Raw genomic sequence first — 126805 nt, 5'->3', positions numbered from 1 at the left:
ATAACTAATTTCATAAATACATTTGAATTCCCAACCTCTCTCCAAAAATGTAGCCCAGACCATAAACCCAACCTCTTTGGATGTGTGAACCTGATTTGATCTGTATCTATATTTTCCCTACTCCATCTCCTTGTAGAAGCTTTTGTCCCTAGTATAGTCTCTTGCCAAGAAAGAGTCATCAGTGAAGGAGAAAGCAGGGACAATAACGATGAAACTTTATTGAATTTATGTAATGGCCACTATTTGAGAAATACACCAAGCCCATTAAAGATGAAGAATAACAGTAGGCCTTATCATTTACATTTACATTTTAGTCATTTAGCAGACGCTCTTATCCAGAGCGACTTACAGGAGCAATTAGGGTTAAGTGCCTTGCTCAAGGGCACATTAACGTCATTTAGCAGACGCTCTTAGCCAGAGCGACTCACAAATTGGTGCGTTCACCCTATAGCCAGTGGGATAACCACTTTACAATTTGGGATGCCTGGTACTGTGTAGATGAATGAAATTGTACTAAACTAGCAGTTAAATTAAGTGTCCTAATTTAGGCAAATTCATTTCTGTCCATAAAAATCTGAAACACTGGTCATGTGCATTATAATGTTCTCTAGATATGGCCTTACTGTGAGGCTACAGAATAAAATCAATGGTTACACACAAAATCAATGAACATGGAAACTTTATTTTTATAGCAGGCATAGCAAATTACAACGAGTTAAACCACACTGTGTACCACACCTGGTGTGTGTGTGTGTGTGTGTGTGTGTGTGTGTGTGTGCGTGTGTGCATTGCTGTGCATGCGCGTGTGGGAGAGCATGGAAGCAGTGGGAGAGCATGACAAAGTGTGTGTCTTGGGGGCTCAGTTTCCAGGGCTCGAATGAACCTCTCAAAAGACGTCATAGGTTTATCATTGAAACGCCTTTTGGAGGACCTAGGCTGTGAGAGACCTGGGAGCATATTTGGAGGCTGTAGGGGGCCTGCTACAGGAGGGGGCACATTCAGGTGCTGTAGGGGACCAGCTCCTGGTGGGGGCACATTCAGGGGCTCAGCCTCATCCTCTTCATCCTCAATCTCCGTCTCTGCTCTCTCCTCCACCTCCTTATCACTCTCTGTCTGTCTGCCTGGCTGCTTGTCTGCTGGCCTGCTAGCTGGACCTGCTGGCTGCCTGGCTGCTTGTCTGCTGGCCTGCTAGCTGGACCTGCTGGCTAGGTGGATGCTACTGCTGCTGGTTATCTAGGTGGTAGCAAATTGCTTGTAATTGGCCTGTTCTCAAGAAAGGGTGTGAGGAACCCCATGATACAGTGAGGGAAAAAAGTATTTGATCCCCTGCTGATTTTGTACGTTTGCCCACTGACAAAGACATGATCAGTCTATCATTTTAATGGTAGGTTTATTTGAACAGTGAGAGACAGAATAACAACAAAACATTCCAGAAAAACGAATGTCAAAAATGTTATAAATTGATTTGCATTTTAATGAGGGAAATAAGTATTTGACCCCTCTGCAAAACATTACTTACTACTTGGTGGCAAAACCCTTGTTGGCAATCACAGAGGTCAGACGTTTCTTGTAGTTGGCCACCAGGTTTGCACATATCTTAGGAGGGATTTTGTTCCACTCCTCTTTGCAGATCTTCTCCAAGTCATTAAGGTTTCGAGGCTGACGTTTGGCAACTCGAACCTTCTGCTCCCTCCACAGATTTTCTATGGGATTAAGGTCTGGAGACTGGCTAGGCCACTCCAGGACCTTAATGTGCTTCTTCTTGAGCCACTCCTTTGTTGCCTTGGCCGTGTGTTTTGGGTCATTGTCATGCTGGAATACCCATCCACGACCCATTTTCAATGCCCTGGCTGAGGGAAGGAGGTTCTCACCCAAGATTTGACGGTACATGGCCCTGTCCATCGTCCCTTTGATGCGGTGAAGTTGTCCTGTCCCCTTAGCAGAAAAACACCCCCAAAGCATAATGTTTCCACCTCCATGTTTGACGGTGGAGATGGTGTTCTTGGGGTCATAGGCAGCATTCCTCCTCCTCCAAACATGGCGAGTTGAGTTGATGCCAAAGAGCTCCATTTTGGTCTCATCTGACCACAACACTTTCACCCAGTTCTCCTCTGAATCATTCAGATGTTCATTGGCAAACTTCAGACGGGCCTGTATATGTGCTTTCTTGAGCAGGGGGACCTTGCGGGCGCTGCAGGATTTCAGTCCTTCACGGCGTAGTGTGTTACCAATTGTTTTCTTGGTGACTATGGTCCCAGCTGCCTTGAGATCATTGACAAGATCCACCCGTGTAGTTCTGGGCTGATTCCTCACCGTTCTCATGATCATTGCAACTCCACGAGGTGAGATCTTCCATGGAGCCCCAGGCCGAGGGAGATTGACAGTTCTTTAGGGTTTCTTCCATTTGCGAATAATCGCACCAACTGTTGTCACCTTCTCACCAAGCTGCTTGACGATGGTCTTGTAGCCCATTCCAGCCTTGTGTAGGTCTACAATCTTGTCCCTGACATCCTTGGAGAGCTCTTTGGTCTTGGCCATAGTGGAGAGTTTGGAATCTGATTGATTGATTGCTTCTGTGGACAGGTGTCTGCTCCTAATCTCAGCTCGTTACCTGTATAAAAGACACCTGGGAGCCAGAAATATTTCTGATTGAGAGGGGGTCAAATACTTATTTCCCTCATTAAAATGCAAATCAATTTATAACTTTTTTGACATGCGTTTTTCAGGATTTTGTTGTTGTTATTCTGTCTCTCACTGTTCAAATAAACCTACCATTAAAATGATAGACCCACCGCCTCTTGAGGATTGACCATAAATTCTCAATGGGATTAAGGTCTGGGGAGTTTCCTGGCCATGGACCCAAAATGTTGATGTTTTGTTCCCCGAGACACTTAGTTATCACTTTTGCCACTACTGTACTTAAAAGCAAGTCTAATAAGCGGTAGATATGTTCTATAGGCTATATTTCTATACTTCCCGTTCTTACGTTTTGTTTTTTATTCTTTTACTTTCTGTTTTGTACACCAGCTTCAAACAGCTGAAACAACAATATTTTTGGTTATGGAAAATATATTTCACAGCGGTTTAGATGGTACAATGATTCTATCTTATTTTGTGACATAAACTGAAATTAGGCAAACTATTAGTGTTTTAGCAACCAGGAAATGGCAGAGCGATTTCTGCTTTGTGCAACTTGAATAAATGCATTTCTATTCGCCTTATGTAGCCCCGCCCACTTGACCCAGTTCCATTCGAACGCGATTGTGTTTGTGTTTCCGCTTCACAACTTCTGTCAACGCTAGCGAATTACCTCAGAGCGGTGGCTAGCTAATAATTAAAAAACGCGCATCATAAACAAAAACAAAACATGGCTCACATTTGGGAACACACACAAATGGCTCTCTGGAGGTCGGATGGTATCACCGTACCCCTTCCGTCCCTGATTAATAATTGGGTGGATGACATGATAAAATGGCCTGAAATTACGTATGGGGACATTTTCTATTACTTCGTGCTCTCCTTGGGAGTGGATGGTTCCACTATGAAAGATTACAAGAGTACAGAGGCCTATCAGTACCTCCACAGTGGTAAGGTGGGCCGAGTTCTTCTTCACTAGGAGGAGGGAAAAGGATTGGTATTTTTGAAGGCCGATGTTCAGCCCAGTCAGTCAAGCAGCTCTTATCACTCTGCTTGGGTACTTGTATCCAACAACGGATCAGTAGAGACGACTGGATGCGCTTGCATCGCTGGCCTTGGAAAGTCATGCAGCCTCAATTTTGTGGAAGGTAGGCTAATAAGCAAAGTCACTTGCATTTCTATGTCTAACATTACTTAACATAAGTGATAACAGCATACAAGCAGCCTACATGTGTTGTGGTGACAGTTAAGCAGCCTACATGTGTTGTGGTGACAGTTACTATAATCCATAGGGTAGAGTTCTGAGATTATATCTATGATCAATCTCCGCATTACTTGGTCTTGTAATTGATGTTTATAGCCTAGATGAAAGTGTGCAATACTGCCTTATCTAGACACAGAATGATAAAATAGTCAGGCTTAACATAGCAGTTAGACCAAACGTTTTGTTGGATGAAAGCTGAATTGAGAATGTCATGATTTATTGGTTATGTTAACATGTATTTGTGAATCAACAGAACTGCTGTATTAATGTGGGGAATCTGTAAGCATCCTGTCAAATCTCATGTTGGTGAAGCAAGAGTCCAGGTGAGTAGGGTATAAAATGTATTTAAACATGTCAGCATCACATGAATTTCTTTAGTGTTATTGTTTTTCTGGGTGAATAAGGTTTGTAAAATATCCTTGTGGTTGGGGGTAATGCCTGAAGTATGGTAAGTGTAAGTGGTCTCATCTCATTGGGAACAATAGCAAGGTTGATCACATTGTCCTCAGTCACACAATTGTTAATAATGGGCTTTTCTCTGAATGGCTTTTTTTGTAACAAACATTCTATCAAAGGTGCAGAATGCAGTGTCCAGTGGGCTAACTGGCATAGCCTGCACAGATGAGCAGCGCCAATGGAATACAGGGACTCGGGGGAACCTTGAGCCAAAGCGATTAAACACTGCATCGACTTCACACACCATAAGGCCGGTGACCAATATGCAGAAAAGCGTCCAGAATGTCCACCCCTGCCACCCACTCCTGCATTCCACTCACAGGAGAAATTGAATAGGAGCCTGAGACACCTGAATCTGCCTGTGGGGAGTCTGCTCTATAAATCTGTTCATGCTGAACTGACAATAATATCACAGCCAGTAGCATCCCAGGTAAAATTGGACTGAAAGTTCAATGCTTTCTAACTCCATATAATAACTTTATATAGATTCTCTACTCTTTCCCAGCCACATGGAGAGCATGTCAATTACAACTGCCACAAACGAGCTTCAATGCCATACAACACTCCTTCAGTAGCCTCCAACTGCTCTTAAACACTAGTAAAACTAAATGCATGCTCTTCAATCGAACGCTGCTGGCACCCGCCCACCCGACTAGAATTACTACTCTCGACGGGTCTGACCTAGAGTATATGGACAACTACAAATACCTAGGTGTCTGGTTAGACTGTAAACTCTCCTTCCAGACTCACATTAAGCATCTCCAATCCAAAGTTAAATCTAGAATCGGCTTTCTATTTCGCAACAAAGCCTCCTTCACTCATGCTGCCAAACATGCCCTCGTAAAACTGACTATCCTACCGATCCTTGACTTCGGCGATGTCATTTACAAAATAGCCTCCAACACTCTACTCAGCAAATTGGATGTAGTCTATCACAGTGCCATCCGTTTTGTCACCAAAGCCCCATATACTACCCACCACTGTGACCTGTATGCTCTTGTTGGCTGGTCCTCACTACATATTCGTCGCCAAACCCACTGGCTCCAGGCCATCTATAAATCACTGCTCGGCAAATCCCCGCCTTATCTTAGCTCATTAGTCACCATAGCAACACCCACCCGTAGTATGCGCTCCAGCAGGTATATCTCACTGGTCATCCCCAAAGCCAACACCTCCTTTGGCCGCCATTCCTTCCAGTTCTCTGCTGCCAATGACTGGAACGAATTGCAAAAATCTCTGAAGCTGGAGACTCTCATCTCCCTCACTAACTTTAAGCATCAGTTGTCAGAGCACCTTACCGACCACTGCACCTGTACACAGCCCATCTGAAATTAGCCCACCCAACTACCTCATCCCCATATTGTTATTTATTTTGCTCATTTGCACCCCAGTATCTCTATTTGCACATCATCTCTTGCACATCTATCTTTCCAGTGTTAATACTAATTGTAATTATTTTGCACTATGGCCTATTTATTGCCTTACCTCCATAACTTGCTACATTTGAACACACTGTATATATATTTTCTGTTGTATTTTTGACTTTATGTTTTGTTTTACCCCATATGTAACTCTGTGTTGTTGTTTTTATCGCACTGCTTTGCTTTATCTTGGCCAGGTCGCAGTTGTAAATGAGAACTTGTTATCAACTGGCTTACCTAGTTAAATAAAGGTTAAATAAAAAAAATAAAAAACATTTAAAGTGCCTGTCCTTCTACAATGAATTTGTGAAACTTGACCCAACCCTGGCTACTGCTTTGGAACAGGAGAAGAGTGCTTCACACTTGTGGCATGACTCGAGGAAGCTTCAAGTTACTGCAAGCTCAGCCAAGAAGGTCCCTGTCAGGGAATCCACCAACCCTGGTAAGTTTCTCCAGGAGCATCTGTATCCCAGGTTCCGAGGGAATGCAGCCAAACGCTACGGGAAAGATAATGAGCTGATGGCCTCCCAGTGGCTGGAAGACTGTGGATACTCTGTGGACCACAGAGGCACTGTTGTCAGGGTTGAAGAGCCATGGCTATCAGCAAGCCCTGACGGAGTGCTGAACTCCAGGGAGCTGTTGGAGATCAAGTGTCCTGTCATGGGGAAGGGCTGTGATTCTCTGGATGATGTCTTCAATGGGAAAGCCTGTGATGTGAAGTTGGTGGAGGGCACACCCCAACTGCAACCACATGGGCCACGTGGCTAGTACATGCAGGTGCTAATTGGTATGTTTTGCACAGGACTGAGAGAAAGTAAGGTGCTCATCTGGACTCTGTCCCAGCAAGTCGTCATCCCTGTTCCCTGTTATGCACAGTTCTGTACAGAGGCTGTCCTGAGGTTGAAGGCATTCTACTTTACACACATGCTGCCATTTATTGTTGAGGAGCATCAGCCAGGCAGATTGTCACTGAGTGACAAATACATGCAGCTCTGTAGAAGTATGTAGTCAGATGTCTCTCCTGTTTGCAGTTACTATTAACAAATAGTTGTCACGATTCAGACAGACGACCAGAGGACCACAATTGCGTCACACCAGAAAGTTTATTAAACTTAAGGGAAAAGGGAAGTAGGGAGTGAATGAAGGCTCCAGGGGTAACAGGGATCCCGTCCAATGCGCTGGGTCTGTGCCCCCCCCAGTGGCAGCGATGCGTCCTATGAAGCCGGTGGTGGGTGGTCCAGAAGTCCTGGGGGGGGGAGACACAGACACAACAGGGCGGAATGAAACCAGGCAGCAGTACAGTTCAAGGGAAATCCAAAATACGTAGTAGCAAGGCAGAAGGCTGGTCAGAGTTACCGGGATTGAAGAGTAGTCAGGAGTCGTAATGGCAGAAGCAGGTCTGGATCTCCTGAGGCAGAAGAGTATCCAATAAACAGGCAGGTCCGGGGTCACAAAACCAGGGTGAGCCAGAAGCGCGAGCAAACAGGTTCCGGGTGTGAGCTTTGCAGACGATCTGACACAGGAGAGCTGAAAGACAGGGCTATAAATACTGGGAGAGGTTAGTGGGTAATGCAGCGCAGCTGGCAGAGTAATTAGAGCCGAGCAGAGCAGGGACAGGTGGAGCTAGTTAGGCTGAGTAGAGAGAGTGGTGAGCAGAGTGGAAGAAACTAAAGGTGGTAACCCGGTGGAGTGAGAGGCTCATGACAATAGTTTTTCAATTAAAAAGCCTGACTTAATGCATCAACAGTCACAGTATTGTGGGAATTGTTTTTATGGCTTAGTTTTTTATTAATATTAATGAGTATATAAAATAGACAATTAAGTCGTAGTTATAGAATGAATTGAAATGTATTTAACGTAACTTTTGACAACTTTAATTCATATTGGGAAATCGACCCTGTGAATGGCATTTGACTGGTCAGTTGATTCACCATCTTCATGAATGATATCCCCACGCAGGTTACACAGGGCAGCACAGATTCAAAGTATTTTGTCCATTTTAGATGAGAGGTTGATTGGCACTGTCTGTGAGATGATTCTAAACCGTTTGAGCCTTTGAATTACGCGTTCCACATGAACCCTCACGTTAGCTATCCGTCTTCTACATGTGGTGTCCTCCTCTGACAGCTGTGCGCCGCTTTTTGTGAAGTCTGGAATTTACCTTCCTCTCGTGTAGCAGATCACGGATTGTGAAGCCCCGGGCAGCCATGACTTCATCACCTGGACAGAGGTACTCCAGGAACCCAGAATCCGATGTTATATATTTGTCGCTACATCTACCCCATATGCTGAGGAGATGAACATCACTAGACCACAAGGTGCAATGGCCACCAGGTACTTGATAGTGTTCTGGGCGTAGTAATGGCTGAATGACTTCCCCCTTGAATCCAGATTCTTGCACTTCTGTGAAGCAGTTTCTGAGCAGTCAATAATGCAGGTTGTTCCTGGGTAGTGGTCCTTAAAACATTGTGGTATTGTAGCACGGATGGTTTCCCTTGGCAGCCATGGAATGTACTCACTCAGATTATCTTCCATCATGTCAATCCAATAACTAATACTCTGGGAAACACTTGGAGTTGGTCTGTCAGGTCTAACTGAAAGTAGAAGATGTTCCGCCAGGGTAGAAAAGGCAGCAAGAGACAAGCCTGTATGCAGTGTACAGAGTGCTTCGTTCCTCAGCAGGGTTTTGTAGAGAGGTGCTGCTGGGCACTGTGTCCCTGCCTTACAGGTAGTGGGCTTTACATTATCACCTGAGCTGTAGTTGTGATCACTTAGAGATGGGTCTTCCCATTGGGTTTGGGCATCCTTCTCTGAAGGCATATCCATTCCTCCTATCTGTGTTGGCCAATCCCCATGTTCAATTTGGTGAACACTTGAGCCTGTTGTATCATCTGTTAAGAAATCAGTATGGCTTATTAAACAAGTCAATGGAAAATTAATAACAAAACCATACAATAAAACACCATACTCCATGAATGCTCCTAATCATATTTAATAGTCATAACAATTAAGTATATATAAAATTGTTATTTTTTATTGAGTTGTAGAGGAAATAAATTCTGCTAATATGAGACTGTGCTTAGATACAAGAGCAAGAGGGAGAACCAACATGAGAGCAGGCAAACTGCTCAAGCGTTTGGCTTACCTGTCACTGATGACTGCCTGACCAACACCCAACACTTCTTCACGAGGGGAGCATCGCAACCAAGCCATTTTTCTGGGTAAGGATGCTCCACTGTAGGCTTCTTGTCAACGAAGTGGTAGGAGCACACAAAGGGACATTTTGGTGGTTTCCTTAGGTTCAACACTTTGAGCCAGAGCCGCAAAGACTCTTTAGGAGGTGGATGCAGGTCATATGGGGCTCCACAGGTACATTCAGATCGACGTAGAGGTTGGTGTTCAAAACATTGCTGTTGTAAAAACTGCCTCCTCTTCATCCAATTATTGTGACAGCCTCGTACTGAACATATAATGCTTGTAATGTTGATTGATTTTAGGATTTTGTGCGGTTCTGTCAGTGTAAAACTATCAAGCTCTCAACTAAAAGTACCACTTTTGCATGCGCGAATGTTGCTGGAAATAGAAACTAAATTGCAACTAACTCCCCGCGATCACTGTGACATTCCAGAATAAGGCAAATAGCTTCCAAAATATTTTTTATAACGGTGGGGGAGTGCCAAAATGGAGGCACAGTGGCTTCAACACAGCGCCCCCTATTAGTCATCTAGTGTATAAATCATTGTTTTTTATCCCTATACTTGTGCAAAGTTTTAACTGGATAAACTGAAACTACTGAGGTATAATAAGGAGACTGCGTCCAAGATGTCCGACCGTTGTTTTCAAGGTAATCTACTCACTTTCGCATATGCTGATTCATGGACAGGTTTATGCACAAGTGATTTAGATGCCTTATAGGGCGCCTGGGAGGAGCTGCTTCGTCACAGGTTGATGTTAAAGCAACTCCGCCCATTCTTCCCCATCAGCCAATAAAATTCAAACAGAAAACGTGCCATTGCGTGCTTGAGCAAGAACAACTATTTTCCTTAGTATAAACCTTTACAGCTAGCTAACGTTAGCACATCAAAAAGGTAAGAACATTGTAAAAAAAAAAAAAAAAATGACTATATCATATTACACTGGCTAACCCTCTAAAACACTGAAATGGCAAGACTATTTCCAAATTATACCGTCTGACATTAGATTAGCCAAACTGCTTTGCTGGTTAGTAATCTTTTCAAAGGAGCTAATTTAGCTTGCTAGCTAGCTGCATATATTGGCTGGCTATTTAGCTAGCTAATGTTTTTCATCTAGCTAACTAACTGCATAATGCAGCAAGTACAGCTACTACTTGTACTAACTGCTTAACTAGCTATTTTCTCTGGAGCAATGAGCTAATATAGCAAGCTATATCTTAGCTGGCTGATAGATACAGTGAGCTCCAAAAGTATTGGAGCAGTGACACATTTGTTGTTGTTTTGTCTCTGTACACCAGCACTTTGGATGATACAATGACTTGAAATGATACAATGAATATGAGGTTTTCCATATCGGGTGAACCGTTTAGAAATTACAGCACTTTTTGTACATAGTCCCCCCATTTTAGGGGACCAAAAGTATTGGGACAAATTCACATGTGTATTAAAGTAGTCAAAAGTGTATTATTTGGTCCCATATTCCTAGCATGCAATGATTACATCAAGCCTGTGACTCTACAAACTTGTTGGATGCATTTGCTATTTGTTTTGGTTGTGTTTCAGATTATTTTGTGCCCAATAGAAATGAATGGTAAGTAATGTATTGTATCATTTTGGAGTCACTTTTATTGTAAATAAGAATAGAATATGTCTCTAAACACTTCGTTTATGTGGATGCTACCATGATTACGGATAGTCCTGAAGGAATTAGGAATAAGGATGAACGAGAAAGTTACAGAGGCACAAATATCATACCCACAAGACATGCTAACCACTCACCACCATAATAACAGGGGAGGTTAGCATTTATTGGGGGGGTATAATATTTAGGCGTACCCGCCACATGAAAAAAAAACACTACCATCCCCGACCCCACCTTGCCCTCCCAAGCAACCCCAACCACCACTACAACCTTTGCATTACATCACGCTTGTACCTGCCCCACAGGTTACACTAACCCCAACCCCTCAGAACCCAGCTAGCCTCCACCCCACCTCCTCCCCCAAACAACCCCAAACACAACTCCGGCCCTTCCATATCAGTCCACTCTTTTCCGCCCCTCAGGATACCCTTCCCACCCCAACCCCTCAGAAGCCTGCCAGTCCCCACTCCAGCCCCCACCCTCCACAAATTCCTGCTCTAGTTCCTGCACAGGAAATACCTTTTCACAATGTAGCTTTTGGGCATAGAAAGAAGAGGTAGGCTATATAATGTTTTAAGCAAATTAATCTATGCTTGTGGGGCATATAAAGGAGAATATACAGTGCATTCGAAAAGTATTCAGACCCCTTCCATTTTGTGGAGAGAAAAATGTGGAAAAAGTCAAGGGGTCTGAATACTTTCTGAATGCACTGTAAACTGATTGGATGTGGATGTAGGCTACAGCCTGGATTCAATCCGGAGCACGGAAGATCCGAGTTATAGTGTGATTGACATTTAAAGGCAATGTTTCTGCATTCGCGGAGACATCATTCACGTTAAACGCTGCATATATCGGGTCAATCGGAAATTACCTTTACATTTCAAGCGCACAATAAAGCAGATTTTCCGGAGTACGGATTTAATCTAGCCCACATTTTTTAACATGTTTTCATACCTACATAGCTATTGGCACTATATACTGCTGTAGCAATAGATCTACATATATGCAAAATCAAATTTTACCCTGAAATATTCATGTAAAACAGCAACATTCAAATAAATATTTACAGTCAAATGGCTGCTGTTGTAACAGTGTTGAATTTACAGATGTGGGCATTACTGAAATGTAGTGTAGCGTGACATTTTTTCTTCTTCCTGCAACATGGGTGGATCCAATTGCTATTTCTATATTAATGGTTTGAGAAGTTTAATGTGCCTTGAAGCTATTTTCTGTCATTATTTCCAATAAGATACAGTGCATTCGGAAAGTATTCAGACCGCTTGACTTTTTCCACATTTTGATACGCTACAGCCTTATTCTAAAATGGATGAAATTGTTATTTTTCCTCATCAATCTACACACAATACCCCATAATGACAAAACCAAAACAGTTTTTTTGAATTTTTTTGCACATTTATTAAAAATAAAAACAAATCACATTTACAGACCCTTTACTCAGTACTTTGTTGAAACACATTTGGTAGCGATTACAGCCTCAACTCTTCTTGGGTATGACGCCACATGCTTGGCACACCTGTATTTGGGGAGTTTCTCCCATTCTTCTCTGCAGATGCTCTCAAGCTTCAGGTTGGATGGGCAGCGTCGCTGCACAGCTATTTTCAGGTCTCTCCAGAGATGTTTGATCGGGTTAAAGTCAAGGACATTCAGAGACTTGTGCCGAAGCCACTCCTGCATTGTCCTGTTGGAAGGTGAACCTTCGCCCCAGTCTGAGGTCCTGAGCGCTCTGGAGCAGGTTTTCATCAAGGATCTCTCTGTACATTGCTCCGTTCATCTTTCCCTCGATCCTGACTAGTCTCCCAGTCTTCGCCGATGAAAAACATCCCCACAGCATGATGCTGCCACCATGCTTAAATGTAGGGATGGTGCCGGGTTTCCTCCAGACGTGACGTTTGGCATTCAGGCCAAAGAGTTCAATCTTGGTTTCATCAGACCAGAGAATCTTGTTTCTCATGGTCCTTTAGTTGCCTTTTGGCAAACTCCAAGCGGGCTGTCATGTGCCTTTTACTGAGGAGTGGCTTCCATCTGGCCACTCTACCATAAAGGCCTGATTGGTGGAGTGCTGCAGAGATGGTTGTCCTTCTGGAAGGATCTCCCATCTCCACAGGCCTTTATGGTAGCTCTGTGAGAGTGACCATCGGGTTCTTGGTCACCTCCCTGACCTAGGCCCTTCTCCCCCAATTGCTCAGTTTGGCCTGGCGGCCAGCTCTAGGAAGACTTGGTGCTTCCAAACTTCTTCTATTTAAGAATTATGGAGGTCAATGTGTTCTTGGGGACGTTCAATGCTGCAGAAATGTTTTGGTACCCTTCCCCAGATCTGTGCCTCGACACAATCCTGTCTCGGAGCTCTACGGATAATTCCTTCGACCTCATGGCTTGGTTTTCGCTCTGTGAGACCTAATATAGACGGGTGTGTGCCTTTCCAAATCATGTCCAAATAATTGAATTTACCACAAGTGGACTCCAATCAAGTTGTAGAAACATATCAAGGATGATCAATGGAAAAAGGATGCACCTGAGCTCAATTTCGAGTCTCATAGCAAAGGGTCTGAATACTTATGTAAATATGGTATTTCTGCTTTTTATTTTTAATACATTTGCAAACATTTAGAAAAACCTGTTTTCACTTTGTCATTATGGGGTAGTGTGTACATTGAGGATTTTTATTTATTTAATCCATTTTAGAATAAGACTAATGTATATGGAAAGGGGTCTGAATACTTTCTGAATGCACTGTATGCTGTCACTGTAGAGGATGTGAAGAGAGGGTAGGGCCTCCGGAAAACATGTCCCTCTCCCATCTTGAGGGTCGACAAAAACAAACAAAGAACAGTTGAGGGAGGGGTTGGAGTGACCCCAGGCCCCCTGACCACTGAGACATCCATTATGTATAGTTCATTTTATGTCAAGAGCAGAGTTCTATAATCCCACGGCAAACACAACCACAGAGGCAGGCCAAAGTACAATCGAAGGATCTTTATTACACGTTCAGCTTTTACATCAATGGCTTAAAATCATTGGTTGTTTCCTATGTTACCATACTGAATCTAAAAAACACACTACCAGTCAAAAGTTTTAGAACATCTACTCATTCAAGGGTTTTTCTTTATTTTTACTATTTTCTACATTGTAGAATAATAGTGAAGACATCAGAACTATGAAATAACACATATGGAATCATATAGTAAAAGTGTTAAATATATTTTATATTTGAGATTCTTCAAATAGCCACCCTTTGCCTTGATGACAGCTTTGCACACTCTTGGCATTCTCTCAACCAGCTTCACCTGGAATGCTTTTCCAACAGTCTTGAAGGAGTTCCCACATTTGCTGAGCACTTTTTGGCTGCTTTTCCTTCACTCTGCGGTCTGACTCATCCCAAACCATCTCAATTTGGTTGAGGTCGGGTGATTGTGGAGGCCAGGTCATCTGATGCAGCACTCCATCACTCTCCTTCTTGGTCAAATAGCCCTTACACAGCCTGGAGGTGTGTTGGGTCATTGTCCTGTTGAAAAACAAATGATAGTCCCCCTAAGCCCAAACCAGATGGGATGACGTATTGCTGCAGAATGCTGTGGTAGCCATGCTGGTTAAGTGTGCCTTGAATTCTAATTCAATCACAGACAGTGTCACCAGCAAAGTACCCCCACACCATAACACCTCCTCCTCCATGCTTTACGGTGGGAAATACACATGCAGAGATCATATGTTCACCCACACTGCGTCTCACAAAGACATGGCGGTTGGAACCAAAAATCTCCAATTTGGATGTCCATTGCTCGTGTTTCTTGGCCCAAGCAAGTCTCTTATTCTTATTGGTCTCCTTTTAGTAGTGGTTTCTTTGCAGCAATTTGACCATGAAAGCCTGATTCACACAGTCTCCTCTGAACAGTTAATGTTGATGTGTCTCTTACTTGAATTGTGAAGCATTTATTTGGGCTGCAATTTCTCAGGCTGGTAACTCTAATGAACGTATCCTCTGCAGCAGAGGTAACTCTAGGTCTTCCATTCCTGTGGCGGTCCTCATGAGAGCCAGTTTCATCATAGCGCATGGTGGTTTTTGCGACTGCACTTGAAAAAACTTTCAAAGTTCTTAATTGTCCGTATTGACTAACTTTCATGTCTTAAAGTAATGATGGACTGTCGTTTCTCTTTGCTTATTTGAGCTGTTCTTGCCATAATATGGACTGGTCTATTACCAAATAGGGCTATCTTCTGTATACCCCACTACCTTGTCACAACACAACTGATTGGCTCAAACACATTAAGAAGGAAATAATTCGTGGAATTTAACTTTTAAGAAGGCACACCTGTTAATTGAAATGCATTCCAGGTGACTACCTCATGAAGGTGGTTGAGAGAATGCCAAGAGTGCGCATAGCTGTCATCAAGGCTAAGGGTGGCTATTTGAAGAATCTAAAATATAAAATATATTTTGATTTGTTTAACACTTTTGTTGGTTACTACATGATTCCATATGTGTTATTTCATAGTTTTGATGTCTTCACTATTATTATACAATGTAGAAAATAGAAAAAATAAAGAAAAACCCTTGAATGAGTAGGTGTTCTAAAACATTTGACCGGTAGTGTACATTGAGGCGAGCTGACGATAATTTATTCACACAAGGCTGACTTTACAATAGGCAGTAAACTAGGGCAATATTGCACAAAATTGAGGGGAAGTAATTTTAACTTCAAATCAAATTTTATTGGCCAAATGTGCCGAATACAACAGGTGCAGACATTAGTGAAATGCTTACTTACAGCCCTTAACCAACAGTGCATTTATTTTTAATAAAAAAGTAAAGTAAAACAACAAAAAAGTGTTGTGAAAAAAAGAGCAGAAGTAAAATAAAATAACAGGAAGGCTATATATACAGGGGGGGTACCGGTGCAGAGTCAATGTGCAGGGGCACCGGCTAGTTGAGGTAGTTGAAGTAATATGTACATGTGGGTAGAGTTAAAGTGACTATGCATAAATAATAATTAAATGCTATTTAGCAGACACTTTTATCCAAAGCGACTTACAGTCATGTGTGCATCAATTTTTACGTATGGGTGGTCCCAGGGATCGAACCCACTACCCTGGCGTTACAAGCGCCATGCTCTACCAATTGAGCTACAGAGGACCACCCATATTGAGCTACAGAGAGTAGCAGCAGCGTAAAAAGATGGGGTGGGGTGGCAGTGCAAATAGTCTGGGTAGCCATGATTAGCTGTTCAGGAGTCTTATGTCTTGGGGGTAGAAGCTGTTGAGAAGTCTTTTGGACCTAGACTTGGCACTCCGGTACCGCTTGCCGTGCGGTAGCAGAGAGAACAGTTTATGACTAGGGTGGCTGGAGTCTTTCACAATTTTGAGGGCCTTCCTCTGACACCGCCTGGTATAGAGGTCCTGGATGGCAGGAAGCTTGGCCCCAGTGATGTACTGGGCCATACGCACTACCCTCTGTAGTGCCTTGCAGTCGGAGGCCAAGCAGTTGCCATACCAGGCGGTGATGCAACCAGTCAGGATGCTCTCGATGGTGCAGCTGTAGAATTTGAGGATCTGAGGACCCATGCCAAATCTTTTCAGTCTCCTGAGGGGGAATAGGCTTTGTCGTGCCTTCTTCACGACTGTCTTGGTGTGTTTGGACCATGATAGTTCATTGGTGATGTGGACACCAAGGAACTTGAAGCTCTCAACCTGTTCCACTACAGCCCCGTCGATGAGAATGGGGAGGTGCTCAGTCCTCTTTTTTTTCCTGTAGTTCACGGGCCCCCGTGTTGAGGATCAGTGTGGCAGATGTGTTGTTACCTACCCTTACCACCTGGGGGCAGCCCGTCAGGAAGTCCAGGATCCAGTTGCAGAGGGAGGTGTTTAGTCCCAGGATCCTTAGCTTAGTGATGAGCTTTGAGGGCACAATGGTGTTGAATGCTGAGCTGTAGTCAATGAATAGCATTCTCACGTAGGTGTTCCTCTTGTCCAGGTGGGAAAGGGCAGTGTGGAGTGCAATAAACATTGCATCATCTTTGGATCTGTTGGGGCGGTATGCAAATTGGAGTGGGTCTAGGGTTTCTGGGATAATGGTGTTGATGTGAGCCATGACCAAAGCACTTCATGGCTATAGACGTCAGTGCTACGGGTCGGTAGTCATTTAGGCAGGTTCTTAGTGTCCTTGGGCACGGGGACTATGGTGGTCTGCTTGAAACATGTTGGAATTACAGACTCAGTCAGGAACATGTTGAAAATGTCAGTGAAGACACTTGCCAGTTGGTCAGTACATGCTCGGAGTACACGTCCTGGTAATCCGTCTGGCCCTGCGGCCTTGTGAATGTTGACCTGCTTAAAAGTCTTACTCACATCGGCTACGGAGAGCGTGATCACAGTCATCCGGAACAGCTGGTGCTCTCATGCATGCTTCAGTGTTGCTTGCCTCGAAGCGAGCATAGAAGTGGTTTAGCTCGTCTGGAAGTCTTGTGTCACTGGGCAGCTCGCGGCTGTGCTTCCCTTTGTAGTCTATAATAGTTTTCAAGCCCTGCCACATCCGACGAGCGTCAGAGCCGGTGTAGTACGATTCAATCTTAGTCCAGTATTGACTCTTTGCCTGTTTGATTGTTCGTCAGAGGGCATAGCGGGATTTCTTATAAGCGTCCGGGTTAGCGTCCCGCTCCTTGAAAGCGGCAGCTGTACCCTTTAGCTCAGTGCGGATGTTTCCTGTAATCTATGGCTTCTGGTTGGGGCATGTACGTACAGTCACTGTGGGGACGACGTCATCGATGCAATTATTGATGAACCCAGTGACTGATGTGGTGTACTCCTCAATGCTATCTGAAGAATCCCGGAACATGTTCCAGTCTGTGCTAGCAAAACAGTCCTGTAGCTTAGCATCTGCTTCATCTGACCACTTTTTTTATTAACCGAGTCACTGGTGCTTCCTGCTTTAGTTTTTGCTTATAAGCAGGAATCAGGAGGATACAGTTATGGTCAGATTTTCCAAATGGAGGGCGAGGGAGAGCTTTGTATGCGTCTCTGTGTGTGGAGTAAAGGTGGTCTAGAGTTTTTACCGGAGTCAGCCGTTGTAGCATATAGCCCGCTAGCTGTATGTTGTCCATGTCGTCGTTCAGCCATGACTCGGTGAAACATAAGATATTACAGTTTTTAATGTCCCGTTGGTAGGATAACCGTAATCTTAGGTCATCCAATTTATTCTCCAATGATTGAAGATTGGCTAATAGGATTGATGGGAGCGGCAGTTTACTCGCTCGCCGTCGGATCCTTACAAGGCACCCGACCTACGTCCACGATATCTCCGTCTCTTCCTCATGCGAATTACGGGGATTTTGGCCTTGTCGGGTGTCTGTAGGATATCCTTCGCAGCTGCCTCGTTGAAGAAAAAATATTCGTCCAATACGAGGTAAGTAATCGCTGTCCTGATATCCAGAAGCTCTTTTTGGTTATAAGAGACGATGGCAGAAACATTATGTTCAAAATAAATTACAAATAACGCGGAAAAACACACATAATAGTACAATTGGTTAGAGGGCTGTAAAACGGCAGCCATCTTCTCCGGCGCCATTATCTGAAGACAACTTATTTAAAATATGAGGGAAAAACAATGACTAAACAATTAATTACAACAACAGCAACAAAGGATTTGCCATCTTGATAGAGTAGATATATAAATATATTTTCATCTTACTAATACTCACAGGCTGTTAAGGATGACTATCTAGGTGCCTCGCAGGCTAATGTATAATAAAAGGTTTCTCACAGGTTGGTGTATAATTAAAGGCTCCTGTGGTGGATATTTTAATCAATAATGAGGAGAGACAAGGTCAACCACCAATCAAGATATTCACTTTATTAAAATAACTTATCAATAAGGGTGCTGGTCACAATACCCACACCAAAGTGAATACAGTGAGAGCCAGACGAACAGGAAATGCTGACGTCTTATATAGTGGATCATGGCTGGTTCCACCCCTCCCCGGCAGATCAGGAGCTACCTTGTTTTCTTCTTGTGGCTATGTGTATCGGGTCATAGTGCACAAACAAGTGATAACGTTAGTTCCGTTACTGCTCATATCTCCACACAGCTGTGCCCTTGGAAGATAGTAAAAGACAGGATGAACTGAAAAACTGTGGTCGGTTGCAACGCCAGGGTTGTCAAAGAGGCTCTTTGTCTTATGCCGTGTGACCAGGTTACTCAGAAGCAAAGAGAAATTGAAACAATACAGGTCTATCTGTTCCTCAAGTTTCTCTATCCCATGTCCTTGACTACACGACCAGACCAGCTGCGGGGAGTGAACGTGGAAGAGATTAACCATCTTTTCTCAGAAGCACAGCATTTACATTATTTTTTAAAATGTTTAGTCATTTAGCAGATGCTCTTATCCAGAGCGACTTACAGTAGTGAGTGCATACATTGTCATACTAGTCCCCCGTGGGAATCGAACCCACAACCCTGGCGTTGCAACCGCCATGCTCTACCAACTAAAGAAATGTCTCTACTATTGCTAAGCATGTTAATATTAAACAAATCAGGTAAATACGTGATTTGTCTCCCACACTCCGTGCATGCTGGTTTATAAATAAATGCTCATCACAGACTGGTAAGGATAACTAAGTGCCTCGTCATCAGCCAGAAGTGGGTGGCTACAGATCAGTCCAAGACCGAAGTGGTGAAGGAGTGGCCAGTTCCCCAGATTGTGAAGCAAGTACGGTCCTTTCCTGGCTTTGCCAGTTATTACCAGCGCTTCATTCAAGCTTTCTCCAAATTTGCTGCACCACTCAACGCTTTGTTAAAAGGCACGGCAGCTGCCGCAGCTTGAATCCAACAGAGAGGAACGACCAGAACTATAGCTCCTTCAAACTGGAGCTTTTAGCCTTCAAATGGGCCATGTCAGAAAAGTTCAAGGACTACCTTTGGGGAGCAGAAGTCACGGTCTTCACAGACACAACACCTTGGTCCACCTGGACATCGCCAACTTGGGTGCCATGGAGTAACGCTGGGTGGCCCAACTCACTAACTTCAGGCCAGGGGTTAAAAAACGCAATGCTGATGCTCTGTCTAGGTTGCCTGGGGAGTGGCATAGAGTGACGAAGGCCCAAGCCAGTGTCTGCGACGTGCCGGCCAAAGTAAGCAGCACATCCTGGAAAGAGCGCCAAAAAATGGCCCCTGACCTACTGACCCTACGCAAATGAAAGGAACAAGAGACCTCGCCTTCAACCCAGGTATGCCTCTCCCTGTCTCCACAGTTATGGCAACTGCTACAGGATTGGGACCAGATCAAGAGACAGGATGGGGTGCTGGGGATGGTCAGGGATGCCACTGGCACCGAGCTTCAGGCTTTCCAACGCATCGTCCCACGAGCTGAGACACGAGAGGTCTGGAAGGAATACCACAAAGCCATGGGGCACCCGAGCATTGAACGGACGCTGTTGACCTTACATAGACTGCTCTACTGGACTGGAATGAGCCGTGACTTCAAGGAGTGGACATCCAGTTACCCCCAATGCATGTGTAGTAAACCGGGAACTGAAGTGAGAGCCCCCCTCATGCCCATTACATTGAATGCTCTTGAATTCGTAGGAATAGACTCTCTCTCGCTTGGCAGACCAGACGATCAGTGCCTCAACATATTAGTCATAACCTACCTGTTCTCCAAGTATGCCTTAGCCGTTCCCACTAAAGACCAGTCAGCAGCCACGATGGCCAGAGCTCTGTATAATGCCCTGAAACAGACCATTGGTTGCCCGGAACAAATGTTGTCAGACCGTGGCGCTTCTTTTGAATCATCCCTTCTAGGACAGTTGTCTATGCTCTACAGGTGCCAGAAGGGCCGCACGACCCCGTACCACCCAGAGGGGAACGGTGCGTGCGAACGCTTTAACCAGATGTTACTAGCACTGCTAGCTTTGCCACCAGCATGCTTCACTGTAGGGATGGTGCCAGGTTTCCTCCAGACGTGACGCTTGGCATTCAGACCAAATAGTTCAATCTTGGTTTCATCAGACCAGAGAATCTTGTTTCTCATGGTCTGAGAGTCCTTTAGATGCCTTTTGGCAAACTCCAAGCACGCTGTCGTGTGCCTTTTACTGAGGAGTGGCTTCCGTCTGGCCACTCTACCATAAAGGCCTGATTGGTGGAGTGCTGCAGAGATGGTTGTCCTTCTGGAAGGTTCTCCCATCTCCACAGAGGAATTCTGGAGCTCTGTCAGAGTGACCATTGGGTTCTTGGTCACCTCCCCGACAAAGGCCCTTGTCCCCCGATTGCTCAGTTTGGCTGGGCGGCCAGCTCTAGGAAGAGTCTTGGTGGTTCCAAACTTTTTCCATTTAAGAATGTTGGAGAAATGTTTTGGTACCCTTCCCCAGATCTCGGAGCTCTAAGGACAATTCCTTCGACCTCATGGCTTGGTTTTTGCTCTGACATGCACTGTCAAGTGTGGGACCTAATATAGACAGGTGTGCCCAATCAATTGAATTGACCACAGGTGGACTGCAATCAAGTTGTAGAAACATCTCAAGGATGATCAATGGAAACAGGATATAACTGAGCTCAATTTCGAGTCTCATAGCAAAGGGTCTGAATACTTATGTAAATAAGGTATTTCAGTTTTTTATAAATTTGCAAACATTTCTAAAAACCTGATTTCGCTTTGTCATTATGGGGTATTGTGAGTAGATTGAAGAGGGAAAAAATTAATTTGATCCATTTTAGAACAAGGCTGTAACGTAACAAAATGTGGAGTCTGAATACTTTCCGAATGCACTATATTCTTTTATATTTTATTTATTTGTTAGACCCCTTTATATGCCCCACAAGCATAGATTTAATTTGCTTAAAACATTATAGAGCCTACCTTTTTTGGGGGGGGGTAAATCAGCTTTAATATTGCAGATAGATTGTGACTTCATCGATGTAATTGTCTGCATCACTTCCAATCCCCCATACATTTTTTTGCATATATATATACAATGTGTACATACACACATACAAATACATATACAATTTTAGTTTACATACACCTTAGCCAAATACATTTAAACTCATTTTTTTTCACAATTCCTGACAATTAATCCTAGTAAAAATTCCCTGTTTTAGGTCAGTTAGGATCACCACTTTATTTTAAGAAAGTGAAATGTCAGAATAATAGTAGAGAGAATTATTTATTTCAGCTTTTATTTCTTTCATCACATTCCCAGTGGGTCAGAAGTTTACATGCTACCAAATACTAAATTGAGTGTATTGCCTTTAAATAGTTTAACTTGGGTCAAACGTTTTGGGTAGCCTTCCACAAGCTTCCCACAATAAGTTGGGTGAATTTTGGCCCATTCCTCCTGACAGAGCTGGTGTAACTGAGTCGGGTTTGTAGGCCTCCTTGCTCGCACACGCTTTTTCAGTTCTGCCCAAAAAATTTCTATAGGATTGAGGTCAGGGCTTTGTTATGGCCACTCCAATACCTTGACTTTGTTGTCCTTAAGCAATTTTGCCACAACTTTGGAAGTATGCTTGGGGTCATTGTCCATTTGGAAGACCCATTTGCGACCAAGCTTTAAATTCCTGACTGATGTCTTGAGATGTTGCTTCAATATATCCACATAATTTTCCTTCCTCATGATGCCATCTATTTTGTGAAGTGCACCAGTCCCTCCTGCAGCAAAGCACCCCCACAGCATGATGCTGCCACCCCCGTGCTTCACAGTTGGGATGGTGTTCTTCGGCTTGCAAGCCTTCCCCTTTTTCCTCCAAACATAAAGATGGTAATTATGGCCAAAACGTTTTATTTTAGTTTCATCAGACCAGAGGACATTTCTCCAAAAAGTATGATCTTTGTCCCCATGTGCAGTTGCAAACCGTAGTCTGGCTTTTTTATGGCAGTTTTGGAGCAGTGGCTTCTTCCTTGCTGAAAGGCCTTTCAGGTTGTGTCGATATAGGACTTGTTTTACTGTGTATATAGATACTTTTGTACCTGTTTCCTCCAGCATCTTCTCAAGGTCCTTTGCTGTTGTTCTGGGATTTATTTGCACTTTTCGCACCAAAGTACGTTCATCTCTCGGAGACAGAACGCGTCTCCTTCCTGAGCGTTATGACGGCTGCGTGGTTCCATGGTGTTTATACTTGTTTACTATTGTTTGTACAGATGAACGTGGTGCATGTGTATGTAAACTTCCGACTTCAACTGTATATATACACACATATCCCTTTTAAAAATATATTTTCCTTTATTACTTTCTAACCCTACCACCCCTCCCCTAATTGGAGTAAACTTGTGAACAACAATGCTTATCCTCTACTTCCAGCTTATACGTACTACAGTGGGGAAAATAAGTATTTAGTCAGCCACCAATTGTGCAAGTTCTCCCACTTAAAAAGATGAGGCCTGTAATTTTCATCATAGGTACACGTCAACTATGACAGACAAATCATTTGTTGTCTCATCATTTGTTTTACAGATTAATCTTATGTTTTGAGAAAGTAGATAAGTTGAATACTAAAATATGAGTTAATTTACATCAAATAAAACTTTAATTTCAGTAATGTGCATTGACATAAACAATGAAAACACTGGAGTTTGTGTTGCAGAGGTGCACTTGGAAAGTAAAGGAAGAAATACACAAGATGGGTTCAATAAATATATATATTATATTTTAGACTTATTTTTTTGTAGAAATAAATAATTTCATATGAACACAAGCAAAACAAACAATTAAATCTTGACCTCCATCCCTACAGTGGGGGAAAAAGTATTTAGTCAGCCACCAATTGTACAAGTTCTCCCACTTAAAAAGATGAGAGGCCTGTAATTTTCATAATAGGTACACGTCAACTATGACAGACAAATTGAGAGAAAATAAATCCAGAAAATCACATTGTAGGATTTTTAATGAATTTATTTGCAAATTATGGTGGAAAATAAGTATTTGGTCACCTACAAACAAGCAAGATTTCTGGCTCTCAGACCTGTAACTTCTTCTTTAAGAGGCTCCTCTGTCCTCCACTCGTTACCTGTATTAATGGCACCTGTTTGAACTTGTTATCAGTATAAAAGACACCTGTCCACAACCTCAAACAGTCACACTCCAAACTCCACTATGGCCAAGACCAAAGAGCTGTCAAAGGACACCAGAAACAAAATTGTAGACCTGCACCAGGCTGGGAAGACTGAATCTGCAATAGGTAAGCAGCTTGGTTTGAAGAAATCAACTGTGGGAGCAATTATTAGGAAATGGAAGACATACAAGACCACTGATAATCTCCCTCGATCTGGGGCTCCACGCAAGATCTCACCCCGTGGGGTCAAAATGATCACAAAAATTGTGAGCAAGAATCCCAGAACCACACGGGGGGACCTAGTGAATGACCTGCAGAGAGCTGGGACCAAAGTAACAAAGCCTACCATCAGTAACACACTACGCCGCCAGGGACTCAAATCCTGCAGTGCCAGACGTGTCCCCCTGCTTAAGCCAGTACATGTCCAGGCCCGTCTGAAGATTGCTAGAGTGCATTTGGATGATCCAGAAGAGGATTGGGAGAATGTCATATGGTCAGATGAAACCAAAATATAACTTTTTGGTAAAAACTCAACTCGTCGTGTTTGGAGGACAAAGAATGCTGAGTTGCATCCAAAGAACACCATACCTACTGTGAAGCATGGGGGTGGAAACATCATGCTTTGGGGCTGTTTTTCTGCAAAGGGACCAGGACGACTGATCCGTGTAAAGGAAAGAATAAATGGGGCCATGTATCGTGAGATTTTGAGTGAAAACCTCCTTCCATCAGCAAGGGCATTGAAGATGAAACGTGGCTGGGTCTTTCAGCATGACAATGATCCCAAACACACCGCCCGGGCAACGAAGGAGTGGCTTCGTAAGAAGCATTTCAAGGTCCTGGAGTGGCCTAGCCAGTCTCCAGATCTCAACCCCATAGAAAATCTTTGGAGGGGAGTTGAAAGTCTGTGTTGCCCAGCGACAGCCCCAAAACATCACTGGTCTAGAGGAGATCTGCATGGAGGAATGGGCCAAAATACCAGCAACAGTGTGTGAAAACCTTGTGAAGACTTACAGAAAACGTTTGACCTGTGTCATTGCCAACAAAGGGTATATAACAAAGTATTGAGAAACTTTTGTTATTGACCAAATACTTATTTTCCACCATAATTTGCAAATAAATTCATAAAAAATCCTACAATGTGATTTTCTGGATTTTTTTTCCTCATTTTGTCTGTCATAGTTGACGTGTACCTATGATGAAAATTACAGGCCTCTCTCATATTTTTAAGTGGGAGAACTTGCACAATTGGTGGCTGACTAAATACTTTTTTCCCCCCACTGTATATTGTCACAAAAATCACAAGCTTCACCGCTACCTCTTGATCCCACTGCTCACACCTGCAGTGGAACCAGTGGCACCTCGGATCTACACTCCTGAGGGGAGCTTGCAGGCAGATCATGTTCCCCGCAGCGAGCACAGCAGGTGGTGTCTTCTTTTATACAAAATAAAATAATAATAAAAATTGATTAATATGGTTTTTCAAAATGTAGACGTTCTTCAACAACAATAGTAATTGATACAACTGAGAGAGTAGTGCCATGGGTGGCGTGACAGACGTGACCGGTGGAGCTTTCCTTTTCTGTGCTGCAGTTTGAGAAAAAGTAGTGTTAGACTGAGTATGTTTCATCAAAACCCTTTTCAACTTTTTTACATCAATACCTCTGGAGGAAGCTGCCAGAGGTATTGGAGGAGGTGGAGATGACTTGAGGGCTGGTGCTATGGACTGTAGATATGTAAAGAGATAAAAAAATATATAAAACATAAGTATTTTTTATTTTATTTTTAACATGTGTTTACCTGTGGAGGTGGCTGTATTCAAATTGCAGGGGGCAGGGACACCTGAGGAGGCCGGGGGGGTGGTGTGCATCGTGGTGGTGGTGGACAAAACCGCAGACGATGGCTTGGAGGAGCTGGTGTTTTTAATGGTGGGTTTGAGGGGCCGACGATGGTGTGGCCGGGAGAGTAGGCACGTAGCCTTCTTCTGCAGCTGGGGACTCCGGCGGCTCCTACAGGTGTTGCACACTGGGAGGCACTGGCAATGGTGATGCAGCTCTCAGGAGTGGTTCCAGCAGGGAGTCCAGCAGAGGCGATGGTGTCAATGGTCACATCCATGGCAGCCCTCTCCTGTGCCCTCTGTGTTCTAAGGGCTGCCCAACGCTCTTTCTCCTCTGCCTCGGCCCTCTCCTTCTCACCCCTCTCCTGCCACTAGCGCGTGTATTCCTCCCCGGTGAGGCATGTGGCGACCACAGGGAGTATTCTGTATCGATCTAGCCGATACCTAAGGACAGTAAGGATGTGCCCCAGGTCCTTCGCTATCAGCCCCCCCTCTATTAGGGGGTGCTCTTCTGGAGCAGGGTCTTGGACTGGAGCAGGGGCTGAGGGTCCTCCTGTGGTTACTGGGGAGGAGGTGCTGATGGACGGCACAGTGCTGCTGGTTCCAGGAGAGGCGGTGGTGGGACCCGGAAGGGACCGAGACGGTATTAAACGGGACCCTTCAATGGCTGAAGGGTCAAAAGGGAAGAGGCCACACTAAACCCTTCCACCACATAGCGCATGTCCTTGCAGCGCTGGTACGGGTAGCGGAATACTCTGGCAAATTCTTTAAAGGGCCAAAGTATGCCACGTCCAGCGGCTGCAGGACATGGGTGCAGTGTGGTGGAAGACAAAGTATAACCTCTTCCCTTAGTGCCGCTGCGAGCACCTCTGGGTCCATGTGGCTCTTGTGTCCATCGAAGAGGAGAAAGAGAGGGCACTCCTTCACTGCATGCTTAATGAAGTGCTGAAACCACTTCCTGAACAGGTCCCTGTCAATGTAGCCACTGTTTGACCGTCCATACAAGGATTGGGGGGGGGGGGGGCTCCCAGTGTGTAGTGGCCACCGGGGAAACACTTGGGGTAGATGATAAATGGGGGGACATCCTCCCCAGCTGCGTTGAAGCAGGCCAGCACTGTGATGCGCTCCTTGGTCCCCAGACTCCTCGCAGTTATAGATTTGTCTGGGTTTCTCCCTCAACCCACTCTCCTCCACGTGCTTCTCATAAGAAGTGAAGAAGGTGTCCATCATCGGACGTGTGGCACACTCAGCTCTCCCCCCGTCCAGGGTGTCCGGCCTCCTCATGCTCAGGTTCTTGTGCCTCCTCCTGAACATTTCCCACCACCTCTTCCCCAGTGGTGGGATTGTTTCCCCTGGGTGCCAAAACCTACAATAGAAGAGAATATGTAATTGTCCATCCAGGATGAAAATGTTTGTTTTGGCATCACCTTACACATCCACATTTACATCACACACATTGAGAACAGTCAGTCCAGCATTCTATGTACATAAACACATAGAACACCAAATACCTTCGTATTTTGTTGGCGTATTTCAGCCTCTGTCTGGTAAAGGGGAACCCATGGCCACTTTCTTTGTTTGATGTTATGTGTAATGAAAATTAGTGTCCCAATTAGTTTAATATTGATGCATACATTGTAACATTAGACTAAATACTGCCTATATGTAGCCGTTGTAAGATTAAACATAGCCAACAGTGATTGGTGTCAAAGTTAATGGTTCAAAGTTCTAAATTAATTTTTGCAGATTGTGTAAAACGCCCCCGTCAAAGGACTCCAATTCTGAAAAGGTCAAGCTTGACAACATTCAGCTGTTTTCGTGATATGTATTATCTAATGCTTACAATTTCTTTCCTTTTTGCTTACTTAGCAGTTCTATCAACATTTAGCAACTAAGCTAGCAACATTAGAAAGTCCGTTAGCTATATTTCAGAGGTTAAAAGTTGGATATTAAATGAGGTGTGGTCTGTCGCGCAGTTGAATTTTACAATATACAGCGTGTCCCACAAAATGTGTATGTATATAACTTTTTTGAAAACTCTCAAAACCTAACTTAACTTACAAAAATTGCTATGAAAATCGGTGGTCAGCTAGCTAGAAGTGTGTCTTTAGTCGCAAAACTTTATTTTCCAGTCCATTTAAATGTTGAACTCGAGGTGATTTAGTCCTCCAACCGTTAGAGAATGTCTGAAGTTAGGGGGTGTCCGATGTTGGAGGAAAATTAGCTAGCATGCCAATAGAACAAACTCAACAACAACTGAACAAAGTTGGCTTGCACTACCTGGCTAGCTAGCATTAGCTGGCTAACTTTACTGCTGGCTAGCTAGCAAGCTGGCTAACTGACTAGCTAGCAGGCTGGCTAGCTAGCCCTACCTGACTACTGGCTATAGTCATGCTAGCTAGTAGTAGCTAGTGGAAGTAAGTTAGTCCCACAATACTAGCTAGTAGTAGCTAGTGGAAGTAAGTTAGTCCTTCCACCTGCTACAAGATTAAGCTGCCTGGCCAGAGGTACCTGTTGCAGAAAGGTGAGATTTCGCCATTACTTTCTGTAGCTTACTTAGCTAGATCTTCTGCCTGGCTGATGCTGGTGCTTATTGACTGAGTAATAATGAACTGCAGTTACTGTAAATGGTCACCTATATGTTCCTTTGCATAGCCATTTCTTACACATTCAATACAACAATATCCAGTTAAGCTACAGTCAACGTAGATATTGTGTGTGTATGTGTTCGGAATGTGCCCGCAGGAGAAGGGCACAGTATGGCATCTGAGCAGATCCTCATGCACGTTATCCAGTTACATCAGCGAATACAGTAAGTTAAAATCAGCCTTTTTATTGGTGTGGGTATACTTCACCAACCTCCTTTCCTGCTTACTGAAAGGCATATGTGTGATGATACTACATGAATTGTTATGACAATTGGCCTACTTTTCTGAATGTATACCTTCCACCTTCCAGGGGGGCTGATGATCAATGATACGGAGCCAGTCTGATATTGCTTGATTACTGATTCCCCCCACACTCCCGCTCTCTCATTCACAGGACCATTCACACAAGTTCTCAAGGTCCTACACTACAACACCCTGATGAGAAGCAAAACGTCTGTACACATGACTAAGTTTTCATATTTCTCTAACCCTGCTGTACCCTACCGTGCTGAGACAATCTGACTCTAGAACAGTTTTACACTATTTTTAAATGGAATGCTCAACATTATCGTTCTCTCTCTCCCGGCCATCCTCACAGTTCACTCCCTCAGATGGTATGTAGGCTGGTTGAAGGCACCTGCAGGCCTGTTTGAGGGACAACTGGACAGAACATATCAGAATGCTTGGACCGCAGCTTAGACCCTCCTCTCCTCCCCGTCTTTCAAGGAAAGCACCTTCTTTACACTTCCTGTTGGGCATGGTGCTCTCAAGGTGTCTCTTTCTCATGTTGTGTGGTATTACCTATAGATGACTCCTAGACACGTTAACATATTTAGCTTCTGAATTGGTGTCCACATCAGGCATTTTACTTGTTACCTGTGTTAGAATACTGCATTCCTTTCGCATAATTTGAATTATACCTCCACTGCCACATGCTCTCTCTCTTTCTCTCCAAGATACATTAGGGGAAGTTGCTTTGCTGTTGGCACCAATCCCACGCACGCTGCCAGACAATCTCAACGACTTTATCCCCCTCATCCTAAACTTTGATAACGCTTGTTCAACTGCTCTTTTGGTTAAATCCGTTTTTTTTACTGAAGGTTGACAGATTACACTTGTATGGAGTTAGAAATTTCAAAGGGTAACTTGAAGCATAAAGGCCATTTTCCAGTAAATTTTGGCTCAGAGTAAAACAAAGTAAAAAACACCAATCCCTGTTCTAATTTCAACAATGTGTACCAATGTGGTATATCTGGTATTTATAGTAGTAACTGTAGCTCATTTGTGCCCCTACTCCGGAAACTCAGTCAAATGTTTGACCTAATTTCAACTTCAGTAAAATGTTCTGGCTGCTTCAATAGGAGATAGTAATTACAAAGGTGTACAACGCTGAAAGTAGGGCTTCGGTTTAAAATCTCTCGTATGGTGTTTTTCATTAGAATTTGTGGGCACTATGCTGGCCCAAAGGTTCCATGGCCAAAATAAAGCTAGATTATGAATCAGAATTTCATGGCATTTTTCAACCACAATTTATTTTATCAGGATAGCAGAGGACCTACTGCCTGATGCCTCTGGATCTGCAGATCGACACAGTAGATATTGGCTCAACACTCACCAGCCAATCGGTGTTGGCAACTCGGTAGCATTGGAAATTACACCCTTCAAGTACTGAGCAAATGTCCAAAGTAATGAAATGCCCTTAATATGCATTGTGAATGTTGCTTTGATGTATACTAAATATGACTGGTTGTGATCAACAGTACAAATGTAAGAGTGGTAATGTAATGAATTACAGCAGTAGTATTTTTATGATCCTGCAGATGGCAGTAATACACCTTCAATAACTGAGTAGCCCAAATGAGTGAGGGCAGAGAGCGCAGTTCAGTAGGTTTAAGCTTGAGATCCAAAGGCCTTGAATTCACACAAAATGTGCCTATAATCCAAATCAAGCAGCTTGACTGCCATTACTCAGTGTTGAAGTCATTAAACCCACACTTCTGAAACTGCTTTTTACCTGCTGTGCTCTGTTCACTATACTCCAGGGTTAGGCAACCCTGGTCCTGGAGTGCCGCAAGCACTTCATGTTTTTGATTTAACTGACCTGGAAGACCAGGTGTGTTGAATTTAGGCAATCACTGAACTGCTCAATTACCTCAGTTGGTCAGGTGTGGTGCCAAGTTGGAACAAAATCCTGAGGTACCTTCAGCACTCCAGGAACAGGTTTGCCTACCCCTGCTATACTCAACCTAAAGTGCAACACATCCTCCTGTTTCATCCCCCAAAAAATATGAACACAGAGCAGTTTACAAGCCACATGTAAAATATAACACCAGAATTGGATGACCTTCCCTTAGATATAAATCAACATCTCAAATGTGAGAGAAGTATATTTCTAAACCTTTTTTGGAAACACTTATGACATATGTATGTCATAACAGATAAAGGCAATGCACCATTCTACTCACATCTACGAGTGATATCAATGCTGTGACAATGCATCTTGATATGGCCTATAATGGTGACAGGCTGTACTGTCTAACAAAGCTGAGAAAGAGAGTGAGAGTACTGGAGATCTAGCCTCATCCAACTCACTGTAGTTAGCCAGTAAATGAGTCTAGGGTTACATTTTGCTGCCATTGTTTGAAAGCTTTTATGCTCAGTATTAGCCTGATTTGAAATTTAACTGTGGTACAATCATACACTGAGTCATCTGTGAAATAATGGTTTAGTAGTCCCGTGTAGCTCAGTTGGTAGAGCATGGCACTTGCAACGCCAGGGTTGTAGGTTCGATTCCCATGGGGGCCAGTATGAAAATGTATGCACTCACTAACTGTAAGTCGCTCTGGATAAGAGCGTCTGCTAAATGACTAAAATGTAAATGTTAGACACATACAGTGCCTTCGGAAAGTATTCAGACCCCTTGACTTTGTTACAGCCTTATTCTAAAATGGATTAAATAAAATGATTTCCTCAGCAATCTCCACACAATACCCCATAATGACAAAGCAAATACAGGTTTTTCAAAATGTTTGCAAATGTATTAAAAATAAAAACCAGAAATACCTTATTTACATAAGTATTCAGACCCTTTGCTATGAGACTCGAAATTGAGCTTGGTAAATTCAATTGATTGGACATGATTTGGAAAGGCACACACCGGTCTATAGAAAGGTCCCACAGTTGACAGTGCATGTCAGACCAAAAACCCAGCCATGAGGTCGAAGGAATTGTTCGTAGTGCTCCGAGACAGGATTGTGTCGAGGCACAGATCTGGGTAAGGGTACCAAAACATTTCTGCAGCATTGAAGAACAGTGGCCGCCGTCATTCTTAAATGGAAGAAGTTTGGAACCACCAAGACTCTTCCTAGAGCTGGTCGCCCGGCCAAACTGAGCAATCAGGGGAGAAGGGCCTTGGTCTGGGAGGTGACCAAGAACCCGATAGTCACTCTGACAGAGCTCTAGACTTCCTCTGTGGAGATGGGAGAACCTTCCAGAAGGACAACCTCTATAAGCATGGCACATCTAGCCACTGGCATTTTTTCAAGGCAAAACTGCTCCAGCTCCTTCAAGTTGGATGGGTTCCGCTGGTGTACAGCGATCTTTAAGTCATACCACAGATTCTCAATTGGATTGAGGTCTGGGCTTTTACTAGGCCATTCCAAGACATTTAAATGTGTCCCCTTAAACCACTCGAGTGTTGCTTTAGCAGTATGTTTAGGGTCATTGTCCTGCTGGAAGGTGAACCTCCGTCCCAGTCTCAAGTCTCTGGAAGACTGAAACAGGTTTCCCTCAAGAAATTCCCTGTATTTAGCGCCATACATCATTCCTTCAATTCTGACCAGTTTCCCCAGTCCCTGCTGATTAAAAACATCACCACAGCATGATGCTGCCACCACCATGCTTCACTGTGGGGAGGGTGTTCTCGGGGTGATGAGAGGTGTTGGGTTTGTGCCAGACATAGCATTTTCCTTGATGGCCAAAAACCTCAATTTTACACATACACACACATACATACACAGATACATACAGTTGAAGTCAGAAGTTTACATACACCTTAGCCAAATATATTTAAACTCAGTTTTTCATAAGTCCTGACATTTAATCCTAGTAAAAATTAGGATCTCCACTTTATTTTAAGAATGTGAAATGTCAGAATAATAGTAGAGAGTGATTTATTTCAGCTTGTATTTATATCATCACATTCCCAGTCGGTCAGAAGTTTACTTACACTCAATTAGTATCTGGTAGCATTGCCTTTAAATTGTTTAACTTGGGTCAAATGTTTCGGGTAGCCTTCCACAAGCTTCCCACAATAAGTTGGGTGGATTTTGGCCCATTCCTCCTGACAGAGATGGTGTAACTGAGTCAGGTTTGTAGGCCTCCTTGCTTGCACATGCTTTTTCAGTTCTGCCCACAAATGTTCTATAGGATTGAGGTCAGGGCTTTGTGATGGCAACTCCAATACCTTGACTTTGTGGTCCTTAAGCCATTATGCCACAACTTTGGAAGTATGCCTGGGGTCATTATCCATTTGGAAGACCCATTTCCAACCTAGCTTTAACTTCCTGACTGATGTCTTGATATGTTGCTTCAATATATCCACAATTTTCCTTCCTCATGATGCCATATATTTTGTGAAGCACCCCCACAGCATGATGCTGCCACCCCCGTGCTTCACGGTTGGGATGGTGTTCTTCGGCTTGCAAGCAACCCCCTTTTTCCTCCAAACATAACAATGGTCATTATGGCCAAACAGTTCTATTTTGGTTTCATCAGACTAAAGGACATTTCTCCAAAAAGTACGATCTTTGTCCCCATGTGCAGTTGCAAACCGTAGTCTGGCTTTTTTATGGCTTTTGAGCGGCCTTTCAGGTTATGTCGATATAGGACTTGTTTTACTGTGGATATAGATGCTTTTGTACCTGTTTCCTCCAGCATCTACACAAGGTCATTTGCTGTTGTTCTGGGATTGATTTGCACTTTTCGCACCAAAGTACATTAATCTCTAGGAGACAGAACGCGACTCCATCCTGAGTGGTATGACGGCTGTGTGGTCCCATTGAGTTTATACTAGCATACTATTGTTTGTACAGATGAACGTGGTACCTTCAGGCGTTTGGAAATTGCTCCCAATGATGAACCAGACTTGTGGAGGTCTACATTTTCTTTCTGAGGTCTTGGCTGATTTCTTTTGATTTTCCCAGAAGAAAAGAGGAACTGAGTTTGAAGGTAGGCTTTGAAATACATCCACAGGTACACCTCCAATTGACTCAAATGATGTCAATTAGCCTATCAGAAGCTTCTAAAGCCATGACATCATTTTCTGGAATTTTCCAAGCGGTTTAACTTAGTGTATGTAAACTGACCCACTGGAATTGTGATACAGTGAATTATAAGTAAAATAATCTGTCTGTAAACAATTCATGGAAAAATTACTTGTGTCAGGCACAAAGTAGATGTCCTAACCGACTTGCCAAAACTATAGTTCGTTAATAAGACATTTGTGGAGTCATTGGAAAAATGAGTTTTAAAGACTCCAAACTAATTGTATGTAAACTTCCGACTTCAACTGTGTGTGTGTATATATATATATATATATATATATATACACACACACACACACACACACACATATATATATATATATATACACACATATATATATACACACACACACACACACACACATACATACATACATACATACATACATACATACATACATACATACATACGTATATACAAATATTTCAGATCAAACAAATGTAAATATTAGTCAAAGATAACAAGTAAACAAAATGCAGTTTTGAAATGAAGGTTGTTATTATTAAGGGAAAACAAAATCCAAACCTACTCGTTATAACACAACTCAACTGTGGTTTATCACACCTGAGTTCAATTCCTCTAGCCACATCCAGGCCTGATTACTGCCACACCTGTTCTCAATCAAGGAATCACTTAAATAGGACCTGCCTGACAAAGTGAAGTAGACCAAAAGATCCTCAAAAGCTAGACATCATGCCGAGATCCAAAGAAATTCAGGAACAAATGAGAAAGAAAGTAATTGAGATCAGTCTGGAAAAGGTTATAAAGCCATTTGTAAAGCTTTGGGATGCCAGCGAACCACAGTGAGAGCCATTATCCACAAATGGCGAAAACATGGAACAGTGGTGAACCTTCCCAGGAATGGCCGGCCGACCAAAATTATCCCAAGAGCGCAGCGACGACTCATCCAAGAGGTCACAAATGACCCCACAACAACATCCAAAGAGCTGCAGGCCTCACTTGCCTCAGTTAAGGTCAGTGTTCATGACTCCACCATAAGAAAGAGACGGGGCAAAATTGGCCTGCATGGCAGAGTTCCAAGACGAAAACCACTGCTGAGCAAAAATAACATTAAGGCTTGTCTCATTTTTGCCAGAAAACATCTTGATCCCCAAGACCTTTGGGAAAATACTCTGTGGACTGACGAGACAAAAGTTGAACTTTTTGGAAGGTGTGTGTGTCCCCATTACATCTGGCGTAAAAGTAACACCGCATTTCAGAAAAAGAACATCATACCAACAGTAAAATATGGTGGTGGTAGTGTGATGGTCTGGGCCTGTTTTGCTGCTTCAGGACCTGGAAGACTTGCTGTGATAAATGGAACCATGAATTCTGCTGTCTACCAAAAAATCCTGAAGGAGAATGTCCGGCCATCTGTTCGTGACCTCAAGCTGAAGTGAACTTGGGTTCTGCAGCAGGACAATGATCCAAAACACACCAGCAAGTCCACCTCTGAATGGCTGAAGAAAAACAAAATGAAGACTTGAGTGGCCTAGTCAAAGTCCTGACCTGAATCCTATTGAGATGCTGTGGCATGACCATAAAAAGGCAGTTCATGCTCAAACCCTCCAATGTGGCTGAATTACAACAATTCTGCAAAGATGAGTGGGTCAAAAGTGTTGCTGGTAAGGGTGGGCCAACCAGTTATTAGGTTGTAGGGGGCAATCACTTTTTCACACAGGGCCATGTGGGTTTGGATTTTGTTTTCCCTTAATAATAACAACCTTCATTTCAAAACTGCGTTTTGTGTTTACTTGTGTTATCTTTGACTAATATTTAAATTTGTTTGATGTAAGTAAGCATTTCACTGCAATGTCTGCACCTGTTGTATTCGGCGCATGTGACCAATAAAATTTGATTTGATTTGATCTGAAACATTTAAGTGACAAACATGCAAACAAATAAATCAGGAAGGGGGCAAATACTTTCACACCACTGTATACATATATATTTTATTTTTTTACAAAGTGTAAAAAGTCCATTCCGTGGGTGTAATTCACCTTGTGATTGCCAACCGCCATTTAAAAACCAAAGAACAAAAATAACCTGTCGCACCCAGTCTTTGATCACATGACACACTGCATGTTTTCAAACAAAGATTTCCACAAAGATTTGTATAACTAACCCAAGATAGACCAGAGCCTGTCGTTTCCAATGGTAGCAAATTAATCATAGTGGGCGGAGCCAAGGACGAGCTAGTGAGATCCTATTGATGCGTTCTAGCATTTTTTTGTATATTTCCGTTAGGGAATGCCTACTCAGTGAAGTGCGCAATAACTCAAACAACGCAATTTAAGCTTTGGCAAAGTCTACAAAACAAAGTCCACTCTGTTTGCTACAGATTCTAGTTTTGGAAACATAAAACTATATGGAGATCAAATGTTTCATCGATGAGAACATTTGCAGAATATCAGCCAAAATCCATCTCCTCCCACTGATGGCCACTGGGCTTCCTCATCACCATATTTGGTAGTGAGTGGAATCACCAACTGGGTGGTTGACATTTATACATCCGGTGAAATATCTGGCTCATTGTTCTAGCAGCGATTTCTATCTGTTTTTTCATTGCATCACGTGCCAAGATGGCTGCCATTTCAGATGAACATTTTTCTTCCTTGCAAATTCTTTTAAAGGTAAGCTATCTACGGTTTGTCGCCTTTGGTGTATTTATTAGTGTGATACCACATAAAACGAAGGGTTGGCTTCATTTGCTTAGACTTCTGTTTGTTTTATCAGTCGATGTTGATGCGTTTCCCGGTCGCTTTTGTTCATTTCGTAACGTTAACTAGTTAACGTTAACTAGTTTGATTATTATGGCTGGCTTGCAGTATGAAATAGGCTCTGATAAGTCTACAGTAGCGGTGCGTGAGTAAAATCACCCGGGAACAGTATCGTGTATTCATGGATGCCAAGGGAAGGCAGGATTCCCCACAAAATTGACCAAGAAAAAAACAAAATAATTGATTTCGTCTCTCACCAGAGAAAGCATCTGACCTAGCGAAACAGCGTCTCTGTACCCCATCTAGTTCTATATGATGCTGTCTGGTCAAAAATAGTTGTTGCTGCCCATAGACCCCTTGTTGTGTTTGCAAACATTGCCGCACGAGGGTGATGCGCGCAAGTTGGTTGCAGAACATGGGATTTCTTTTAGAACAAAATCAAAAAGAGCCTCTTACATGTTGCTTATGAGTGCATTTCACACTACTTTTGGATTATAATTGGATTTTAAGGCTAGTATGTATGTCCTGCTTATTATAATGTTTGTGTCATTATCGTAAATCAACTGCATTTTTTTTCTCCAACACTTAAAACTTCAACCAGTAAAATGTATCTTTGGCTAGCTTTTGCTAAAGCCTATGTCAACGAGCATTAGCATTCTAGCTAACAACTGCTGCATCCAAAATAGTGATTTTGCAAAGATCACAACCATATATAATCTTAACGACTGTTCAAGCAAGACTCAAAACATAACTGTAAGCGTATTAGAACCCCAAAAAGTTATTTTGTTTAGAAGTAATACAAACTTAAATCTAGGCTATGTTGAATGGGCGCAGATGGTGATGGCTTTCTTACTGCAGCCAAGAGTTGCGTGACGTCAGTGGTCGTATACTGGAAAAGGGTCTATAGCGTTGAATGCAAGGGAAGCAAGTACGCATTGGCCTCCCTTGATAAAAATAAAAGTATAAAATATTAGCCAATCAGCATTGAGCTAAACTTAGCGATGAATGAATGGTCTTGGCACACCAAAAAAGTATAAAGGGAAACCAGTTTGGGATTTGGCTTCACACCAATCACATGAGAGCAAAATGTCAAATGACTGAATTGAATTGTTGCATCTCATTGTGTTGATGTCCTCCAGATGGAGATAGGGATTTGGATTTGTGGGTTTTACTTAATTCTCCGTACGGGCCAATGATTTTAACGGCGATTCTGATGCAACCATAAATTCATACATTGTGCCCCTGGCCTGAGAGGATGGAAGTTCAATATGTAACTAGATGTAGTAGCTAGGCTAATGTTAACTAGCTGGCCTGGCACATTGTTGCCCATGAAAGGAAGTCAGGCTAGCGAGCAAGCATTTTAGCCAGGTAGCCTATTACAAAAAATAAATAAAAGCGTACTGTATGACAGAGTCATAGACCATTTCGTCAACATGAAAGAGAGGATGGCATTGGCGTTTCTCTTCAAGTAGGGTAAGTCAACATGTTTTTTCTACTTGCACGAACACTCATATTTAGCTTACGTTGATTGGACTAAATTGTTTTTGGTATCTTTTAGTTGTCACTGTATTAGACTAAGCGTAGGTAATTTGATCATGTTGAAATGGTGCTGGAATAGTGGAGGCAGCGCCTTGCGTGTAACAAAGAGTTACATGAGCTACAGCAAGGTTAAGCAAGTTAATGTTTGACAATTTCACACTACTAAACTACAATTGATTTAGAACCACGGAGAGTTACCATAAGTCGCAAAGAAAATAGGAGCTGCCTCCACTATTCCAGCACCATCAAATCACCTATGCTTAGTCTAATAGTGTGACAATTAAAAGACACCAAAAACGATTCTCCAATCAACGTAAGCTAAATACAGTGCATTCGGAAAGTAGTCAGACACCTTCCTCCACATTTTGTTACCTTAGCCTCATTCCAAAATTGATCAAATAAATTGTTCCTCAATCTACACACAATACCCCATAATGACAAAGCGAAAACAGGGTTTTAGAGATGTTTGCACATTAAAAAAACAAGTACCTTATTTACATAAGTATTCAGACCCTTTGCTATGAGACTCGAAATTGAGCTCAGGTGCATCCTGTTTCCATGGATGTTTCTACAACTTGATTGGAGTCCACCTGTAGTAAATTCAATTGATTGGACATGATTTGGAAAGGCACACACCTTTCTATATAAGGACCCACAGTTGACAGTGCATGTCAGAGCAAAAACCAAGTAATGAGGTCAAAGGAATTGTCTGTAGAGCTCCGAGAGAGGATTGTGTCGAGAAACAGATCTGGGGAAGGGTACCAAAACATTTCTGCAGCATTGACTTTCCCTAAGAACACAGTGGCCTCCATCATTCTTAAATGGAAAAAGTTTGGAACCACCAAGACTCTTCCTAGAGCTGGCCGCCCGGCCAACTGAGCAATTGGGGGAGAAGGGCCTTGGTCAGGGAGGTGACCAAGAACCCGATGGGAGAACCTTCCAGAAGGACAACCATCTCTGCAGCACTCCACCAAATCAGGCCTTTATGGTAGAGTGGCCAGATGGAATCCACTCCTCAGTAAGAGGCACATGACAGCACGCTTGGAGTTTGCCAAAAGACACCTAAAGACTCTCCGAGGATGAGAAACAAGATTCTCTGGTCTGATGAAACCAAGATTGAACTCTTTGGCCTGAATGCCAAGCGTCACGTCTGGAGGAAACCTGTCACCATCCCTACGGTGAAGCATGGTGGTGGCAGCATCATGCTGTGGGGATGTTTTTCAGCGGCAGAGACTAGGAGACTAGTCAGGATCGAGGGAAAGATGAACGAAGCAAAATACAGAGAGATGAAAACCTGCTCCAGAGCGCTCCGGTCCTCTGACTGGGCCAAAGGGTCACCTTCCAACAGGAAACGGAATACTTTCCGAATGCACTGTAGCTAGCCACCGGAGAACAATACAACAATTCAATGACATCTGGATTTTGTTGTGATGATTGGTGTGAAGCCAAATCCAAGCTGGCTTACCTTGACACTTTTTTTTTTTTTTTTTGTAGGCCAGTACCATTCACAGTTGAGCTCATTCAGTTTAGCGCAACGCTGATTGGCTTATTTGATTTTAAAAAATATAAAGGGAGGCCAAATGCTTGCTGGCTTCGGTCGGCAACAACATCACTCTTTTTGACCAGACAGGATCAGATAAATGGGCTAGAGAGACAGAGGGGCACTTATTCGCTCGCTCTGATGCTTTCTCAGGTGAAATACATTCAGCCTCTTGCGAATTGAAGGAAAATTATGAAACACAGAGACAAAATAAATAGTTTTTCCTTGGTCAATTTTTTGGGAAAGCCTGACTTCCCTTGGCACCCATGAATACGCGCCACTGTGAGTGTAGTCTGACCTATCCCATAATGTGCCTCTGTAGCCTATAGGCGTTCACTGTGAGATCATTCGGTGCTCGTCTGACTGTCTCTCATCCCTTTCATGTCGACTCACTACCATGAATGTGAGAAGGCTCCATCAAAGGATGCGGTGCGGCAGCTGTGTGCTGACAGTTTCCCTTCTGGAGCCCCCGAGTCACGGCGGCTCGCGGAAAGCACAGCAGGGACCCTGTCTGTATCTGCCATCGAGGCAAAGGAGGTGAGTGTGAGAAAGTAAAGTAATTGCAAGATCAGTCGTCAACCAAGGAGAAAAACAGGGTGCACTGCACACAGACTGCAGCTTTATAATTCTAACACTAATGCCATTCACTAATTCTCATCAGCGACAAAGAAGCGTGTACATAGTAAAGCGACCCGGGTTCAAGATCTGCAAAGGGCGTTGTACTGTCACCGTTTGCTACAATATTACTACAGAATGCTGATATGAATGTAGGCCTAATGTATAGAACAACCAACACGACTCACCTGCTCTACACCAGTGTCTCTAAAACCACCAGTGTTTGTCAAACCGGTCCTCTGGGAGAGGACACCAATTGATCCCGTTCTCTTCTCTTCCAGCTTGTCGCAGCCCTGCACACCCTTTCTCACCACATCCTATTCCATAACCTGACAGCGCCCGAGCAGATCCTTGTACTATTCCCCAAGTCATTCCACCCCAGCCTCAAGAACCTCATTACCAAGATTCTGCTTGAGCACAGGTCTGTAGCCATCCCTCCCATGCTTACCAATGACCACTTTCTCATAGTTCTACAATGTGCATGTCCAATTTTGTGAACTGAAATGGTGTCAAATGTTTGAAAGTATGGTTACTGATATGTTTTTATTTTTTTTAGTCCCACATGGAGAAATGAGGCTCTGTGTAATCAAAGTAAGCATATTCAGGCTCTATTCTTTGAAATATCATTTACTGAATGACAGAATATTTATTTATGCATTGACCTGTATGCCAATGTGGGTAAATTGAGTGTGTGTGTGTGTGTGTGTGTGTGAGAGAGAGGTACCAACCCTGACACTGCTTAACTTTTGGTTGACTGTTCTCCAGTTTCGCTGCCCCATCTAGTGGAGATGGACTGGAGAGTGGACATGAAGACAGCATCTGACTCGGTCAGTCGCATGGCTGTGCCCACCTGCCTGGTGCACATGAAGGTATGCCAATGTAACACACTTAACGTGTCCTCCTCATCATAATATTACCATTGACACCATTTTCTGCACTTTGTCACTTACATCCAGTGCTTGACTTGGGCAGGAGCAGAGTACCGGCACCTCAAATGTTCTACTGCTTGAGCTCCTGCACCTCATAGAATATTAGCACAGAAGTATTGTGGATATCCTGCACCCAAAATGAGTACTGGCACCCATTTCAGGGCTTGTTGAATTTGGTCTGGGTATAAGTGACTAACTGTGTTGCTATTGCAGGTGGAGGACTCCAGCTGTCTAGGGGGCAGTGGCGCTCTCTCATCTGTCACGGTGGAGTTGAGCAAGGAGACTCTGGACACCATGCTGGACGGCCTGGGCCGGATCCGTGACCAATTGTCAGTGGTGGCCGGAAAATGAGACCTTCACCAGAATGGCCACAACTGAGGCCTTGGGTGCATAATTCTCGATACTCTAAAGTGACTTCCACTGCTCTCATTTATCTGCACAAATATGAAAACAGAGAAATCAATGATGGGTGCCCATTTTCTACTAATCAACATAAGTCTCTGAAATGTAAACACTTGATAAAGTGGCTCACGCGACTTCAGTGATACACTGCCAGGGTATCAGCCACAAAAGTCTCACGTCAGTGCCATTTTAAGGAAAGGGGGAAAGAAGAGGAAGCAATTTTAGACATTGGCTAAAAGATGGAAGAGAAAAGACTCACTCCTCCAGTCCCGGGGGTGAACATCAAGTGCACACACACACACACCCATCATTAGCACTGATCTGGAGTGCCACTACATTACTCATTGGCCTATAATGTTCTGTCAGTAGAGTCAAAAGGGTATTTTGTATTCAATGTTTGTCAAGAAATTAATGCTGAAGTTTGCCCAAGGTATTGCACAGAGCAGGATTCCATGTATCAAATGTATTTTAGTCTGACCGCAAACAAACAAATGATGGTTTATCTTCACTCAAATACAAAATTGCTTCCAAGTGGTATGTTAATGCCTCATTTCCCTTACAATTTTGTTATACACTGCAAATACATCAAGGCAGACTACAAGCTCTTATTACAGATTTTCTTGTTTCCAGGAGGCCCCTATATTCAACGTGCAACTCGGGATAATCTTTCACTAAGACTTCTATAAATTAATATTCCATATCTCATACAATTACAATAAAACCTCACAAAAATCAATATACCATATTAAACATTTTGATCAAGTGTGTTGGTGATCTTGTTGCATGGAAAAGTAGCAGTAAGTAGTGTGACGAAACCCATAACTAGCCTACAGATATTGTGGCACTCTTTGTCTAGGGGTCCTGTAACATGAATGAATGTGTGCATTTGTGAGAAATCAACGCATGTGCCTAGGTGTTGCGCAGGGAGACAGCAAACTTATCTTGGTCCAGTGCCAGCTCTGTCTCTTGACCTCTTGGTTGGCCATCCAAGCAGATTATTATTTGTTCAGATGGTGACGAAACACATATGTACAAAGTGGAAACCGCCAACAGGCATGTCCAAACTAATGATTCAAAAGCAAATGAAAGGCCTCATGGCCACCAAACGAACCAGCAGCCTCACGGCTTGCATGCTGGGACACTGACTGACGATCACCCTAATTGGCAGCACCAATGTGTGCTTATCAACCAGGCTTAGCACCTGGACCCAGTTGCTGCCATCTAGGGGGATGGAGTGCGAAAGGGTATCCTGGACAGTGTCCATTACTGCGTTCACATAGGATTTAAGGTATTTTGCCTGCTAATTTTTTTCTCCCAATGTTTATATGACCCCCTTATAAACAGGCCCATTTTTACCACATTATTGCCTGCGGATGCCTTTTATGACTCCCATGCGCATGGCGGGGACAAGTGGTAGTAGTGGTGTGCAGATGTGGGTGGGCGTCCTTTTTAAATAAATCCATTGAGAATATACACCATAAAAAATAAATCCATTATTCATTTGTTTAGGCAGATCCTAAGAAACACAAGACTAATAAAATGTATGTTCAAAAGGATAGAATTACATATTGACTTTAATTGTGTTACTGGTCTGTGCAGCCTATATGGCTGCAGCATGCACATGAAATCAATAGTTATTTTGTTTATTAAACAGAAAAAGACAGCCTACTATACATTGTGTTGACTAAGAATACAACATGTGGAGCTGTTGTCATATCAAAAGTGATATATTTAAACAGCCCAAAGCAACCCCATGCTTTTTTAAATCTACGTTTCATCTCTTTCCTACCCTAACTCTGCTTTGTTAGGGAGCAGGCGTAGGATCTTACATTGAGAGTATATTCATCATGATACCGATAGAAAATAATAGCAATCTATATTTTCAAAAGCATTGGAGTCTCGTGTTCCTATTTCACAACCTCTGCAGGCTTTTGGAGTTGCCTATATGCTCGAGTGAAGAGCAAAATCATCCACATGTTAAGCTACATAACATACTGGTAAAAATGTTATGATCAGTGCTAATAAATGAGCCAACTAGACAAGATGATCATGAGCAGCACTCACCTCAAATAAAATGTAGGCCTATTATAAACAATTGGATGACTTTGGGAGTTTCAGTAAGCCACAATTTGTTGCTTTCAATATTTCCATCATTCAGTGATATTTATTCCCACAATAATTATTTATGATTCATCCAGTTGTGGTTAAGAACATAGTGCATGTGGTGGGCTATGCAAAGAGATGGGTGAAGTGACATGCCTCGCGAAGTTTAGAACTGGCAGGAGGATAGTAATAATAATAATATGCCATTTAGCAGACGCTTTTATCCAAAGCGACTTACAGTCATGCGTGCATACATTTTTGTGTATGGGTGGTCCCGGGGATCGAACCCACTACCTTGGCGTTACAAGCGCCGTGCTCTACCAGCTGAGCTACAGAGGACCACGTAGCTGTCTAGCAACCATTAAGAGCGAAGTAGGGCCAATGGTGCCACGGCATTAAGGCTACATTTCATTCTAAGCCGTAGGCAGAACTTTACCGTAATCATGACTAGGTCGGTTGGCGGAAATAAAAGTATTGGCTTTGTCGCCGGCAATACCTTTCATATATAGAGAAAAGTAGGCAAAAAGTTGGCGGGATGCTGAAGTTGGTGGAAAAACGTTTCGGTTTAAAAGGTGTATATGTCCCAGTGGAGGCTGCTGAGGGGAGAACGGCTCATAATAAATCGCCGGAAGGGAGCGAATGGAATTGCATCAAACACCTGGAAATCATGTGTTTGATGTATTTAATACCATTCCATTCATTCTGCTCCAGCAGTTACCATGAGCCCGTCCTCCCCAATTATGGTGCAACCAACCTCCTGTGATATGTCCTAACACTAACCTTCCCCCAATATATCATAACAGTAGTTACAGTGGGGGAAAAAAGTATTTAGTCAGCCACCAATTGTGCAAGTTCTCCCACTTAAAAAGATGAGAGAGGCCTGTAATTTTCATCATAGGTACACGTCAACTATGACAGACAAAATGAGAAAAAAAAAATCCAGAAAATCACATTGTAGGATTTTTTATGAATTTATTTGCAAATTATGGTGGAAAATAAGTATTTGGTCAATAACAAAAGTTTCTCAATACTTTGTTATATACCCTTTGTTGGCAATGACACAGGTCAAACGTTTTCTGTAAGTCTTCACAAGGTTTTCACACACTGTTGCTGTTATTTTGGCCCATTCCTCCATGCAGATCTCCTCTAGAGCAGTGATGTTTTGGGGCTGTCGCTGGGCAACACGGACTTTCAACTCCCTCCAAAGATTTTCTATGGGGTTGAGATCTGGAGACTGGCTAGGCCACTCCAGGACCTTGAAATGCTTCTTACGAAGCCACTACTTCGTTGCCCGGGCGGTGTGTTTGGGATCATTGTCATGCTGAAAGACCCAGCATCTTCAATGCCCTTGCTGATGGAAGGAGGTTTTCACTCAAAATATCACGATACATGGCCCCATTCATTCTTTCCTTTACACGGGTCAGTCGTCCTGGTCCCTTTGCAGAAAAACAGCCCCAAAGCATGATGTTTCCACCCCCATGCTTCACAGTAGGTATGGTGTTCTTTGGATGCAACTCAGCATTCTTTGTCCTCCAAACACGACGAGTTGAGTTTTTACCAAAAAGTTCTATTTTGGTTTCATCTGACCATATGACATTCTCCCAATCCTCTTCTGGATCATCCAAATGCACTCTAGCAAACTTCAGACGGGCCTGGACATGTACTGGCTTAAGCAGGGGGACACGTCTGGCACTGCAGGATTTGAGTCCCTGGCGGCGTAGTGTGTTACTGATGGTAGGCTTTGTTACTTTGGTCCCAGCTCTCTGCAGGTCATTCACTAGGCCCCCCCGTGTGGTTCTGGGATTTTTGCTCACCGTTCTTGTGATCATTTTGACCCCACGGGGTGAGATCTTGCGTGGAGCCCCAGATCGAGGGAGATTATCAGTGGTCTTGTATGTCTTCCATTTCCTAATAATTGCGCCCACAGTTGATTTCTTCAAACCAAGCTGCTTACCTATTGCAGATTCAGTCTTCCCAGCCTGGTGCAGGTCTACACTTTTGTTTCTGGTGTCCTTTGACAGCTCTTTGGTCTTGGCCATAGTGGAGTTTGGAGTGTGACTGTTTGAGGTTGTGGACAGGTGTCTTTTATACTGATAACAAGTTCAAACAGGTGCCATTAATACAGGTAACGAGTGGAGGACAGAGGAGCCTCTTAAAGAAGAAGTTACAGGTCTGTGAGAGCCAGAAATCTTGCTTGTTTGTAGGTGACCAAATACTTATTTTCCACCATAATTTGCAAATAAATTCAATAAAAATCCTACAATGTGATTTTCTGGAGAAAAAAATTCTCAATTTGTCTGTCATAGTTGACGTGTACCTATGATGAAAATTACAGGCCTCTCTCATCTTTGTAAGTGGGAGAACTTGCACAATTGGTGGCTGACTAAATACTTTTTTTCCCCACTGTATACATTTGTATAAAAATGGCTTAGGGTCCAGAAGTCTGTCTGTGTCAGGAAGACTTCAGCAGTGAGATGCCGTCCATGTCCAGCTCAACTAGATGGACACTGAAGTCTCGGAGGCCCTGTGACACAAAAACAGTCAATGTCAGCTGAAACGCTGAGCATAGCTGAACTCTGTTTTTAAATGGGTTCTTTTGGTTTCATTTTCAATTCAAGTTTTAAACACATAGGACTGATATAACTTTGCCCTGTTCATTCCCTCCCATCTTCATTTGAACTATTCCTGACCCTTTCAGTACATCTCCACCCGTCTATATACTTACTTGTATGTTGTTGAGGACCTGACGCACCACCTCCCCCTGCTGTGGCTGGCGGGTCAGCAGGTAGAGGAAGCCCCCTCCCCCCGCCCCCGCCAGCGTCTGTCCCAGGGCCAGCGGGCGCAGGGCATCCATCATGATCCGCACCGCTGCCGGCTCACACCCCGGAGCCATCACCTTCTTCTGGCCCCAGTAACGCTCCAGACAAGCCCCCAGCCTAGGGAGAGAGCCTAGGGGGAGATGGAGGGGAGAGGAGGGCAGGAGGGAAGGAGTTAGAAAGAGAGATCGGAAGATGAGAGGGGATTGTTAATACATTCTAAGGCTGCATGAGCGACTCAATTATTATTTGAAAAGAGTCGCATGAAAGGAAAACTCTGCTTTGTTTTTTTGCGCAGGCTGTACACACTTCATCAGTCTCTCATTCACAATTTGACAAGCACTTGATAATGCCTCGAATTTCCCGGCTGCATCCCCTTTTTGTGGCTATAAATCAATCAAATGTTATTTATAAAGCCCTTTTTACATCAGCAGATGTCACAAAGTGCTATACAGAAACCCAGCCTAAAACCCCAAACAGCAAGCAATGCCGATGTAGAAGCACGGTGGCTAGGACAAACTCCCTAGAAAGGCAGAAACCTAGGAAGAAACCTAGAGAGGAACCAGGCTCTGAGGGGTGGCCAGCCCCCTAAAAAAATCAATTCCTTTTGCGGCCAGTGACCAGCGTGCCGAAGCACCTCTCACTCACATGGCTCTCCGTCACGTGATCGGGTCTTTCTCACAGGCTACAAGTGAAGACAGACACATCAGGGACGCAACTCCAATTCCGAGGCGCATATTGAAGATATTGGAAGGACTGTCCACATTTACTTTTCGTCAGCCAACAAGATGAGTAGGCCTAACGAACAGCGAAAGCACTAGCCTATGTCAATCTACTATCCCCCATAGTACAAAAGTTGACCTACTCTATTCTGTGCGATAAATAAATATTCCAAACAAGTCTGGGACAGTTGTGGGATGCGATAGATCCCAAATTAATACAACCTCTAGCATCAAAAAACCTGTTTTAAGCAATGAGCCTGACGCAACAGATGAGAACATGTAGCTTAAAATTTTGATAAACTATTAGGCTATTTCTTCACATTATCAGCTCAGCAATGCGCACACGGCCGTAGGCTAAGCGTGAATGTTCCATTAGCAGGAAAACGCCATTCTCAAAAGTAACCACAAATGCGATTATGCATGTATTGCTTTTATTATAAAGGTGCATTTTTAGGGTGAGAATTATCTTCCCCAAACTTGAAACTCACGCACTGCATATGTATGCCATTTAGGCTCTACACCCGTTGTAAAGTGGATTAATGGGCTTCATTTTAAGAAGTTATTTGGCCACTTGTAGTGGAAACCTTATCAAAACATATAGGCCTGTGAGCTAGACTACATGAGGTGTGCGACTATGATTTGAAAAAGTCGCAAAAAAAATATGCGCTGTTTGCCTTAAGCAGGGCATCATTCACAAGTGATAATATCATTCACAAGTGATATGCTAATATTGACACACATCACACTATTCTTGATTTAATCTTGTCTTACATATACAGTGCTATGAAAAAGTACTTGCCCCCTTTCTAATTTTCTCTACTTTTGCATATTTGTGATACTGAATGTTATCAGATCTTCAACCAAAACCTAATATTTGATAAAGGGAACATAAGTGAACAAATAACACAACAATTACATATTTATTTAATTTATTTCATAAACAAAGTTATGCAACACCCAATTCCCCTGTGTGAAAAAGTAATTGCCCCCTTACACTCAATAACTGGTTGTGCCACCTTTAGCTGCAATGACTCCAACCAAATGCTTCCTGTAGTTGTTGATCAGTCTCTCACGTCGCTGTGGAGGAATTTTGGCCCACTCTTCCATGCAGAACTGCTTTAACTCAGTGACGTGTAGGTTTTCAAGCATGAACTGCTCGTTTCATGCAAGTCCTGCCACAACATCTCAATTGGGATTAGGTCTGGACTTTGACTAGGCCATTCCAAAACGTCCAATTTGTTGCTTTTTAGCAATTTTCATGTAGACTTGATTGTGTGTTTTGGATCGTTGTCTTGCTGCATGACCCAGCTGCGCTTCAGCTTCAGCTGACAGACGGATGGTCTGACATTCTCCTGTATAATTTTCTGATACAGAGCAGAATTCATGGTTCCTTCTATTAAGGCAAGTCATCCAGGTCCTGAGGCAGCAAAGCATCCCCAAACCATCACACCACCACCACCATGCTTGACCTTTGGTATGATGTTCTTACTGTGGAATGCAGTGTTTGGTTTTCGCAAGGCATAATGGGACCCATCTCGTCCAAAAAGTTGACTCAAGTTTGCCAAAAAGCACCTGGATGATCATCAAGACTCTTGGAAGAACATTCTATGGACAGATGATTCAAAAGTATAACTTTTGGACGACATGGTTCCAGTAATGCCTGGCCTTAATAAAAGGAACCATGAATTCTGCTCTGTATCAGAGAATTCTACAGGAGAATGTCAGACCATCCGTCTGTGAGCTGAAGCTGAAGCGCAGCTGGGTCATGCAGCAAGACAATGATCCAAAACACACAATCAAGTCTACATGAAAATTGCTAAAAAGCAACAAATTTGAAGTTTTGGAATGGCCTAGTCAAAGTCCAGACCTAATCCCAATTGAGATGTTGTGGCAGGACAATCAGTTATTGAGTGTAAGGGGGCAATTACTTTTTCACACAGGGGAATTGGGTGTTGCATAACTTTGTTTATGAAATAAATATGTAATTGTTGTGTTATTTGTTCACTTATGTTCCCTTTATCTGATATTAGGTTTTGGTTGAAGATCTGATAACATTCAGTATCACAAATATGCAAAAGTAGAGAAAATTAGAAAGGGGGCAAATACTTTTTCATAGCACTGTATACACACACACACTGTAGCTCAGTTGGTAGAGCATGGCGCTTGTAACGCCAGGGTTGTGGGTTCATTTCCCACGGGGGGCCAGTATGAAAATGTATGCACTCACTAACTGTAAGTTGCTCTGGATAAGAGCGTCTGCTAAATGACTAAAATGTAAATGTAAATATACTAAATAATATACAGCTGCGGAAAAAATTAAGAGCCACTGCAAAATTATCAGTTTCTCTGGTTTTACTATTTATAGGTATGTGTTTGGGTAAAAATAACATTTTTGTTTTATTCTATAAACTACTGACAACATTTCTCCCAAATTCCAAATAATAATATTGTAATTTAGAGCATTTATTTGCAGAAAATGTCAACTGGTCAAAATAACAAAAAAGATGCAAAGAAAATAAGTTCATGTTCATTTTTAAACAACACAATAGTAATGTTTTAACTTAGGAAGAGTTCAGAAATCAATATTTGGTGGAATAACCCTGATTTTCAATCACAGCTTTCATGCGTCTTGGCATGCTCTCCACCAGTCTTTCACATTGATGTTGGGTGACTTTATGCCACTCCTGGCGCAAAAATGTAAGCAGCTCGGCTTTGTTTGATGGCTTGTGAGCATCCATCTTCCTCTTGATCACATTCCAGAAGTTTTCAATGGGGTTCAGGTCTGGAGATTGGGCTGGCCATGACAGGGTCTTGATCTGGTGGTCCTCCATCCACGCTTTGATTGACATGGCTGTGTGGCATGGCGCATTGTCCTGCTGGAAAAACCAATCCTCAGAGTTGGGGAACAATGTCAGCGCAAAAGGAAGCAGGTTTTCTTCCAGGACAACCTTGTACGTGGCTTCATTCATGCGTCCTTCACAAAGACAAATCTGCCCGATTCCAGCCTTGCTGAAGCACCCCCAGATCATCACCGATCCTCCACCAAATTTCACACTGGGTGTGAGACACTGTGGCTTGTAGGCCTCTCCAGGTCTCCGTCTAACCATTAGACGACCAGGTGTTGGGCAAAGCTGAAAATTGGACTCATCAGAGAAGATGACCTTACTCCAGTCCTCTAAGGTCCAATCCTTATGGTCTTTTGCAAACCTCAGCCTGTCTCTTCTTTGCTTCTCATTGATGAAGGGCTTTTTTCTAGCTTTGCATGACTTCAGCCCTGCCCCTAGGAGCCTGTTTCGAACCGTCCTCGCCGTGCACTTCACCCCAGCTGCCGTTTGCCATTATTTTTGTAGGTGACTTGATGTCATCTTACGGTTGTTGAGTGACATTCGAATGAGTTGGTGGTCATCCCGGTCAGTAGAGAGTCGTTTTCGCCCTCTGATGGTCTGTAGCTTTGTTGTCCCCAATGTCTGCTGCTTGACCTTGTTCTTATGAACCGCCGTCTTTGAAATTTTAAGGATGGAAGCAACTTGACACTCACTGTATCCCTCTGCCAGTAAAGCCAGAATTGAACCCTTCTTTTCCTCACTCAAAACATTCATTTTCAACTCTTTTGGCATGGTCAATAGTTATTTTTTTATTAATATTACTTTTGAGGTACTATTAGCACTGTTTTTGCCATCCAGCTGGTCCTATTGCAGGAGGATAGTGATGACCACAGCAGTGGTTTTAATACTTTTCCTCGTTAAATAAGATTTGGTTCATGTGATCACCTAATCAGTACCTAATTCAGTAGAATGAGGTGTGCCTGTGTTGGAATTCAACAAACACTGGAATGGAATGGCTGTCATACATGTAGAGATGCTGATTTAAGAAAAATTTGCATTGGTCTCTTAATTTTTTCCACATCTGTATATGTGTGAAATTAGTTTGGATTTAGAATGGACCATTATCATGCACCTGTCTCGAAACAGGGGCAGCAGAAAAAAATACATGTCATCTATGCACTTAAATAGCGAATGGAGGACGCTTTTCACTTGGTTCAATTTCATGCCAGCCAGGTAGGCTATACTCCTGATGTAAAGAGAAGCAATGTGCTTAATATTAGGAAAGTTGATAAATAAATATAGTAGGCCTAGTCTATAGAAAGCTGATGGGATCCTCCTCTTTTTAATAGAGGCCATCACTCTGTTCTCACGCAATTGCATAGCCTGTAGAAATGTTGTGCAACATGAGCTCATGTGTTCTCATGAAGTGTTTGATTCGATTTTCGATTACATTTGCATTGATGTCAGAGTGATTAGAGGGACAATAGAGTGTGGAGTACCAGGCAGTTAGCAAATTTGGTAGGCTACTAATGACCATCAGCAGCATCAGAGCTTGGAGAAGCCTAATTACCGTGACTAAACGGTCACTTTGAATTTGACTGTCGTCATGACTCGTGACAGCCGGTGTGGCTGTAATATGGTCACCGTAACAGCCCTAGGAGAGACAAAATATAACAAAGTGTTTATTAAGGTGTGGGGTGGGCATGGGCGTAATTTAGGAGTGGCAAGCAATGGCAGTTGCCATAACCTACCAAGCTCAAGATCAGCCAATTAAAATAAGCAGTTTGAAGGACCAGGGAGTCACTTTTAGAGCTGCATCAACACCATTCCTCTCTCTCTCTCACCTTCTGTACATGCAAGGGCACACTCTTCTGCGTTGTCCACTAGCTGCCCGGCGTTCTCCACGATGGAGGGCACACGGCTGTACCAGCGCCGCACAGTGTCCTGCACAACAACATGGCAGCCATTTTAGAGATGACACCCAACATCCTTCAAACAAATCTCAATAGTCTAAAGTTGCTTCCTCTCCTTCCTCTAAGTAGCTGTAGCATTTGACGTACTGTTTTGATCATGTCATTTTGAAAGGTTTGTGCTAGTAAATGGTAAATGTAAATACATGCTACATGTGAAATGACAAAATGCCTGCAGCACTGAGAGGAAGTGTTCTACCACAACTGTACACTGTAAACAGGAAGTGGTCAGAAATATTATTGTAGAAACAGGAAGTAAGTGTGGATGCTTGGTGTAAATATATTAAAGGAACTTTACAGAACCTCATTAAATCCTAAAACTATCTTTTGAACCCTAAACTTGACTAATGCACTAACAAAGTTTTCTAGTACACAGAGTCAGAAAGCATAGTGTTGGATTTATTACAGTGGAAATTCAAACTCATTACAGAGTAAAGGCCTGATTTATAAGTTACAATATAAGTCAGACTTTTCAATGAATGGTATAGTTAACCCCTTTCTTAACATTTTGGCTTTGAATAAGTGCTGTAAGGCTGGATGGCTAACCTGCAGCAAGTTTCGTGCAAGCCGTGTCTTGCCGGTGTAGACCAGCAGGAGGTGCTGTTGAAGTGAGAGCAGAAAGTCCTCTGAGAGAGTGAGACGTTCCACTTCCACCCGGAGGGGAAGACAGGCTTTGGAGCGCGCCACCTTTACTCCCCCCACCAAGCCTCCGACCTGGTCCTGCCAACCACCACCTAAGGAGGGAGACAGGGAGAGAGAGGGAGACAGAATGAGCGCATCATAACAAATAACATATAATATGCCATTTATCAGATGCTTTTACCCAAAGCGATTTAAAACCCTTTGACACGGGTGGTCCCTGCTGCGTACGCTCAAACCGGTGTGATTAGAACACTTCATTAGAGCGTCTAGTTACGATTGACGCAACAGTCCGTGTTTGAGCTGGCCACACACACTCTGTGAACAAAACAAACATTTTGCATAAACACAGTCTTTACAATGTTATGTCCTCAATGTAAGCAGTTCATTTTTGGATGCAATGTTCAGACAGAAGTAGCAACAGCATAACACAATTCTCATTGTGTTATATAGGCTACATTGGTCCTAGCGCTAACTGAGTAAAGAGTGAGCCAACACAAGTGGTCATATTTATCAAACTCTCAGCTCATAAAAATCATAATATGAATGAGCGAATAACAATTAATATTTACACTTCATCACATCAAGGGTGAGCTTACCAGTGATCAAAATAATTGAGTGAAACACTTTCTAAAAGTCGAAAGATGGTGGGTAGTTTGTGCGCGCCGCCATGGTTGTTTTTCTCCATCAACCAAAGAGCTGACAAGATGAGTTGGGTCTGTTTGCAGTATGCATGTTAAAGACGAAGGGGGTGTGTTGTCTACCATCATTCACTTCCGGAAGTTCGAGTGAACCATCCCTTCACCTCGTTTTGCTATAACATCTTTGGTCTGACAGATGTTTACGTGACTCAGAATGCATTGAATGATGTCAACATGGCTCCACACATAGCCAGCAAACAGCTTAGCCAAAGATATTTATAACTAACCCAAGACAGTTCATCTGTGTCGTTTACAGTAGGAGCAAATGAAGCATAGTGGGCAGAACAAGGAAGGAGGTGAGCAAAGCCAAGCACGAGCTAGTGAGATCCTATTGGCGCATTGTAGCGTATATTTGCATATTTCCGGTAGGGAACGCCACCTCTGTGAAGTGCACGTGTGCTCAAACTCAATTCGAACTTGCATTCCTAAACAACACACTTTTTTTTACAACTTTGGCAAAGCGTCAAATCTATAAAACTAATTGCACTGTGTTTGTAACAGATTTTAGTTTGGGGAACAGAAAAATGTATTGAGATCAGATGTTTCATAGATGAGAAAATTACCAGAATGTCGGCCCAGTTTCACCTAGTTCCCACTACCCATGACTGGACTTCCTCTCACTACTATATTTGGTGGTGAGAAAACGTTCTAAAAACAGATGCTTCAGCTTTATAGCCCCTGTGACGTGTCTGGGTTGCCCCTTCTGCCACACAGGTGCAAATGGTATTCTGTGTATGTGTTGTTGTGAGTGAGATCTCACCAGTGGTCAGCATCTGCTCCAGGTGGAGAACAGCGTGAATGAGGGAGTCTGTGTCGTAGGTTCGCCCCGTGCATCTGTAGACGGCTGCCAGCACCGCTCCCGCCAAGATACTACTGGTACCTGCAGGAGCAACAATAGGCAGTGAGAGAGATAGCGGGGAGAAAGACAAAGAAAGAGTGGGAGAGGGGAGGTGAAGTGAGGGGAAGGGGAACGAAGGAGTGAGTGGTGAATGTGTGCAGGGACTAGCCCAATTCTTGGCGTTGATGACCAAGTAGTGTTTTTTGCTTTTTCTGTAGCACCACAACAAGAGACAATGTGGTGGTTTATGTGTTATGAGACACTGACACTGCCAAGCCCCATGGTCATGTGCATTAGGCAACAAATGGAAGAAAATGGACTGAAACAGGGAGGGACTACCTGGACTCTCCAATAAAAATAAAAAAACATTTTCATATTCCGTTACAAAACATTCTCCGATTGCTAAACGTCTTGCTAAATGTTTTCCGTTACATGCCCTAATGAGCACAACCCATTGCTCTTCTTACCCAGTCCTGAACCGTGGGGCAGGAGGGACCAGGTGTGGATCTCCACCCCTCCGCCCCAGCGCTGCAAGAGCTGCTCCTCCAGGGACTGCCGAGAGGGATAGGTGACCAGGCCGCTGCACACACACACCGCCTTCAACAGGGCACCTGGGGGACACACACACACACAGAGGGGAGCAGATGACCAGATATGACCAACAGGGATGTAGTGTAGCGTAAAGACACATCAATTCTCCTTTTTAAAATTGGTTTAGTGTTTAAATTGACAGCTGCAAGTTTTACCACTACATTCTTGATCACGAAGCATGACCTGGACTACGATCAAAGACAACTGGAAGTGACCAAACATGACAAGTTCTACTAGAAGTGTGCCTTTATGAATGGAAAGAAAAACTGGATCACGCAACAGCAGTGAACAAACAGCACAAGGATATAGAATCAATACATGGAAATGCCACACAAGACTCCACACACACACTTACTGATCAGCACGGCCCACATACGGTGGTTTGCGAAAGTATTCACCCCCCTTGGCATTTTTCCTATTTTGTTGCCTTACAACCTGGAATTAAAATTGATTTTTTGGGAGTTTGTATCATTTGATTTACACAACATGCCTACCACTTTGAAGATGCAAGATATTTTTTATTGTGAAACAAACAAGAAATAAGACAAAAAAACAGAACACTTCAGTGTGCATAACTATTCACCCCTACTTTGTAGAGCCACCTTTTGCAGCAATTGCAGCTGCAAGTCTCTTGGGGTATGTCTCTATAAGCTTGGCACATCTAGCCACTGGGATTATTGCCCATTCTTCAAGGCAAAACTGCTCCAGCTCCTTGAAGAATGGATGGGTTCCGCTGGTGTACAGCAATCTTTAAGTCATACCACAGATTCTCAATTGGATTGAGGTCTGGGCTTTGACTAGGCCATTCCAATACATTTAAATGTTTCCCCTTAAACCACTCGAGTGTTGCTTTAGCAGTATGCTTAGGGTCATTATCCTGCTGGAAGGTGAACCTCCGTCCCAGTCTCAAATCTCTGGAAGACTAAAACAGGTTTCCCTCAAGAATTTCCCTGTATTTAGCGCCATCCATCATTCCTTCAATTCTGACTAGTTTCCCAGTCCCTGCCGATGAAAAACATCCCCACAGCATGATGCTGCCACCACCATGCTTCACTGTGGGGATGGTGTTCTCGGGGTGATGAGAGGTGTTGGGTTTGCGCCAGACATAGCGTTTTCCTTGATGGCCAAAAAGCTCAATTTTAGTCTCATCTGACCAGAGTACCTTCTTCCATATGTTTGGGGAGTCTCCCACATGCCTTTTGGCGAACACCAAACGTGTTTGCTTATTTTTTTCTTTAAGCAATGGCTTTTTTCTGGCCACTCTTCCGTAAAGCCCAGCTCTGTGGAGTGTACGGCTCAAAGTGGTCCTATGGACAGATACTCCAATCTCCGCTGTGGAGCTTTGCAGCTCCTTCAAGGTTATCTTTGGTCTCTTTGTTGCCTCTGATTAATGCCCTCCTTTCCTGGTCCGTGGGTTTTGGTGGGCGGCCCTCTCTTGGCAGGTTTGTTGTGGTGCCATATTCTTTCAATTTTTTAATAATGGATTTAAATGGTGGTCCGTGGGATGTTCTAAGTTTCAGATATTTTTTTATAAACCAACCCTGATCTGTACTTCTCCACAACTTTGTCCCTGACCTGTTTGGAGAGCTCCTTGGTCTTCATGGTGCCGCTTGCTTGGTGGTGCCCCTTGCTTAGTGGTGTTGCAGACTCTGGGGCTTTTCAGAACAGGTGTATATATACTGAGATCATGTGACACTTAGATTGCACACAGGTGGACTTTATTTAACTAATTATGTGACTTCTGAAGGTAATTGGTTGCACCAGATCTTATTTAGGGGCTTCATAGCAAAGGGGGGTGAATACATATGCACGCACCACTTTTGCGTTATTTATTTTTTAGAATTTTTTTCATTACACTTCACCAATTTGGACTATTTTGTATATGTCCATTAAATTAAATCCAAATAAAATCCATTTAAATTACAGGTTGTAATGCAACAAAATAGGAAAAACGCAAAGGGGGGATGAATACTTTTGCAAGGCACTGCACATAAAAACCCATTTAATTCTTACCAGGTGCATGTGGCACACAGTGGTCTTTCAGATCCTCCAGCCTCTCGCAAACTATCTCCATGGCGACAGCATCGTCCTGCACTCCATTGGAACTAACCAATAGCAGACGGGGCTCTTTGATGCGACGAGCTCGGGCACCAATGGGCCGTCTCCCGTCGACCTTCACCGCCACGTTGACCACTGCGCCACCATGTTCAAAGGCAATGGGCGGAGTATCACTCCAGCCACCTGTGGGATAGAGCCTATTTTGAGAAGTACTCCTACGGGATTTGTGGCAAGAGAACACAAACTGATATAGGACCAGGCCCATTAAATTAGATGTTAAACTAAGGGGCCCCATGATCCCATAGCATGAAGTTAGGGGGTATGTTTTTAGGGGTATTGTCCCGGTTTAAAAGGGTACGGATAACTCATCCAAAGAGCTTTGCCATTAGAGTTTGGCTAGGGGAAAGGGCAGGGTTTCCCAAACTCAGTCCTCAGGACCCCAAGGGCTGCACGTTTTGTTTTTTGCCCTAGCACTGCACAGCTAATTCAAAAAAAAAAATTAAGTGCACCCCTTGGGGTCCCGAGGACAAAGTTTTGGAAACACTGGTCTAGGGGGTGAAATTGAACAGGGCCGTTGACTCACCTGAGAGGTCCAATCTGGCAGGACACTCCACATCTTGCCATTCCCCAAGGGGTGGAACCTCGCCTTGACCAATGGAGATAAATCTCTGTGATGACATCACAGCCTGTCGTAGCAGCACTTGCCCGGCCCCCTCATAGTGCCGTGCAGCACGCACCAGCAAGTGTGGCCTGCAGGGGGCAGTCATATACTGTCACTCCTGACATGTTTCATAATAATTCCTGGTTTCCTTTACTTCTTGACCGCAGACTTTTTAAGGAATTGATATTGCAGGGAGAAAGCATTATGGTGCAAACATGCATATGTTAGCAGCCCCTACTAATGGAGGGTTAGTAGTTAATAGTATCAGTATGGGTCTGACCTGCTGAGCCATTTGGCTCTCTCGGTGGCCAGGGCCTGGACGCCACCCAGCAGGTCTCCCTGCTCCAGGACGGAGAAGGCATGGCTCCAGGCGGGGTTAGCAGCCGGCCCGCTCCTCAGCCCCCCTCGGCCCTCCCCGGCCATGCAAGCCAGCACGTCAGCTATACAGGCCAGGCAGCGGGCCGCCACTCCCAGGTTCTCCCTGCTGCCCGCTGCAACTGGAGCACAAGAGATGACTATAGTCATTGAGAGAGAGTCACTTGGTCTCAACCAGCCTTTTTTTCCATTCTTATGGCCATCTGACAGGAAGAGTGCAAAATGAGCCTGTGAAATGCATTCAGGCACCTGCACCCCCAGGAATTCACACATAAACGCACATTTAGAGAGCATACACTTCAAGTGTTGAAAAGGTGAAAAAGTAAGACGGGGCCTCCGCACTGCAACTCCTTGTGTAAATGTCAATGTGTTCTCACTCCGCTTCCCATGGTCAAATAAAGGGACATCAAGTACTCACTGGAGTCTAGTGTGCAGAGGAGCTCCTCATGCTGGCCTCCAAGCACGGCAGCCCTGAAGCTGGGCAACAGCCCACGATCGCTCTGGCCCTTCAAGTTGTCCATCACTCTCCTCCTCCCCACCTGGAAGAACAGCGCCTCCCTCCAGCGCAGCTCCCCCTCCTGGTCAGTAAGGGAAAGGACCTCTCGGAGAGAGAGCCTCCAGGCGGCCCTCCACTGCTCCAGTGCCCCTGGCCCACCCAGCAGCCAGCACACCCCCACATCCAGCCCCACCGCGCCCCCCCGCGGCTGGAAGACTGGGAACAGGCGTGCCTCCATGAGGGACTGGGACCTCCCGGACACCCACAGATCCTCAGGCCTGGGGAGAGAGAGCAGAGGGACTCAGTAAATATAACATTTATCATTCCAAGGGTCCAAATCATGATCAGAGTAGGTTAGCAGTCAAGCTAACACGCTTACTGTATTCCAGTGCGGCTGTAGAAGTCACTCCATCTGTGGTTCAGGAAGGTGGCACCATCGTCATCACAGGAAACCTATGGGAAGGCAAAGTCTGTAAGAGACCAACAGACATTCTAAACAGCCTCTGTCCACAGTCCTATCATTCAGATGGTGAAATCTCTAAAGAAGGTGGAAGGGAGAAGGAGAGAAGACAGTGCCTTGCTACCTTGAGATCATCGTTAGCCCCCAGCACTGTATAAACAGTGACCTTCATCTCTCCCAGTTGTATGTGGTGCCCTTGGATGATGTGGTCATTGGTTAAGGCCAGCTGCTGGATGTGCGATGATGAGGTCACTTCCAGGCCTGATAGTAAACAACCTGAATGCACCTCCACTGGACCCTAGGAGAAGAGGTCAAAGGTTATACAACATCACAGCATAATGTTTTAAGTACACATTTTGTTCTACATTTTCTGAGTTCCTCCAGACCTGAAGGTGGCAGTGCTGGATTACTGCTCCTGATGCAACAATGACGTCCCCCTCCAGAACACTGTTGATCACCCTGCCTCCATCACTCACACACTGGGCATTCTGAGGACAACACAGACAGAAAGACATGGACAGATATTAAAAACACACATTGCATGGCTAGGGTTGTGACCATGGTTGGGATCAATTCAATTTCCTTTTCCTGCAACGTTAATGGCAGCTTTATGTAGACCGTATGAGTGAACGGTTACCCAGTACGCAGAGGAGGCTCCTCAGAGGAAGAAGGGGAGGACCATCCTCCTCAGTGAATTTCATAAAAATAGTGAAACAAAAAAGTGATCCTTTTTAGTTAAAACTATACTAAATATTTTCACAAGTAACCAAATAATTGATTAAACTCTTAAGGATCTGACTTTTTTTTTTCTACAATTTTCGCTTAACTGCCTGTAGCTCAGGACCTGAAGCAAGGATATGCATATTCTTGATATCGTTTTAAAGGACACACTTTGAAGTTTGTGGAAATGTGAAATTGATGTATGAGAATATAACACCTAATAAAAGATAATACAAACAAAAAAAACATGCGTGTTCTATTATTTTTTTGGTTCCATCATCTTTGAAATGCAAGAGAAAGGCCACAATATAATTTGCAGTTTAGGCACAATTTAGATATTGGCCACTAGATGGCAGCAGTGTGTGTGCAAAATCTCAGATTGATCCAGTGAAGCATTGTAATACTGGACTATTTTGTATGAAGTCTGCCCAAATGTGCCGAATTGGTCAATTGATACATTTTCAAGTACATAACTATAGAGAACATACAAAAATTATATGGTAATACAAAATGTAAGTTTACATACTCCCAGGAATGTCATACATGATGGATCATTAGCTTATACACTAACTTTCACACATCTAGATGGCCGGGCGGGGTGGGTGTGGAGCCAGAGACAGCAGGGTTTCAAACTGTAGAACCCAGTTCCTACATTTGAATATAAAAATTTATTTTATCAAACAAAACTATGCTACATTTTATCTCTGGGACCCTTAGGATGACAAATCAGAGCAAGATTACTGAATGTAAGTACATTATTTACCTTCAGAGGTGAATGTATCAAACCAGTTGCCGTGATACGTTTTTTGTTGTTGTGCACTCTCCTCAAACAATAGCATGGTATTTTTTCACTGTAATAGCTACTGTAAATTTGACAGTGCCGTTAGATTAACAAGAATTTAAGCTTTCTGCCCATATAAGACATGTCTATGTCCTGGAAAGTTTGCTTTTACTTACAATAGTCATGCTAATCACATTAGCGCACGTTAGCTCAACCGTCCCGTATACGGTACACCGATCACGTAGAGGTTAAAACACACTGTTTTGGAATGAAGGTCTACAGTAGCCTCAGCAGCAGTCTGTAGGGTAGCACCATGGTGTAGCCGGAGGACAGCTAGCTTCTGTCCTCCTCTGGGTACATTGACTTCAATACAAAACCAAGGAGGCTCAAGGAGGCTCTCTTCCATAGACTTACAAAGCAATTGTGACAACTTCTGGAGGACGACCTCCAACCTATCAGAGCTCTTGCAGCATGAACTGACATGTTGTCCACCCAATCAAAGGATCAGAGAATGACTCTAGTACTGAAAGCATAAGCTACAGCTAGCGAGCACTGCAGTGCATAAAATGTGGTGAGTAGTTGACTCAAAGAGAGAGAAAGACTAGTTAAACAGTTGAACAAATTAATTTCTTCCAAAATTAAGAAGAAGCAAGAGAGAGAAGGAAAGAGAAAGAGCTAGCTGAATGCAGCTAGCTAGTTTAGCCTACTCAAAACACCCGGCACAAACAGAAAGGGATGCTACAGTATGTTAGCTAGCTGGCTATGGCTATCCAACAGTGGAACTCTTCCAAGTCAAGGTAAGCTTTCGGTTTTATTAATTTATTGCCACCGGGGCCTGCAGGTGTAGCTGCTAAACTGCTTTTTGACTGTACACTGTACTGCATGATTGTAGCGGGTTTACCAACGCATTACTATAGTAGCTACACTATATGACCAAAAGTATGTGGACACCTGCTCGTTTAACATCTCATTCTAAAATCAAGGACATTAATATGGAGTTGGTCCCCCCTTTGCTGCTATAACAGCCTCCAGTCTTCTGGGAAGGCTTTCCCCTAGATGTTGGAACATTGTTGCGGGGACTTGCTTCCATTCAGCCACAAGCGCATTCGTGAGGTCGGGCACTAATGTCTGGTGATTAGGCCTGGCTCGCAGTCGCATTCCAATTCATCCCCAAGGTGTTCGATGGGGTTGAGGTCAGGGCTTTGTGCAAGCCAGTCAAGTTCATCCACACCGATCTCAACAAACCATTTCTGTATGGACCTCGCTTTGTGCACGGGGGCATTGTCATGCTGAAACAGGAAAGGGCCTTCCCCAAACTGTTGCCACAAAGTTGGAAGCACAGAATGGTCTAGAATGTCATTGTATGCTGTAGCGTTAAGATTTCCCTTCACTGGAACTGACGGGCCTAGCCCGAACCATGAAAAACAGCCCCAGACTATTTTTCCTCCTCCACCAAACTTTACAGTTAGCACTACGCATTGGGGTAGGTAGCGTTCTCCTGGCATCCGCCAAACCCAGATTTGTCCGTCAGACTGCCAGATGGTGAAGCGTGATCCATCACTGCAGAGAACGCATTTCCACTGCTCCAGAGTCCAATGGCGGCGAGCTTTACACCACTCCAGCCGACGCTTGGCATTGCGATCTTAGGCTTGTGTGCGGCTGCTCGGCCATGGAAACCCATTTCATGATGCTCCCGACAAACAGTTATTGTGCTGACATTGCATTTTTCCTACTTTGTTGCCTTACAACCTGGAATTAAAAAGGATTTTGGGGGGGGTTGTATCATTTGATTTAAACAACATGCCTACCACTTTGAAGATGCAAAATATTATTTATTGTGAAAAACAAGAAATAAGACCAAAAAAAAAACGTGCATAACTATTCAAAGTCAATACTTTGTAGAGCAACCTTTTGCAGCAATTACAGCAGCAAGTCTCTTGGGGTATGTCTCTATAAGCTTGGCACATCTAACCACTGGGATTTTTTCCCCATTCTTCAAGGCAAAACTGCTCCAGCTCCTTCAAGTTGGGTGGGTTCCGCTGGTGTACAGCAATCTTTAAGTAACACTACAGATTCTCAATTGGATTGAGGTCTGGGCTTTGACTAGGCCATTCCAAGACATTGAAATGTTTCCCCTTAAACCACTCGAGTGTTGCTTTAGCAGTATGCTTAGGGTCATTATCCTGCTGGAAGGTGAACTTCATCCCAGTCTCAAATCTCTGGAAGACTGAAACAGGTTTCTCGCAAGAATTTCCCTGTATTTAGCGCCATCCATCTTTCCTTCAATTCTGACCAGTTTTCCAGTCCCTGCCGATGAAAAACATCTTTCTATATGTTTGGGGAGTCTCCCACATGCCTTTTGGCGAATACCAAACGTGTTTGCAAATTAATTTATTTAAGCAATGGCTTTTTTCTGGCCACTCTTCCGTAAAGCCCAGCTCCACTGTGGAGCTTTGCAGCTCCTTCAGGGTTATCTTTGGTCTCTTTGTTGCCTCTCTGATTAATGCCCTCCTTGCCTGGTCCGTGAGTTTTGGTGGGCGGCCCTCTCTTGGCAGGTTTGTTGTGGTGCCATATTCTTTCCTTTTTTTCATAATGGATTTAATGGTGGTCCGTGGGATGTTCAAAGTTTCGGATATTTTTTTTATAACCCAACCCTGATCTGTTAAGTGTGTTAAAAGGTGGATACTTTGAAGAATCTCAAACATAAAATATATTTGCCAGTACGGTACCTGTATGTGTGACAGAGTGTCTCTCTCTGTCCCCATCTTTGTCAGGCGGCCAATGTGCTCTCTACCGGACAGAGTCAGGTAGTCGTAGCAACCGCCAGGAACGTAAACTGCAAGGAGAAAACCAAACACATGTATGAACCACTTGTAATAGGATGGCACATTTGGCATGTACAGAGAGTGATGTACCACGTAGAAAGTGACATACCCATATGGAGAGTGGTGCCTCTCAGTATCCTCCATAGCAAGGCCCGTGCGCTCCTCACTACTGCTCCCTGTTGACTGATGGGGGAACTGCAGCCCGACCTCTCCCCATTCACAAACTCGGACTCACTCAGGTCTGAGCAAAGACACATCAACAAATCCAGAAAGAGGGAGATCTGCAGAGAATAAATAACCATGGAAAGAAAGACAATGAAGGGATGAGACAGAGGATAAGGTTGTATCAGAATAAAACCAGAGGGAAAAAGAGCTTTGTGTAAACCTAGAAATAACAGAACTGTGTTTGAGGGGAGGGTGCAAAGATGTGGAAGAGTGAAATTGATACAGAAGATGAAATGTCACCCACAGATACAAGAAGAAAGGGAGGGTGACAGGCACAAAGACAGAGGTAAAGAAACTGAGAATTAGAAATAAGAATTAAAGATGAGACTGAATACCTGAAGGGGTGGTGCCCCTGAGTCCATGCCCATGTACGTGCAACCATCAAGGGGAGAGGTAACATGGGCCTTCAGCAATCGCTCTAGTACCCTCCTGCAGAAGAACACAGGCCCTGACACCTGAATGGAGTTACATCATTACATGTGCTGCATGCTCATAAAATAAAATGTTGTATTATCACATACAGTACAACAGATAGGTGCAGTGAAATCAGTTGTTTCACAGGGTCAGCCATAGTAGGACGGCGCCCCTGGAGTAAATTAAGGTTAATTGCCTTGCTCAAGGGCAGATAATGTTTCACCTTGTCGGCTCGGGTTTTCGAACCAGCAACCTTTCAGTTCCTGGCCCAACGCTGTAACCGCTTGTCTACCGGCCGTCTAGGTATTCCCATGACTCTTTTTATTGAAGAAAAAATATGTTTCTGGATATTTTCCTATATTCACTATCTTTGACTTACCAGTGGCACCATCCCATCAGGCTGTGCGGCTTGGCGAATCCTCTCCTCTGTCCCCTTGTAGATGATGTCACGTACTCTACCCTATGAGCAGAGAGAAACTACCATTTGGCACTATTTATGAACAACCATCTTCATGCAGCAATTGTTCATAAACATGCTGTCAAAAGAATGCGTACAGTGCCTTCAGAAAGTATTCATACCCCTTGACTTATTCCACATTTTGTTGTGTTACAGCCTGAATTCAAAATTGATTAAATATATTTACATCTACACACAATACTCAATAATTACAAAGTAAAAACATGTTTTTAGAAATGTTTCCAAATTGATTGAAAATGAAATACAGAAATATCTCATTCACATAAGTAGTCACACCCGAGTCAATAATTTGTAGAAGCACCTTTGGCGGCGATTACAGCTGTGAGTCTCTCTGGGTAAGTCTCTAAGAGCTTACACACCTGGACTGTGCAACATTTGCCCATTATTATTTTCAAAATTCTTCAAGCTCCTTGAAATTGGTTGTTGATCATTGTTAGACAACCATTTTAAGTCTTGCCGTAGATTTTCAAGTAGATTAATTCAAAACTGTAACTCGGCCACTCAATAACATTCACTGTCTTGGTAAAGAACTACAGTGTAGATTTGGCCTTGTGTTTTAGGATTTTCCCGGTGCTTAGCTCCATTAAGTTTCCATTTTATCCTGAAAACCTCCCCAGTCCTTAATGATTACAAGCATACCCATAACATGATGCAGCCAACACTATGCTTGAAAATATGGAGAGTGGTACTCTGTAATGTGTGTATTGGATTTGCCCCAAACATAATAATAATAATAATAATAATAATAATAATAATAATAATAATAAGCCATTTAGCAGACGCTTTTATCCAAACACTTCGTATTCAGTACAAAAAGTGAATTCTCTTTGCCACATTTTTTGCAGGATTACTTGTGATGTCACGAGAGGCTGTGTCCTGGAGGGACGTTACATCCCCCTGAGGTGGCTGCAAACCCAGACAGCTATGGCTCCATCTGCTGGTATGGTCGGGAACTCCACCCCTCTATGGCCAATCTTCCCACGCAGCTGAAACAAATGAGGAGCTGATGAGCTGAAGGTTTGGGAAGGGAAGAGACACACTGAGGGAGTGTGTGGGGGGTGAAGAGACACAGTCTCCAACCTGGGCTCTCTGGAGGACAAGAGTGCTGCACGTCCACTTCCATGAGGAATATAAGGATTTGGAGATACTTACCTTTGGGAAATACTCACCTTTGGATATATGCACCTGTGGAAATACAGGAGAGACATTTGGAAGGACTTTTTGCTGGGTTGGCCACTAGCTGCAACGTGGACTACAGTAAGGCTGGGGAAAAGTTATCTGAGCGAGTGAGAATTATGATTTTGGATGTAGAAGAGACATCCCTGAACTGTTAACCCTTAAAGAGCCACAAGAGAACAGAATTTTGTTATATTTTCGTTAATTTCCCAAGACCTATAATAAAATCCTTGTTTTGTTTGAACCTTGTCTCCTTGCACTACTTGAGCAATCCCGCTGAAAGCTGTGTAGCCTCTCGTGACGTCACAGATGGTGGAGAATACAGGCACGCTCAAGCGTTAATAGTGCATGTCAGAGGAGGATACCGAAGGTTTGATCACCCAGTTTTCCAAGTTGGCCGTAGGCTCCCCGCCCGACTGAAATGGAGGACATGTTGAAAGCCCTTGTTGCTGGCCAGCAAGCCCAGATGCAAGCAAACGTGGCTCTCTTGGAGGAGCAAAAGAAAGCCAACCTTCTGAAGGCAGAGGAATTGCAGTTGCAGAGACAGAGGGTTGTCCAAAATACCCGCCCAATAAAGGCAAGTGACTTTATATCTAAGATGGGAGCTACCGATGACATTGAGGCATACCTGCATGCATTTGAGGCCACGGCCACTAGGGAAGCCTGGCCCAAGCAACAGTGGGTTGGTCTGTTAGCCCCCCTTTCTAACCGGGAATCGCTGAATGCTGTCCGGGACCTGGGCCCTGACCAGGTTACTGACTATGATGCCCTGAAGTCTGAGATCCTCAGCAGATATGGACTCACAAAGTTTGGTATGGCCCAGCGCTTTCACAGCTGGACCTTCCAACCAGACCAACCTCCTCGGGCGCAGATGCATGAACTTGTCCGAATCGCAAGGAAATGGCTGGATCCGCAGAGGAATACAGCAGCGGCGGTGGTGGAGGCCGTTGTGGTGGATCGTTACCTACGCGCCCTGCCTTATGAGGCAAAACGGTTCATCAGTCAACAGGCCTTGACCACGGCTGATCTGACCGTGGAAGCTGTGGAAAAGTACCAGGCCACAGCGGAGATGCTGAATGCTTCCCGAAAAGACCCCAGGAGTGCGGCCCCACCACAAATGGGAAGAACCCGTCCAAAGGACCCCAAGGTCTCGAACCCAGCCACGTCAGGACTTATCCCGGCTCCAGGGGAGCCAGAAACCAGACGGGTCCAAGAAGAGTACACCAGGAGGGGGGAAACTCGACAGTGTTACCGGTGTGGGGAGATGGGACATATCTCCTGGCAGTGTGGGAAACCAGCCGATGAACCTATGCCCACTGCGGAGTCCTCCAGCTCAGCACCCACACACCGTTTTGCCTCGCTCTTGGGAGTCGTAGATGGCGGCCCAGATCGACCCCCACCTGCCCGGTAACTGTGAATCACCATGATGTGGAGGCCTTACTGGATTCTGGTAGCCGGGCCACCCTGGTGCGTAAGGATTTGGTGGGCCCAACGTGTCTGACCCCGGGGAAAGTCCTCCCAGTTTCCTGTGTCCATGGGGACACCAGGAATACCCCATTACTGAACTTACAATGACCAGCACACGGGGAACCATACACACGACGGCGGGGTGGTTGATTCCCTCCCCGTCCCTGTCCTAATTGGACGAGACTGCCCAGCCTTTTACCCACTCTGGAGAGAGTCTCAGGAGAGGATAACCCGAGTACCTCGGAAACGGAGAGGCAAGACTCATCCTGGGAAGGCTCCGGTGCAATCCTCCGAATTACTCACTCCCGCCCGGGCTCTGATAGGGATGGCAGGTGCCCAGACCGACACAGAGACGGAGCTACAGAATCTGGACAAAGAACTGTCTGGTCTGAAGGGGACCGCTGAGAGGTATCGTTTGTTAAAGCAACAGTTAGACATGAAGACAGAAGAGTTAGATATCCTCCAGGCTAAACTCCAACAGAGCTCCTTCCATAAGCAACAGGAGGAGCTGGAGAGGCTGCGCAGGACCATCGAGGAGTGTGAGGAGACCCTGCGCAGTAGTAAGGAGGTCCAGAAGAAGGCAGAGGAGAAGTACAAGGTGTTGGAGAACAAGATGAAGAATGCGGAGGCAGAGAGAGAGAAGGAACTGAAAGCTGCTCAACAGAAGCTAAACTCTGCTAAAACCAAGGCTGATGCGTTCAGTAAGAAACTCAAGGAGAGACAACAGGAGGCTGAGTCCCTGGTCCTAGAGTTGGAGGAGTTGAAGAGAGAGCAGTCTGGCAAGCACCACGGCAATGCGGACGCCCTCTCCCGGCGTGATGCCTTCTTCGCTGCCTTTACCCGACGAGGACGTCGGTCCCGAGGGAGGGGATGTGTGATGTCACGAGAGGCTGTGTCCTGGAGGGACGTTACATCCCCCTGAGGTGGCTGCAAACCCAGACAGCTATGGCTCCATCTGCTGGTATGGTCGGGAACTCCCACCCCTCTATGGCCAATCTTCCCACGCAGCTGAAACAAATGAGGAGCTGATGAGCTGAAGGTTTGGGAAGGGAAGAGACACACTGAGGGAGTGTGTGGGGGGTGAAGAGACACAGTCTCCAACCTGGGCTCTCTGGAGGACAAGAGTGCTGCACGTCCACTTCCATGAGGAATATAAGGATTTGGAGATACTTACCTTTGGGAAATACTCACCTTTGGATATATGCACCTGTGGAAATACAGGAGAGACATTTGGAAGGACTTTTTGCTGGGTTGGCCACTAGCTGCAACGTGGACTACAGTAAGGCTGGGGAAAAGTTATCTGAGCGAGTGAGAATTATGATTTTGGATGTAGAAGAGACATCCCTGAACTGTTAACCCTTAAAGAGCCACAAGAGAACAGAATTTTGTTATATTTTCGTTAATTTCCCAAGACCTATAATAAAATCCTTGTTTTGTTTGAACCTTGTCTCCTTGCACTACTTGAGCAATCCCGGCTGAAAGCTGTGTAGCCTCTCGTGACGTCACATACTGTAGTGCCTTGTTGAAAACAGGATGTGTGATTCTGAATATTTTGTTCTGTACAGGGTTCCTTCTTTTCACTCTGTCAGTTAGGTTAGTATTGTGGCGTAACTACAATGTTGTTGATCCATCCTCAGTTTTCTCCTATCACAGCCATGAAACTCTAACATTTTTAAAGTCACTATTGGCCTCATATCAATCTACCAATAGGTGCCCTTCTTTGCGCGGCACTGGAAATCCTCCCTGGTCTTTGTGGTTGAATGTGTGTTTGAAATTCCCTGCTCAACTAATCACACTGATAGTCAATCAATGTGATTTTGTTTCACTGAATATCTGTCTGTACAGTTGAGGTCAAAAGTTTTGAGAATGACAAGTATTGGTCTTCACAAAGTTTGCTGCTTCAGTGTTTTTAGATATTTTTGTCAGATGTTACTATGGTATACTGAAGATTAATTACAAGCATTCCATAAGTGTCAAATACTTTTATTTACAATTACATTAAGTTTATGCAAAGAGTCAATATTTGCAGTGTTGACCCTTCTTTTCAAGACCTCTGCAATCCGCCCTGGCAAGCTGTCAATTAACTTCTGGGCCACATCCTGACTGATGGCAGCCCATTCTTGCATAATCAATGCTTGGAGTTTGTCCGAATTTGTGGGTTTTTGTTTGTCCACCCGCCTCTTGAGGATTGACCACAAGTTCTCAATGGGATTAAGGTCTGGGGAGTTTCCTGGCCATGGACCCAAAATGTAGATGTTTTGTTCCCCGAGCCACTTAGTTATCACTTTTGCCTTATGGCAAGGTGCTCCATCATGCAGGAAAAGGCATTGTTCATCACCAAACTGTTCTTGGATGGTTGGGAGAAGTTGCTCTCGGAGGATGTGTTGGTACCATTCTTTATTCTTGGCTGTGTTCTTAGGCAAAATTGTGAATGAGCCCACTCCCTTGGCTGAGAAGCAACCCCACACATGAATGGTCTCAGGATGCTTTACTGTTGACATGACACAGGACTGATGGTAGCACTCACCTTGTCTTCTCCGAACAAGCTTTTTTCCGGATGCCCCAAACAATCGGAAAGGGGATTCATCAGAGAAAATGACTTCACCCCAGTCCTCAGCAGTCCAATCCCTGTACCTTTTGCAGAATATCAGTCTGTCCCTGATGTTTTTCCTGGAGAGAAGTGGCTTCCTCACTGCCCTTCTTGACACCAGGCCATCCTCCAAAAGTCTTCGCCTCACTGTGCGTGCAGATGCACTCACACCTGCCTGCTGCCATTCCTGAGCAAGCTCTGCACTGGTGGTGCCCCAATCCCGCAGCTGAATCAACTTTAGGAAACGGTCCTGGCGCTTGCTGGACTTTCTTGGGTTCCCTGAAGCCTTCTTCACAACAATTGAACCTCTCTCATTGAAGTTCTTGATGACCCGATAAATTGTTGATTTCGGTGCAATCTTACTAGCAGCAATATCCTTGCCTGTGAAGCCCTTTTTGTGCAAAGCAATGATGACGGCACGTGTTTCCTTGCAGGTAACCATGGAAGAGGAAGAACAATGATTTCAAGCACCACCCTCCTTTTAAAGCTTCCAGTCTGTTATTCTAACTCAATCAGCATGACAGAGTGATCTCCAGCCTTGTCCTCGTCAACACTCTCACCTGTGTTAACGAGAGAATCACTGACATGATGTCAGCTGGTCCTTTTGTGGCAGGGCTGAAATGCAGTGGAAATGTTTTTTTGGGATTAAGTTCATTTTCATGGCAAAGAGGGACTTTGCAATTAATTGCAATTCATCTGATCACTCTTCATAACATTCTGGAGTATATGCAAATTGCCATCATAAAAACTGAGGCAGCAGACTTTGTGAAAATTAATATTTGTGTCTTTCTCAAACCTTTTGACCACGACTGTATATTTGGTTAATTGATCTCTGGCTGAACAAGTGGAAGTGGTAGATCATTTATTTGTTTGCTCATCTATCACTGATCCAAAACATTTAGCATACAATAATGTAGCCTAAATCAAGTGTATTATTTATCTATTGACTCACGCAGTAGCCTTATATAGCCTTAGCTAGAGGCTATTTTCCTATCGTTCCAATTCCACTGAAAGCCACAATTCGGACTCCTGTCTCGCATGAAAATTCCTAACATTATTCTGTAATCCATAGGCTGCATTATCAAAGCACATCTCGCCTATGCATGTCAAAATACCACCATAACATTTCCCCCGCTTCTCTGTGCTGTTTCATATTGCAGAGTTGGTCCCCGTTAAGATACCTTGATGTGTAAACAATTTCCTCTCTTCATCTCCCCGTTACTCATGAGCTGATTTGCTATCTGTATTATCATCAACTCGATTTTAACAAATAGGAGATATTCTGTCATTCATGGGAGGTTCTCTAGCAAGCTTAGCAACTTTGGCCATTTGACTTTTGTTTAACTGGCGTTGCAAAGTTTGTATGATTCCACAACGCTATGGCCTACTCGGGGTGTTGTCTGTGCGTCCTGAGCAAGCTGTGTGTCGAGATAGCCTAGGACTACTGCTGAAATGCGCTGAATTAATTGAGGAACATGATAACGCTCTGAATTTATGAACGGCCTGTTCGCAATTAATAACAATGTCAGTGGCGATCAAAGCTACTATCATTACTAAATATCAGTTTCATTTGCTGTCAAATCTTTATATAGTGGTGCAGCCAAAACAGCAATGTGGCACAGCGACAATCTTATTTTAGGAGAACCCTGACCATATATTGGTTTTAAACGCTTTAAATTGGCACTTTTTTGCAGTATTTCCCGGTACTCTCTGGATAAATATGAATTATTCCAAGTTTTGAAACTTGGTAGGTTTTCGGGAAAATATTAATCCCTAGACCTTACAGATAATTGTATGTGTGGAGTACAGAGATGAGGTAGTCATTCAAAAATCATGTCTATTATTGCACACAGAGTGAGTCCATGGAACTTATTATGTGACTTGTTAAGCAAATGTTTACTCCTGAAGTTATTTAGGCTTGCCATAACAAAGGGGTTGAATACTTATTGACTCAAGACATTTGTACCAAAAAATATATATAATCCACTTTGACATTATGGGATATTGTGTGTAGGCCAGTGACACAAAATCTTAATTTAATCCATTTTAAATTCAGGCTGTAACAAAAGCAAACGGGTGTGAATACTTTCTGAAGGCACTGTATCTAGAGTTTGTAATTCCATTCAGTAAGAGATCTATCCTTAAGGTTATGTACCTGCTCATCAGCGAAGTAGACTCCATGATTGGCGGCGTAAGAGACATCACTAGGTAGTGCCAACACACGGACCCCAGAAAAACCGTCCCATGACATTTCTGAAAGACAGAAGAGAAAGAATATTAAGAGACAGTGGGGAAAGACATGTTTTTCAAAAAATATGTTAAAAAAATTAATCTGAATGGAATTGTAGAAAATATTTAACTGAAGGTAGTTGGCATGGTCAGGATCATGTCAGTGCTGCACACCCAAACACCCGGGGGAGAACCAGGACACACCTACAGATGGACAAAACAGGGCAGAGACAATCTTTATGTGAGGCAGACACAACACAACTTCACAAGTGAGTTCAGCCATTGACCAAAAAATAGAGGTAGGAAAGATGTTGTTCTTGACCTGGTGTCATGAATTTTATTCAAAAAGCACTGATCCCAATATAGAGCCTTGTGGCACACCATATTCAAAGCAATTGATTAAATCGGTTTATTGTGTATATTATTTTAAAATCAGAAGTACTAACCAAATTGGGGCTAATAGAGAATGGTATAGTCAATGTTGTAACCGATTTATCATACCCATATCGCAGTTAATACAAACAAAAGTCAATGGACATGACACACAAAACATCAACAAATGAAATATTTATCAATAAAAGACTCTTGCCCTACTAAAAACACAAACAATTCACTGTGGGCTAATGAATTGTTCTAAGAAAACAGAACAACCTGCTATCTACTGTAATTACATTGGCAGCAGATATTTATTTCATGGATGCACCGCCGCAACGCATTATATTTCGCAGCGAAGGCTGCAGCAGAAATTAACTCCTTTGTTGGCGACTCTTTCGTCCGCACCCGTGTGTGCATGATTGGCTGGGGAACAAAGTGTATTGGTTCCCTAATGCCCTAAAACAAATTTGTTCATATGGGCAGAATATTTACATTTACATTTTAGTCATTTAGCAGACGCTCTTATCCAGAGCGACTTACAGTTAGTGAGTGCATACATTATTATTATTTTTATTTTTTTCATACCCCCCGTGGGAATCGAACCCACAACCCTGGCGTTGCAAACGCCATGCTCTACCAACTGAGCTACATCCCTGCCGGCCATTCCCTCCCCTACCCTAAAAGACACTGGGCCAATTGTGTGCCGCCCCATGGGTCTCCCGGTCGCGGCCGGCTACGACAGAGCCTGGATTCGAACCAGGATCTTTAGTGGCACAGCTAGCACTGCGATGCAGTGCCTTAGACCAATATTGTATATTGTATATAAATTCATTCATATGGGCAGAATATTGTATAAATACATGAATAAAATGTGCTGAATTCGTTGTCTTCCTTTTCAGACAGAATAAATAAAACAGGGTTGGGCAAATAACTTGAAAAATGTAATCCATAAACCTACTAATTAATGAAAAACATGCACATAAAGAAAAGTGATTTCAACCTTATAATAATTCATTTTCTTGAAATTTGCTCAATAGAACCTAATTATCAATATAATAAAACTAGGCCTATGATATTTTCTTCTGACCCCGTATGGGCCATCAGCCGGACAAAAGTCTTGCTGAGTTTATGAGATAGTGTGCTATTAATGGCAGCACCGCTTTATCAAATGTTCATATTGATATTTTAGGCTATGCCGTGAAACCAGTTTTCATGGGCACACAAATCCAAAATGACGCATGCAATTGCTAAATCAAATGCTCCTAGACCAAAAGTCAACTAACTTGCGTGGTTCTTCTATAGGCTATGCGTAGGCTAATCGACCTACTTGTTGAATGCACATTTGGTATCCAGCTGTTGTTAGGCCTAGGGATATTGTCGACCATCAGCTGATCCAGGAAATATTTTTCTGAATGAAAGTTAAGTGACAATCAGCAGCTGTGATATAGCGTGCAATGCAAAAACAGCCAGTGCGGAAAACGGTGTTCGGAAGAAAGTCCAGAATATTTTGATGTCTCGTTCGTTGCGTCAGTGAAGTTGTGAATCACAACTTCACTTGCGCAACGAACGAGACATCAACATATTGGATCCAATGTTGGATCCAATCCAATACCCCTACATTTATGTTGATTATATATGTTGATTATCTGCTATTGGCTACTTGATTTACAGCATGGTCTAGAAGATTTAACAGAGAATGCATGAAGTAATGAGTTAATGTGGATGCTACCATGATTACGGATAGTTCTGAATGAATCGTGAATAATGATGAGTGAGAAAGTTAGACGCACAAATATCATACCCCAAAACGGTGTAACGGTGAGAGGTTAGCATGTCTTGGGGGTATGATATTTGTGCATCTGTAACTTTCTCAATCACGATTCATTCCAGACTATCCATAATCATTGTAGCATCCACATTAATTTAGAAGTGTTTAGAAACATTCTATTCTTATTTACAATAAAAGTGACTCCAAAATAACACAATACATTATTTACCATTCATTTCTATTGGGCATAAAACAATCTGCAACACAAAACAAAACAAACAGCAAATGCATCCAACAAGTTGGTAGAGTCACAAGCTTGATGTAATATTTGCGTGCTAGGAATATAAGACGAAATACGAAACTTTTGACTACTTTAATACATAAGTGAATTTGTCCCAATACTTTTGGTACCCTAAAATGGGGGGACTATGTACAAAAAGTGCTGTCATTTCTAAACGGTGTTCTAGGCTTGAATTTAAGTGTATTGCTGTATAATTATCATCACATTCAATGATGGAAAGAAGGTGGCTTGAAAACCTGAGAAAATTATACAGAGCAGCTTGTATTAATGGATGATACCAAGCCACTTGTACCAACCGCCCCATTAATGGAGAAGTAATCCCACTCCAGGACCAGAGTAGGTGACCCTTAGTCTAGTGGGTGTCTCCGACAAACAGGATTATGGCTAACCTGATTGGAAAGGCAGTCTAGCAGAATATCCAGGCAGCAGACAGGTCCCTGCACAGTCTGAGCTGGCTTTTCCACAGGCAGCCAGCAGAAGGCCCTGCCACAGCTATCCCAGGGAAAGTCACGTCCCTACAGAAATACAGGAGAGTTGGGGAGGACAGAGAGAAAAACACAGAAAAAGAGAGATTACTCCAATGTCCATGTGAATAATAATAGTAAATTAAATCTCACATTTGAAACCTCATTCCCGATCCAGTCGACCTCACCGCCCCACTCTCTCCTTCTACCTGTCCTCTGCTACCCTTCCAGTCTTACCGTGTGCAAGATCAGGATATGGGCATCATCAAGGACATCCGCGGTAACAACCTGAAAACAACATTGGATAAGTGCATAGTTCTGCAGTATGAAAAAAAAAAAGTATGCACTCTAACTGTAAGTCGCTCTGGATAAGAGCGTCTGCTAAATGACTAAAATGTAAAACGTAAAAATGCTCCACAATTAATATACCCCAACAAGAGGGTATCACCACAATACAGTAACAGTCAAGACAATAACATTTGTATATTTCAGTTACAGGAATCTATTCAGTTGGTAAACTAGACAAAAATGTCATCAATATACAAAGACTTTATGGTCTAATAAACTAAAATGCACAAACGGACTCACAATACTTGCAGTGAATTTTTCCTTTGTCTCTACACCTCTAAGTTATCTTTTTATGATATTCTATGGACATATTGTGGGTGTGGAACCACTTACAGTGTATCCAGCTCTGGCACTCAGGTGTTCGGCTGCCACCAGCAGTGCATTGAGAGTGGCTCCCCCACTGCCCAGTCCAGGCTCCTGGGGGTCTGACACAGTGAGCAGTAACGTCCCCTGTAAGAGACCTCCACGCTGCTGCCGGACCTCCAGCTCTGAGACGCACACACACACACACACACCTTTCTTTGGTCAGTGAAGCTAAAACTTTTAACTTGGCTCTATAGTCCAGCATTTTGGATTTGAGATAAAATGTTTCATGAGGCGACAGTACAGAATGTCACCTTTTATTTGAGGATATTTTCATACATACGGCGCCTTCGGAAAGTATTCATAACCCTTGACTTTTTCCACATTTTGTTATGTTACAGCCTTCTTTTTCTAGCAATCTACACACAACACCCCATAATGACAAAGGGAAAACTGGTTTTTTAGATTTTTTTGCAAATGTATTCAAAATTTTACAGAAATACCTTATTTACATAAGTATTCAGACCCTTTCCTATGAGACTCAAAATTAAGCTCATGGCATCCTGTTTCCATTGATAATCCTTGAGATGTTTTTACAACTTGATTGGAGTCCACCTGTGGTAAATTCAATTGATTGGACATGATTTGGAAAGGCACACACCTGTCTATATGAGGTCCCACAGCTGACAGTGCATGTCAGAGCAAAAACCAAGCCATGAGGTCGAAGGAATTGTCCGTAGAGCTCAGAGACAGGATTGTGTCGGGAATTGTCCATAGAGATTAGAGACAGGATTGTGTCGAGGCACAGATCTGGGGTAGGGTACCAAAACATTTCTGCAGCGTTGAAGGTCCACCAGGAACACAGTGGCCTCCCTCATTCTTAAATGGAAGAAGTTTGGAACCACCAAGACTCTTCCTAGAGCTGGCCGCCCGGCCAAACTGAGCAATCGAGGGAGAAGGGCCTTGGTCAGGGAGGTGACCAAGAGTTCTAGAGTTCCTCTGTGGAGATGGCAGAACCTTCCAGAAGGATAACCATCTCTGCAGCACTCCACCAATCAGGCCTTTATGGTAGAGAGGCCAGACGGAAGCCACTCCTCAGTAAAAGGCACATGACAGCCCGCTTGGAGTGACTCTCAGACCATGAGAAACAATATTTTCTGGTCTGATGAAACCAAGATGAAACTCTTTGGCCTGAATGCCAAACGTCACGTCTGGAGGAAACCTGGCACCATCCCTACGGTGAAGCATGGTGGTGGCAGCATCAGGCTGTAGGGATGTTTTTCAGCTGCAGGGACTGGGAGACTAGTCAGGATCGAGGCAAAGATGAACGGAGCAAAGTACAGAGAAATCTTGATGAAAACCAGCTCAGGACCTCAGATTGGGGCGAAGGTTCACCTTCCAACAGGACAACGACCCTACGACAACTCAGGAGTGGCTACAGGACAAGTCTCTGAATGTCCTTGAGTGGCCCAGCCAGAGCCCGGACTTGAAACTGATCGAACATCTCTGGAAATAGCTGTGCAGCGACACTCCCCATCCAAAGAGGATCTACAGAGAAAAATGGGAGAAACTCCCCAAATACAGGTGTGCCAAGCTTGTAGCTTCATACCCAAGAAGACTCGATGCTGTAATCGCTGCCAAAGGTGTGTCAACAAAGTACTGAGTAAAGGGTCTGAATACTAATGTAAATGTGATAGTTTTTTCTATTTTTAATAAAATGTACATTATGGGGCATTGTGTGTAGATTGATGAGGGGAAAAAACAACTTAATCAATTTTAGAATAAGGCTGTAACGTAACAAAATGTGGAAAAAGTCAAGGGGTCTGAATACTTTCCGTAGGCACTACATGAACAAAAGTATGTGGAAAACATCTCATTCCAAAATCATGGGCATTAATATGGAGTTGGTCCCCCCTTTGCTGCTATAACAGCCTCCACTCTTCTGGGAAGGCTTTCCACTAGATGTTGGAACATTGCTGCAGGGACTTGCTTCCATTCAGCCACAAGAGCATTAGTCAGGTCAGGCACTGATGTTGGCCGATTAGGCCTGGGTCGCAGTCGGCGTTCCAATTCATCCCAATGGTGTTCGATAGGGTTGAGGTTAGGGCTCTGTGCAGTCAAGTTCTTCGACACCGATCTCGACAAACCATTTCTGTATGGACCTCGCTTTGTGCACGGGGGCATTGTCATGCTGAAACAGGAAAGGGCCTTCCCCACACTGTTGCTACAAAGTTGGAACCACAGAATCGTCTAGAATGTCATTGTATGGTGTAGCGTTAAGATTTCCCTTCACTGAAACTAAGGGGCCCGAACCATGAAAAACAGCCCCATACCATTATTCCTCCTCCACCAAACTGTACAGTTGGCACTGGGGCAGGTAGTGTTCTAATGGCATCCGCCAAACCCAGATTCATCCGTCGGGACTGCCAGATGGTGAACCGTGATTCAAGGCTCTGTGCAGGATTTCGCCACACTCCTTCCCCATGAAAAAAGAGCCTGTAGAAACAGAGAGGATGCACGCTTTGGCAGGTTCATGTTCATACTACACAAAACCAGGGAAGTCAACAGGGTCCTCTAAGAAGAATTCCTGCAGGTGTTGCTTTTGCCTGCGATCCAGCTCTTCTGCCGTAGGGTAGCAGGGCTCTAGGTCAACAACATGCACCGTCCTGACATCTTCCCCCGTGTTCTCCAAAGAGACCAAGTAGTTCACCGGGCCCTGCTGCACCACATACAAAGGACCTTTCCATCTCGAAGCTAGCTTTGCAGTGAACTGCTTGGACGCATTTGACAGATTATGAGAACGGACCCAGACACGAGACTAGGGTGAGAAACACATGTCTCTTCTATGTTTGTCATAGTTTCTGAGCTGTCGTTGTTTGGCTTTGATTCTGCTAGCCTCCACTCTGGCTAGCAAGGTATGGTGGTGGTGGACTGCATCAAATGCTGGGCAGTCAAGTGAAACGAGGGGAATTTGGAAGGTTCTCTCCATCTGACCTTTTAGTGTCTTCCCAGGTGGAGTTTGGTGGGAGTGACCCCAGAAGTCTCCTGGACCGCAGAGTTCAGTACAAAGCGATACTCAGGAAGATGTTGATCCCCCACAAAGTAATCATCCCCTTCAGGGTGCGATTTACCCTCTCGCCAGGTTGGTCTGAGGATGGTAGGCAGTGGTCAGCTTGGCAACTACACCCCAGTAGGTACAGAGCTCTTTGTAGATTCCAGACATGAACTGTGGTCCTCGGTCAGAGAGAATCTGGTCTGGAATCACGAATCTGGTAAAGACCTCCATTCGCAAAATTAGATCAATGGCGGATGCAGTGGCTTTGCGGAGTGGAAACAACTCCACCCAGTGTGTGTAGTAGTCCACTACCACCAATAATAATTAATTCCAGGTCCCCCGACTGGGAGGAAAATTCCCAGCATTTCATTGGGATGGTTCACAACGGTCTGCTGCAGTTTCCCGGCAGGTCTGCCAATGTCTGGTTTGTATTTCTGGCAGACTTCACACTGCTGTACAAACATCTTGGTATCAACCCATATGCCTGGCCAGTACACCACCTCCTGTAATCTTCGGTAGGTTAGAGGGGATGAAGACACGGTAATGGGTGCAGTGTGTTCCATCTCCTCTTGGAGTTTTTCGATACACTTTATCCTGAATTATGCAGAATTTCTCACTGAAGCGGCTCTTCGAGTCTTCCTCAGACAGACTCGTGGATCTCCATGATGGCGGCATCATTTCTCTGTGCTCTCCACACACACTCATCATCCAGAGGGAAAGAATCATCCAGACACTTAGCAGTAGTGTAAGTGCTGCACAATGGAGGACAGACGTTGGCGGTCTCTGTAATCCGAGAGAGGGCATCTGGTACAACATTCAGTTTTCCTTTGCGATACTCAATGATGAAGTCAAACCTCTGGAGTCTGATAGACCAGCGAATGAGACAGCTGTTGGTCTTGCCTGATGCCAGAACCCACTGCAGAGCAGCGTGTTCTGTGACAACGTTGAAGACCTTGGCCTCCAAATAGTAGCTCCATTTCTTCAGAGCCCAGACCACAGCGAGGCACACCAGTTCAGTCGTTGACTATTTCCTCTAGGCGGAATTAAGGGTGAGATTTGCATAGGTAAGAATTTATTCTGTTCCAGGTCCTGTTGGTTGAGCAAAGACTGCTCCGAGTCATGTTTGACTTGCATCTATGTACATTATGAAATTATCATTCAGCTTAGGATGTCCAAGCACTGGAGGAGTGATGAGACTGTTTTTGAGTGCTTCAAATTCGCTCTGGCATGCAGGAGTCCATTGGAACTTCACCCCCTTCTTCTTAAGGTGGTTGAGTGGTTCGGCGACCTTTGAAAAGTCAGGCACAAACCTGTGGTACCATCCAGCCATACCCAGGAAGCGCTGAACAACCTTCAGAGATGTGGAAATTGGGAACTCCAGCATATGTGGCTGGATCTGCATGGATACCTTCTGCATTAAACACATGACCAAGGACCTTGAGTTCAGGCAAGCAGAAATGACACTTCTTCAAGATCAGGGTCAAAGCTGCAGCCTTTAGTCTGTCGAAGTCTCATATAGACAGGTGTCGGACTGTATGTCTTGCAGATGATCAGCAACAGAGGAATAGATTATGATGTCATCCAGATACACAAGACAATTTCCCCCCCTCAGATCTCCCAGGACAGTCGCCATCAGCCTTTGGAAGGCTGCTGGAGTGTTCGTCAAACCAAAAGGAATAACTTTGAATGAGTACAAACCAGCAGGGGTTTATTTCCTCCTTTCTGACTGCAGACGCGCTCTTAAAGGGGCAGCGCACAGTGAAGGCTCCGTCCAGGATTTTGCCACAAGTGTATTAAAGTAGTCAAAAGTTTAGTATTTGGTCCCATATTCCTAGCACGCAATGACTATATCAAGCTTGTGACTCTACAAACTTGTTGGATGCATTTGCAGTTTGTTTTGTTTGTTTCGCATTATGTTGTGCCCAATAGAAATGCATGGTAAATAATATATTGTGCCATGTTGGAGTCACATTTTCTGTAAATAAGAATATATGTTTCTGAACACTTCTACATTAATGTGAATGCTACCATGATTACGGATAATCATGAATGAATCTTGAATAATTATGAGTGAGAAAGTTAGAGGCACAAAGCCATGCTAGAATTTTATGGGGGGGGTGTGATTTTTGCAGTGCCTTCAGAAAGTATTCACACCCCTTCACTTTTTCCCAAATTTTCTTGTGTTACAGCCTGAATGGATTTTTTTTTACTGGCCTATATACACAATACCTCATAATATCAAATTGGAATTATGTTTTTCGAAATTTTAACAAATTAATTAAAAATGAAAAGCTGAAATGTCTTGAGTCAATAAGTTTTTTATTTTAGTTTTTTTTATTTCACCTTTATTTAACCAGGTAAGCCAGTTGAGAACAAGTTCTCATTTACAACTGTGACCTGGCCAAGATAAAGCAAAGCAGTCCGATAAAAACAACAACACAGAGTTACATATGGGGTAAAACAAAACATAAGGTAAAAAATATAACAGAAAATATATATACAGTGTGTGCAAATGTAGCAAGTTATGGAGGTAAGGCAATAAATAGGCCATAGTGCAAAATAATTACAATTAGTATTAACACTGGAATGATAGATGTGCAAGAGATGATGTGCAAATAGAGATACTGGGGTGCAAATGAGCAAAATAAATAACAATATGGGGATGAGGTAGTTGAGTGGGCTAATTTCAGAAGGGCTGTGTACAGGTGCAGTGATCGGTAAGGTGCTCTGACAACTGACGCTTAAAGTTAGTGAGGGAGATAAGAGCCTCCAGCTTCAGAGATTTTTGCAGTTCGTTCCAGTCATTGGCAGCAGAGAACTGGAAGGAATGGCGGCCAAAGGAGGTGTTGGCTTTGGGGATGACCAGTGAGATATACCTGCTGGAGCGCATCCTACGGGTGGGTGTTGCTATGGTGACCAATGAGCAAAGATAAGGCGGAGATTTGCCTAGCAGTGATTTATAGATGGCCTGGAGCCAGTGGGTTTGGCGACGAATATGTAGTGAGGACCAGCCAACAAGAGCGTACAGGTCACAGTGGTGGGTAGTATATGGGGCTTTGGTGACAAAACGGATGGCACTGTGATAGACTACATTCAATTTGCTGAGTAGAGTGTTGGAGGCTATTTTGTAAATGATATCGCCGAAGTCAAGGATCGGTAGGATAGTCAGTTTTACGAGGGCATGTTTGGCAGCATGAGTGAAGGAGGCTTTGTTGCGAAATAGGAAGCCGATTCTAGATTTAACTTTGGATTGGAGATGCTTAATGTGAGTCTGGAAGGAGAGTTTACAGTCTAACCAGACACCTAGGTATTTGTAGTTGTCCACATACTCTAGGTCAGACCCGTCGAGAGTAGTGATTGTAGTTGGGTGGGCGGGTGCCAGCAGCGTTTGATTGAAGAGCATGCATTTAGTTTTACTAGTGTTTAAGAGCAGTTGGAGGCTACTGAAGGAGTGTTGTATGGCATTGAAGCTCATTTGGAGGTTTGTTAACACAGTGTCCAATGAATGGCCAGATGTATACAAAATGGTGTTGTCTGCGTAGAGCTGGATCTGAGAGTCACCAGCAGCAAGAGCGACATCATTGATATACACAGAGAAAAGAGTCGGCCCAATAATTGAACCCTGTGGCACCCCCATAGAGACTGCCATAGGTCCAGACAACAGGCCCTCCGATTTGACACATTGAACTCTATCTGATAAGTAGTTGGTGAACCAGGCGAGGCAGTCATTTGAGAAACCAAGGCTATTTAGTCTGCCAATAAGAATGCAGTGGTTGACAGAGTCGAAAGCCTTGGCCAGGTCGATGAAGACGGCTGCACAGTACTGTCTATTATCGATCGCGGTTATAATATTGTTTAGGACCTTGAGCGTGGCTTAGGTGCACCCATGACCAGCTCGGAAACCGGATTGCATAGCGGAGAAGGTATGGTGGGATTCGAAATGGTCGGTGATCTGTTTGTTAACTTGACTTTCAAAAACTTTCGAAAGGCAGGGCAGGATGGATATAGGTCTGTAACAGTTTGGATCTTGAGTGTCACCCCCTTTGAAGAGGGGGATGACCGTGGCAGCTTTCCAATCTTTGGGGATCTCAGACGTTACGAAAGAGAGGTTGAACAGGCTAGTAATAGGGGTTGCGACAATTTCGGCGGCTATTTTTAGAAAGAAAGTGTCCAGATTGTCTAGCTCTTTCAGAACATCAGCTGTCTGAATTTGTGTGAAGGAGAAGTGGGGAGGGCATGGGCAAGTTGCAGTGCTGGTGGCCGGGGTAGTGGTAGCCAGGTGGAAAGCATGGCCAGCCGTAGCAAAATGCTTGTTGAAATTCTCGATTATTATAGATTTATCGGTGGTGATGGTGTTTCCTAGCCTCAGTGCAGTGGGCAGCTGGGAGGAGGTGCTCTTATTCTCCATGGACTTTACAGTGTCCCAAAACTTTTTGGAGTTAGTGCTACAGGATGCAAATTTCTGTTTGAAAAAGCTAGCCTTTGCTTTCCTAACTGCTTGTGTATATTGGTTCCTAACTTCTCTGAAAAGTTGCATATCGCGGGGGCTATTCGATGCTAATGCAGTATGCCACAGGATGTTTTTGTGCTGGTCAAGGGCAGTCAAGTCTGAGGAGAACCAGGGGCTATATCTGTTCTTAGTTCTGAATTTTTTGAATGGGGCATGCTTATTTAAGATTGAGAGGAAAGCACTTTTAAAGAACAACCAGGCATCCTCTACTGACTGAATGAGATCAATATCCATCCAGGATACCTGGGCCAGGTCAATTAGGAAGGCCTGCTAGCTAAAGTGTTTTAGGGAGCGTTTGACAGTGATGAGGGGTTGTCGTTTGACCGCGGACCCGTTACGGACGCAGGCAATAAGGCAGTGATCGCTGAGATCCTGGTTGAAGACAGCGGAGGTGTATTTAGAGGGTAAATTAGTCAGGATGATATCTATGAGGGTGCCCATGTTTACGGATTTAGGGTTGTACCTGGTAGGTTCCTTGATAATTTGTGTGAGATTGAGGGCATCTAGTTTGGATTGTAGGATGGCCGGGGTGTTAAGCATATCCCAGTTTAGGTCACCAAGCAGTACGAACTCTGAGGATTGATGGGGGCAATCAATTCACATATGGTGTCCAGTGCACAGCTGGGGGCTGAGGGGGGTCTGTAGCAAGCGGCAGTGAGAGACTTATTTCTGGAAAGGTGGATTTTTAGAAGTAGGAGCTCAAACTGTTTGTGCACAGACCTGGATAGTATGATAGAGCTCTGCAGGCTCTCTCTACAGTAGATTGCAACTCCACCCCCTTTGGCAGTTCTATCTAGACGGAAAATGTTGTAGTTGGGGATGGACATTTCTGAATTTTTGGTGGCCTTCCTAAGCCAGGATTCAGACACTGCTAGAACATCAGGGTTGGTGGAGTGTGCTAACGCAGTGAATAACTCAAACTTAGGAAGGAGGCTTCTGTTGTTAACGTGCAGAAAACCAAGGCTTTTACGGTTACAGAAGTCAACAAATGATAACTCCTGGGGAGTAGGAGTGATACTGGGGGCTGCAGGGCCTGGGTTAGCCTCTACATCACCAGAGGAACAGAGGAGGACTAGAATAAGGATATGGCTAAAGGCTTTAAGAACTGGTCTTCTAGAATGTTGGGTACAGAGAATAAAGGGGGCAGATTTCTGGGCATTGTAGAATAGATTCAGGGCATTATGTACAGACAAGGATATGGAAGGATATGAGTACAGTGGAGGTAAACCTAAGCGTTGGGTAACAATGAAAGAGATAGCATCACTGGAGGCACCGATTGAGCCGGTCTCTGCGTGTATGGGGGGGGTGGAACAAAGGAGCTATTTGAGGCAGTTTGAGAATGACTTGGGGTTCTATATTGAAATTGTATAATAAGAACTAACTGGAACAGCAATAGGCAATAGGCAAGGCATATTGACATGGGAGAGAGGAATAAAGCAATCACAGGTGTTATTAGAGAGAGCTAAGACAACAACTGGTAATGGCGCTGAAAGTTTGGGCTGAGGCTAAACAGATAAACAGGACAGGGTACCGTGTAAAGGAACAGTCCAGCAGGCATCAGCTGTGCAGCTGAGTGATCATAAGGTCCAGTGAACAGCAATATGTGAGTCCGAGAGCAGTTTGAATTGGTGCTAAAGCACAGCGAGCAGGAAGCACGGCTGTTGTTTGCGTGTGCTAGTGGGCTGGGGCTAGCAGATGGATCTTCGTGGTCGTTGCAACGGGAAGCCTGTTGAAACCACAGACGATTACGTCGGCAGACCAGTCGTGATGGATCGGCTGGGCTCTGTGTCGACTCTAGGAGGTCCCGTCCGGTTGACAGAGAGGTAGATAGCCGGAAGATGTGCCTGACTCGAGGCTAGCTCCAGGCTGATTAGCCAACAACAACATTCATTTGGTTGCAGCTAACTAGTTGCGATGATCAGGTGTTAAAGGTCCAGTGATTTAGTGATTCCGGCAGAAAATCCAATATGTTCTGGGTCGATAATGCGCTGTGCAGACAGTGCAGACTGGCCGATAATAGTCCAGGATAGAGTCCAGGCTGGTAGGTAGTGCAGGCCACGGACAATGGTGAAAAACCGCTAACGGTGGCTAATAGCAAGTAGGTAGTTAGCTGGCTACTCCCGTCCAGTAGACAAAGAGGTAGATAGCCGGGATATGGGCCTGGCTCAAGGCTAACTGGTGCTTGCTTCGGGGGCAGTGGTGATTAGCCTACAGCAACATCCATTCAGTTGCGGCTAGCTAGTTGCGATCCGGTGTTAGGGTCCAGTGATTCAGTTATTCCAGCAGAAAATCCTATGTTCTTGGTGAAAACCGCTAACGGTGGCTAATAGCAAGTAGCTAGTTAGCTAGTTTCAACTGGAGATTCTAGATAAAGGTGATTAAATAATAGAATCCATTCCACATTGAGTGAGGCGGGTTGCAGGAAAGTATATTTAGTAGAAGGATGAAAAGTGTGATAGGGAAATATGTCCGAAAAATACAAAAAAATACAAACAGGCTATTTACACGGACACACAACAAAGAACACGACCGCACTGCTACGCCATCTTGGATCTATGTGTATTCAATCCTTTTGTTATGGCAAGGCTAAATAAGTTCAGGAGTAAACATTTGCATAACAAGTCACATAATAAGTTTCATGGATTCACTCTGTTTGCAATAATAGTGTTAAACATGATTTTTGAATTACCTTATCGCTGTACCTCACAAATACAATTATCAGTAGGGTCCCTCAGTAGAGCAGTGAATTTCAAATACAGATTCAACCACAAAGACCAGTGAGATTTTCCAATGCGTCGCAAAGACTGGCACCTATTGGTAGATAAAATAAAATAAAAAAGACACTGAATATCCCTTTGAGCATGGTGAAGTTATCAATTATACTTTGGATGGTGTATCAATACACCCAGTCACTACAAAGATACAGGCGTCCTTCCTAACTCAGTTGCTGGAGAGGAAGGAAACCTCTCATGGATTTCACCATGAAGCCAATGGTGACTTCAAAAACAGTTAGAGTTTAATGGCTGTGATAGGAGAAAACTGAGGACGGATCAACAACATTGTAGTTACTCCACAATACTAACCTAATTGACAGAGTGAAAAGAAGGAAGCCTGTACAGAATAAAAATATTCCAAAACATGCATCCTGTTTACAACAAGCCACTAAAGTAACACTGCAAAATATGTGTCAAAACAATTAACTTTGTCCTGAATAAAAAGTGTTATGTTTGGGGCAAATCCAATTCAACACATTACTGAGTACCATTCTCCATATTTTCAAGCATAGTGGTGGCTGCATCATGTATGCTTTTATTCATTAAGTACTTGGGCGTTTTTCAAGATAAAAAAGAAACAGAATGGAGCTAAGCACAGGCAAAATCCAGTCTGCTTTCCACCAAACAATGGGAGATTCATTCACCTTTCAGCAGGACAATAACCTAAAATACAAGGCCAAATCTGCACCGGAGTTGCTTACCAAGAATGTGAAGGTTCCTGAGTGGCAGAGTTACTCTTTTGACTTCAATCTACATGGAAAATATATGGCAAGACCTGAAAATGGTTTTCTAGCAATGATCAACAAACAGTTTGACAGAGTTTGACAATTTTAGAAAAGAGTAATGGGCAAATGTTGCACAGTCCAAGTGTGGAAAGCTCTTAGAGTCTTACCCAGAAAGACTCACAGCTGTAATCAATGGCAAAGTTGCTTTTACATTTACATTTTAGTCATTTAGCAGACGCTCTTATCCAGAGCGACTTACAGTTAGTGAATACATATTTTTTATTTTATACTGGCCCCCCGTGGTATTGGCTCAGGGGTGTGAATACTTACTTAAATGAGGTAGCACATTTACTGAAAATGAAATACTTTGTCATTTTGTGGTATTGTGTATAGATGGATGAACAATTTTTATTTAATCCATTTTGAATTCAGGCTGTAACACAACAAGATTTGGAATATGTCAAGGGGTATGAATACTTTCTGAAGTCATTGTATGCCTCTGTAACTTTCTCAGTCATCATTATGCACGATTCATTCGGGATTATCCGTAATCATCGTAGCATCCATATTAATGTGGAAGTGTTCAGAAGAAACATTCTATTCTTATTTCCAATAAAAGTGACTCCAAAATTACACAACACATTATTTACCATTCATTTCTATTGGGAACAACAATCTGAAACATAACCAAAATGAACTGGAAATGCATCCAACAAGTTTGTAGAGTCACAAGCTTGCGTTCTAAGAATATATACAATTGGTAAGCAACTCCGGTGCAGATTTGGCCTTGTATTTTAGGTTATTACAGTCTTGTCCCATCGCTGCAACTCCCGAACAGACTCGGGATAGGCGAAGGTCGAGAGCCATGCGTCCTCCGAAACACGACCCTGCCAAGCCGCACTGCTTCTTGACACACTGCTCGCTTAACCCGGAAGCCAGCCGCACCAGTGTCGGAGGAAACACTGTACAACTGGCAACCGTGTCAGCATGCATGTGCCTGGCCCGCCACAGGAGTCGCTAGAGCGCGATGGGACAAGGACATCCCGGCCGGCCAAACCCTCCCCTAACCCGGACAACGCTGGGCCAATTGTGCGCCGCCTCATGGGTCTCCCGGTCGCGGCCGGCTGCAGTGCCTTAGACTGCTGCGCCACTCGGGAGGCACTCAAAAACTAAACTTTTGACTACACACAAGTGAATTGGTCCAAATACTTATGACACCTTCAAATGGGGGGACCATACACATAAAGTGCTTTCATTTCTAAACAGTGAAACAGATGAAAATACCCTCAAATAAAAGGTGACATTCTGTACTGTATTTTTGTATCTGACAGCTCATTCAATGAGTACATAGTAGACTGTGTAAACCTGTGTGAAGCTAGCCACAATAAGGATTAGCAACAATATTGGAATTTGCAGTTCAAAATAAAATCAAAATGTATTGGTCGCGTACACATATTTTGCATTTGCTACTGCGGGTGTAGCGAAATTCTATGTTCCTAGCTCCAACAGTGCAGTAATTCCGAACAAAAAAAAATATTACACACAAAAAATATAGAAATATTAGGACGAGCAATGTCAAAGTCTGGAATATAAATATATGATGGTTTGTATAGACATTATGGACAGTATATGAATAGAAAAGGTGTGTACAGCAGTAGTTATATAGGATGAGCCTTGACTAGAATACAGTATATATACAGTGCATTCGGAAAGTATTCAGACCCCTTGACTTTTTCCACATTTTGTTAGGTTACAGGCTAATTCTGTAATTCTATAAATATTTTTTTTCCCTCATCAATCGACACACAATACCCCATAATGACAAAGCAAAACTGGTTTTTAGACATTTTTGCTAATTAAAAAAAGTAATAAAAATAGAAATATCACATTTACATAAGTATTCAGACCCTTTATTCTGTACTTTTTTGAAGCACCTTTGGCAGCAATTACAGCCTTGAGTTTTCTTGGGTATGACGCTACAAGCTTGACACACCTTTATTTGGGGAGTTTCTCCAATTCTTCTCTGCAGATCCTCTCAAGCTCTGTCAGGTTGGATGGGGAGCGTTGCTGCACAGCTATTTTCAGGTCTCTTCAGAGATCTTCGATCGGGTTCAAGTCTGGGCTCTGGCTGGGCCACTCAAGGATATTCAGAGACTTGTCCCGAAGCCACGCCTGCGTTGTATTGAATGTGTGCTTAGGGTCGTTGTCCTGTTGGAAGGTGAATCTTCGCCCCAGTCTGAGGTCCTGAGCACTCTGGAGCAGGTTTTCACCAAGGATCTCCCTGTACTTTGCTCCGTTCATTTTTGCCTTGATCCTGACTTGTCTCCCTGCCGCTGAAAAACATCCCCACAGCATGATGCTGCCACCACCATCCTTCGCCATACGAATGGTGCCAGGTTTCCTCCAGAAGTGACGCTTGGCATTCAGGCCAAAGAGTTCAATCTTGGTTTTATCAGACCAAATAATCTTGTTTCTCATGGTCTGAGAGTCTTTAGGTGCTTTTGGCAAACTCCAAGCAGGCTGTCATGTGCCTTTTACTGAGGAGTGGCTTCCGTCTGGCCACTCTACCATAAAGGCCTGATTGGTGGAGTGCTGCAGAGATGGTTGTGTTTCTGGAAGGTTCTCCCATCTCCACAGAGGAATTCTAGAGCTCTGTCAGAGTGACCATCGGGTTCTTGGTCCCATCCCTGACCAAGGCCATTCTCCCCCGACTGCTCAGTTTGGCCGGGCGGCCAGTTCTAGGTAGTCTTGGTGGTTCCAAACTTCTTCCATTTAAGAATGAGGGAGGCCACTGTGTTTTTGGGGACCTTCAATGCTGCAGAAATTATTTGGTACCCTTCCCCAGATCTGTTCCTCGACACAATCCTGTCTTGGAGCTCTACGGACAATTCCTTCGACCTCATGGCTTGGTTTTTGCTCTGACATGCACTGTCAACTGTGGGACCTTATATAGACAGGTGGGTGCCTTTTCAAATCATGTCCAATCAATTGAATTTACCACAGGTGGACTCCAATCAAGTTGTAGAAACATCTCAAGGATGGTCAATGGAAACAGAATGCACCTGAGCTCAATTTCGAGCCTAATAGCAAAGGGTCTGAATACTTATGTAAATAAGGTATCTGTTTTTTATTTTTAAAACATTTGCAAAACTTTCTAAAAACATGTTTTTGCTTCATCATTATGGGGTATTGTGTGTAGATTGCTGAGGATTTTTATTTATTTAATCCACTTTAGAATGGATTACGCTTGAGAGTACCTGTAATTCCGCCAGCTAGCTGCCTACAATAATTACATACAATAATGCCTACCATTCAGCTGTTTTTCTAACCGCATTGTCTGAAGCATTAACGTTAGGTAGTAAGTAGCTACTGTGCTCGAAATGTAGCTAGCTTGTTGCTACCTGGATAGCTACTAAACAATAGCTGGAACGACCTAGCGAACAGACGCGAACTGGCTGAATCGATTCAGTGGCTAGCTTTGCACTTAGCTAGCTAACAGTAGCTGCTAGGGGTAAGTTATAACCTACATTTGTGTTTTGTTTTTACATACTGGTAGCCAGAGTCGTTCAAGGGAATTCGGGACATGGGTGACGAGTTAACGTTAGCTTGGCTCTCGCTATGTGTTCGTGCCGTGGGAGGACGGGTTTCTTCGTTGGCAGAAAGCAATGGCTAGCTAGTATGCTAACTATTCTAGCTAACTAACTGGCTGAATAAGTTGACGACGGACTCGCTCAAACTGTCGGGACTAACCCACAACGTTAGACACGGACACTAATGATCTGCTTGGCGTGTTGACACACTGGTGGTTTGATGTGGCCGAGTATTGGTGCTAAACCGTTTTGTTGGAGCCCGGCATGCTAGTTGGCTGTGGCGTCATATGACTAGGTGCCCTGGATAGTTTTCACGGAAGAATACTGTACCAAGTTAGCTAGCTGAATAAACTAAGTTAGTCTATTCCTAGAAAACATTGAACCGCTGTAGTTTACAAAAATTATAGTTTCTGAGGTGGAAGTTGGGAGAGTTATATTTGGGTGTTTCAGTGAAACGTAAGTGAGGGAGGCCCCGCTCTCTCGCTTTCCTAGATGTTTAGTTCATTTCATTCCGATCTCCTATGCATTATTGTAGCCATTTTCTGTAGCCTGTCAACTATGCCTCTGTCTATCCCTGTTCTCTCCTCTCCGCACAGGCTATACAAACGCCTCACACCGCGTGGCTTCTGCCTTTCTAACCTGGTGGTCCCTGCACGCACGACCCACGTGGAGTTCCAGGTCTCCGGCAGCCTCTGGAACTGCCGTTCTGCTGCCAACAAGGCAGAGTTCATCTCAGCCTATGCTACCCTCCAGTCCCTCGACTTCTTGGCACTGACGGAAACATGGATTACCACTGAAAACACTGCTACTCCTACTGCTCTCTCCTCGTCTGACCATGTGTTCTCGCATACCCTGAGAGCATCTGGTCAGCGGGGTGGTGGCACAGGAATCCTCATCTCTCCCAAGTGGACATTCTCTCTTTTTCCCCTGACCCATCTGTCTATCTCCTCATTTGAATTCCATGCTGTCACAGTCACTAGCCCATTCAAGCTTAACATCCTTGTCATCTATTGCCCTCCAGGTTCCCTTGGAGAGTTCATCAATGAGCTTGACGCCTTGATAAGTTCCTTTCCTGAGGATGGCTCACCCCTCACAGTTCTGGGTGACTTCAACCTCCCTACGTCTACCTTTGACTCTCTGCCTCCTTCTTTCCACTCCTCTCCTCTTTTGACCTCACCCTCTCACCGTCCCCCCCTACTCACAAGGCAGGCAATACGCTTGACCTCATCTTTACTAGATGCTGTTCTTCTACTAATCTCACTGCAACTCCCCTCCATGTCTCCGACCACTACTTTGTATCCTTTTCTCTCTCGCTCTCCTCCAACACTACTCACTCTGCCCCTACTCAGATGGTAATGCGCCGTCGCAACCTTCGCTCTCTCTCTCCCGCTACTCTCTCCTCTTCCATCCTATCATCTCTTCCCTCTGCTCAATCCTTCTCCCTCCAATCTCCTGATTCTGCCTCCTCAACCCTCCTCTCCTCCCTTTCTGCATCCTTTGACACTTTATGTCCCCTATCCTCCCAGCCGGCTCGGTCCTCCCCTCCTGCTCCGTGGCTTGACGATTCATTGCGAGCTCACAGAACAGGGCTCCGGGCAGCCGAGCGGAAATGGAGGAAAACTAGACTCCCTGCGGACCTGGCATCTTTTCACTCCCTCCTCTCTACATTTTCTTCATCTGTTTCTGCTGCTAAAGCCACTTTCTACCACTCTAAATTCCAAGCATCTGCCTCTAACCATAGGAAGCTCTTTGCCACCTTCTCTTCCCTGCTGAATCCTCCTCCCCCTCCCCCCTCCTCCCTCTCTGTGGATGACTTTGTCAACCATTTTGAAAAGAAGGTTGACGACATCCAATCCTCGTTTGTTAAGTCAAATGACACTGCTGGTCCTGCTCACACTGCCCTACCCTATGCTTTGACTTCTTTCTCCCCTCTCTCTCCAGATGAAATCTTGCGACTTGTGACGGCCGGCCGCCCAACAACCTGCCCGCTTGACCCTATCCCCTCCTCGCTTCTCCAGACCATCTCCGGTGACCTTCTCCCTTACCTCACCTCGCTCATCAACTCATCCTTGACCGCTGGCTATGTCACTTCCGTCTTCAAGAGAGCGAGAGTTGCACCCCTTCTCAAAAAACCAACACTCGATCCCTCCGATGTCAACAACTACAGACCAGTATCCCTTCTTTATTTTCTCTCCAAAACTCTTGAGTGTGCCGTCTTTAGCCAACTCTCTTGCTATCTCTCTCAGAATGACCTTCTTGATCCAAACCAGTCAGGTTTCAAGACTGGTCATTCAACTGAGACTGCTCTTCTCTGTGTCACGGAGGCACTGCTAAAGATAACTCTCTCTCTCCTCTGCTCTTGTCCTTCTAGACCTGTCTGCTGCCTTTGATACTGTGAACCATCAGATCCTCCTCTCCACCCTCTCCGAGTTGGGCATCTCCGGCGCGGCTCACTCTTGGATTGCGTCCTACCTGACCGGTCGCTCCTACCAAGTGGCGTGGTGAGAATCTGTCTCCGCACCACGTGCTCTCACCACTGGTGTCACCCAGGGCTCAGTTCTAGGCCCTCTCCTATTCTCGCTATACACCAAGTCACTTGGCTCTGTCATATCCTCACATGGCCTCTCCTATCATTGCTACGCAGACGACACACAACTAATCTTCTCCTTTCCCCCTTCTGATAACCAGGTGGCGAATCGCATCTCTGCATGTCTGGCAGACATATCAGTATGGATGACGGATCACCACCTCAAGCTGAACCTTGGCAAGACGGAGCTGCTCTTCCTCCCGGGAAGGACTGCCTGTTCCATGATCTCGCCATCACGGTTGACAACTCCGTTGTGTCCTTCTCCCAGAGTGCGAAGAGCCTTGGCGTGACCCTGGACAACACCCTGTCGTTCTCCGCTAACATCAAGGCGGTGACCCGATCCTGTAGGTTCATGCTCTACAACATTCGGAGAGTACGACCCTGCCTTACACAGGAAGCGGCACAGGTCCTAATCCAGGCACTTGTCATCTCCCGTCTGGATTACTGCAACTCGCTGTTGGTTGGGCTCCCTGCCTGTGCCATTAAACCCCTACAACTCATCCAGAATGCTGCAGCCCATCTGGTGTTCAACCTTCCCAAGTTCTCTCACGTCACCCCGCTCCTCCGCACACTCCACTGGCTTCCAGTTGAAGCTTGCATCTGCTACAAGACCATGGTGCTTGCCTACGGAGCTGTGAGGGGAACGGCACCTCCATACCTTAAGGATCAGTCCCTACACCCAAACGAGGGCATTGCGTTCATCCACCTCTGGCCTGCTGGCCCCCCTACCTCTTGGGAAGCACAGTTTCCGCTCAACCCAGTCAAAACTGTTCGCTGCTCTGGCACCCCAATGGTGGAACAAGCTCCCTCACGACGCCAGGACAGCGGAGTCACTCACCACCTTCCGAAGACACTTGAAACCCCACCTCTTTAAGGAATACCTGGGATAGGATAAAGTAATCCTTCTACTCCCCCCTTACCCCACCCCAAAGAAAGAAAAAAAACATATTGTAAAGTGGTTATCCCACTGGCTATAAGGTGAATGCACCAATTTGTAAGTCGCTCTGGATAAGAGCGTCTGCTAAATGACGTAAATTTAAATGTAAATAAGGCTGTAACGTAACAAAATGTGGAAAAGGTCAAGGGGTCTAAATACTTTCCGAAGGCACTGTATATGAAGTGGGTAAAACAGTATGTAAACATTATTAAAGTGACCAGTGTTCAATTAATATGTACATAGGGTAGCAATCTCTAAGGTGCAGGGTTGAGTACTGGGTGGTAGCCGGCTAGTGACAGTGACTAAAGTTCAATGCAGGGTACTGGAAGGAGGCTGGCTAGTGATGGCTATTTAACAGTCTGATGGCCTTGATATAAGCTGTTTTTCAGTCTCTCGTGTCAGCTTAATGCACCTGTACTGTCTCTGCCTTCTAGATGGTAGCGGAGTGAATGGGCCGTGAACCAAGTGGCTGAGGTCCTTGATGATCTTCTTGGCCTTCCTGTGACACTGGGTTCTGTAGATGTCCTGGGAGGGCAGGCGGTGTATCCCCAGTGGTGCGTTGGGCTGATCGCACCACCCTCTGGAGAGCCCTGTGGTTGCGTACGGTGCAGTTGCCATACCAGGTGGTGATACAGCCTGACAGGATGCTCTCAATGGTGCATCTGTAGAAGTTTGTGAGAGTCTTTACGGGCCAAGCCTCCTGAGGTTGAAGAGGCGCTGTTGCACCTTCTTCACCACACGGTCTGTGCGGATGGACCATTTCAGGTTGTCAGTGATGTGCACCCCGAGGAACTCGAAGCTTTTCAACCTCTCTACTGCAGCCCTGTCAATGTGGATGGGGGCGTGCTCCCTCTGCTGTCTCCTGACGTCCACGATCAGCTTCTTCATTTTGTTGACGCTGAGGGAGTAGGCTGTCTCGTCATTGTTGGTAATCAGGCCTACCACTGTTGTGTCGTCTGCAAACTTGATGATTGAGTTGGAGACGTGCGTGGCCACGTAGTCATGGGTGAACAGGGAGTACAGGAGGGGGCTGATCACATACCCTTGTGGGGACCCCGTGTTGAGGATTAGCATAGCGGAGGTGTTGTTGCCTACCTTCACCACCTGGGATCGGCCCATCAGGAAGTCCAGGACCCAGTTGCACAGGGTGGGGTTCAGACCCAGGGCCCCAAGCTTAGTGATGAGCTTGGAGGGCACTATGGTGTTGAAGGCTGAGCTGTAGTCGATGAACATCATTCATCCTACATCCTGATATTACCAAGTTCTGACCACTAGATGGTGCTGTTGTTGTTTTGTTGTGTTTTTTTATCCCTCCCCAACCCCCCCATATTGAAGGGATAGTTCACCCAAATTCCAAAATGGCATATTGGTTTCCTTACCATGTAAGCAGTTTATGGACAAGGTATGACAGCAACCCATTTTGTTTACCTGGCCACTGTTTCAAACGCTAACTTTGCAAGTCAATGGTACCAATATTAGCATTTCCGGGCTTCATATCTAATTCTATAACTAACACAATCAATTGTTAAATACTTCAGGATGATTTGGACATGAAGCATGAAAATGCTAATATACTGTAGGTACCATTGATTTGAGCCACAAATGCTAAATAGTTAGCATTTGAAACAGTGGACAACAAAATCAACTGTCATACCTTGTCCATAGACAGCTTACAGGGTAAGGAAACAAATGTTATTTTGTAATTTGGGAGTTAAATAATAAGGTATAACTAATCTGAAACAGTAGTGGTCATATAATTTGCGCACAGAAGCAAGCACCAACAAGCTTCGCATGTGCATTGAACGTGGGAAATGCACTTTACAAATTAATTATTATACCAATGCAATTATGCAGTCTAATACATCCACAGTGGGATTTGAATTGTTTTTGAACTGTTCTGTTTATTGTCAAATGTATTTATTATTATTTTGTATTTTATTAATAAGTTTAGTAACTTATTCATTAGTAAGCTTAGTAGACTTAGGCCTACATAAAGTTATGCATGCATCTGGTCTAGTCCTCATCTTTTGCATTATTAACCTACAGTGGGCGACTGTACATTACTGTAAACAAGGACAATAACAAGAGACTCACCTCTTTGAAAGGCATAAACGCTATCTTTATGTTGACAGGTCAGGACTACTACTGTCCAGCTGAACACCTGCTCGCTTGACATGTTGACGTATTTATGACCACACTATTTCTTCCAATTCCGCCACGAAAGTAGGCTACTGTCTTCATACACGGAACATTTAGCCTAATTTTACCAATATAACTAAAAAGACATTGGCGGAAAGTAACAAGAAGCGAACATTGCCTCTATGCAAACAAGGCTAAAATCCTTCAACAAAGGCAATAGCCAAAGCGACTATGCTGTGCTGCGCTATTCTTGCAACATTGTAGCTCGCGAATCAGTGGAGACGGCTAGATCAACCCTTTGCTCGCCCAGTTCCTTGTGTACAGAGTTTGATACGCTTCATTGTACCACCGTTACTAAACCCAGATGCGCAACGCGAAACTTCCGGGAACGCATGGAAACTGTCAAGGTAGCGTCAGTAGTCTTCTTCTTCGATGGGATTTAACGGCGGTTGGCATCCAATGTTAAAGGTACACTACCGCCACCAGCTAGACGGGGTATTTTGGTATTTTGTATTTTTTTAGGATCCCCATTAGCTGTTGCAAAAGCAGCAGCTACTCCTCCTGGGGTCCACACAAAACATAAAACATGATATAATACAGAACATTAATAGACAAGACAGCTCAAGGACAGAACTACATCAATTTTTAAAATCAATATTACATTTACATAAGTATTCAGACCCTTTACTCAGTACTTTGTTGAAGCACCTTTGGCAGCGATTACAGCCTCAAGTCTTCTTTGGTATGATGCTACAGGCTTGACACACCTGTATTTGGGGAGTTTCTCCCATTCTTCTTTGTAAATCCTCTCAAGCTCTGTCAGGTTGGATAAGGAGCGTCGATGCACACAGTTATTTTCAGGTCTCTCCAGAGATGTTCGATCGGGTTCAAATCCGGGCTCTGGCTGGGCTACTCAAGGACATTCAGAGACTTGTCCCGAAGCCAATCCTGCGTTGTCTTGGCTGTGTGCTTAGGGTCATTGTCCTGTTGGAAGGTGAACCTTCGCCCCAGTCTGAGGTCCTGAGTACTCTGGAGCAGGTTTTCATCAAGGATCTCTCTGACACAGAAAAACATCCCCACAGCATGCTGCCACCACCATGCTTCACCGTAGGGATAGTGTCAGGTTTCCTCAAGACGTGACGCTTGGCAGTTCAATCTTGGCTTTATCAGACCAGATAATCTTGTTTTATGGTCTGAGGGTCCTTTAGGTGCCTTTTGGCAAACTCCAAGCAGGCTGTCATGTGCCTTTTACTGAGGAGTGGCTTCCGTCTGGCCACTCTACCATAAAGGCCTGATTGGTGGAGTGCTGCAGAGATGGTTGTGTTTCTGGAAGGTTTTCCCATCTCCACAGAGGAACTCTGGAGCTCTGTCAGAGTGACCATCGGGTTCTTGGTCACCTCTCTGACCAAGGCCCTTCTCCCCCGATTGCTCAGTTTGGCTGGGCGGCCAGCTCTAGGAAGAGTCTTGGTGGTTCCAAACTTCTTCCATTTAAGAATGAGGGAGGCCACTGTGTTCTTAGGGACCTTCAATGCTGCAGAAATGTTTTGGTACCCTTCCCCAGATCTGTGCCTTGACACAATCCTGTCTCGGAGCTCTACGGACAATTCCTTCGACCTCATGGCTTGGTTTTTGCTCTGACATGCACTGTCAACTGTGGAACCTTATATAGACAGGTGGGTGCCTTTTCAAATCATGTCCAATCAATTGAATTTACCCCAGGTGGACTCCAATCCAATTGCAGAAACATCTCAAGGATGATTAATGGAAACGGGATGTACCTGAGCTAAATTTCGAGTCTCATAGCAAAGGGTCTGAATACTTAGGTAAATACGTTTTTGTTTTGTTTTTCATTTTACATAAATTTGCCAAGATTTCTAAAAACCTGTTTTTGCTTTTTCATTATTTTTCAGGCCACTTTACGGAAAGTGGCCAGAAAAAAGACATTGCTTAAAAAATGAAATAAGCAAACACGTTTGGTGTTCGCCAAAAGCCATGTGGGAGACTCCCCAAAGGATGGAAGAAGGTACTCTAGTCAGATTATACTAAAATTGAGCTTTTTGGCCATCAAGGAAAACGCTATGTCTGGCGCAAACCCAACACCTCTCATCACTCCAAGAACACCATCAACACAGTGAAGCATGGTGGTGGCAGCATCATGCTGTGGGGATGTTTTTCGTTGGCAGGGACTGGGAAACTGGTCAGAATTGAAGGAATGATGGATGGCGCTAAATACAGGGAAATTCTTGAGGGAAACCTGTTTCAGTCTTCCAGAGATTTGAGACTGGGACGGAGGTTAACCTTCCAGCAGGATAATGACCCTAAGCATACTGCTAAAGCAACACTTGAGTGGTTTAAGAGGAAACATTTAAATGTCTTGGAATGGCCTAGTGAATGCCCAGACCTCAATCCAATTGAGAGTCTGTGGTATGACTTAAAGAGTGCTGTACACCAGCGGAACCCATCCAACTTGAAGGAGCTGGAGCAGTTTTGCCTTGAAGAATGGGCAAAACTCCCAGTGGCTAGATGTGCCAAGCTTATAGAGACATACCCCAAGAGACTTGCAGCTGTAATTGATGCAAAAGGTGGCTCTACAAAGTATTGACATTTGGGGGGGGTGAGTAGTTATGCACGCTGATTATACATACATTTCTTGTTTGTTTCACCCCAAAAAATATTTTGCATCTTCAAAGTGGTAGGCATGTTTTGTAAGTCAAATGATACAACCCCCCCCCCAAATTTAATTTTACTTCCAGGTTGTAAGGCAACAAAATAGAAAAAATGCCAAGGGGGTGAATACTTTCGCAAGCCGCTGTATATATATTTTAAACTGTTACACAAGACATTGTCTTTTTATGTGACATCAGCTCCAGTCTGCACACACTCATTCCGGGTTGCCTCTGAGAATAACATTGACGTATTCACGTTATTTATGAAGCCGGAAAACAAAACAATGTACGAATGTTCTGTTTTGTGGAGGACTTTCTTTGTGGCTTTCTTGCCATTTTGCAAACGTTAGCTAGCTAGCTCAAAATGTTGTGGGATAATACCCAGAAAAACCTTTCAAAGTCGAATGGCAAGTCTGTGCCACATCCTCTGATTATTCAAGAGTGGGAGGACGATATGAAAAGATGGTCACATATCACCTACGAAGACATCTTCAATTATTTTGTCTTGTCTCTCGGTGTGGATGGGTCAGAGATGAGGAGCTACAAAAGCACAGAGGCGTATCTATACCTCCACAACGGCAAAGTTGGGCGGGTGCTTATTCACTGTCTTGAGGATGACAACCTGGTGTTCCTCAAAACCTACTAGTTAAAATGGAACTGTGTTAACTAGTCACCTGTGAACACCATGTAAACTAGTGTTCTGTACTGTAATTTACTATTCTAACAGTAGTTTTTTGTTGAAGGTGCAGAATGCTGTGCATGGAGGATTGACAGGGGTGTCCTGTACAGATGAGGAACGCCAGTGGAACTCGGGGACACAGCGGAATTTAGCTCCAAAAAGGTTGAGCGAGATCTGTTTAAAACGTCACAAACCAAGTGACGAGTTCTCTGACAGCACCCCGGCCACTTCTCCATCTCTACCTCCAACTCTTGCACACCACTCCCACAACGCACTTAAGAAGTGTTTGGAAGTGGTCAATGTTCCAGTGGAGAGCCTTCTGCACAAGTGCATCAAATCTAAACCAAACAGTCATCAAGATCCAGCAGCAGCCACACAGCTACAGCAGCCTCATGGTGAACATGGCATCAACATGCAGTGTCAGAAATGGTTGTCATTTTATGATGTTTATGTTAAGCTAGATGAGTTTAAATGTGCCAGCTTGGAGGAGGTCACTAAACCACAGAGTGCATACCATGCGTGGTTTGACGCACTCAAACTTCAGATCACTGCTAGCTCAGCAAAGAAGATTCCTGTGTGCACCTCAACAAATCCCGACAACTTTGTGCGGGAGCATCTCTTCCCCAGGTTCCATGGGAACTCAGTAACCACACATGGCAAGGGGAACGAGCAGGTGGCCTACACATGGATGGAGAGCTGTGGGTTTAGTCTGGAGAGTAGAGGCAGAGTAGTGAGTGTCAAGGAGCATGGCTTTCTGCAAGCACAGATGGAGTGTTAAACTCTAAAAAAGGTATAGAAATCAAATATCCTGTTCCGAGTAAGAAGTGTGAGTCGCTGACTGAACTGTTCTCTGGCAAACTTATCGACGTGAAGCTGGTGGATTGGGTTCCTCAGCTGCAACCTAATGGAGACCGTAGGTACTACATGCAGGTGCAAATGGGCATGTTCTGCACAGGTCTAAAGAGATGCAAACTGCTGTCTGGGCTCCATCCGAGCAGGTTGTTATTTATGTGCTTTTTGATGTGAAGTTCTGTGTTGATGTTATCCCTAAACTGAAGGCATTATATTTCACACATACAGTTGAAGTCAGAAGATTACATACACCTTAGCCAAATACATTTAAACTCAGTTTTTCACAATTCCTGACATTTAATCCTAGTAAAAATTCACTGTCTTATGTCAGTTACGATCACCACTTTATTTTAAGAATGTGAAATGTCAGAATAATAGTAGAGGAAATGATTTATTTCAGCTTTTATTTCTTTCATCACATTCCCAGTGGGTCAGACGTTTACATACACTCAATTAATATTTGGTAGCATTGCCTTTAAATTGGTTAACTTGGGTCAAACATTTCGGGTAGCCTTCCACAAGCTTCCCACAATAAATTGGGTGAATTTTAGCCCATTCCTCCTGACAGAACTGGTGTAACTGAGTCAGGTTTGTAGGCCTCCTTGCTCGCACATGCTTTTTCAGTTCTGCCCAAACATTTTCTATAGGATTGAGGTCAGGGCTTTGTGATTGCCACTCCAATACCTTGACTTTGTTGTCCTTAAGCCATTTTGCCACAACTTTGGAAGTATGCTTGGGGTCATTGTCCATTTGGAAGACCCATTTGTGACCAAGCTTTAACTTCCTGACTGATGTCTTGAGATGTTGCTTCAATATATCCACAGTTCTATTTTTGTTTCATCAGACCAGAGGACATTTCTCCAAAAAGTACGATCTTTGTCCCCATGTGCAGTTGCAAACCGTAGTCTGGCTTTTCTATGGCGGTTTTGAAGCAGTGACTTCTTCCTTGCTGAGCGGCCTTTCGGGTTATGTCGATATAGCACTCGTTTTACTGTGGATATAGATACTTTTGTACATGTTTCATCCAGTATCTTCACAAGGTCCTTTGCTGTTGTTCAGGGATTGATTTGCACTTTTCGCACCAAAGTACATTAATCTCTAGGAGACAGAACGGTTGCGTGGTCCCATGGTGTTTATACTTGCGTACTATTGTTTGTACAGATGAACGTGGTACCTTCAGGCGTTTGGAAATTGCTCCCAAGGATGAACCAGACTTGTGGAGGTCTATCATTTCTTTTCTGAGGTCTTTGCTGATTTCTTTTGATTTTTCCATGATGTCAAGCAAAGAGGCACTGAGTTTGAAGGTAGGCCTTGAAATACATCCACATGTACACCTCCAATTGACTCAAATTATGTCAATTAGCCTATCAAAAGCTTCTAAAGCCATGACATCATTTTCTGGAATTTTCCAAGCTGTTTAAAGGCACAGTCAACTTAGTGTATGTAAACTTCTGACCCCACTGGAATTGTGACACAGTGAATTATAAGTGAAATAATCTGTCTGTAAACAATTGTTGGAAAAATTACTTGTGTCATGCACAAAGTAGATGTCCTAACCGACTTGCCAAAACTATAGTTTGTTAACAAGAAATGTGTGGAGTGCTTGAAAAACGATTTTTAATGACTCCAACCTAAGTGTATGTAAACTTCCGACTTCAACTGTATGCTGCCAAGGATAGTATATGAGTTCCAGTCTGGCAGACTAACTCTGTGCTCCAAACATGTTCATCTATGTGGTATCTAGGCTTGGGGAATAATACTTTGTAAATAGTTCTTATATTTTGTGCTTTGTAAAGCTCTCTCTATCAGCGCTACCTTATAAGTATAACTCTTGATTGGTGTTTTTTTTGTCTTGCACAGTTCTCTTCATATGCACATTTACCAGATTATTTGCATAATTCTTCTTGTTGTTTTTTATGTCTTGCCTTGCACAGCTCTCTTCATACATGTTTATCTAATACCTAAGGATAACTCCTTATGATTTATGAATATTTTTATTGTACCTTGTATAGCTCGTTCTTTTCATATGGCACTTCATTAACTTATCTAAGCATATCATAACTCCTCTTGCACTTGGCAAATTGTGGTGTTAATAAAAACTTTTTGACATTTACTTTGAAACTTAACATTTTTAAATGAAGGAAGAGGCGGCATTTCTAAGGGTTTCAAATGTGTTTTCAGTTTGATTCTGGGTTTGGTTTTCAAGGGCACAAATTAAGAAAACAGTGTGGCACTTGATAAACAGTTGTTTTCCCTCTTGGTCTGTTAGAGACATTTTGGTGTTGAAGAAAATGTATTTTAAATAGATTTAAGAAGGCATGATAGCGGCACCTAATGGATGCCTGTAATTATCAGGAACAGGCAAGTTACATTACATTTCAAATGTAGGAACATTAAAATGATTCAGATTAAACAGGAAACTATATACAGTACCAGTCAAAATTTTGGACACACCTACTCATTCAAGGGTTTTTCTTAATTTTACATTGTAGAATAACAGTGAAGACATCAAAACTATGAAATAACACATATGGAATCAAGTAGTAACCAAAAAAGTGAAAAACAAATCAAAATATATTTTATATTTGAGATTCTTCAAATAGCCACCCTTTGCCTTGATGACAGCTTTGCACACTCTTGGCATTCTCTCAACCAGCTTCACCTGGAATGCTTTTCCAACAGTCTTGAACGAGTTCCCACATATGCTGAGCACTTGTTGGCTGCTTTTCCTTCACTCTGCCGTCCGACTCATCCCAAACCATCTCAATTGGGTTGAGGTTGGTGGATTGTGGAGCCCAGGTCATCTGATGCAGCACTCCATCACTCTCCTTCTTGGTAAAATAGCCCTTACACATCCTGGAGGTGTGTTGGGTCATTGTCCTGTTGAAAACAAATGATAGTCCCACTAAGCCCAAACCAGATGGGATGGCGTATCGCTGCAGAATGCTGTGGTAGCCATGCTGGTTAAGTGTGCCTTGAATTCTAAAGAAATCACAGACAGTGTCACCAGCAAAGCACCATAACACCTCCTCCTCCATGCTTTATGGTGGGAAATACACATGCGGAGATCATCCGTTCACCCACACCGCGTCTCACAAAGCCACGGCGGTTGGAACCAAAAATCTCCAATTTGGACTCCAGACCAAAGGACAAATTTCCACCGGTCTAATGTCCATTGCTCGTGTTTCTTGGCCCAAGCAAGACTCTTCTTCTAATTGGTGTTCTTTAGTAGTGGTTTCTTTGCAGCAATTTGACCATGAAGGCCTGATTCACACGGTCTCCTCTGAACAGTTGATGTTGAGATGTATCTGTGAAGCATTTATTTGGGCTGCAATTTCTGAGGCTGGTAACTCTAATGAACTTATCCTCTGCAGCAGATGTAACTCTGGGTCTTCCATTCCTGTGGTGGTCTTCATGAGAGCCAGTTTCATCATAGCGCTTGATGGTTTTTACGACTGCACTTGTTTAACACTTTCAAAGCTCTTGAAATGTTCCGGTTTGAATGACCATGTTTTAAAGTAAAGATGGACTGTCGTTTCTCTTTGCTTATTTGAGCTGTTCTTGCCATAATATGGACTTGGGCTTTTACCAAATAGGGCTATCTTCTGTATACCACCCCTACCTTGTCACAACACAACTGATTGGCTCAAACGCATTAAGAAGGAAAGAAATTCCACAAATTAACTTTTAACAAGGCACACCTGTTAATTTAAATGCATTCCAGGTGACTACCTCATGAAGCTGGTTGAGAGAATGCCAAGCGTGTGCAAAGCTGTCATCAAGGCAAAGGGTGGCTACTTTGAAGAATCTAAAATATAAAATATATTGTGATTTGTTTAACACTTTTTTGGTTACTACATGAATCCATATGTGTTATTTCATAGTTTTGATATCTTCACTATTATTCTACAATGTAGAAAATAGTAAAAATAAAGAAAAACCCTGGAATGAGTAGGTGTGTCCAAACCTTTGACTGGTACTGTATATATATATATATATATATATATATATATATATATATATATATATAGTTTCCTGATCTTTCTTATGTCTCTCAGATATAGGACAGACTTCAGAACAAGCTTCCTTTAGATTTTATTTTTACTATCTGTTGTTCGATGTAGTGAATCTGTTATTCAATGCATTGGTATGGGCTAATAACAGTTAGGCCAAATTCAATGTTTCATAAATATATATATAGATATTTGTTTTGAAACTTCAAGGGGTCTTAAAATTCCAAATCAATTAGCTAAATTATTATTGGTATGACTTTCTTAAAACAATTCCATGTGTTAGCTTAGAATGTATTTGTATTTTTTATAAACATACAAACGACATCAAACAAACATCAACTGCATCACACCTGCCCAGACCCACTAGCACACACACCCCCATCTCCACTTTATGACACATGGACTCAAACTGCACCATTTTGTTTATCTCTGTAGCCCACGCACATAATTTTTTTTGATAAAGCATTTTTTTGCTAGTTACAATCGCTAGTTATGACCTTGTCTCATCGCTGCAACTCCTCAATGGGCTCGGGAGAGACGAAGGTCGAGACATGCGTCCTCCGAAACATGACCCGCCTAGCCGCATACTTCTTAACACACTGCTCGCTTATCCCGGAAGTCAGCCGCACCAATGTGTCGGAGGAAACACTGTTCGACTGGCAACCAAAGGCAGCTTGCAGGCGCCCGGCCAGCCACAAGGAGTCGCCAGAGCACAATGAGCCAAGGAAAGTCCCCCGGCCAATTGCTCCCCTAACTTGGACGGGGCTGGGCCAATTGTACGCCGCCCTATGGGGCATTTGACCTTTCCATTGCGTTAATGATGGTGGATTGGTTGATTTAAAAAAAAGATGATTGACGAGAAACGTACTGTCTCACTGCACCCTAATATGCCATGTCATCAAATATACAGACAGATGGATTAAAAGTACATTTTCATTGTAATACTGCTGACAGACAACTTTCTAACTCCGCCCATAACTTCTGGACTTTATATTGAGTCATTATTCGTTTTACACTTCAGACATGACTCCGCCGTTGTGCTGTAGAATTAGTGAATTTTGTCTCTTGTATAATAAATTCTATACATTAATTTATACTGGATTAAACATACATTTTCGTTAACTGTAATCTCGTTAGTTATGTTCCAACATTGCCTCCATCTTGTGCCAATGCTTTTAAAATCTTGGTTCCAATTTTTTATATTATTTTCTAAGAGATTGTCAGTTGGATAGGCACTCTGCAAGGTTTTGTATAGCTTATCTATCATATGAATATAATTTCCTGACTCAAATAGGACTCCCTCAAGCCTGCTTTGATGTCCAAAAGATTTGAAATCGACATTTTGTGATATAAAAGTTTTAAGTTGCATGTATTTGAAAATATCTAAATTGTTCAATTCAAAATTGCTTTTTAAAGCTGTTATGGAAATGCATGTATTTCCTATTACCAAGTCATTTACAGTTTCTATGCCTTTAGTTTTCTATGTAGACCAATTAATCGGTGAATTCTAAAAAGCTATCCAAGGATTGTTCCATAAGGTTGTGTTTTTAGGGAGTGATATTGGTTCTGGTAAAATACTTTAATTTTCTTCCATATTGCTATAGTGTTCTTAACTATGAAGTTATTAAGGTTCTTAGCTTTATCCTTTGAAAAGAGACACGTAAAAAGATTCTGGGGATGTGCATGTGCATCTTCAATATGGACCCATTGTTCCGCTTTAGTGCATTTAAGTATGTCGTGAGTAAAAACCTTAGGTAGCGATTTGATACAATTCCATGTCTGGAAGGTTAAAACCACCCTCAGACTTAGGAAGATGTAAAACATTCATTTTTATTCTATTAATGTTTTTGCCCATATAAAGTCTGTCATGACCGAGTATACTATTTTAAAAGAATATACTGTGGGGTAATTGGTATTACCGAAAATAAATACAAAAACTTTGGCAGCCATGCCATTCTAAAAAGGTTTATTCTACCTATAACATTCATAGGAAGATTATTCCATTTAATTAGATCTGCTTCCATACTGTTCAGTAATGGAATAAAGCTATCTTTATATATTTGTTTTTTGTTGTCACTTATTAAGCATCCTAAGTATTTAATCTTTTTTGTGTCCCAGTCACCCCATCCCAATCCCCCAGCTAAAGCGCCTCTCCATTCTCACCAATAACCACCATTCCATTTTTGTTATTAGGACAAACAAGGAATAATAATGATTCGACATCCTTTCCTAATCTTTCCAGAACTCTTAGTCATTTTACAACGGGTTTGCAAGTCACAAAAATGTTTTCTAAAATTATGTTGTAGTATAATTAAGTCCTTTCTTCTCTCTCTCCCTAACCAAATCCATCCCTCTCACCACCCCTTCCCAGTTCTCCCCCTTTACCCCACCCAAGCAAAGCTTGTCCCAACCTCCCATCTTTACTCACCCTTGACCACCCAAGCCAAGCTTGTCCTTACCCTCCCATCCTTGCCCTCTCTTAACTGCCCAGGCCAAGTTTATCCCAACCTCGCTTCTTCTCAGACACATTTACACCCCGCTATACATCTACTTCCTCATCCATTTTCCTTCATTCACACACAACATATACCTATGCCTCATCACACCCATTCTCTCCCGTCCTCCTACACATATTCATCCTCCTTCACTCTCCCATTCATATGCACAGAGACATACACACACATACAGTGCATTCGGAAAGTATTCAGACCCCTTTACTTTTTCCACATTTTGTTACGTTACAGCCTTATTCTAAAATGGATTTAATTATTTATTTTTTTCTCATCAATCTACACACAATACCCCATAAAAACAGAAACATCTTATTTACATAACTATTCAGACCCTTTGTTATGAGACTCAAAATTGAGCTCAGGTGTATCCTGTTTCCATTGATCATCCTTGAGAGGTTTCTACACTTTGATTGGAGTCCACCTGTTGTAAATTCAATTGATTGGACATGATTTGGAAAGGCACACACCTGTCTATAGTTGACAGTGTGTGTCCAAGCAAAAACCAAGCCATGAGGTCGAAGGAATTGTCCGTAGAGCTCAGAGACAGGATTGTGTCGAGGCACAGATCTGGGGAAGGGTACAAAACATTTCTGCAGCTTTGAAGGTCCCCAAGAACACAGTGGCCTCCATCATTCTTAAATGGAAGAAGAGTTGGCCGCCCCACCAAACTGAGCAGTCGGGGGAGAAGGGCCTTGGTCAGGGAGGTGACCAAGAACCCGCTGGTCACTCTGACAGAGCTCCAGAGTTCCTCTGTGGAGACAGGAGAAACTTCCAGAAGGACAACCATCTCTGCAGCACTCCAACAATCAGGCCTTTATGGTAGAGTGGCCAGACGGAAGCCTCTCCTCAGTAAAAGGCACATGATAGCCCGATTGAGTTTGCCAAAAGTCACCTAATGGACTCTCAGACCATGACAAACAAGATTCTCTGGTCTGATGAAACCAAGGTTGAACTCTTTGGCCTGAATGCCAAGCGTCACGGCTGGAGGAAACCTGGCAAAACCATACGGTGAAGCATGGTGGTGGTAGCATCATGCTGTGGGGATGTTTTTCATCGTCAGGGACTGGGAGACTAGTCAGGATCGAGGGAAAGATGAACGGAGCAAAGTACAGGGAGATCCTTGATGAAAACCTGCTCAGGACCTCAGACTGGGGCGAAGGTTCACCTTCCAACAGGACCCGAAGCACACAGCCAAGTCAACACAGGAGTGGCTTTGGGAAAAGTCTCTGAATGTCCTTGAGTGACCCAGCCAGAGCCCGGACTTGAACCTGATTAAACATCTCTGGAGAGACCTGAAAATAGCTGTGCAGTGACGCTCCCCATCCTACCTGACAGAGCTTGAGAGCATCTGCAGAGAAGAATGGGAGAAACTCCCCAAATACAGGTGTGCCAACCTTATAGCGTCATACCCAAGAAGTCTTGAGGCTGTAATCGCTGCCAAAGGTGCTTCAACAAAGTACTGCGTAAAGGGTCTGAAAACAGCACTGTGTGTAAATTGCTGAGGGAAAATAAAACAATTTAATCCATTTTAGAATAAGACTGTAACGTAGCAAAATGTGGAAAAAGTCAAGGGGTCTGAATACTTTCCGGATGCACTGTATGTAGCCTACTGTGCTTATCACTTGTTTATCCTCTCCTCAGGGCATTGGAAAGGTTTCCTTCCACTGAAAAGGTTTCCTGCAGCCTGTTCAGGGCTTCGTCGACAATTTTGAAATCCATCCTCCATGTTCCCTTCCATACCCACAGCACTGCCGGGAATCGGAGTTGAGACTTGATTCCTTTTTTCTCCAGTGACAGCTACACATCCTTGCGACATAGGGCTGTGTATTATCATGCTGAAACATGAGGTGATGGCAGCGGATGAATGGCACCACAATGTGCCTCAGGATCTGGTCATGGTATCTCTGTGCATTCAAATTGCCATCAACAAAATGCAATTGTGTTCGTTGTCCGTAGTTTAGGCCTGCCCATACCATAACCCCACCGCCACCATGGGGTGCTCTGTTCACAACGTTGACATCAGCAAACCGCTCACCGCCACACACGCCGTACACATAGTCTGCGGCTGTCAGGACATACTGCCAAATTCTCTAAAACGACGTTGGAGGCGGCTTATGGTAGATGAACATTCAGTTCTCTGGTTGACATTCCTGTAGTCAGCATGCCAATTACACGATCCCTCAAAACCTGAGACGTCTGTGGCATTGTGTTGTGTGACAAAACTGCACATTTTAGAGTGGCCTTTTATTGTCCCCAGCATAAAGTGCACCTGTGTAATGATCATGCTGTTTAATCAGCTTTTTGATATGCCACACCTGTCAGGTGAATGGATTATCTTGGCAAAGGACAAATACTCACTAACAGGGATGAAAAACAAATTTGTGCACAAAATTGAGAGAAATAAGCTTTTTGTGCATATGGAACATTTCTGGGATATTTTATTTCAGCTCTTGAAACATGGTTCAAACACTTTACATGTTGCGTTTATGTTTTTGTTCAGGATAGATTTGCGCCAATGTCTTAAGTAGTTGAAAATGTTATTACTCCAATATCGTGAAAGTTACAAATTAACACGTTTTGATTTTAATCAAAACAACTTTATATTGAAGGAGTGCCTTTGATTTGACGGCCTGCACTGGTGCAGTTCAGTGTGAAATGACCCTTAGAGCCTGCTGGAAATGTGTAATGTTTGTGCTTTTCTAATAACTAATTTCTGCGTTCTATTCATGTGCTGTTCTAATAACTAATTTCTGTGTTCATGCTAGTGACTGATTGAACAAATCCTCACTTTGGCAGTATGCCCAGACCTTGTTTTGAGATCGAAAGATATCATAGTTTCAAGGTCTCAGCTTAGAGAGAAGAAGCCTCATGAGGTATTGGTCTGTCACATGTTATGAACCAGTATTGGTCGGTCACATAAATGAAACAAAACAGTAATGATTAATTAATTATGCTAAATCATGCAAATATAACTTAAGAAGCCCCAGCAGAGCTTCTGACAGATGTTCACTATGGTGCATTAAGTTTGTTGGAACCTCTCCAGCGCGCTGACAATAAACAATTATTCATTTAAGAGTGACTTTGAGTATCCCCGTGTAATCCCAAATATGCTGTTAAATAGAACAACTAGTGTAAATATCTAAACCCCTGTCTGAATAGAACACTAGTCTAAAGGAGGAATTTGTGATGTAACACAAATGTATAATGGGTTACTAGAGATAAAGTAACATAACATTGAGTATAATGGGTTATTATGATGATCTGATGAAGTAGCAATTGAAAAATAATAATAATATACAACTTCCACACATAGACGTACGTAAGTGGTGAGAAAAAAGTATTCTGAGAAATGTTCAGAGTAGTCCCTTCATGGATCATTTGAGGTATGATAAGGTTAAAGCATTGTACGGGACTTGACTTACCCCTAACCAATAAAACTATAAACGCTTAGACGATTTCCTCCACCCTGGTAATACATTTTGAAATAAACCCCATAGCCTGTTAAATAGAACTAATGAATGTTGAACATGATTTTCTGTTAACTAAACTTAAAAGGCTAGAATTGATTGTACTTGATGGAGTTTTAATTGATATCCCAAATGATGACGTTCTAAACCAATTAGTGAGTAGGCAAAATGGAGACTACATCTGTTTCCCTGCTGTCTCAGGTGCCAGACTTATTATGGACAGAGCGCGACATCTACTGGAGACTGAGACAGTGCCAACCCAGTTAATACATATTGATCCCTCCAAAGCAGTACATATGAATCTTAAAATAATAGACATTTAATAAATATTGAAGCAGAAAGTGAATATCCAACAGAGATTGGTAATAAAAATATAGAGTAACTTTTTGAAGGTATACGAAAACAATGCCTTCCAATATGGAGAAAGTGATCATGTTTGTTTTGTTTTGTTTTAAACCTTACAATAGGGGGGAAAGCAGAATGTTGTTCGAGAGTGATCTGTGTGTTTAAGCAGTAGTGATTGAGGTGTTCCTATTGAGAAGGGAGTCCTAGTTGAAGGAAACAGGTTATGGAGACTAGTGAAAGTAACAAAGTGAATGGTAATTGGCTTTCAGATAGCAATCCAATAACGCAATATCTTAGTGATTTGAAGAAGTAAGTCAGAGGGATTGAGCATTGCGACTTAAATTAGAGGCCGCTCACTCTTCAAGGCCTGGTCCACTGCTCTCGTGTTTAAGCCGTCTGGTGTGTGGGTTAAGAGATAAGCTTCCTGTGGAACAATAGATAGCCACCAATACACAATGAACTCAAACAGGCTGTAAGAGACACAGTGGGAAATTTGGGACAGAGGTGAATAATTGAATAAGACACGTTTTTGACAATTTATTTCTCAATTCTATAGTTTGGGTAGCACCAGGGATTTAAGAGGGGCTCTGGGATTGTTTACTTTAGAAGGTGCCTAATTCAGCTTTAAGGGACACCGTATCATCTGATGTTTCTGAAGTATAAATGTGTCTGAAGTATAATTCTGTATACGCATGGGTTTATTAAGACTTCCTGCCCAAGATGCAGTAAACTCCATTGTGTTTATTTTCTTTCTTCCTGGACTGATGAATGTCCGCTACCAAGTTAAAAAAATAATATTTATCAATGATTCTGTATATCTCCCTTTGAAAGGCTTACTGAGGCAGGTGCCTTAGGACAGCAATCAAAAGTACCCGGATCCAGCTGTTAAGGGACCTCCCAAATTAAGCAAGGCCTGGCGATTTCTGCCACACACATGCCAGCACCCACACACAACCCACCTGTTAATGAATATTTGTTAGTGGTTAATACTCTGTTTGATGTAGAGATGTGGGGTATTTTTATTTTGGTTTTAGTGGGTTTTTCACGGGTTAGAAAGGATGATGTTTCTATTGTCAGAGTTTTGGGTGCACACATGTAAATTCTCTTGATTAGAAGAAATGTACTGAGAAACCCAATGTAAACCTGATACACAAAATGTTTGAAATATCTTTAAATAATGTCTGAGGTACAGGAAAACAAACACTCACTTAACAGGGCTGACTGACCTCTGACCTCTGATCTGACTTCCTGGTGAGGCCTGATCACCTTCACTAGAAAGACTGGAGACATTGAGTGAGATTTAAATAGGCTATATAAACACTAATTAATAGAATACGTTTATAATTTATCAATAGCCCCATGTGTGATTCGGACCACGAGAAGGACCGAGAGAGAGCGCTGTCCCTGCCTCTAGTATATTTTATCATTACCTTATGGGATACAATCATTTCCTTATGGAGTTATCAAGAGTTGTAATTCTAATTTGATTTGTTATTCTAATTTGTTCATTTTTTATTTAACAGGCAGTGTTGTTGTTTTATTGGACGCATGAATCACGATGTGAGTTATGTGTCCAAAGGGGGAATTACCGGTCCACTGGGCCTTTGGTAAATATGGAAATTGATTTTATTCACATGCCTGCCTATAAAAGAAGAAAGATATGTTGGTAATGGTTGACAGTTACTACAAATGGATTGAAGTTTTCCCCACCTCTAATTTTATATGAATTAGTATTGTTGTTGTTGGGTTCTTTGTTTGTTTGTTTGTTTTTGTCTTGCTTCAATAACACATTTTACCAGATTGGGTCTGCTGGATGGTCGGGATTTCTCCCTAAGGAGTAGCCCTCTAACTCCCTGACCTTTAACTCTGCAGTGAGATCGCCAAGATGATAGGGGAGTATAAACCAATTAGAAAAGAAAACATGGTTTCAACTGTGTGTTGTTATTCTCTTTGACATTTGTTTTAGAAATCTGGATTTCCTGAATCAGAAATACCCTAAACTAAACTGCTGTTCTGGTCTGTCCTCTCGAGGTTATGGCGAAGGTGACCACAGATGATATCTAGATGCATGGAAAGGATAATTTGACCAAGAACAGTGTGAACCTCAACACCCCCTCGAAGCTATCAACTGCCTTTTCTCTCTTGCCTTTTTCTCTCAGGAGTGCGACAGGAGTCCACGTGGAGTGAGCATGGAGAGAGATTCCATCCAAGCTTCTCTCTTGCTGCTGGTGTACTGGTAGGAAAATGGACAAAGACATAATGGACTGTAAAGGACAGTGGCGGCTCAGGTGAGAGACATTATCAAGGGCCATCCACTTTGAACATGTGCCATTAAAAAGACGAAAGCACTCCATAAATGCGGTAAACAGTCCAGTTCAAAGTGAATGGCACAGATCCATATATGGCAATGGTCTATTTGCTTATAGGCCTATTGAAGCTCTCAATGCAATAGAATCATCCTCCGATACGTAAAACAAAATCTCTCGCATAGTTAGTTTTGCATTGGATAGTTTTTGTTTCGGTATGTTGCATTGAAAGTTGCTAATATTGTGTTGATTCGATCACAATTCTCACAGTAAAGGGAAACGTTGATAGAGTTAACTAAGAGGGAAAACTCTAGAAAGTTGTCACGCCCTGACCTTAGAGATCCCTTTTATTCTCTATTTTGGTTAGGTCAGGGTGTGATTTGGGTGGGCATTCTAGTTTGTCTATTTCTTTGTTGGCCGGGTATGGTTCCCAATCAGAGGCAGCTGTCTATCGTTGTCTCTGATTGGGGATCATACTTAGGCAGCCTGTTTTCCCACCTTAGTTTGTGGGATCTTGCTTTTGTGTAGTGGCTTTGTAGCCTGCAGTACTTTACATTCGTGTGTATTTTGTTGTTTGATCTTTGTTCATTTTTTGAATAAATATGTTCGCCTACCACGCTGCACCTTGGTCCGAGCCGTCAATCTACGAGCGAGACAAAAGTTGAGTGAAGTTCAATCTTGTGGTTCTCTGCGTGGTTTCTTCTGCGTGGCAGTCCCGGGGAACTGCACCTGCAGTTTAGAGGGAACATTGGTGGGGGGAGGAAAGGGAAGGGAAGTAGTGTCTAGGGCTCTATTTCACTTTCTTAGAGGAACAGGAATAATGAAGATAATTTAATATAGGTAGGCCATTACTGGCCTCACACTCCAGTACAGTTGGTGGTGGTGTATGCACCTTAAAGGTTGAATGCGATCCGCCAACCCAATCACAATGAAGAAGAAGAAGAAGAAGAAGAAGAAGAAGAAGCAGAAGAAGAAGGATGTAAGATGGCATGTACTGGAAACAATAGAACACTATGAAAAATCTGGGAAACCAGGCCTGGTATTCATAGCTCACTTTTGAAAAGGCTTTTGATAAAGTACGACTGGAGTTTATATATAAATGCCTGGAACATTTCAATTTTGGAGAATCTCTTATAAAATGGGTTAAAATCATGTATAGTAACCCTAGGTGTAAAATAGTAAATAATAGCTATTTCTCAGAAAGTTTTAAACTGTCAAGAGGAGTAAAACAAGGTATTCCACTATCGGCATATCTATTTATTATTGCCATCGAGATGTTAGCTATCAAAATCGGATCCAACAATAATATCAAGGGATTAGAAATCCAGGGCTTAAATACAAAGGTGTCATTGTACGCTGATGATTCATGTTTCCTTTTAAATCCACTACTTGGATTCCTCCACACCCTCATAGAGGATCTAGATAAATGTTCTAACCTCTCTGGGTTACAACCAAATTATTATAAGTGTACTATATTACGTATTGGATCACAAAAAAAATACATATTTTACATTATTGTGTTGTTTACCAATAAAATGGTCTGATGGTGATGTGGATATACTCGGTATACATTTCCCGAAATAAATAAATAATCTCACTCCAATACATTTTAATAGAAAGTCAGCAAAAATAGATAAGATCTTGCTACCATGGAAAGGTAAATACCTGTCTATTTATGGAAAAATCACCCTGATTAACTCTTTAGTAATATCCCAGTTTACCTATTTGCTTATGGTCTTGCCTATGCCTAGCAAACAGTTGTTTTAATTATATGAGAAAAAAAGATTCCATTTTATTTGGAACGGCAAGCCAGATAAAATTAAATGGGCCTATTTATATAATGGATATGAATTCGGAGGGCAGAAATGATTACATATTAAAGCATTAGACCTCTCACTAAAGGCTTCAGTCATACAAAAGTTATACTTAAATCCGAACTGGTTCTCTAGCAAATTAGTAAAAATGTCTCACCCTATGTTCAAGAATGGCCTTTTTCCCTTTATTCAGATTACAACCTCTCACTTTCAGTTATTTGAAAAGGAAATAATCTCCCAAATATCACTATTTCTAAAACAAGCCATAGACAGTTGGTTGCGATTTCAATTTCATCCACCAGAAACGACAGAACAAATAATACAACAAATATTGTGGTTAAACTCAAATATACTAATTGATTAAAAAAAACATGATTCTTTGAAAAAATGTTTTTAAAAGGTATAATCTTCGTAAGTTATATAATAGGTAGGACTGGTGGAGTTATGTCAGACATGCAGCTAACAAAAACATATGGAAATGTCTGCTCTACCCAAAATTACAACCACATAATTGCAGCATTCCCGCAAAAATGGAAGAGGAAAGTGGAAGGAGAAAAAAGTAAGGAACTTGTCTGTCGGCCCTACATTAAAGACCATAATTGGTTAAATAAAATTGTGATAAATAAAAAAGTATACCAGTTTCATTTAAGGACCAAAAAATTGACAGCCGTGCCATATAGATTACAAAATAGTTGGGAAGAGATTTTTCACGTACCGATTCCATGTCACATGGTTTATGAACTGATACTCAAAACGACACTGGATTCAAAATTTAGAATTTTTCTATAAAGATTATCAAACAAAATTCTTGCAACCAATAGAATGTTATTTATATGGGGGATACAACCTTCCCAGCTCCGCAGATTTTGCTGTGCAGAGACAGAATCATTAGATAATTTGTTTTGGTACTGTCCATATGTAGCTTGTTTTTGGTCACAGGTCCAGGAATGGCTGAAGATTTGCAATATTTACCTGTAGCTAACCCTGCAGATAGCACTACTGGGTGATCTGAAAAGTCATAGGCAATCGATCAATAATATAATAATACTTTTAGCAAAAATGTTTATTTTCAATTTACAATCTGAAACAATGAGAATCTGAAACAATGAGAATAGAAAGGTTCAGAACTTTTGTGAAACATCATAGCACAGCTGAAAAATAAATGGTAAATAGAAATCCAATATGGATGGTGTTAAGAGATATATGGGAGGGGTTGAATGGAGCTGAAGGTTGGGACTAATAACAACTAATAACAACAACAAAACTAATGTAAAACATACTGTGTCCGTAAAACGTATATAGGTTATAGGTTAAGAACTTTTGTCAAAGAGCACAGTTTGAAAGATATGACTAATAGAAATCAAACCGGATGGACATCAGAAATAGATGGGAGAGGTTGAGGGTAGAGGAAGGACAGGAGTAAAAACAAACAAAATAGAACTATTGTAAAATAGACTGTCCATAAAATGTATATAGTACGTATAAGCTGGAAGTAGAGGCCTAAGCGTTGTTGTTCGCTAGTTTACTCCAATTAGGAGAGGGGTGGTAGGGTTAGAAAGTAATAAAGGGAAATATATAAAAAAATACGAATATTTATATACAGTGAGGGAAAAAATATTTGATCCACTGCTGATTTTGTACGTTTGCCCACTGACAAAGACATGATCAGTCTATAATTTTAATGGTAGGTTTATTTGAACAGTGAGAGACAGAATAACAACAACAAAAATCCAGAAAAAAGCATGTCAAAAATGTTATAAATTGATTTGCATTTGAATGAGGGAAATAAGTATTTGACACCTCTGCAAAACATGACTTAGTATTTGGTGGCAAAACCCTTGTTGGCAATCACAGAGGACAGACGTTTCTTGTAGTTGGCCACCAGGTTTGCACACATCTCAGGAGGGATTTTGTCCCACTCCTCTTTCAGATCTTCTCCAAGTCATTAAGGTTTTGAGGCTGACGTTTGGCAACTCGAACCTTCAGCTCCCTCCACAGATTTTCTATGGGATTAAGGTCTGGAGACTGGCTAGGCCACTCCAGGACCTTAATGTGCTTCTTCTTGAGCCACTCCTTTCTTGCCTTGGCCATGTGTTTTGGGTCATTGTCATGCTGGAATACCCATCCACAACGTATTTTCAATGCCCTGGCTGAGGGAAGGAGGTTCTTACCCAAGATTTGACGGTACATGGCCCCGTCCATCGTCCCTTTGATGCGGTGAAGTTGTCCTGTCCCCTTAGCAGAAAAACACCCCCAAAGCATAATGTTTCCACCTCCATGTTTGATGGTGGGGATGGTGTTCTTAGGGTCATAGGCAGCATTACTCCTCCTCCAAACACGGCGAGTTGAGTTGATGCCAAAGAGCTCGATTTTGGTCTCATCTGACCACAACACTTTCACCCAGTTCTCCTCTGAATCATTCAGATGTTCATTGGCAAACTTCAGACGGGCAGGTATATGTGCTTTCTTGAGCAGGGGGACCTTGCGGGCGCTGCAGGATTTCAGTCCTTCACGGCGTAGTGTGTTACCAATTGTTTTCTTGGTGTCTATGGTACCAGCTGTTTTGAGATCATTGACAAGATCCTTCTGTGTAGTTCTGGGCTGATTCCTCACCGTTCTCATGATCATTGCAACTCCACGAGGTGAGATCTTTCATGGAGCCCCAGGCCGAGGGAGATTGACAGTTCTTTTGTGTTTCTTCCTTTTGTGAATAATCGCACCAACTGTTGTCATCTGCTCACCAAGCTGCTTGGCGATGGTCTTGTAGCCCATTCCAGCCTTGTGTAGGTCTACAATCTTGTCCCTGACATCCTTGGAGAGCTCTTTGGTCTTGGCCATGGTGGAGAGTTTGGAATCTGATTGATTGATTGCTTCTGTGGACAGGTGTCTTTTATACAGGTAACAAGCTAAGATTAGGAGCACTCCCTTTAAGAGTGTGCTCCTAATCTCAGCTCGTTACATGTATGAAAGACACCTGGGAGACAGAAATCTTTCTGATTGAGAGGGGGTCAAATACTTATTTCCCTCATTAAAATGCAAATCAATTTATAACATTTTTGACATGCGTTTTTCTGGATTTCTTTGTTGTTATTCTGTCTCACTTTTCAAATAAACCTACCATTAAAATTATAGACTGATCATTTCTTTGTCAGTGGGCAAACATACAAAATTAGCAGGGGATCAAATACTTTTTTCCCTCACTGTATATACAGTTGGTCGGAAGTTTACATACACCTTAGCCAAACACATTTAAACTCAGTTTCACAATAAAAATTCCTTGTCTTAGGTCAGTTAGGATCACCTCTTTATTTTAAGAATGTGAAATGTCAGAATAATAGTACAGAGAATTATTTATTTCAACTTTTATTTATTTAATCACATTCCCAGTGGGTCAGAAGTCTACATACACTCAATTAGTATTTGGTAGCATTGCCTTTAAATTGTTTAACTTGGGTCAAACATTTCGGGTAGCCTTCCACAAGCTTCCCACAATAAGTTGGATGAATTTTGGCCCATTCCTACTGACAGAACTGGTGTAACTGAGTCAGGTTTGTAGGCCTTCTTGCTCGCACACGCTTTTTCAGTTCTGCCCACAGATTTTCTATAGGATTGAGGTCAGGGCTTTGTGATGGCCACTCCAATACCTTGACTTTGTTGTCCTTAAGACATTTTGCCACAACTTTGGAAGTATGCTTGGGGTCATTGTCCATTTGGAAGACCCATTTAAGACCAAGCTTTAACTTCCTGAATGATGTCTTGAGATGTTGCTTCAATATATCCACATAATTTTCCTTCCTTATGATCCCATCTATTTTGTGAAGTGCACCAGTCCCTCCTGCAGCAAAGCACCCCCACAGCATGGTGCTACCACCCCCATGTTTCACGGTTGGGATAGTGTTCTTCGGCTTGCAAGCACCCCCTTTTTCCTCCAAACATAACAATGGTCATTATGGCCAAACAGTTCTATTTTTGTTTCATCAGACCAGAGGACATTTCTCCAAAAAGTGCGATCTTTGTCCCTATGTGCAGTTGCAAACCGTAGTCTGGCTTTTTTATGGCCGTTTTTGAGCAGTGGCTTCTTCCTTGCTGAGCGGCCTTTCAGGTTATGTTGATATAGGACTTGTTTTACTGTGGACATAGATACTTTTGTACCTGTTTCCTCCAGCATCTTCACAAGGTCCTTTTCTGTTGTTCTGGGATTGATTAGCACTTTTCACACCAAAATACGTTCATCTCTAGGAGACAGAACGCGTCACCTTCCTGAGCGGTATGACGGCTGCGTGGTCCCATGGTGTTTATACTTGCGTACTATTGTTTGTACAGATGAACGTGGTACCTTTAGGCGTTTGGAAATTGCTCTCAAGTGTGAACCAGACTTGTGGAGGTCAAAAAAAAAATCTGAGGTCTTGGCTGATTTATTTTGCTTTTCCCATGATGTCAAACAAAGAGGCCCTGAGTTTGAAGGTAGGCCTTGAAATACATCAACAGGTACACCTCCAATTGACTCAAGTGTTGTCAATTAGCCTATCAGAAGCTTCTAAAGCCATGAGATCGTTTTCTGGAATTTTCAAAGCTGTTTAAAGGCACAGTCAACTTAGTGTATGTAAACTTCTGACCCACTGGAATTGTGATACATTTAATTATAAGTGAAATAATCTGTCTGTAAACAAATGTTGGTAAAATTACTTGTGTCATACACAAAGTAGATCAAATCAAATCAAATCAAATCACATTTTATTGGCCACATGCGCTGAATACAACAGGTGCAGACATTACAGTGAAATGCTTACTTACAGCCCTTAACCAATAGTGCATTTATTTTTAATAAAAAAGTAAAATAAAACAACAACAAAAAAGTGTTGAGAAAAAAAAGAGCAGAAGTAAAATAAAATAACAGTAGGGAGGCTATATATACAGGGGGGTACCGGTGCAGAGTCAATGTGCGGGGGCACCGGCTAGTTGAGGTAGTTGAAGTAATATGTACATGTGGGTAGAGTTAAAGTGACTATGCATAAATAATTAACAGAGTAGCAGCAGCGTAAAAAGATGGGGTGGGGGGGGGGCAGTGCAAATAGTCCAGGTAGCCATGATTAGCTGTTCAGGAGTCTTATGGCTTGTGGGTAGAAGCTGTTGAGAATTATTTTGGACCTAGACTTGGCACTCCGGTACCGCTTGCCGTGCAGTAGCAGAGAGAACAGTCTATGACTAGGTTGGCTGGAGTATTTGACAATTTTGAGGGCCTTCCTCTGACACCGCCTGGTATAGAGGTCCTGGTGTGGTTGGTGACCGGCGTCTGACCCGCTGGGTGAATGGAGAAAAATAAGAAAGTCTGTTGGTCCTGTTGTTTTTTGATGAAGAGCAAATACCTAAGCATGTGAAGCTTGGTTATGTAAGATACGCTGTAAGAGCTTTCGTTCCCAAACCATTGCAGTGTAAGAATTGTAAAGGATTTGTCCTTGTTTCAAGTATGTGCAGACAGACAGAGTATACTGAAAAACGATGTGTTAAAGGATGACGGTGTTGCAATTGTGGTGGGGATCATGATCCCGAGTTCCTGGAGTGCTCTGTAAGGGTGAAGGAGATTGAAGTGGCAAAAGTTAGAGCGGTCAATTTAATCTCTTATGCGGAGGTGATTAAAATAATTGAGAAAACAAGTGATGCTAGTAAAGATATGGTAGTGGACACACAACAGCCTGTTGTAAATGTTTGCTGCCAGTCAAAAGATACCCTGTGTGTTAAAAAGGTGAATTTTGTGGCGTTCATTGCCACAGTTATAAACTGTATGACACAAGTCTCAAAGAAATCTAAGAAACTGGACATTATTGTGGCTGCGGCAGAAAAGTTTTTGGGACTTAAGGATTTTACATCTGAAGACTTGCGAGGAGTACTGGCGCCGGAAGACCAGCCCTCCTGTCACGGTTTCGGCCGAGGCTGCTCCTCCTCCTGGTTCGGGCAGGCTTCGGCGGTCGTCGTCCCCGGAGTACTAGCTGCCCCCGATCTATGTTTCATGTTCGTTTGGCTTTGTCTTGATGTTGTACACCTGTGTCTTGTTAGTCCTCGTTAGTGTCCTATTTAGTTCTCGTTGTGTGTGTTTGTCTTTGTGTGTGATTGCTCTTCTGTTTCGTGTTGGAGCTACGTACTTCCCTCCAGTGTTTTGGAGAGGTTTTTCGCACATGTTAGTGCGCCGTTTGTTTGACGCCTGTGTGCGCCGTTATTTCGCCTTCGGGCTTATTGTGCTTATTTTCTACGTGAATATTGCACTAAAGTCTTTTGGACTGAGCTTCTGCGTCCTGCGCTTGATTCATGCACCACACCCACCTTCAGCACACCTTGACAGAATCACACACCAAAATGGAATCAGCAGGATCTGCAGTTACGCCTGAGTCGCTCGAGGAGCATGTTCGCGGCCAAGATGACCAGATACGACAACTGGGGACCGCTCTACAGGACGTCATCAACACCCTGCACCGATGGGAGGCCAGCGGGGTACCCACACCTCCACCTACCCTGCCAACCCCATCGGCCGGTCCACCAGTCCCAGGTCCGGAACCCAGGGGGATCCGGCTCTCGCTCCCGAGGGCGTATGACGGAACAGCTGCCGGTTGTCAAGGGTTCCTCCTGCAGGTGGAGCTCTACCTGGCCACTGTACACCCGGTGCCCTCGGGACACGAGAGCGTTTCCGCCCTCATCTCCTGTCTCACGGGCAAGGCGTTGGAGTGGGCTAACGCCGAGTGGAGGAAGATGGACGCCAACACCATCTCCTACGCCGAGTTCTCCCGCCGCTTCAAGGCCGTGTTCGACCATCCACCTGAGGGCAAAGCGGCGGGGGAGCGTCTAGTCCACCTGAGACAGGGGAGGAGGAGCGCACAGGCGTTTGCTCTAGAGTTCCGGACTCTAGCGGCGGACGCAGGGTGGAATGAACGGGCCCTCATCGACCATTTTCGATGTAGCCTACGGGAGGACGTTCAACGTGAGTTGGCCTGCAGGGATACCCATCTCACCTTCGACCAGTTGGTCGATATGTCCATCCATCTGGCCACCCTGCTGGCCACCCGTGGACGTCCCGAGGGGGGTCCGTCCATTCCGCCCTCCGGCACCTCCGAGCCGAGCCCTATGGAGCTCGGGGGTGCCGGCGCTAGAGAAAGGAGGAGGAGGAGCCCGAGGGGGCCTGTCTCCTGCACCAAGTGCGGTCGTGGAGGGCACACTGCGGCCAGGTGCTGGGGAGGGTTCTCCAGGGGAGAAGACAACAGGCCACGCACTGGGGGCCTCCCAGGTGAGTAGACGTCCCACTTACCCAGAGCTTTCTGTTGCTCACTTTTGTATACCTGTGTGTTTTCCACAGGTTGCACCTCATTCCCAGCATAAGGCGCTAGTAGATTCAGGCGCAGCTGGGAATTTTGTTGATCGGAAGTTTTGTTTAGATTTAGGGATCCCTCTCCTACCTGTTGACAAACCTTTTCCCGTTCATGCCTTAGATAGCCGCCCGTTGGGGTCGGGGTTGATTAGGGAGATCACAGCACCACTTAGGATGTGTGCGCAGGGGGGTCATGAAGAGACTATACAGCTGTATCTGATCGACTCTCCTGCGTACCCAGTGGTGCTGGGAATTCCCTGGTTAAGCACCCATAACCCTGCTATTTCGTGGCAACAGAGGGCTCTCGATGGGTGGTCTGCTCAGTGCGAGGGGCGATGTCTGGGTGTTTCCGTGGGGGCGACTTCGGTGGAAAGTCCAAACCAAGTGCCCGCACTGCACATTCCGCCTGAATATGGGGATTTAGCTCTCGTGTTTAGAAAAACTAGGGCAACGCAGTTGCTTCCTCATAGACAGGGGGATTGTGCGATTGATCTCCAGGCAGGAGCAGCGCTCCCACGGAGCCACGTGTATCCTTTGTCTCAAGAGGAGAGAAAAGCTATGGAGACTTACATAGCCGAATCTTTGAGACAGGGATACATTCGGCCCTCCACTTCTCCCGCCTCCTCAAGTTTCTTTTTTGTGAAGAAGAAAGATGGAGGGTTGCGCCCGTGCATTGATTACCGTGGTCTCAATCAGATTACTGTGAAATACAGTTATCCATTCCCTCTGATTGCGACCATGACAGAGTCATTGCATGGAGCGCGGTTTTTCACAAAATTGGATCTCAGGATCGCGTATAACTTGGTGAGCATTAGGGAGGGCGACGAATGGAAGACAGCGTTTAGTACCATGTCAGGTCATTTCGAATATCTCGTCATGCCATATGGGTTGATGAATGCTCCATCAGTCTTCCAATCCTTCGTAGATGACATTTTCCGGGATATGCAGGGACAAGGGGTGGTCGTGTACATTGATGACATTCTGGTGTACTCGTCTACCCGAGCCGAGCATATAACCCTGGTGCGTCGTGTATTGAGGAGGCTGTTGGAGCACGACCTATATGTCAAGGCAGAGAAATGTCTGTTTTTCCAGGAGTCGGTCTCCTTTTTGGGTTATCGGTTGTCCGCGTCAGGGGTGAGAATGGAGGTGGATCGTGTGTCCGCTGTGCGTAATTGGCAAACTCCAACCACTGTAAAAGAGGTGCAGCAGTTCTTGGGCTTTGCGAATTACTACCGGAGGTTTATCCGGGGTTTTGGACAGGTGGCAGCTCCCATCACGTCCCTTCTGAAAGGGGGTCCGGTGCGCCTGCAGTGGTCAGCTGATGCGGACAGGGCCTTTAGGAGACTGAAGGACCTGTTTACGTCGGCTCCGGTGCTGGTGCATCCGGATCCCGCATTACCCTTTCAGGTTGAGGTAGACGCGTCTGAGGCTGGTATAGGGGCCGTTCTCTCTCAACGGTCCGGCACGCCACCTAAATTCCGCCCCTGTGCTTTTTTACTCAAAAAGCTCAGCCCGGCGGAGCGTAACTATGACGTTGGGGACAGGGAGCTGTTAGCTGTAGTTCAAGCCCTTAAGGTGTGGAGGCATTGGCTTGAGGGGGCTCAACACCCTTTCCTCATTTTGACTGACCATCGGAACCTGGAGTACATCCGGGCAGCGAGGAGACTGAACCCTCGCCAGGCTCGATGGAGTATGTTTCTCACCAGGTTCATATTTAAAATCACGTACATCCCTGGGTCCCAGAATGGTAAGGCAGATGCGCTGTCCGGCGGTATGACACGGAGGAGAGGTCCGTTGAGCCTACTCACATACTACCGGAGTCTTGCCTTGTGGCACCGGTGGTGTGGGAGGTCGATGCCGAAATCGAGCGGCGTTGCATACCGACCCCAGCCCTCCACAGTGTCCTGAGGGTCGGAAGTACGTTCCGCTCGAGATTCAGGATCGACTCATTTACTGGGCTCACACGTCACCCTCCTCTGGACATCCGGGTATTGGCCGGACAGTGCATTGCCTTAGCACTGAATACTGGTGGCCCACTTTGGCTAGGGATGTGAGGGTTTATGTGTCCTCCTGCTTGGTGTGCGCCCAGTGTAAGGCGCCCCGACATCTGCCCAGGGGTAAGTTACAACCCCTGCCCGTTCCACAACGACCATGGTCCCACCTCTCGGTGGATTTTGTGACAGACCTTCCCCTCTCTCAGGGGAATACCACCATCCTGGTCGTTGTGGACCGGTTCTCTAAGGCCTGTCGTCTTCTCCCTATGTCGGGTCTTCCTACTGCCCTACAGACCGCTGAGGCCCTATTTACCCACGTCTTCCGGCATTACGGGGTACCCGAGGATATAGTGTCTGATCGAGGCCCCCAGTTTACCTCCCGTGTTTGGAGAGCGTTCATGGAGCGTTTGGGGGTCTTGGTTAGCCTTACCTCAGGGTACCACCCGGAGAGTAACGGGCAGGTAGAACGTGTCAACCAGGATGTGGGTAGGTTTCTGAGGTCGTATTGCCAGGGCCGGCCGGAGGAGTGGGCACGGTACATTCCCTGGGCCGAGATGGCCCAGAACTCTCTCCGCCACTCCTCTACCAACCTAACCCCCCTTCCAATGTGTGTTAGGTTACCAGCCGGTTCTGGCACCTTGGCAGCAGAGCCAGATCGAGGCCCCTGCGGTGGATGATTGGATGAGGCGCTCGGAAGAGACGTGGAACGCTGCCCACGTCCACCTGCAGCGGGCCGTCCTTCGTCACAAGGCGAGCGCCGATCTCCACCGCAGTGAGGGGCCGGTGTACGCACCCGGAGATCGAGTCTGGCTCTCTACCAGAAACCTACCCCTCCGCCTGCCCTGCCGGAAGCTGGGTCGGCGGTTTGTGGGGCCCTTTAAAGTCCTGAGAAGATTGAACGAGGTGTGTTATAGGTTACATCTACCTGTTGAGTATAAGAATATTAACCCCTCGTTCCATGTGTCTCTTCTCAGGCCGGTGGTAGCTGGTCCACTCCAGGACAATGAGATAGGGGAGACTCCTCCGCCCCCACTGGACATCGAGGGGGCTCCGGCGTACACTGTTCGGTCCATCTTGGACTCAAGACGCCGGATGGGGGGTCTCCAGTATCTCGTGGAGTGGGAGGGGTACGGCCCGGAGGAGCGGTGCTGGGTGCCGCGGAGGGACATCCTAGACCCATCTCTCCTGTCGGAGTTCCACCGGGACCATCCCGTGCGCCCTGCTCCGCGTCCTCCTGGTCGTCCCCGAGGCCGGGGTCGGCGCACGGCTGGAGCCGCGCGTCAAGGGGGGGGTACTGTCACGGTTTCGGCCGAGGCTGCTCCTCCTCCTGGTTCGGGCAGGCTTCGGCGGTCGTCGTCCCCGGAGTACTAACTGCCACCGATCTATGTTTCATGTTCGTTTGGCTTTGTCTTGATGTTGTACACCTGTGTCCTGTTAGTCCTCGTTAGTGTCCTATTTAGTTCTCGTTGTTTGTGTTTGTCTTTGTGTGTGATTGCTCTTCTGTTTCGTGTTGGAGCTACGTACTTCCCTTCAGTGTTTTGGAGAGGTTTTTCGCACATGTTAGTGCGCCGTTTGTTTGACGCCTGTGTGCGCCGTTATTTCGCCTTCGGGCTTATTGTGCTTATTTTCTACGTGAATATTGCACTAAAGTCTTTTGGACTGAGCTTCTGCGTCCTGCGCTTGATTCATGCACCACACCCACCTTCAGCACCCCTTGACACCTCCCAGGTTCCCCTCGAGCCTGTGTAGGGATCAGATCTGTTGTATTTTATAACAGAAAAGTTGTTTGATTTAGTTTAGTTCATTTATTGTTTGGTAGTTTGGTAGTTTGGTAGTTTTTTTGTTGTTTGTTTAGTTTTTTGTGAATCTTGTTTCCATCCTGCACAGTAGGAGGCAGGATACACATTAAATTGTGCGATTGCCAATATACCGAAGAAGTAGAAGACCAAGCTGGGCTGGAGATCAACCCCCTCTCTTTGCAAGTTCAGCTGAAGGCAACGTTGAAGTTCTCAGAATCCAATTGCATGTTCAGAGTGATTGAGGAGAAAGGATTAGCCAGGGGAAAATGGCTGCCCTTGGGAGGGCAAGAACAAGATGTACTGTATGTCAGGAGAAGTGCAGTGTTATCATAAGGAGACGTATACTTGGAATACGAAGGAGGAATGGAGGGAAAAAGAGAGGCAGAGGAGGTCGAAGAGAGAGCGGGAGGAAGAGAGGGAGCTTGAATCGGTTGAAAATGGCGGGGAAAAGGGAGATGTTTTGTTAAAGAAGAATGGTAGAAAGTGTAAGCTGAGTGAGCTGGATTGAAGACAGGAGGAGAAATGGAAGTGAGAAAGGGCGGTGGTAGGTGTGGTGAAGTTCTCAGAGCCCGAGGCTTGCACCGGGGGTCAGGATAAAGATGAGTCTGTGACGGTAGGAGTGAATATTTTGGAAAAAGTGAACGCTTGCCTTTTGGAGGATCCATTTGTGGTTTCAGGGTGGGTGAAAACAGATTTAGGTGCTGTGGAATCGGTGAAGGTAACCAGAAGTGTTCTTGTGATAAATGTTTGTGTTTTTGCTGGTCAGAGGGAGCAGACACTCCGCATTAAATGAATGGGGACAAGAGATGTGAATTGTTTTGCTCTCAAGAAAAGGGCGCCAATGAAAGGAGTGATTACTGGGGTAGCGGTAAATGTGAAAGTTGACCAACTGAAGAGGGAAGATTCACAGTGTTTGTGATGCTTGTCGTTTGGTGCGACACAGACACGGTGGCGTGAGTGGTGAAACAGGAGAGTCGTTGTCTGTTCTTTTGAGTTTTGATGTTGTCTTTGCCCGACAAAGTGATGTTAGGGTATATAAGTTATCCTGTACAAGCTTTTGTGCCGAATACATTGCGTTGTTACAGGTGTCAAACTTATGGGCATTTGGCAGCAGTGTGTAAGAGGGAGGTTCCTAGGTGTGAGAAAAATGTGCAGAAGGGCATGAGACAAAGGAAAATGTGGCATTGGGGAAAGTAGTGGTATGTGTTAATTGTAGGGGTACCCATGGGGCTGGGGATCAGAAATGTCCGGTGCGAGAGAGGCAGATTGAGGTTTCCAGGGTTAGAGTAGTGAAGAGGTTGTCGTATGCGGAGGCAGCGAATAAAGTAGAGGAAGATGGGCAAGGGGGAGGGATCCTGAGAGAAGTGGCGTGAGTAGTAGATCTGTACCAGTACAGAAGGATAGGCCAACAACTGATATATGCTTCAGTAAGATTTTGTTTGTGTGTGTTTATAGCAATGGTTATTAACTGTACTGCAGGGATAAAACATAAGTCTTCGAAAATTGAGGTTGTGGTGGCAGCTGCAGAGAGGTATTTGGGTGTACGAGACTTGACGTCAGAAGAGTTACAGGGTGTGTTGAGTGGTGGTGTCCCGTCCTTTCAAGCTGTTGGCCTCAGGTAGGACAATATATATTTAAATAGTGGAGTAGGGTGGTGGGTTTTTAGTGAGTGCAGGGTTAGATGATAGGGTATTTGTTGATTTATTTGTATACAAAAAAATATATATATATATACACTACCGGTCAA

General features: G+C 43.8%; 3 protein-coding genes across 5 annotated transcripts; 1 reads left to right on the top strand and 2 right to left on the bottom strand.

Annotated features, from left to right (window-relative positions):
• Window positions 1-7638: 7638 nt before the first annotated feature.
• Window positions 7639-9384, bottom strand: LOC121531370. Its single transcript, XM_041836607.1, has 2 exons — window positions 8924-9384; window positions 7639-8669 (listed from the first exon to the last, which is right to left on the bottom strand). The coding sequence occupies exons 1-2, from the start codon at window positions 9213-9215 to the stop codon at window positions 8035-8037; spliced, it is 927 nt and encodes a 308-aa protein (XP_041692541.1). The 5' UTR covers window positions 9216-9384; the 3' UTR covers window positions 7639-8034.
• Window positions 9385-36003: 26619 nt separating this feature from the next.
• Window positions 36004-41983, top strand: commd9 (COMM domain containing 9). Its single transcript, XM_041837639.1, has 6 exons — window positions 36004-36108; window positions 39686-39811; window positions 40171-40310; window positions 40446-40480; window positions 40655-40758; window positions 41032-41983. The coding sequence occupies exons 1-6, from the start codon at window positions 36058-36060 to the stop codon at window positions 41167-41169; spliced, it is 594 nt and encodes a 197-aa protein (XP_041693573.1). The 5' UTR covers window positions 36004-36057; the 3' UTR covers window positions 41170-41983.
• A 3731-nt stretch (window positions 41984-45714) lies between these two features.
• LOC121532005 (L-fucose kinase) lies at window positions 45715-95620 on the bottom strand. Of its 3 annotated transcripts, none has more exons than XM_041837636.1 (23): window positions 95212-95620; window positions 74970-75151; window positions 74526-74576; window positions 74214-74339; window positions 71512-71584; window positions 71307-71404; window positions 63820-63900; window positions 63362-63481; window positions 62911-63082; window positions 62706-62812; window positions 58862-58963; window positions 58600-58773; window positions 58395-58468; window positions 57938-58293; window positions 57425-57641; window positions 57067-57233; window positions 56439-56666; window positions 54302-54445; window positions 53757-53876; window positions 52203-52390; window positions 51531-51630; window positions 46049-46272; window positions 45715-45847 (listed from the first exon to the last, which is right to left on the bottom strand). In XM_041837636.1, the coding sequence occupies exons 1-23, from the start codon at window positions 95291-95293 to the stop codon at window positions 45776-45778; spliced, it is 3258 nt and encodes a 1085-aa protein (XP_041693570.1). In that variant the 5' UTR covers window positions 95294-95620; the 3' UTR covers window positions 45715-45775. The 3 variants fall into 3 exon arrangements, with proteins under 3 accessions (XP_041693570.1, XP_041693571.1, XP_041693572.1); XM_041837637.2 differs by having other exon boundaries at window positions 74970-75124; XM_041837638.1 differs by lacking the exons at window positions 71512-71584; window positions 74214-74339; window positions 74526-74576; window positions 74970-75151; window positions 95212-95620 and having other exon boundaries at window positions 63362-63455; window positions 71307-71318.
• Window positions 95621-126805: the final 31185 nt, after the last annotated feature.

The sequence above is a fragment of the Coregonus clupeaformis genome, chromosome 19 (genome assembly GCF_020615455.1).
Source record: "Coregonus clupeaformis isolate EN_2021a chromosome 19, ASM2061545v1, whole genome shotgun sequence".
Lineage (NCBI taxonomy): Eukaryota > Metazoa > Chordata > Actinopteri > Salmoniformes > Salmonidae > Coregonus > Coregonus clupeaformis.
This window is presented reverse-complemented; position numbering and strand designations above follow the sequence as displayed.

Coding starts and splice junctions, on each gene's coding strand:
- LOC121531370 (XM_041836607.1), bottom strand. CDS start 9,215: ATGAAGAGGAGGCAGTTTTTACAACAGCAATGTTTTGAACACCAACCT. Junction 8,670..8,923: donor CAGGCAGTCATCAGTGACAG/GTAAGCCAAACG, acceptor ATTTCTTAACAG/ATGATACAACAGGCTCAAGT.
- commd9 (XM_041837639.1), top strand. CDS start 36,058: ATGGCTGCCATTTCAGATGAACATTTTTCTTCCTTGCAAATTCTTTTA. Junction 36,109..39,685: donor CCTTGCAAATTCTTTTAAAG/GTAAGCTATCTA, acceptor GAATGTGAGAAG/GCTCCATCAAAGGATGCGGT. Junction 40,311..40,445: donor AAGATTCTGCTTGAGCACAG/GTCTGTAGCCAT, acceptor TATTTTTTTTAG/TCCCACATGGAGAAATGAGG.
- LOC121532005 (XM_041837636.1), bottom strand. CDS start 95,293: ATGTCAAGCGAGCAGGTGTTCAGCTGGACAGTAGTAGTCCTGACCTGT. Junction 74,577..74,969: donor GTGCCAGAGCTGGATACACT/GTAAGTGGTTCC, acceptor TGTTGTTTTCAG/GTTGTTACCGCGGATGTCCT. Junction 71,405..71,511: donor GACCATGCCAACTACCTTCA/GTTAAATATTTT, acceptor TCTGTCTTTCAG/AAATGTCATGGGACGGTTTT.